The sequence below is a fragment of the Heloderma suspectum genome, chromosome W, assembly GCF_057233095.1.
Source record: "Heloderma suspectum isolate Gila_16-S chromosome W, 16-S_ref, whole genome shotgun sequence".
Lineage (NCBI taxonomy): Eukaryota > Metazoa > Chordata > Lepidosauria > Squamata > Helodermatidae > Heloderma > Heloderma suspectum.
The window spans coordinates 56,162,288-56,306,466 of NC_139475.1; the positions used below are offsets into that span (position 1 = coordinate 56,162,288).

At 47.2% G+C, this 144,179-nt stretch overlaps 1 protein-coding gene and 1 pseudogene across 1 annotated transcript; both read right to left on the reverse strand.

The window, feature by feature from the left end:
- Positions 1-14,409: 14,409 nt before the first annotated feature.
- LOC146334041 (AT-rich interactive domain-containing protein 3A-like) lies at positions 14,410-86,019 on the reverse strand. The gene is made up of 8 exons (XM_084825195.1): positions 85,595-86,019; positions 82,475-82,772; positions 42,913-42,985; positions 28,803-28,986; positions 21,943-22,190; positions 20,229-20,540; positions 16,919-17,008; positions 14,410-14,922 (listed from the first exon to the last, which is right to left on the reverse strand). The coding sequence occupies exons 1-8, from the start codon at positions 86,017-86,019 to the stop codon at positions 14,741-14,743; spliced, it is 1,812 nt and encodes a 603-aa protein (XP_084681321.1). The 3' UTR covers positions 14,410-14,740.
- Positions 86,020-104,278: 18,259 nt separating this feature from the next.
- LOC146334042 (G-protein coupled receptor 54-like) lies at positions 104,279-109,799 on the reverse strand (annotated as a pseudogene).
- Between the last annotated feature and the right edge of the window lie 34,380 nt (positions 109,800-144,179).

A 144,179-nucleotide genomic window follows, 5' to 3' on the forward strand; every position in this document is an offset into this window, starting at 1 on the left:
TTGAAGAACGTAGGGAAAACCACTAAACCATTGAGGTATGACCTAAATCATATCCCTTCTGAATATACAGTGGAGGTGAGGAATAGATTTACGGGATTAGTCCTGATAGACAGAGTGCCTGAGGAACTATGGACGGAGGTCCGTAACATTGTTCAGGAGGCAGCAACGAAATCCATCCCAAAGAAAAAGAAATGCAAGAAAGCCAAGTGGCTGTCTGAGGAGGCTTTACAAGTAGCTGAGGAAAGAAGGGAAGCGAAAAGCAAGGGAGAAAGGGGAAGATACATCCAACTGAATGCAGAGTTCCAGTGAATAGCAAGGAGAGACAAGAAGGCCTTCTTAAATGAACAATACAAAGAAATGGAGGAAAACAACAGAATGGGAAATACTAGAGATCTCTTCAAGAAAATTGGAGATCTCAAGGGAACGTTTTGTGCAAAGACGGGCATGATAAAGGACAAAGAAGGCAGGGACCTAACAGAAGCAGATGAGATTAAGAAGAGGTGGAAAGAATACACAGAAGAACTATCCAGGAAAGATCTTTATTTCCCTGATAGCCATGATAGTGCGGTCACTGAACTTGAGCCAGACATCCTCGAGAGTGAAGTCAAGTGGGCCTTAGGAAGCATTACTAACAACAAAGCTAGCGGAGATGACAGTATTCCAGCTGAGCTATTTAAGACCCTAAAAGATGATGCTGTTAAAGTGCTGCACTCAATATGCCAACAAATTTGGAACGCTCAACAGTGGCCACAAGACTGGAAAAGGTCAGTTTACATTCCAATTCCAAAGAAGGGCAATGCCAAAGAGTGTTCAAGCTACCGTACAATTGTGCTCATTTCACATGCCAGCAAGGTTATGCTCAAAATCCTACAAGCTAGGCTTCAGCAGTATGCGAACCGAGAACTGCTGGAAGTACAAGCTGGGTTTAGAAGAGGCAGAGGAACTAGAGATCAAATCGCCAACTTTTGCTGGATCATGGAGAAAGCAAGAGAATTCCAGAAAAGCGTCTATTTCTGCTTCATTGACTATGCTAAAGCCTTTGATTGTGTGGATCACAACAAACTCTGGCAAATTCTGAAAGAGATGGGAGTACCAGACCACCTTCCCTGTCTCCTGAGAAACCTGTACGAGGGTCAAGAAGCAACAGTAAGAAGCGGACATGGAACAACCGATTGGTTCAAAATTGGGAAAGGAGTACGACAAGGCTGCATATTGTCGCCCTGCTTATTTAACTTATATGCAGAGTATATCATGAGAAACGCCGGGCTGGATGAATCACAGGTCGGAATTAAGATTGCTGGGAGAATTATCAACAACCTCAGATATGCAGACGATACCACCCTAATGGCAGAAAGCGAAGAGGATCTAAACAGCCTCTTGTGGAGGGTGAAAGAGGAGAGTGCAAAAGCTGGTTTGAAACTCAACATTTAAAAAAACGAAGATTATGGCATCTGGCCCCATCACTTCCTGGCATATGGAAGGGGAAGAAATGGAAGCAGTGACAGATTTTATTTTCTTGGGCTCCAAGATCACCGCAGACGGTGACTGTAGCCATGAAATTAAAAGACGCTTGCTCCTTGGGAGGAAAGCTATGGCAAACCTAGACAGCATAGTGAGAAGCAGAGACATCACCTTGCCGACAAAGGTCCATATAATCAAAGCTATGGTTTTCCCAGTAGCAACGTATGGCTGTGAGAGCTGGACTGTAAGGAAGGCCGAGTGCTGAAGAAGTGATGCTTTCGAATTGTGGTGCTGGAGAAGACTCTTACGAGTCCCCTGGAGCCCAGGCTTAAACCAGACTAGAACACACTCCCTTTAAGCCCAAAGATTTGTTCCTATGGGGGCGGACTATCCCCAAAATTAAAGACGATCCCAAGGCTTTCCTGCAGCAGGTGAAGTCTATCATGGTCACCCATCGGCCCACCATAGACAATTTGACACAATTAATGCAGGTCCTCCTTACCCCCACTCAGTTTGCCGAATTTAAGCGAAAGATGACTGAGTCACTAACCATCCGCCCTTTGGGTGGCCAGGGTGCTCCCGTCATTGCCGCCTACCCTGACACATTGCCACCCCTGGACTATAATAATCCCACACGTTGTTGTTGTTGTTCAGTCGTTCAGTCGTGTCTGACTCTTCGTGACCCCATGGACCATAGCACACCAGGCCTTCCTGTCCTCCGCTCTCTCCCGGAGTGTGCTCTAGTCCATATTCATTGCATCAGTGATGCTATCTTTTAGCCTTGTGATACGTTCCATGGGGTTTTCTTGGCAAGAATACTGGAGTGGGTTGCCATTTCCTTCTCCAGTGGAACACATTTTGTCAGAACTCTCTGCCATGACCTGTCGGTCTTGGGTGGCCCTGCACGGCATAGCTTATGGCTTCACTGAGTTACGCAAGCCCCTTCGCCACAACAAGGCAGTGATCCATGAAGGGAAATCCCACACATACAACGCTGCTAAATGAATATGCTGCTTGAATCCTAGAGGTCCTCAGACAAATGGGTCAAAGAACCGTCAATTGGACTAAGGTGAAAGGCACGACTCAATTGGCAAATTAATCTCCAGCAGATTTCTTTACACTCCTATCACAGGCTATCCGAATGTTTGGAGGAAGAATTGATGTGGAGAATAGAGATAATAGGGCTTTGATTGTTGGATTGTTTGTAGATCAAGGTGCTTCCAGATGGATTGCTTTATCATCTGCTCCAGAATTTTCCCAGGGATTGATGTCAGACTGACTGGTTTGTAGTTCCCAGGTTCCTCCTTTTTACCCTTTTGGAAGATAGGGACCACATTCACCCTCCTCCAGTCATCCGGCACTTCCCCCGTCCTCCATGATTTCTCAAAGAGAATAGACAGCGGTTCTGAGAGTTCTTCTGCCAGTTCCTTTCTTACTCTAGGGTGCAGTTCATCTGGCCCTGGAGATTTGAACTCATTCAAAGTAATGAGGTGTTCCTTGACCATATGCCTATCGATCTCAAGCTGCAATCCTGCCCCTTCAGCCTGGACTTCGCCTTTGCCAGGGGGGTCATAGACCCTCTTTTGGGAGAAGACTGAGCCAAAGTAGGAATTGAGCACCTCTGCCTTTTCTTTGTCATCTGCTATCATTTTGCCATTCTTATTTAAGGATGAACCACCATTTCTTGTCTCTGTCTTTTACTATGCACGTAGCTGAAGAAAGCCTTGTTGTTGTTTTTAGCCTCCCTCACTAACCTCAGCTCATTCTCAGCTTTAGCCTTCCTGACGCCATCCCTGCAATTCTGTGCTACCTGCCTATACTCTTCCTTTGTTACTTGGCCTTCTTTCCACTTCTTATATGTGTCCTTTTTTGTTTTCAGGTCATCCCTAAGCTTTTTGTGAAGCCACATTGGCTTCTTCTGTTGTCTTCCACCTTTTCTTCTTGTTGGAATTGTTTGTAATTGTGCCTTGAGAATTTCCTTTTTTAAATTCACACTGTATCCCACTTGTTCTCTCCGCTCCACTAGGTTTCTGCAATGCCCACTATAGCCAGGTTTTCCTTTAAAATCAGGCACTCCAACTCCCCCATTTTGGTGTGGAGGCGTCTCGCATTTGCATAAAGACACCTCGACAGGGTGTCCCTCCCCAGAGGCCTCTGGTGTGTGCCTCTTTTGCCATGGGACGTTGGCCCCTTTGATTGGCTATTATGTTCTACCATGTGCTCCCGCCCCATTTCCTCCCCTTCTACATTTGGGCAATCAAAGACATCTTCATCCCTTTGGGATGATTTATAATGTGAACCGGATGCTTCCCAGCTCCTGTCGGCTTCTCCCACGGTTGAGTTTAAAAGCTGCTCTGCCCCCCCTTCTATGTTTAGTGCCAGCAGTCCGGTTCCATTTTGGTTCAAGTGGAGCCCGTCCCTCTTGTACAGGCCCGGCTTGTCCCAAAACGTTCCCCAGTGCCTAACAAGTCGGAACCCCTCCTCCCGGCACCACCGTCTCATCCAGGCATCGAGGTTCCTCGGCTTCGCCCGTCTAGCTGGCCCTGCGTGTGGAACAGGTAGCATTTCCGAGAAAGCCACCTGGGTGGCCCTGGATTTCAGCCTCCTACCTAGCAGCCTAAATTTGGCTTACAGGACCTCACGACTGCATTTCCCCATATCACTGGCACCAACATGGACCTCGACCGCCGACTCCACCCCAGCACTATCCGCTAGGCTATCTAGATGGTGCGTGATATCCGCAACCGTCGCAGCAGGCAGGCCATTCACCATGTGGGCTACATGCCCATCACAGACCCAGCTGTCTGTGTGTCTAATGATCGCATCTCCCACTACCACAAGCCCCCCTGCCTCCGGAGGCACATCCTCGGTGCGAGAGGATGTTTGTTTGTCTTCCGAGGAATGGGTCCCTTCTAAGGGACCATTTCCCTCTTCCTCAGAACGACGCCCTCCTTCCCCGAGACCCGCATTCTCCGTGACAGCAGAGGAGCTGTCGCCTTGGGAGTGGGACACAGCTAATGGGTCCCTGAAGGTCTCATCCACCAACCTCTCTGCCTTTCTTAGCTTCTCCAGGTCAGCAACCTTGGCCTCGCGGGAATGCACTTGTTCCCTGAGAGCCAGGAGGTCCGTACACCGAGCACGCACCCACGACTTCCGTCCAGCAGGCAGGGAGTTGTACATGTGGCACCCAGTGCAATACGCCGGATAGCCCCCACCCCCTGCTGGCTCTCTACCATCATAACTGGTTTTTTATGTGGGTGTGTCTTCCCTGGAAAACTTAGTTGTTTGCTACGAAAAGGTGGGGGAAATTATTTATAGTTATTTATTTACAGTTACTTACTGTGAGTACAGAATAGGGAGGAAGGAGTCGACTGCCCTGGCTTCCTCGCCCTGTTGCTAAACTCTCACAGTTGCTTAACTCGCTTGTTTGTTGACACTTTGTCACTGAGGCTCCTCGCACTTGGAGAGCATTTGTTGCTTTTTGCTGCAGCACATCAATCCCGCTGAAAACCACCAGAGCTGAAATTCAGCCTGATGACAGCATTTTAAAGAGCAGCAGGGGGCACGTGATTCCTATCACATTTCTATGACTGCCCCAGAAGTTGTACTGGCAGAGGTAACACACTGGGATTTTTCTTCAGTGTAGTTTACTAGATCAAAAGAGAATTGTGTTGTGAATAGATGTGTGTGCACATTCTTTCAGATGTTTTTCTGCATGCTCCTGCACCCCAATTTCCTGTCCCACACCGTTCCTGAATTGCATACTCCCAAGGCTTAATTGCCAAGGGTTGTGATTTTGAAACCTTCAGTGCATTCACTGGTGGAGCATGTGGCTTGAGTGGAGAAGGTCCTGGGTTCAGTCCCCACCTGGCCTCTCCCTCTCCAGTTAAAGGACCAGGTAGCACAGCATGGGAAAGACCCTTTTCTGCCCTGAGACCCCAGAGAGCCACTGCAAGTGAGGGCAGACCATGGACCTGGCAGAAGGCAGCTTCCTATGTTCCTAGACTTCTGCATCTCCTGCACTCACCTCCATTTCCCCATGTGCCTGGCAATGAGAGGTGCCTTATCATGGCTGTCTGTACATCTCGCACAATCACGTCTGCTTCTACTGCAGTATGCTACAGTGGGAGGTTAAGGTAGGGGGCTCCGGGCTGTGGCAGCTGAACATGGGTCCGCTGCAAAAGGGTTTGACTATTGGATGGACAATAGTCTGATCTTGTAATATGGCAGTTTCCTGGCTGCAGTCTCTCATCAATGAAGTGAAAGGCAGCCTGCATATGCTCAGAGGCTAATAACAGATCCCAGGTTCAAGTGGAGCCATAGTGGTGTGTACCTGAGACTTCACAGGGAAATGGAGGAAACGATTTACCAGTTTGTTCCATTAATGCCATACCACTTCACAGGTTGCCAAACAACCTGCTGAGCCAAAAGGGCAAATGGAGGAATTGCCATTGTAAGATGGAAAAGAAACTACAGATGCACCATGCTGTGCCCAGAAAGCCTTTTCCTTGCTTCTTTTAAATTTTTCATCCTTTTTTTTTTTTTTTTAAGCAAAAGCAACTTAAAGTATTCTTAAGAGAAACGTCATTTTTCCTCTTTTAGACACTGTTTCATGAACATATTGCCCCTCATATTGTGAGTTTTGATCTCAATAGACCAGCATGGCTGCCTGATCTTGTTCCCCCCATCTACAGCGCCCACCACCTCACTCCACAAAAACATGTGTGCACACACCCCATTCATGGGAACTGCATCTCCTCCAGTTGTCAATGACAGATGCCTCTCTATATTATTTACCATGTTGCTATTGCCATATGCTGGAAGCCACCTCTTACTTCCGTCCATCAAACCTTTTGCCATGAGGCCTTTGGCACAACACCTTAGTCCTCCTCATACCCTGGTATAGCTGAGCTTAAAATATGCTTACACTGAAATAAATGCATATCCTTCCCCAATTTAGCCCTGCTTCCATATCCCTCCCTCTCCTCTGTGGTGTGCCCATATCCATTTTTAGATTAAGTTCCTTCCCCAATCAGTTTAACAATCTCATTGTTTGCGCAAAGCATCATTTATATAATTGTTGCTATACAATGTAGGTCTGCTATTTTCATGCTAAGGACCACTGTCGAAGCCTGCCCCCATTACAGATTAAAGTTCTGTCTTGGGTACTGTTGAGGTTGAGTAGTAGATGGGAATTAAAGAATTCTTACCACACAGGCCAGTCCACACTTGCAAAAGCATCTTTTATTATTCGGTTAGGAAAACAGATAGCTGCCGCGGATCTCTCTTCATACACACAGGTATGAAGAAGAACACCTTCACATGGCGCTTTGCACTCTTTATAGCGGACATTCATCACAGGCTGCTCCTTCCATGGCTCCCCCTCCTATTTTCCTGTGGCCTTTAGACAATGCAATGCAACTCTATGAGGATCAACAGTACGGTGCTTTCCAGTTGCACAGGAAATGGCTTAACCACAAACCTGTGGTACGAGTTACACAAGAAAGATAGCATGGGCAAGTTTGTAAGCAAAGCCTTCTAGCACAGCCTTTTACCAAAATACAGAGCCGAGAAATAGGCTCACTCAACATGGAGGTCCATAAAATGGCATTGCTTTGGTTGATGCCCCCTGCCTCCCATCACAGTACTAATGATATTTAGGATCTATATATCACTTTTGAGTGTGCAAAGTGCTCCACAGTATTTTGGGGAGGGGCCATCTGCAACTCAAATGGCACAGAACACCTACTTTGGAAGCAGAAGGTCCCAGGTTCTAATCTCTGGTTAGAATAATCAGGTAGGTGATGGGAAAGATCCTTCTCTACCTGAGACTCAGGACAGCCATGGTCATTACTGGGCTGCATGGACAATAGTCTGATGTGGTGTAAGGTAGCTTCCTGGGTTTCCATCTTCTTGGAACCTTTACAACACCCCTGTAAGGTAGGTCTGTATTATTATCCCTCTATTGCAGATGGGAAGGGTGAGACTAATAATATAGGAACATAAGCTGCCTTTATACCAGGTAAGACTTATCTGTCCATCCAGCTTCATGTCAGCAGAGGAATTCTTTTGTATTTGCTCATATGTTTCCCAGTAGTTCCTTGATGTCATGGGAAAGAGGAAGAGGCTGAAGATTTATTTTTATTTTTTAAAGAGAGAGCTCAAGCTGATTGTGATGAAAAGTATAAAAACACACCTTTCTGTTCTGGATGTGGAACTCCCAACAGGGCTATTGCAATATCTTCTTCCAAGCTGGCCCCATTTTGACTCCAACTCCTATTTTTGTTACATACAAACACATACGCATGCACACACAGATGACATATACCTTTACAGGCACCTTTTTCTTTTTTAAAAATATCTCTTCAGCTTTACAAGGTTACAATTATCTTAAATATTTCAGAAGTTTAAATACAATCTATAATAATAATGTTATAAAATGTAAACTTTTCAGTGTTTTTTAATTTCTCTCTTAAGTCACAAAGGTTAATACCTGAACGTTTTGCCAAAAAAGTGATTTTTTTTCAAAAACAAAAAACCAAAGACACACAGAGGCCCAGAGACAAAAGGCAGCCCAAGACCTACTGTTTTCAGAGGTAGAATGTGGTTTCTTTTACAATATTTATTTATTACCTGAGTCAAAAAACTACATATGCTGTACAGGTTGCATATCCTTGCTGTATTTCTTTTCCTTTCAAAAACCCCAGAGAAAAAGTGAAATTGCATCTTATTTTAAAGTCAATATGCAAAGGGGGGGGAGTTTATGTTCGCCCCCCACAAAAAACAGAACCCCCCCAAACGGTGTTTGTACAAATGCAACAACAAAAGCACCCCTTTATTACTAACTAAAGCCACCTCCCTCTTTGCAAGAATAAAGTTAAGCCAACAGCAAACAACCCCAAGACAACATTTGATCATGGTTTGAGCCAGTTGGAAGTCATTGCTCTGCTCCCATAAAAAGGAGCCGGATTTAAACTGCTGAATGTGGTGGAATAGCATGTGCTATTAAGTGGGTGGGCAGGCGGGCAGGCAGGGGATGCCAGGGGAAAAACATCCCCCACAAAGGAGCTCTAGCAACTTCTGTAATATGGATCTCCACCCCAGTCGTATTCCTTTTGCCCCAAGCCCATGTCTTTGAAGGCCTCCGTCTTCAATACAAAATAAAGCAGAAATCTGGGGGAGAGGGGAGAGTCTTCTGTGGGCTGCCTTTCTCCCCTTGGACTCCTGTAAGCAACTTTCGCCCCCTCCCCACACCTCTCATCCAAGGTGCCAATGCACCATGTCCAAAATCATGATGGAATCTGGAATGTTCCTCTAGAGTCTAGCTGGTTACAATTAACGGTAACAACCTCCCTGCCCCTCAGAAAAGGGTTACCGAGCTAGTCTCTCCATCTCTTCCAACAGTTGAGCATGCAAAGGGCTCCCCCAACTCTTCTTGGCAAGTGATTCACTCCCTCATTAGTGGAAGCATCAAAAACCAATTGAGATTTTGAAAAACAAAAGCACCTGACACCGCCCAAGCCATGGCCACAGGAAGACAATCTGATTTTTCTTTTACCCTGCCCTTATTCCCAGACCCTTCCTAACCCCCCACCCCACCCTCAAGAATACAATCAAGAACCAGATAGTAGGTTTGGGTTCCCTGAGTTACAATCCAACCCTTATTCAAAAGCTTGGACTGAGAAATAAAGTTGATACCACAATTCTTATACACACACACACATTCTCTCTCTCTCTCAAAAACACACACACAAACATACATGCTCATTATATATATATATTTATATAAATTTGCATATAGAATTTTTCTTTTCCACCCCCACACTAAAAAGATATTTTATGCAGAGGGGGAACATTCCAAGAACTACCCACTGCTGCTTGCTGATAGCCACACGCTAACTGGACAATCAGACATGAAGTGTCCCTTCTCCAAGACAGTCAGATAATTAGATGATTATGCCTGACAGTAGCAGATTCCGGGCAAAGAGCTGCTGAAGTGAGTGAGCAAGATGGCAGAGACACGCTCTAAGATTAATACCATGCACCTCACTGCTGCTGAGGCCTGGCACTGAAAGCTTGGCCATGTTCATACGATCGTGTCTGAGTTTATTAAGCCAAGATTAAGCCATTTATTAAGCTATTTGGTTTCTTTTTCCTAGGTGCAGAACTTGGCATTGATCCCTGTTCAATGTAATTCTGTTGTTTCCTGCCCAGTGCTCCAGTCTATCAAGATCACCTTGAATTTTGTTTCTGTCTTCCAAAGTATTAGCTATCCTACCCGATTTTGTGTCATCTGATCAAATTTGCAGATCACACAAAATTGGGCAGGATAGCTAATACTTTGGAAGACAGAAACAAAATTCAAAGTGATCTGGATAGGCTGGAGCGCTGGGCAGAAAACAACAGAATGACATTTAATAGGGACAAATGCCAAGTTCTGCACCTAGGAAAAAGAAACCAAATGCACAGTTACAAGATGGGGGATACGTGGCTCAACAACACTACAAGCGAGAAGGATCTTGGAATTGTTGTCAATCACATGCTGAATATGAGCCAACAATGTGATGTGGCTGCAAAAAAGGCCAATGCCATTTTGGGCTGCATTCATAGAAGCATCACTTCCAAATCCCAGGAAGTACTCGTTCCCCTCTACTGGATAGGCCTCATCTAGAGTACTGTGTCCAGTTCTGGGCACCACTTTTTAAGAAGGATGCAGACAAACTGGAGAGGGTTCAGAGGAGGGCAACAAAGATGATCAGGGGACTGGAAACAAAGCCATATGAGGAGAGACTGAAAGAACTGGGCATGTTTAGCCTTGAGAAGAGAAGACTGAGGGGAGATATGATAGCGCTCTTCAAGTCCTTGAAAGGTTGTCTCAGAGAGGAAGGCCAGGATCTCTTCTTAATCATCCCAGAGTGCAGGACACGGAATCATGGGCTCCAGTGACAGGAAGCCAGATTCCGGCTGAACATCAGAAAAACTTCCTGGCTGTTAGAGCAATACGGCAATGGAACCAATTCCCTGGGGAGGTGGTGGGCTCTCCCACGCTGGAGGCGTTCAAGACGAGGCTGGACAGCCATCTGTCAGGGATGCTCTGACTTGTATCCTGCATTGAGCAGGGGGTTGGACTCGATGGTCCTGTAGGCCCCTTCCAACCCTACTATTCTATGATTCTATGATAGTTACAAACCTTTCCTTTTGGCCTGTGCACACACTTCCTTTGTGGTCTGCAGCAATCAAACCAGGAAGTCTCTAATTAACCAGAGTTTCCCATTTCATACAAACTGAGGGAAGTATGGTTACCAGCTCTGGAACAAGCATGGATTATTAAACCATGGTTTGAGGTTGGATTAATATCCTAGCTTGTTCCAAAGCTGGGAATCAGTTTCCCGCAGTTCAAATGGAAGGGAAACAATGGATAATTAAGGACTTCCTGCGTTTAATCATGGTTCATGCAAAAGGGGATGCATACAGGGGGAAAGGCTCATGCATATCTCGGATCAATAAATAAAATTGTCCAAACTGTGCCTTTGTCTCCATGCCAAAAGCTGACCTTCAGAGAGGGAGTTCCTGGCCTAAATTTTGACAACATATAAAGTTTGCACCCCAGCAGGGAGGACCACCCAATGTCTCTTTCTCAGGGAAGGCAAAGAAGGTTCTGCAAATCAGCTCGACATGGTGAGAAGATGGGATGGGCCATCCAATGGGTAGAGGGCAGAGAGACTGGAGTGGTACATGGCCTATGAGAGGGGTCACTGAATTGCAACAGAGATTGGTTTAGACTGGTAGAGGGACCACTCTAACGTATCCTAAAACATTACCTCAAAAAGGTATCTTTAAGAAGGAGACAGCATTCTAAATGGACAACATTACGGAGACAGCGAAGGAGCAGTTCCTCCCACTCCCCACAACTGGCTTAACCCGTTTCAGAGCCAACACACTGAAGAGACACATGTGTGCATCTTGTTCACAAGCGTTCAACATGCCCGTATGGTTAGACTTGGGATAACCTGCTTGAGACCTGAAAGGGAGTTGGCGGCAGAATGATTTTGCACAAAAATTCTACTTCTGCGCTGGTTTGCAGAGACATCAGTCTTTGGGCCAGTTTCTGACAACCATTTTAAATAAATCGTTTGTAAAAAAAGAAAAAGAAACACCACAGCTTTCTAAGCCCTACAGGGGCTTGGGGTGCCATCCAGACCTTTTCACACAGCAGAGGGAGGGGAAATTTTGGTGGAGATGATATTGTTTGGAGTTACTGGCAATGATGTCTCATTGTTTTCCAAAGAGGGAAAAAGGATTTGGAAGTTGGCATTGTCAAGCAGATATGGGATACATGCTATGGCTTCTGTTTTAGCCCAGCTGAGTCCTGGGGCAAGACCCCCATTGTCAAGTTAAAGGGCTTGTCGATAAGCAACTTCCTAGAAGTATGGGTCCAAAGAATATAAACCTGATTGGATTTACAGATGATGCAGGAAGAATACCAGCATCCCCAACGTCGCTATATTTTGTTTGCTTAGTGGTCAGTTGTGTTTCATAAATGCCACCGCTAGAAGGCCAACTGGTCCCAGAACCATCCAAGAGCCAAGCTACATTATGGGTGGAAGGACTAAGGGAACGGGGAGTGAGAGGTGAAGAGTTGTTCCCAATGGGACTTTTAACAACACTCTCCTGATTTTTAAAACAGGCCCAAACAGTGTACGTCTCCAAGAAACATATTCCAAAGGAAACAGTTAATGGGGATGAAGGCCAAATACCTTCACCTGGTCTTCTCATTCTCAGATTTAGTCAGATGGGGACAGTGGCAGGGTGGGGAGGAAAAGCAGGATTAGATGAAAGGATTTAAATAAATGGAAGGGGAGAAACAATCTTCAAAACCTGCAAAAATACTCTCAGAAGCCTTGAACATTTTGATCAGTCTTCAACCAGGCGCACCAGGCTGGGGAAGGCTAATCTAGCCAAGACACTGGAGGACAGCAGAACTAGGCCAAAGCCTCCCTGATGGAAACCAAGGTGATGCCGCTGAAACACACACCTGCCACCACAAAATGCCAGGAATTGTGCTGGAACGGCTGGGTGCTGGGCTGGGGACAAAATTCTAAAGCTTAAGGAGCCATTCTTGGGGCTTCTCAAAACTTTCAATGAGGCAACTTTCAGAAAGAAGGAGTTCTGCCCAATCTGATGCATTTAGGATCTGGTGCTACATTCCTGGCAGGGACAAGGTGAAACCTGATGAAGACATGAGGGTGCTCTGGCACCCATGTTCAATTCCCTTTCAACCCTTATGTGCAACCCCATGGCAACAGCAGCCCAGGTGGGAGATCTTTTTGTCCTTCCCTCAACCAAGTGGCCAGGATCTAAATATAGGAGACTTCCTTCAGTGCATGCCTCAAAACAGGCTCTCTCTGCACCTGTCATTCACCTCCCACTCTCAAAGGGGAAAACAATGCCACCCAAACAGGCACAAATCTCTTGCAATCAGAAAAAGAGAAGACTTTGATGCTGCTTTGGAGTTTGCTGGCCCTTCAGAGCCCACAGAGATGAAACTTGGACAAAAGCTAGAGGGCCTTTGTGGGAGGGGAACCCATGGCAGAAATGTGTTCCTCACATCTTCCTTCCCTGACCTGGTGCCCCTCCAGACATGTTGGACTAATCCAGCACATCTGGAATACACCAGGTTGGGAAAGGTTGGTTTTACAAGAGATTATGGATAAGCTGGGGGTGAATTTGGAGGGCAGCAATGGGGGTGGGCATAACACACAGAAACAATTCTAATCATCTCCAAAGCTTTGCCAAAATCCCATTGGGAAGTGGCATGTTTGTCTTCACACACTCCAAAGATATGTCTGAATGCTAGAAATGAACCCTTTTCTCAAACTGGTTTAAAGAGCCAGAATGCCCCCCCCCCCCAAAAAAAAAACACATACACACACCAGGAAAGAGGCCTGGAAATTATCATTCTGCAGAGGTGCTGAGGGTTCTGTTTCGGGGTCTCCACTCCATCCCCACAGCTACCATGAGCAAAAAGGAAGCCATGACAGTTAAACTGATCCCCCATGTAGCTGAAAAACAGGTGCACTTTGAAGAAAGAAGCTTTAAAAATGTTCCCCACTGGCTTTGGAGAGACCAAACCACAGGTTGCCCTGCCGTTTAAATTATTTTTAAGCAACAGGTGGGGCAGTCACACAAGTGTCTGGTGGCTTTTGCTACAGCTACAGCATGAGGAACAGGATTTTTTTGGGTCAAGGATCAAAAGGGGAGCAAAGGGTTAAAAAGCTGGCAGGTTTCCCTTTCCACTCCTCACCCCCCCCCCCAAGTGCACACATGTGCACAACACCCAAATGGGGCCCGGGGAGGAGGGGACTCCATACAAAAATATAATCCTATGCAATGCTAAAGTAGCCACTCAAGCCCTGCTCTCCCCAAATATAAAAGTACCTGAGCTCCATAAACAGGGACACCCCCAAAGCCCTACCAAGTTTTGCGGTGGAGGGAGGAAAGAAGAAGAAAAAGACAGCACCAAATACAGTGTCATCATCAACAAGAAAAGCTACATATTTCGGAGGATTTCCCCCCTAAATAAATGGGAATATACAGAATTGGCTTTATAAGTCTAATTTTTTGGTTGCTCGTTGAGAATGAAATGAAAAGTTTGTTTACAGACCCCCCTGCCAATTTGCTTTCTATACTTCGAGAGCAGTTTTTTTAAAAAAAACTTCTTCACACACATTACCCCTGCTTGGTAAACTCCTTTGTGGTTGTTTTTATTTAGGGCTTCATTCCAGTGCAAGTGTGTGCAGCACACACCCCACCACCGCTGACACTACCTGTCTGGAGGTATTCCCCCCCCCCCAAATACAACAATAAAATAAAATAAAAAGACACACAGTGCAAAGTGTGAATCCACATGAGGTAAAGAGTTATGGGTCCACAACACATCACATCACATCACATCACATCAAAAAGCTAAACTGCACAGAGTTTTTATCTGGCTCAAAGTTTAACAGCCCTCTCCTCCCACACTCCAGTTAAAAGTTTTTGTGTTCTCCTTCCAATATATTTGTTTAAAGAAAAAAATATCAGCAGAGGAAGGAATGGGGGGGGGTCCTATTCAAGTGTGTTGTGCAGGCATAGATGTCTGGGACTGTCAGAGGGTGGGGACAGCATGATTTCACTCCCCCGCTGTGCACTGGTATGATCCAAACTGGGCCTTCTATTAATGCATCATCTGATCTGGGCCTTCATTTTGGCGGGATGGAAGAGGAGGAAGAGGTGGAGTTTAAGGCGACGAGGAGTTGGCTGAGGTAGAAGTTGGGGCAGTGGGCAAACCAGCTTGTGGTGCTGCCGCCATGCCACTCACTGGGCTGCCACCACTACCAGTGCCACCAGAACTCCTCCCGCTGCTGGCTTTTCCTTTATTGAGAGAGGATGATGCTCCTGGAGTTTGGGCAAACAACACACCTGGAAAGAGATGGAAGAATAAGGAAGCAAGATGGTCGTGCAGGGGAGAAGAACGACATGAAGCCAGACCCCTTCTTGTTGTTCTTCACCCCCATCCTGAGTTTTCTGCAGTTCCCAACAGTGACTGTTACCCAAGTCCTGGGCTGCCATCTTTGACTGATTACATCAGTTTGATTGATCTGTTGAATCCCTTTCTAAATGGACTAAGAAGGCATCCCCAATTAATTGGGCAATTAAAACACACACACACATATAGTGCACTTGTAAAGGCTGCCAGTGGCTGGCGCCATCTTAGGAGAGACATGCCGCATCCCCCCTGCCACTTTATTTTATTTTTATACCACCCAATAGCCAAAGCTCTCTGTGTGGTTCACAAAATTAAAACCACACAAATACAACAGAAAACACAATATAAAATATAACAGATGAAAACTACAGAATAAAGATACAACCAGAGTAAAATCTAGCAGCAGTACAGATATTTACAATGCAATAGCGGATTTAAGAGAGCAGGGCTAAAAGAACTGGAATGCTAAAATGCAAAAGGTGCCATTAGCAGGGAAGCCTCTTCCAAGATGGGGCCTGAATACACTGCGGCAGGCACTAGCAAAATAAACAAAGAAGAGTATTTCCCCCTCACACCGCTTCAAAACTATCACTGTAGTCACACACACATTTATACAGATTGACTAAACAAACCAATCAAAGCTCACTTGACTCTGACTTCAGATTTCTTTGAATCAGCTGGGCTTATGCATACAGAGGCCATCACTGGCTGGCCTGGCCTGGGCTCTCCTCGAGCTAGCAGCCAGGCTGCTAAGGCACCCTTCCTCAACCTGGGCCCCTCCAGATGTGTTGAAATACAACTCCCCACATCCCCCAGGAAGCATGGCTGGCTCCAGGTCAGGGAAGGCTTTGCTAAGGTGTGGAGGGAGGGCAGCACCACCCCTGACCATAAGGACATCATTGCGCCAAAGAGCAGACTGGCTGCATATAGAGCCTGGACACATCAGCTTAATCATTCAGAAAGCGCCTCTCCCTTTGCAAAATTAGAGGTTGTCCCCAAGGCCTGTGTATGATAACAGGAACCAGAAGGTCTGAGCATGCAACACCAATTCTGGCTCTCCTGCACTGGCTGCCACTACATTTCCAAGCCCAGTTCAAAGTGCTGTTTCTCATCTATAAAGCCTTCTTTGGCTCAGGACTGCAGTACCTGATGAAGCACCTCTCCCAATATCAACCTACCTGTACACTATGATCAACATCTGAGGCCCTCTTCTAACTGCCTCCTCCAACAGAAATTCAGAGCATGGCAACAAGGGTGGTGGCCCCGCAAGTGTGGAACACTCTCCCCAATGAGGCTCACCTGGTACCAATGTTCTCATCTTTTTGGTGCCGGGTCAAGATTTTCCTCTACTCCCAGGCATTTGAAGGGCTATGATGGGCTTGTTATACTGTTCAATAGTTTGCATGTTTTTAATAATTTTGTTGTAAGTTGCCTTGGGTCTTTTTAAAGAGAAAGGCATCTAATAAATTCAAACAAAAACAATCTACAGATTTCAAAAAGGTGTACACAAATCATAAAAACATTTTAAAAAATTTAAAGCTGACAGAATATATCGTATCTATGTGTCCATAAGACAGAAGGCTAAACTCTACAGGGAAGGCCAGCATAAAAAGTGATGGGTGCCTTCAACATGTGCCTAAAAATAAAAAGTGTTGGAGCATGTCTCATCCCAGCGGGAGGATAGTTCCACACAGCAGGGACCACCACACTAAATGCCCCGCTCTCAACAACTGCAGAGCCGACCACAGGAGTGAGGCCAGGAGGGTCTCATTATTATCTCATTATTCTAAGGTAATAGGGCAGTACGTTATGTATAGAACAGCTTATTTTGTCTCAAAACTGGCAACCCTTCCACTGTTCAGGAGGGGCTGAGTTCCTGCCCACCACAATTCCGCCCCCCCCCCCCCCAGTGGCACTGCTCCCCAATACCTGTATAGACAATGCCGTTGATTTCGACTGACATGCTGATGCTGTTGGTTCCATTCATGGCCAGGTTCAGAGCAGAGTCTTGGTGGTTTTCTGTGGGGCGATGACCAAGGGTTAAGGCAGAGGTCTGTAATGTTTGGATGGCATAAACCAGCCTTCCTCAATCTGGTGTCCTCCAGACTACAGCTCCCATAATCCCCCAGCCAGCTATGCTGTAGTCCAAGACATCGGGAGGACACCAGGCTGGGAAAGGCTGGCATAAGCATTTTTCCTTTTGTTTGGGCTGCAACTCAATTAAATCAATTTAAAAATTGATTTGTCTGTGTTTTGGTCTGTACATCAATTTATCTATCGATTCAGTTTACACACGGGTAAAAATATTTCTGAAGCAGGAACCAAACTTTCATTTTTTAGATAATGTTGCCATAGGCCTCTTATGCTTGTGTAAGAGAAGACGCTTACCACCTGCAGTTTTCAAGTACATTTTTTAAATCTAAAAAACCCTGATGCCAGATTAGTCAAGGACAACTTTTAAACGATTAATCGGTTAAAAGTCTGCAATCTACCCAATTAATCCAGCCTTCCCCAACCTGATGCCCTCCAGATGTAATGGACTACAGCTCCCATCATTCCCAGCCAGTAATGGTGAGACCTCAGACCTGTGAAATGGACAAGAGGGGGAAAGTACTCTGCTCATGCTCAGGTTTCATGGGAGGAACCATGGCTCCATGGCAGAGCCCCTGCTTTGCATGCAGAAGGTCCCAGGTTCAATCCCTGCATCTCCAGGTGGGGCTGGAAAAGTTCCTGCCTGAAACCCTGGAGAGCTGCTGCTGCCAGTCAGTGTTGACAATACTGGACTAGATGGACCAAGCGTCTGACTCAGTACAAGGCAGTTTCTTCTGTTTTTAAGTCTTTTTCCTAACCTTAATGCTTAATGCTGGCTGGGAATGGTGGGCATTGTAGTCCAACACATCTGGCGGATGTCAGGTTGCAGAAGGCTGGCTTACAGCAAGCACAAATAAGCTTCAACTGAACTAATAGAGATGAAGCCAAAAACAAACAAACAAATACAACTATATGTCAGGAGCGCCCTCGCTGCCTCTTGCAGTCCCCACCAACAGCCAACTCAGGACACAGACGACGAGGATCCTTTCCGGGGCTTTATTCCTTTATGACTCTTTCAGATACTAATCACCAGCGACTAAGCAAAGAACTGCACTGGGGAGATAGCAGAGTAGCCTAAGCTCCAGGTAAGGCACTTGGTCCCCGTTTGAAGGAGAACCGCGGGAAGACTCTGAACTTATGGGCTAGGGAGAGCTCCTCCCTCTTTCCCTTGGGTCCACGGGAGGCGGCCGTTGCTTGCGCGCCAAACGGGCGGAGCGCCTCCTCTCGGCGCCCTCCATCGCTCGTTGCTTTTTGCGTCTGCGTTGAGCGTCTAAGAAGCCCCCCTCCCGCACTCCCTCACTGCCAGGGTCACTCTCTCTCCCAGGACTGCTGGCAGGAGGATTCTCTGCCAGCTGCTGTGCCTGTGAGGGATGAGGGGGCTCCTCTCCCACGGATGGCTGTTCCCCCTCAGAATCAGAACTGCTCTGGGGCTCTTGGGGCTCTAGGGGCTCAGTCTCCACCCTGACACTATAGTAGATCAGAATTTGTATCCCCCGAGTCTGCACATATCTGCTCACATTACTACTGAGAGAGAAGAGTATTTATATTGTACTTAATGTTTTAACTTCTGTAAATTGCCCAGAGAGCTTTGGCTATGGGGTGGTATAGAAATGTTATTACTACTACTAATAATAATCCTGACATCTTAAAGAAAGTGATTGCAGGAGAGCAGAAAAGCTACAAAATATGATTGCAGTGGGTGGGGAAAGGCATTGAAGCAGATTTTCTCAGAATCCTCAGGTTTCATTAAAAAAAAAAAAAAAAGGCTCTAGTCCTTATCCTGGATAAAAATGATAGTGTTTGGGATGAGGCTTGAGCACTTCCTTGTCTAGCAAAACCAAGATAAAACCATGCCCCAAAGGGTAAAATTACACCAAAAAAATAATGGAAGTTTGCCTGGTTGGCATAATTTATATAGGTCAAAGAATCCAACCTTTCTTGGTTTGGAATGTGGGCTACAGAATTTTACTTTCCCCGTACATACTATCTGCTTAATGTTCCACCGACAATACTGGGTCCTTCAAATGCAGATATTGCTAGGGACAAATTTAATCCTGGGGTTGGTGTGGGCTACCACCACCCTCACTGCCCCAGCCTGCAACCACTAGCCCAAGAGTGCAAAATCTCAGGCCCAGGAACCAAACCTGACCCAGCTGGTGTCCCAATCTGGGGGAAAACCAGAGGCCCTGCCCCCTTTCCCCCAACCACTGATGGTTCTGTGGTTTCCTGTCTTTTGTGCCATTTTCTCCCCCTTTTAAAGGTTGAAATGCCTCTCTGTAGGCTTAGCTACTGGCAGCAAGAGCTGGAAGCTACAACATGCTGGTATTTTTGGAATTTTGGCTCCACCCCTTTGGCCCTGCCCACCACTGGGATGCACCCCTTGAGAGCTTCCCCAAAACTGAATTTGGCCCTTAAGTGAAAACAAGTTCAACACCCCTGCACCAAGCCTGGCGTCAAGGGCTGGCATGGTCGGGCAGCCGCCGAGGGCCCGCACCCCAGCAGGGTCCCCTGACCCCCCTCCAGAGTTTCTCCTCCTCTTCACGCTTGCCAGCTGCTTGTGCGCCCGCCTCTCGCTCCGGCCCAGGCAACGGTGGTGGTGAGAAGGAAGAGCAGGGGGTGCCGTGGCCCGCTGGCTCTGCCTGCCAGGCAAGCAAGTGGGAGCAGTGATGAGGCAGAGCAGGAGGAGGAGCAAGAGCAGCTGGGGGCCATGGCAGTGAGAAGGGAGACTCACTGAGGGAGGGGGCCTTGCCCCAGGGCCCTCCAGAACCTGGAGCCGGCACTGATCGTAAAGTACAGGTAGGATTATCTGAAAGCAGGCAGTCTTTCAGATATCCTGGCCTCAAAGCTGCTTAGGGCTTCAAAGGTAAGAACCAGCACCTTGAATTGGACCCGGAAACAAACTGGCAGCCAGTGCAACTGCTGTAAGACTGGTGTAATATGGTCTGTATAATGTACACCAGACAACAGCCTGGCTGAAGCATTTTGCTCCAGCCGAAGTTTCCGAACACCCTTCAAAGGCAGTCCCATGCGGAGCGCATTGCAGTAATCTAATGCAGTAGACCATGCCTACCAGCATGGAGCCAGCACTGCCCTCTGTCACCCGCCCTGGGTGGGTGGGAAGAGAGGGGACATCCAATGACCCACTGACCTGGAGAGCGTGTCTCTTGGCTGTTGATCCGGATGCTCATGGGGAACTGGGCAGTCATGGCAAGGAGGTTCTGCTGGATTGCCTGCTGCATCAGGCGTTGCTGCTCATCTGGTGCAAGCGCCATCTTCTTCTCAGGTGGCTCGCCCAACTCCAGCTTCTCCCGCAGCTGTTCCAGCATGGCAGCCTGGGCGGCCACTGCTGCCTGGGCGGCCACTGCTTGTGCCACAACAGCCTGAGCTGCAACAACAGGGTGGCCCGCCAGCGGGGCAGGTAGGCAGCTGGGCATGGTGATGGGGATCACAGGGTCTTCCTCTGCAGGGAAGGGGGTGGGGGTGGGAAGGAAAGGAAGATGGGAAAAGCCACCGCAATGATCAAACAGCATCTTTATGAAGCACAACCTTTAAAATTATGGCCTGCTGGTCTTGCTTCATAAACTACAGACATGTGGAGTGGATGAGAGGGGGAAAGCACTCTGCACATGGTCAAGTCTTTATCCCAGCCTTCCCCAACCTGGTGCCCTCCAGACGTGGTGGCCATGCTGGCTGGGGAGGATGGAGGTCGCAGTCCGACACATCTAGAGGGCACCAGGTTGGGGAAGGCTGTTCCAGTTGTTTCTCAGCAGGAAGGTGCTCCAGCACCCTCAATCATTATTATTTTGGGCTGCCCTTTGTTGTGCCTTTGCCAGCAAGATTTGAACATTCCAAGTCAAAGTCCAGCTGACTGAAATTCATTTTAATATGTACCAGCTTTCATACTCAGCGCAAAGTTTGGGGCAAGTAATTTAAGTTAAACATATAGGACTGTTGTATCATGGATCTGATACACGTAACCCCCCTTCCCCCCATAAGACATTGAGCCTTTCTACACAAGGATTTCACTGTGTGCTTGTGATTGCTCAGTCATGGTGGTTTGCAGGTCCTTTACACAACATCATCATCTTCCAGGAACTCTCCCACTCTTTGCAACCATTTCCCCAGCTTTTTTGTTTGATCGAGGAAAGTGTGGTATGATTTAGAAATGGCAGAATGAGACTCTCGTGTAATTGCGCAATTCCATTATACCACAGCATGATCTAGTGGTTGTGTAATGAAACATATAGAAAGGCAGATAAAGAAAAACCATGGGAAAAAACAAGTGTAGAGGAGCCAGTCTTAATGCCACAAAGGTTCCAGAAGCAGACGCCTCAGTAAAGTTGCAGGTTAAAAGCCCATCATGTAGAAAAGCCTATTATAACCACTGTTGCTTTTGACCAGAGTGTCCCAAAGTAGCTCAACCTGTTGGCAGTTAAAAAAAAAAAAACTGCACAAAGCAACTAAACACACTTTAGCACTTGTCAATTAACTACAATGAATTTTGAACCAAGCTGCAAGAGGCATATTTTGGGAAGACAGGGGCAGGACACTGCTGACACGACTTTTAATTACTGCTTTGAGGGGATTGGAAGAGTGCCTCCCCCCACAATTATTATTTTCATCGCATTACACTTTACAGCTCAAGTAAACAGCACCAACTGCTAAGATAAAAATTCAGAGATGATTGCCCAAAGCCATGGAGACTCGTTAAACATGGGTTCCTTGGAAAGTTTGGTTCAGGGGTAGGCAACCCAGTGCTCTCCAGATGTTTTGGAAAACAACTCCTATCAGCCCCAGCTTTCAGGAACCACTGTCCCTACTCCCACCCACCCCAACACTCAAGAAAGGGGGCAGGCAGTTACCATTCTTGATTTTTCGAAGCGGGACAATGGGGCTGCCACTGGTAGCCGAGGACATTCCCAAGGTTGGTACTTGAAGTTTGGGGGAGGAGAGCATGTTGTGAGTGCCGCTGGGGGAGTAGGTAAAGATTGCGCCGCTGAACCCCTGCCGGCGGCCCTCCCGTCGGTTGCTGTCGATGGCGGCCTGAAGTTCGTTGGGGTTGCTCAGTCCTCTTTTCTCACACTCATACGAGTACAAGTACTTCATATACCTTTCCGAAAAAGAGACACAAACACAAAAGAAGGAATGCTGCGTCATTACAATCCAAAGCCACCTGGGGTGGGCAGAAGGTAGACCTCCTGGAAGGTGGTTTGCAGTAGACGGGGAGGGATTTCTAACTCCCAATGGTTTGGCAATAGCAGCAGAAGCAAAATTGATTCCCCTCCCACCTTAAATTATTTTATTTATTTATTCATTTCTATACTGCCCAATAGCTGAAGCTCTCTGGGCGGTTCACAAAAATTAAAACCAAATGGCGCACAATAAAACAATTTAAAATATATAGAACATTAAAACCACAATATAACAATATAACCACAATAAAACCTAGCAGCAGTGCAGGAATTTAAAATACAGATTTAAAAGAGCAAAGCTAAAAGTCTAGAAAGCTAAAATGCCTGGGAAAATAAAAAGGTCTTCACCTGGCGCCGAAAGGAGTACAATGTAGGTGCCAGGCGAACCTCACTAGGGAGCTCATTCCACAGCTGAAAGGAAGAAAGCTTGGGGTGATTTCTGGGTGGAAGGACTGGGAGGCTCCATTTGGTTCAGATACTCAGAACAAATGCCTGGGCTCAGAATCCTTTAATTCTACCTGCATGGCTTTTGCATCAGACTCCAGTTGGTGGATTTCAGGGTTCTAGTAAAAACCAAAGTAGATCCAACAAGCCTAAAGTTCGGCCACCCCTCTGTAAGCTATGTTGAGCAGTGGGTGCAAAAGCCAAGGAGCTTGGTGGTGGTGGTGCCACAATTAAGAAAGCCCTCCCCACGGAGCTGTGCCAGGCTGTCTCCTTTTCTGCCCTTCGCCAGAAGGTATACACTTCACCTTTAAAGGAGCAGCTTTCAAACAATGGTTTGTTATTCTATTGCAGGGAGGGTGATGTTGAGCGAAATGGACCAACAGACTCAATATAAGGCAGCTTCCTATGTTCCTTTCTCTCTGGAAGTGCTTTTATTAAATTTATATTTATATTTCTAAATAATCTATGGCCCATTTAAATCATTAAATCTTTCACTGATTTAGGGTGCAATTGTACGGTCCCGGGGGGTGGGGTGGGGAGCATCCCAGAGGCCATAGGATGGAGCAGGTTTCCCTCTCTGCCCCCAGAGGGAGGTTCACAGGCAGAGGGAGATCTGTGCCCCCCCCCCCTTTCCCACCCGCCTGTTTAGCACGAATGCGGAAACCCTGGTGCCTGTGCCACTCTGTCATCAGTGTTCCAACAGTAGTAATGGCAAAAAGGGGCAAACTGGATCTGTTCCCAAGACACATCCCTGAAACCAGGGGGAAAGTTTGCCATCCCTGGAGCTGGACCCCCAATCCACGTTGGATTGCTCTGCAAACCCTGTAGCCCTGAGAAGAACAGCAAAATACATTTCTTTAACCTGACAGTCCTTATTCTGGGCTAATACTACAAACCAGACACCAAGGTATCTGGTGCAAAGCTCAGATGCTTCCTTATTTTCTGCTTGCAGGGTCTGCACTGGGGGCAATTTAGAAAATCAAAAAACAAGACAGGCCTGCAGCTCCCAAGGAGTTAATAGCTTTCTTCTCACTCCCCCCCACCCCCAAGTTCTCCCTACCCCAAATCCCCTTTGGCCACCTGGCCCTCTGAATTCCAGACTAATTAACTTTAGCCTTGATTAGGGTGGATGTAAAAGCTGGGAGAAGGGAAGTGAAAAAGGACAGAAAGACGAAGAAGACGAAGAAAGGAGATGGGGTGGGAGCTCAGGATGGGAACTCCATGCAGTTCTCCTGCATGAAAATTATGGGGATGGGTATGTGTGATATTTGCACATGGCCCCCCCATCTGTTGATGTACTGAAAATGATCACCTTCCTGAATAAATTTAAATTTTGAAAAAACACACACAATCCAAATTCAGGTACTCAATCCAGGCTACAGTCCTGTTCATAATCACCTCAGTGTAAGCTCCATTAAAATTGATGGGACTTACTCCTGAGTAGACATCTAAAAGATTGCAGTGTCAGGATATTAATGCAGATTCATCAACTTTTTTTTATTACCAAGGTAGGGGGGGGGGTGCGCGCGTGTGCATGCGCACCCTAAAACTCTTACTGCCAGTAACTAAGCCTTAAGAGAGACGTCTTAACCGTTTAAAGTGGGCAAAAATAACCATGCAAAAGCCAGCAAACGACCAAATAATCAGTGGTTGGGGGAAGGGGGCGTGATCTTATGGGGAGCCCCAGAGGGCCAGATTTGGCCCCAGGGCCTTAGGTTTTCCATCCCTGGACTAGATGGACCTTTGGTCTGATCCACCAGGGCTCGTTTATTAAAATGGGAGTAGATAATTTCATGGAGGAGGAGCTGGAGGTCTATCAACGAAGATTAGGCATGATGGCTCAAATAGAACCTCCAGGTTCAGGAAAGGTATATATCAGAAGACCAGTTGCTGGTGATAAACAACCTTCATGCTGGGCATGAAGGCAAGAGTCCCTGCCCCATCACATTTGATACTTGCAGTTTAGCTTTCATGGCTGATAGCCACTGACAGAGCCATCTTCCTCCTCTAGGGATTTGCCCAACCCTCATTAAAACCCAGGAAAATAGAAAGTGTCTAATTCTAGAAATAGAAAGGAATCATTAGAGACAGGAGGTGCCGTAACATCAGCGGTCCCCAACCTTTTTGGCACCAGGGACTGGTCTCGTGGAAGACAATTTTTCCACGTACCGGGGGTGGTGGTGTTTCGCTGGCGGATTTCCAGCCGCTGGGACGCAAATGGTGTCTGCATAGCAGATGCCATTTGCGTCCCTGTTCTTTGCAGTAATAGGCTACATAAAGATTTACGTAGCCTATTAGTTGAAGAACAGGGACGCAAATGGCGTCCGCTATGCGGACGCCATTTGCATCCCAGTGGCCGTATGTCCGCCAGTGGCCAGAGCCAGCCAGCAGCTCTGCGGACTCGCCACAGAGTGGAGCCAGCTGGGGCCGGCGAGGATTCCGTTGTGGGGGCAGGGACGGATCACCTCTCCCCCCGCGGACCCAAGGTAAGGGAGTTTCGCACACTTCTACTGCGGCCCGGTTCCTAACAGGCCATGGACCGGTACCAGTCCACAGCCTGGGGGTTGAGGACCCTTGTGTAACATAATCAACATGCCTTGCTGGATCAGACCAAAGGTTCCATCTGGGCCAACAGCAGCCAGATGCCTCTGGGAAGCCCCCAAGCAGGGCACGGAGGCCCCCACCACACACACACCACTCAGTCCCTGCATTTGTTATTCAGGGATAGATTGCTTCTCAACATGGAGGCCCCATATATTTTTATTTTCTTTTCTTTAAATATTTATAAGCTGCCTTTGCTGAGCAAAATGCAGCTATAAAAATAAAATCATGTAATATATTTATTTAACTTTATTTTATTTAATTAAAATTATTTTTAGGCTGCCTTTATTCACCACTAGTCATCATGGCTGTCAGGATTGAATCTGAGCTGCTAACTATCTCCCTGCGCTCAGAATCAATCCTGACATCGGCTATATAGTACCTCCGGTATCAGAGGCAGTATGTGGGGGAACATGAGCGGGAGGGTGCTATCACACTCGTATCCTGCTTTCCAGAGGCATCTGACTGGCCATTGTGGAAACAAAATGCTGGACTGGAGAAGCTTTTGGTCTGATCCAGAATGGCTCTTCTTATGCTCTTATAACAAAACTTTAAAATGCATAAGCACAACAAACCAACAGTGCACTAAAACACAATTCAAGCAGTATCTAATTCCTGTGAACTGCCCAGAGAGCTTCAGCTATTGGGTGGTATAGAAATGCAATAAATAAATGAATAAATAAAAAAATAAAATAAACATTGCTATATTCCAGGGATGGGCAGCTTCCCGTGGGTCAAGGGTTGCATAAGGTGTTGTGAGGGTGGGCAGGTGGGGGCCATGCATATATACATATCACCCCACACACACACACACATACACACACGCGCACGCGCGCGCACACACACACAGCCTATTGCATCATGTGGGTATGGCGAGGCTTTAACCTCCTCACATCCCAGCCACATTCTGTAGTACCACTGGGATGGTATAAGGGTAGAATTTACCCCACATTGCAGCAATTTTGCTGAAGCTCCTTCACCCTCACCCCCATTCAACGATACTAGCCCAATTCTCCAGGGAAAGAGGGCCCACGGGAACGACTCCTCATGCACCCTTTTTCCCCGGGGTGCCACAGCAATAAAAGGCTCAGGCGTGCCTTTTACCAGCTTTAGCTGGTTTGCCACCTACAGCCTTTCCTGGACGGGGATAGCTTGGCCACAGTGGTCCACTATCACAGCGTGTGCTCCCTCTGCCAAGGGGAACAGGTCCCTCCGTCCTCTTTCCATCCCCAAATGACTATGGGGTCCACAAAAATGCAGAAATTATAGACTTTCTTGATTCCTGTTACAGCCCAGGATCAGTCAACTCAGTAGCTGCAGGATCGGGATCTCCTTGTGGCACCTGTAGTAAGTAGTTCCAGGATATGGCACAGAGTCCCTCTATCCCTAACAGTAGGTATCTGCAGGGTCCTGGACACCAAGTCACAGCATGAGGTAAGTAGTTGCAGGACTACAGTGGCCACTCTCAGGGCAATACTGGCAAGTATCTGCTGGAGCAGGGTGAAGGTCTACAATGCAGGTAGCTGTGGGTTGGGGTGCATCACCCCAGAGCAGTAGCATCTGAGGGGCTGCTTACACATGATGAGTAGTCAGGAGGACCTGTTCCTGCACTTGCTGGGGAATTAAGCCAGCTTTCCACATCCACCAGTTCCTGTAGGCTTTGGACTGCTGCTGACTGAACAGGTAGGTCTCCTTTGGGTTTGTTAGCAGAACCTCCTCTGCTGTAGGTCCCTGGCCTTCCAGGAAGCCCAGCTGCTCTTCTCCCCTTGCCCTTCTTTACCTTCCAGGCTTTGTTACCTCTAGTGGCTCCGTTCCACCACTCTTCCTCAGGATCTTATCCTGTGCTCATGCCCCACCTCTTCCTCCCCCCTCAGAGTCCTGGACCCATTTAAAGAGCCCCTGGCCTGATTCCCTTTTCTTCTGTTTAGCCAGCCCTAACTGTGGCTGGCTACTGCTGTGAGGCAACCAGGAATACAGAGGGGGCGGTACAGTGACCCCTGAGGCCTCCTCACATCCAGGCAGTAGTAACCTCAAGACTGGATTACCACAACATGCTCTACGTGGGGCTGCCCTTGAGGCTGGTCCGGACGCTGGAGCTAGTGCAGAACGCAGCACCTCGGCTCTGGTCAGGAGCTGCCCCTTTCCAGCATGTAACTCTTCTGCTGAGGGAACTGCACTGGCTGCCTCTCTGCTACGAGGCCAGGTTTAAGGTTTTGGTACTAGTGTACAAAGGCCTAAACACCTTGGGACCAGGATACCCAAGAAAGCCCCTTTTCCCTTACCAACCTGCCCGGTCACTGAGATGGTTGGAGGGCTTGCTCCCGGTGGTTCCACATAGACCTATGGCCCAATTGGAGTCCACCAGGAGAAGGGCCTTCAGTGTGGTGGCCCCCTTTCTTTGGAACTCCCTGCCTCTGGAGGCCAGGCAGTCTCCAATGCTGTATTGTTTCTGGTGCCTCCTGAAAACAACACTGTTCCAGGAGGCATTCCTTAACTGACCAGCCACGTTTTTTTATTAGCATGCTGTTTTTTTAAAAGTGTAATTTAATATAGCATTTTCATAGAATTATAGAATAGTAGGGTTGGAAGGGGCCTACAAGGCCATCGAGTCCACCCCCCAGCTCCATGCAGGAATCCAAGTCAGAGCATCCCTGACAGATGGCTGTCCAGCCTCATCTTGAATGCCTCCAGCGTGGGAGAGCCCACCACCTCCCTAGGGAACTAGTTCCATTGTCATACTGCTTTGACAGTCGGGATGTTTTTCCTGATGTTCAGCCGGAATCTGGCTTCCTGTCACTTGAGCCCATGATTCCATGCCCTGCACTCTGGGAGGATCGAGAAGAGATCCTGGCCTTCCTCTTTGTGACCTTTCAAGGTTTTAATCTTTTTATTCTTTTACCTTTTATGTTCACTGCTCCGAATTCTGTTTTAGATGTGGAGTGGTATACAAATATTGTAAATAAATAAATAATAAGTAAATTTCAGTGGCACCAAGGAGCACCCACGGGAAAGGCCCTGGGGGGGGGGGGACACCACATGCACCCCGCATGTTGCCTGCCCACTCCTGCCATACACCCTTCATGACCAAGAGCCATTAAAAGCTTTCTCTCCTCCTCCATGGGATATGAGTCCCCTTTGAAAGCCATCTCAGCTTGTGCCCATCGAAACATAAGGTCTACACACACCAATTCCGCATCGTGCAAAGGAGCTTTCATCTGTCTGGAACCTCCCACCAATCAGTTTCATCGGGTGACCATGCAGAGCTCTAGTCTTATGGGAGAGGAAGAAAAACATCCCTCTTTCCATTTTCTCTACCCCAGTTATACTTCTGTAAGCTTTGTGTTGCCTTCCCCCTTCGCTGTTTTCCCCCTAAACTACAAGTGCTTCAAAGGAATCTGCCTTTCCATGGCTCCAACCCCACAATCATACGGGCTGCCCTTTTCTGTCCCTTCTCTGGGCTTGCATGGCACCCTCCCGGGACTTACTGAGTGCGCAGCGTGAAGGCTGCGCTGGTGATGGAGGTGGGCAGGTTCAAACCCTTGGTGATCTCTCTCCAGAGCTTCTTGTTGATCACCTCCACCAGGCCGCCCTTCTCCGTTACCAGGACATACAACATGTAGAGGTCTAGCACCTGCTTGGCCATAATGGGGATTCGGTTCACCGGGGTCCCTGCAAGCAAAGAGAGAGAAAAGGGTTTTGGGAGGGATGCAAGTCACGCAATTCGCTTGATGACTTATTTTCCTTAAAATTAGGGGGCAGGCAAGGAGCCTCGGGGTCACTGAAGTCCCATTAGTCATCTTATTCAAACCCTTTGAATGCTTTCCACCTCTTCAAGGGCGGTGGCGGTGGGGTGATGGGACCAGTTTTGATGGTCTGCTCCTGGAGTCTTATGGATCTGGATAGTTTCCTGATGACTCTGCAGGACTTCCCCACAGATGTGGCCTTCTAAGAACCTCATTGGTTCTTGGAAGCAGCAGATGACTTCCGCTGTGGATACAATGACTCACAAACATCCCCAAACAAGCAGGAGAGTAGGCGTGCAGAACCTCTTTATGCCTCAGGGTCAAACCTCATTTTGGAAAAACTCTCAGGGGCTGCATTCCAGTGGTGGGTGGGGACAAAGGTAAAAGGGAGAAGGCGAAACGTACAAAAGGTTTCCTGTCCCCTAGCTGAGCAGAGCAGAGGAAGCTGCCCCAGCTGGACTACGACTAGAAGATCATTACCTCTCCCCAGTTTGAGATGATCCCATCAATAAGAACTCTTTGAGTCTGACTCTGTAGCCAACTGTGGATCCACCGGATCATTGTCTCATCTAGCCCACTCTGAGCGAGTTTGCTCATCAGGATATCATGGGGCACTTTGTCGAAAACTTTGCTGAAGTCGAGGTATATGATGTCCACAGCATTCCCACGGTCCACCAGGGAGGTGACTTGATCCAAAAATGAGATCAGATTTGTCTGGTTGGATTTGTTTTTGACAAACCCATGTTGGCTTCGAGTAATCACGGCATTGTTGTCAAGGTACTTACACACTGATTGCTTTATCATCTTCTCCAGAATTTTCCCAGGGATAGGGATGGCGGAGAAATCTGCCACTAACTCCAATGAGGCTGGATCCTTTGGAATCCAGCCCCCCGGAGTCTGTGGCGGAACGGACTACCCCCCTGCCACCCTGCAGAATCCCCCCTGGACAGACCCTACCTGGTCACTGGCAGGTCTGGTCTATCCAGCTGCCCTCCGCCGTCTGCCGCTGCTTCTCTGCGGACACCATTTGCGTCCCTGCCTTTTGCTGTAATAGGCTACGTAAAGATTTACATAGCCTATCATGGCAAAAGGCAGGGGACGCAAATGGCGTCCGCTATGCTGGACGCCATTTGCGTCCGAAGACCAGCGGCAGCCTGACGTCAGGCAGTGGCCGGCCCAGGCAGGCAGCTTCACGGACTCGCCGCAGAGCGGAGCCGGCCGGGGAGGATTCCGGGGAGGGGACAGATAGCCTCCCCCCCCACTGCGAACACCCCCACCCAGAACGAGGTAAGGGATTCGTACATCCCTACTCAGGGATTGATGTCAGACTGACTGGTCTGTAGTTCCCAGGTTCCTCCTTTTTGCCGTTTTTGAACGTAGGGACAACATTAGCCCTCCTCCAGTCATCTGGCACTTCCCCCGTCCTCCATGATTGCTCAAAGAGAATAGACAGCGGTTCTGAGAGTTCTTCTGCCAGTTCATTTATTACTCTAGGATGCAGTTAATCTGGCCCTGGAGATTGAACTCATTCAAAGTAATTCAGTGTTCCTTGACCATATGCCTATCGATCTCAAGCTGCAATCCTGCCCCTTCAGCCTGTACTTTGCCTTTGCCAGGGGGGTCATAGACCCTCCTTTGGGAGAAGACTGAGCCAAAGTAGGAATTGAGCACCTCTGCCTTTTCTTTGTCATCTGTGATCGTTTTGCCATCCTTGTTTAGTAGTTGAACTACCAATTTCTTTCCTATGCACATATCTGAAGAAAGTCTTTTTGTTGCTTTTAGCCTCCCTCACTAACCTCAGCTCGTTCTCAGCTTTAGCCTTCCTGATGCCATCCCTGCAATTCTGTGCTACCTGCCTGTACTCTTCCTTTGTTGCTTGGCTTTCCTTCTACTTCCTGTATGTGTCCTTTTTTTGTTTTCAGGTCATCTCTAAGCTCTTTGTGAAGCCACATTGGCTTCTTCTGTTGTCTTCCACCTTTTCTTCTTGTTGGAATGGTTTGTAATTGTGCCTTGAGAATTTCCTTTTTTAAAATCTCCCACCCATCTTGGATTCCTTTTCTCGTTAGCGTCGCTTGCCATGGGACCTTCCTGATCATTGTTCTGAGTTTATTAAAATCGGCTTTCCTAACATCCAGGGTACGCGTTTGACTACACTCGGCTTCTGCTTCCCTTAGAACCAAGAACTCAAGTATAACATGGTCGCTTTCCCCCAGAGTTCCTGTAACTGCTACTTTACCCACTAAGTAATCTCTGTTGGTTAGGATCAAGTCTAGGACAGCCGATCCTCTAGTTCCTTCCTCTACTTTCTGTAGGAGAAAGTTATCTGCAACACAAGTGAGGAATTTCCTGGTGGGGCCATGTTTTGCAGAATCTGTCTCCCAACAAATATCAGGGAAATTGAAGTCCCCCATTATTACTACTTCATGCTTCCTTAAAATATTGGCTATTTGCTTTTCAAAAGTTTCATCCTCGTCTTCTCCTTGACTGGGTGGCCGGTAGTAGACTCTGACCACCAGGTTCCTTTTATTCTTTGCTCCATTTATTTGAACCCAGATGCTCTCGATGGGGCTACCAAGCTCATCCTCCTGTATTCCTGTGCAGAGATATGTATTTTTCACATACAGTGCAACCCCGCCTCCCTTTCTGTTCCTCCTGTTCTTTTTGAACAAGTTATATCCTTCAATTGCTGTATTCCAGTCATGAGAGTCATCCCACCAAGTCTCAGTTATAGCTATCAAGTCATAATTTCCCTCCTGTATTAAGAGTTCAAGTTCGTTCTGTTTGTTTACCGTACTCTGGGCATTAGTATATAGACATCGAAGACCATGTGCTTCATGGTCTGGCTTTCTTCCTACATGTGTCTGAAGACGATTATTGGGCACTATCAGAGCTGTTCTCTCTGTTACAGTGCATGAGCCTACGTCCATTGTTACCCCCAACTTTACGTCTCCCTTCCCCGTAGGATTCAGTTTAAAGCCCTCCTGATGAAGTTCTTCATGCTGTGGCCAAACACATCCTTCTGTCGAGGGCTCCTTGGAGGCCTCTCTCAGTCTAAACCAGTAGCCAAGTCCAGACACAGACAAAGGAATTCCTTTCAAAGCTTTATTCTTCTTTTACAACTTAACAACTATACCGATTGCAACTAGATCTGAGCAGCACAGTACCTATGCCCTAAGTTGGAACAGTTGGTCCCCGTTTGAAAGGGAATTACTGGCAGACCCCTGAACTTAAGGACTAGGGAGAGTCCCTCCCCTTTTCCCTTGGAGCCTCTGGGCGCAGCCGTTGTTTGCGCGCCAACCTGGCACTTCGCCTCCTTTCTGCGCCCTCCATCTGGCGCCGCTCTCTACGTCTGCGTCGTGCATCCACTAAGTCTGCTATCTGTGCTTGGTCACTCCCTGGACTGCTAACTAAACTAGGAATGCTGGTGGGAGGAATCTCCGTCAGCTGTTGGTCCTGGGAAAGAGGAGCGCACTCCTCTCCCAGGAGCGACTGCTCTTCCTCAGAATCAGAACTACTCTGGGATTCTATGGGCTCAGTGTCCACCCTGACACCTTCCCAGCCCTTGTGAGGTGCAACCCATCCCTTGCCAACAGCCCATCTTCCAGGAAGTATAGCCCGTGGTCTCAGAATCCAAATCTCTCTCGTTGGCACCACCTTCGTAGCCAGTCATTCACCCGGAGTATTTTTCATTCCCTTTCTAGATCCATCCAGAGGATGTTAACAATTATAGGCCAGTGGCCAACATCCCCTTCCTGGGCAAGGTGCTTGAGTGGGTGGTTGTAGGACAGCTCCAGGCACTGTTGAATGAAATGGATTATCTAGATCCATTTCAATCGGGCTTCAGGCCTGGTTTTGGAACGGAAACTGCCTTGGTCGCCCTGTGGGATGACTTCTGCCGGGAGAGGGACAGGGGGAGTGCGACCCTGTTGATTCTCCTGGACCTCTCAGCGGCTTTCGATACCATCGACCATGGTATCCTTCTGGATAGGTTGTCTGGGTTGGGAGTTGGAGGCACTGCACTGCAGTGGTTCCGCTCCTACTTGGATGGCCGATTCCAGAAGGTGGTGCTGGGGGATTATTGCTCTGTGCCATGGCAATTGTGCCATGGGGTTCCACAGGGCTCTATTTTATCCCCCATGCTGTTTAACATCTACATGAAACCGCTGGGGGAGGTTATCCGGAGGTGTGGGCTGAGGTGCCATCAATATGCGGATGACACCCAGCTCTACCTCTCTTTCTCATCAAAACCAGGTGAGGCAGTGGCTGTTCTGAATCAGGGCCTGGGCACGGTAATGGACTGGATGAGGGCTAATAAACTGAAACTCAATCCAGACAAGACGGAGGTACTGTTAGTGGGTGGTTCGTCTGCCCGGCTAGGCGATATTCAACCTGTTCTGGAGGGGGTTGCACTCCCCCTAAAGGATCAGGTTCGTAGTTTGGGGGTGCTCTTGGATCCAGAACTGTCACTTGAGGCACAGGTGAACTCAGTGGCACGGAGCACTTTTTATCAGCTTAGGCTGGTTTACCAACTACGCCCTTATCTGGACAGAGATAGCCTAGCTACAGTTATCCATGCTCTGATAACTTCTCGTCTGGATTACTGCAATGCGTTATACGTGGGGCTGCCTTTGAAAACGGTCCGGAAACTTCAGCTGGTCCAAAATAGGGCAGCAAGATTGTTAACATGGACTGGCCTGCGAGCTCATATTACGCCAGTACTTTTCCAGCTGCACTGGCTGCTAGTCCATTTCTGGGCCCGATTCAAAGTGCTGGTGTTAACATTCAAAGCCCTTAACGGCTTGGGGCCAGGTTACCTGAAGGATCGCCTCCTCCCATATGTGCCTGCCCGGACCTTAAGATCATCGTCAGTGGCCCTTCTCCATGAGCCCCTGCCAAAGGAAGCGAGGCGGGTGGCTACTAGGAGGAGGGCTTTTTCTGCTGTGGCACGCCAGCTCTGGAATGAGCTCCCTAGTGAGGTTCGCCTGGTGCCTACATTGTACTCCTTTCTAAATTTTTATCTTTGCTGTTTTAAATCTGTATTTTAAACTCCTGTACTGCTGCTAGGTTTTATTGTGGTTGTATTGTTATATTGTGGTTTTAATGTTCTATATATTTTAAATTGTTTTATTGTGTGTTGTTTGGTTTTAATTTTTGTGAACCGCCCAGAAAGCTTTGGCTATTGGGCGGTATAGAAATGAAATAAATAATAAATCAATAAATTTCTATCCCTCTTCTAACTACTGGAAGGATGGATGAGAAAACTATCTGGGCCCCAAAGTTCTGGAGTTTTCTTCCCAAAGCTTCAAAGTCTGACGTGATTTCTTCATAGCCCCGCTTGGCAGTATCATTTGTTCCCACATGGATGAGAAGAAAGGGATACCTGTCAGTGGGCTTTATAAGCGCAGGCAACCCTTCAGTCACATCTCTAATCCCACTAGTATGGAAGGGTCCCACTTCCATGCTAGTGGGACTCTGTTATTAACCTCCAGTGAACAGAGGACAAAGCAGAGGCTAATCCCAGTACAATCAGAAAGCTAGAAACACAAAGGGAATGGAGACCATGGGAGGACAAGACTCCCCAGTGGTGGTGACCTGCAAGGTGTGTGCAATGTTTGTTTTCTTGCCTGAGAACAACATGGCCCACACCTGCAACAGGTGCAAGTTGATCACGCTGCTGGAAGAGAAAGGAAGAGGACTGGAGCGGTGACTGTCGGCCCTCCGGGGAATAAGAGAAGAAGAAGAGTTCTTGGACAGAACGGGGGAACTGCAGCAGCAAAGTGAAGACCAGGAGTTAGAAGAGGTGAGGTGAGGAAAAACAAAGTAGAGGATACTCCGTGGAAAAGGGTGACAGCTAGGAGCAGAAGAACTAGACGCCACTCTGCACCCATGGAGGCAGTGGAGCTAGGGGACTGTTTCCAGGTACTCGAGGGTGAGACTGGAGGACAGCCTGCAGAGGAAGAATCACAGGGGAACCTGCACGAGAGCGAGCAAGAGGCTGAAGGTCAGCCAAGCAGAGGCGATGAAACCCAGGCCTACAAGAAGAAGAAGAGAAGAGTGGTAGTAGCGGGAGACCCCTTGCTGCGTGGGATCGAGACCCAAGTATGTCGCGAAGACCCGTGGACTCGCCAGGTATGCTGTCTCCCGGGAGGATGGATTAGAGACGTGACTGACGGCTCAATTTTCACCTGAAAGAGGGTCTATGAGCCCCCTGGCAAAGGTGAAGTATTTATTTATTCATTCATTCATTCAAATTTCTTCATTACCCATCTGGCCAGTCACCCGGCCACTCTGGGCGATGTACAATGGTACAATTTAAAACAGTAAAATTACAAATTAAAACATTATTTAAAAATACCCTAACCCACCCCAAATGCCTGCCTGAACAACCACGTTTTCAGTGCGTGGCAGAAGCTCATTAAAGAGGGGGCATGGCGGAGTTCCCTAGGGAGGGAGTTCCACAAAGTGGGAGCCACCATAGAGAAGGCCCTTTCCCTCCTCCTCACCAGCCTAGCTATCCTGGCTGATGGGACAGGGAGAAGGCCATCCGAGGCTGATCTTGTTGAGCAGCCTGTCTGATGTTGCTGGAGGCGCTCCTTAAGATAGGCTGGGCCGGACCCATATAGGGTTTTAAAGGTCAAATCCAACACCTTGAATTTGGCCTGGAAAACAACTGGTTGCCAGTGCAACTCCTTCAGCACCGGATCACGCCGGCGGCTGCCTTTTATCAGGCGAGCAGCAAAGCTTTCGACAAAGTGCCCCATGATATCCTGATGAGCAAACTAGCTCAAAGTGGGCTAGATGAGACAACGATCCGGTGGATCCGCAGTTGGCTACAGAATCGGACTCAAAGAGTGCTTATCAATGGGGCCTTCTCACACTGGGGAGGGGTAACGAGTGGGGTACCGCAGGGCTCAGTCCTGGGCCCAGGGCTCTTCCACATTTTTATTAATGACTTGGAGGAGGAGGCGCAGGGAATGCTGATCACATTTGCAGATGACACAAAATTGGGTGGGATAGCTAATACCCCGGAAGACAGACACAAATTTCAAAGTGATCTGGATAGACTGGAGCGCTGGGCAGAAAACAACAGAATGACATTTAACAGGGATAAATGCCTAGTTCTGTACCTCGGAAAAAGAAACCAAATGCACAGTTGCAAGACGGGCGATACTTGCCTCAACAATACTAGAAGCGAGAAGGATCTTGGCATTGCTGTCGATCACAAGCTGAAGATGAGCCCACAATGTGATGTGGCTGCAAAAAAGGCAAATGCTATTTGGGGCTGCATGAATAGAAGCATAGCTTCCAAATCCCGGGAAATACTAGTTCCCCTCTACTCAGCACTGGTTAGGCCTCATCTGGGGTAGTATGTCCAGTTCTGGGCACCACACTTGAAGAAGGATGCAGACAAGCTGGAGAGGGTTCAGAGGAGGGCAACGAAGATGATCAGGGGACTGGAAACAAAGCCGTATGAGGAGAGACAGAAAGAACTGGGCATGTTGAGCCTTGAGAAGAGAAGACTGAGGGGAGATAGGATGGCGCTCTTCAAGTCCTTGAAAGGTTGTCACAGAGAGGAAGGCCAGGATCTCTTCTTGATCATCCCAGAGTGCAGGACATGGAATAATAGGCTCAAGTGACAGAAAGCTGGATTCCGGCTGAACATCAGGAAAAACGTCCCGACTGTCAGAGCAATATGACAATGGAACCCATGACCTAGGGAGGTGGTGGGCTCTCCCACACTGGAGGCATTCAAGACGAGGCTGGACAGCCACCTGTCAGGGATGCTCTGACTTGGATTCCTGCATTGAGCAGGGGGTTGGACTCGATGCTCTTGTAGGCCCCATCCAACCCTACTTTTCTATGATTCTGTGCTACCAGCATATTTGAGCTTAAAGCTCTTACGGCCAGAAACTAAGCTTTAGGAGAATATTCAAGCCTTTTAGAATGGGGAGAAAAACTGTGCAAAGGCCAGGAAACCACCAAATGGTTGGTAGCCAGAGGTAAAGAACTGGGGCCAAGAGAAGGGGGTGTGGCCATCTGGGGAATTCCAGAAGACTGGACTAGAAGTCTGGGTGGGCTGGATTTGACCCCAGGCCTGAGCATTGACACCCCTGCTGTAGAATTGTTTTGGCTCCTTTGTATGCCGAGTGACTAAGAATGACGGAATGGCAAGGCTGTTGTTGAGAGCGCAGAAATGGTGGAAGACTCACAACGAACACGGCTGAACACAGATTAGGGCCTGTCTTAGGGCCTATTCTGTGGCAGTGACGGCAACGGGAAGAAGTTTATTTCTCCGCTGCCACATCTGCACAACGTCAGCTGACTGAGCTGTCTTGGGGGGCTAGGAACCTGCTTAGGGCAAGTCCAGGAGGTCAACATGCTGACCCCTTGAAGGCCCATTTTGCATTTTACATTGCGCCATTGTTTTGGCAGAATCAGAGATGGATGTAGCCCGGGTGTTGCCTGGCCCCATTATGGATCCATTTCAGCTCGTACAGGCTGAGGATGTGGACAAACAGATTCCAGGGCTGAGAATCATCTACCTGCTCTTTGGAGCTTGGGATTCACACTGATCGGACACCCTGAGACAAATGATTCTCCAGATAGGCGAATGAGTGTTGGTTTATTGAGGGAGGGGGAACCAGGAGGGGAAGTTCCCCAAAACCTGCCATGAGCAGGCAAAGCAAGGAAGGGTTTCAAACGAGGCAGAAAAACAAAAGACAGTCTTTTGCCACCCACTCCTGCCTCTTTCCCCTTTTATTGATATCCCCTTTTATTGATTTATTGGTTCCTTAAAACCAAAAGGAAAAACAACCACCACAGAACATGAGAGGAATATTGCTCTATTTGATGCTGCTGTTTTATTGTCGGCTGACATGGCACATTTTCCACGATTAAAATGTATCTGGACTGGACAGGCTGGGGCTTGGATCCCAGGAGGAGTTTCTGACCCATCTGTGAAGTGGGAACAGTGACAACACCCCTCACCCTCAATCATTGCTGGGGAACAAGTTAGCATGTAGAATCCCCCCCCCCCCACACACACACACAAACACACACAATGGAAATAGACATCTGGGGAAGATTCACACAGTGCAGAGTTAAACTATGGAATTCACTACCTCATGATGTAGTGATGGTCACCAGTTTGGATGGCTTTAAAAGGGGGCTGGACAAATTCCCAGAGGAAGAGGCTACCAATGGCTACGAGTCCTGATCGCTCTGTGCCACCTCCAGTCCCCGGGGCTGTGAGCCTCTGTACACCAGTTGCTGGGGAACGTGGGTGGGAGGGTGCTGTTGCACTCATGCCCTGCTGGTGGGTTCCTGGTCAGCAGCTGGTTGGCCCCCGCGTGAACAGAATGCTGGACGAGATGGACCCTTGGCCTGATCCAGCCATAGGGCTCTTCTGTTGTTCTTATGAACAGGGCATCCGCCATAAACAGATCCACCAGTGGAAACGACATCCCAAACTGCTTTCTACAAAATTCCCTGAGCTGCTGGTTTTATGGTTCTGTTGTTGCTGCATTGTTAGTAACCTTGTATAGATTCAAATTTGCTGGTAATGTAGCTTGCCTTGCATGCTTATTAGGTAGAAACATGCACTATTTTAGAAAGAAAGGAAGCAGCTACACAGTTCTCACAGAACTGAGCTGAATCACAGTTGTACACTGTGTGCCATCAGCTCCATGGATTGCTTCCCTGGGCAAGAACACAGACAATGGTATAATGCCCTAGAGCTTCACTCCATCATTATCTTCCCTTCCCTCCTTCATTGCTTTATGATGCTATGTTATCCCGTAAGTTTCTGTCTGATAGTGAAGATCATATTTGGAGGCTCTTTGGGTGACACCACCCACAATGGTGCAACGGATGGTTACCAAGGAAAGAGCCTTCTCTGGGGTGGCCCCCCATCTGTGGAATGCCCTTCCCAGGGAGATCTGCCTTGCACCTTCACTGTATACATTTAGATGCCAGGTTAAGACATTCCTCTTCCAGCAGCCATTTAATCTTTAATCTGTTGCTCTGGTTATTAATTTTACCATTGGCTCATTAATATTTTTAATGTTTTAATATTTTAATATTTTGAGTGCTGTATTTATTGCTTTGGTTGTTATTTTATTATTGTTTGGGGGTTGTTGTTTTAAAAGACTGTAAACTGCCCCGAGGGCATCTACCAGTTGAGTGGTATATAAATTGAATACACACCGACACGTACACACATATAACATCCAGCCTGAAGAAGCACTCTGATGAATGTGAAAGCTTGCTCATTATTGTGAATGCCTTAATTCAGCCTTCCCCACCTGGTGCTTGGCCCCTTGACATGTGGAACACACATGCCCAACTGCTCTCTATTTCCAACTATTAATAGCTCCCAACAGCAAGGATGTTCCTTGCTTGAAGAACCTCAGGAGTTATGACAGGAATGGCTATGCTGACTGGCTGATGATGGGAGTTGTAGTACAATACATCTGGAGGGCTGTTTAGTTGGACCTACCAAAAAGGTATTATGCTGCAGTTTGGATTTTTTTCTCCTAACAGCCCGACCTGTCTATCTGCAATTTCTGAATACCTTCACTGTGCCTGCTTCCCCTTTCACTCACACACACTCCTCCATTTACATCACTCACATATAGAGTTGCATAAGGAATCCACCTCAACTGGATTCTGCCTGGATTTTGAGGTTCTGCATCTCCAGCATAGCTTCCAGAATGAAACTTAGCTGGGTGGAATTCTGATTTTGGGTTCAACTCTGAAGGAATAGCTTTTGGAATTTCCCCCAGGAAAATCAGAAGTGCGAAACGTTTTAAAACAACAGTTTATTTTCTAATTTGTAAAGTTGTGCCATGGTGCCATTTCTTCAATTTAGCCATCTCATATTGCCTATTCTTGTACCTTGTTCAAGGAACTGGGTGTCTCTTTAAAGAATGCTTTTCTTTGACCACGCCAGCCAGGTCCGAAATGGTGCAACAGTGAAAAGGTGAGATACAGTGAGACTGCACTGTTTCAGTCTTGTGAAAACTGGACATGCACAGAACATGTTTGGTTGAAACATTCTGAAATCCAAATTTCTGACAGAAATTTAACCTGAGTAGAACTGACCAGATGCCAGAATCCCAGAATAACACCCAAACTGAAGCCCTTGGGGGCCGCATTCTAGTGGTGGGTGGGGCTGAAAGCAAAAGGGGTGGGACCAAAATACCAGCATATTTTTGCTTAAAGTTCTTACTGCCAATAATTACGCAGTCAGAGAGGCATTTCAACCTTTTAGAATGGGAAAAAGCCATGCAAAAGACAAACTACCAAACTATCAGGGAGGAGGGGTTGCCGTGGTCTATAGGAATTCGATCCCTCTCTCTAGGCTTCCTGCTCATTTGAGTGCAGATCTTGAGTGTTTGTACCTTCTGCTGGGTACTCGGGACAGATTAGGGATTCTGCTGGTGTGCCGCCCACCCCGCTGCCCATCAGACTCCCTGCCTGAGCTGATGGAGGTGGTCTCGGGCTTGGTGTTGAGGACCCCTGGGATGATGGTCCTGGGGGACCTCAATTTCCATGCCGAGGCCGCTGTATCCGGGGCAGCTCAGGACTTCATGGCTGCCATGACAACGTCAAGGGCTCCTTGGAGGCCTCTCTCAGTCTAATCCAGTAGCCAAGTCCAGACACAGACAAAGGAATTCCTTTCAAAGCTTTATTCATCTTTTACAACTTAACAACTCTACCGTTTGCAACTAGATCTGAGCAGCACAGTACCTATGCCCTAAGTTGGAACAGTTGGTCCCCGTTTGAAAGGGAATTACTGGCAGACCCCTGAACTTAAGGACTAGGGAGAGTCCCTCCCCTTTTCCCTTGGATCCTCTGGGCACAGCCGTTGTTTGCGCGCCAACCTGGCACTACGCCTCCTTTCTGCGCCCTCCATTTGGCGCTGCTCTCTGCGTCGGCGACGCGCGTCCATCAAGTCTGCTTCCCGCGCGCTGTCACTCCCAGGACTGCTATCTAAGCTAGGAATGCTGGTGGGAGGAATCTCCGTCAGCTGTTGGCCCTGGGAAAGAGGAGCGTGCTCCTCTCCCAGGAGCGACTGCTCTTCCTCAGAATCAGAACTACTCTGGGATTCTATGGGCTCAGTGTCCACCCTGACAGACAACCACGGGGCTGTCCCAACATGTCATGGGCCCGACACATGTAAAAGGACACACGCTTGACCTCAATCCAGACAAGACTGTTAGTAGGTGGTTCGTCTGCCCAGCTAGGCAATGTTCGACCTGTTCTGGAGGGGGTTGCACTCCCCCTGAAGGATCACGTTCGTAGTTTGGGGGTGCTCCTGGGCCCAGAACTGTCACTTGGGGCACAGGTGAACTCGGTGGCACGGAGCACTTATCAGCTTAGGCTGGTATACCAACTGTGCCCTTCTCTGGACAGAAAGAGCCTAGCTCCAATTATCCACGCTCCGATAACTTCTCGTCTGGATTACTGCAATGTGTTATACGTGGGGCTGCCTTTGAAAATGGTCCGGAAACTTCAGCTGGTCCAAAATAGGGCAGAAAGATTGTTAACAGGGACTGGCCTGAGAGCTCATATTACGCCAGTACTTTTCCAGCTGCACTGGCTGCCAGTCCATTTCCGGGCCCGATTCAAAGTGCTGGTGTTAACATTCAAAGCCCTTAACGGCTTGGGGCCAGGTTAACTGAAGGATGGCCTCCTCCCATATGTGCCTGCCTGGACCTTAAGCTCATCCTCAGCTGCCCTCCTCCATGAGCCCCTGCCAAAGGAAGTGATGTGGGTGGCTACCAGGAGGAGAGCCTTTTCTGCTGTGGCCGCCGGCTGTGTAATGAGCTCCCTAGAGGTTCGCCTGGCACCTATGTTGTACTCCTTCAGGTGCCAGGTGAAGACCTTTTTATTCTCCCAGGCATTTTAGCATTTTAGCTTTCTAGTCTTTTAGCTTTGCTGTTTTAAATCCGTATTTTAAATCTCTGCATTGCTGTTAGGTTTTATTCTGGTTGTATCGTTATATTGTAGTTTTAATGCTTTTGTATTTTTGTATTGTTTTACTGTGTACTTTTTGGTTTTAATTTTTTGTGAACCACCCAGAGAGCTTCAGCTATTGGGCGGTATAGAAACGAAATACATACATACATACATAAATCTCAGCTTGTGGGGGAAAGGGGGTGGGGCTGGGGGAATCCCAGGTGGCCGTATTGGGGCCTCGGGCCTTAAAAATGGATGACCAGCAGCACTGCCTCCTTGCTTCACTGCTGAGCCTGTTTTGTCCAACAGCACAAAATCCCACCAGTCCCTGGGCCTTAGTTCTCTAAGCTTCTGAAAAGTGTTCATAAACATTCCGTAACACCTCTGCAGCAGAGTTCAATGATTAGCAAGGGCTCATTCAATGAACCAAAGCCAGAGCTCTTAACAGTCCATAAGCATGGAGATTTCAAAGACTGCAGCCAGCAATTATTGAATTGTTAAAGGTACACAGCATGAGGACATATCCCAGATCAGACCAGTGGGTCATCCATCCCAGTATTGTCTGCTCTGACTGGCAGCAGTCCTCCAGGATCTCAGGCCTTTTCCCATAGCCTGCTACCTGTATATTGTAAACTGGAGAGGCCTAGGACTGAATCTGGGATCTTCTGCACACAGAGCTATAGGACCTCTCTACCTCTTTTGTAGAAGTTACCTGATTCGGGGTGTAGGGTCAACTGCCAGTACTGCACTTTTTCCACAGACTGATGTGCCCTGTACTTGTCTCTTTGTGTGTGGCCTTAGCAAGTGCCCCAAAAAGGTTGCCCAAAGCTGGCTTTGCAAATGCATCTATACTGAAAGACTTGCCAGACAAACAGGAGGCGGTGCTCACCTCGCTTCTGCATAAAACTGAAGAGGTCATCAAGGAACTCCTTCCTTTTGGGGTCCCTGTCAAGTTCGTACAACTGCAAAGAGAGAGAGAATAGGGAAGGATAGGTTATTTAGGAAATTTCAGCAGCAAAACCAAAACTGCATTGATTTAAAACAGGGGTGAGAAACACATGGGCCACCCCCACCCCGGCCATTTTTGCTGGCGGGGAGGGCTGCCCTAAAATGCCACCATCACCAAATTTGCAGTGGCAGTGATGAACCCCCCCCGCCCCCATTTTCCTTGAAAACAAAGCATGCAGGGAGCAAATGCCTTGTTTTCAAGGAAAGTATTGGTGGTGGTAGTGGTGGTAGTATTTGTCACCACAGCAAATACTACCACCACCACAAATCTGGTGGTGGACTTTTTGGTGGCCCCAGGTGGGTGCAGCCCCTCAACCCCTGGTTTAAGAGAATATTGTTGTTCAGTTGTTAAGTCGTGTCCGACTCTTCGTGACCCCGTGGACCATAGCACGCCAGGCCTTCCTGTCCTCTGCTCTCTCCCGGAGTGTGCTCAAGTTCATATTCATTTAAGAGGATGAGATCACCCTAAATATCAGTATCTTCACTCATTAATTAATGTTTAAAAAATTGTTGTTGTTTATTCGGTCAGTCGCTTCCGAGTCTTCGTGACTTCATGGACCAGCCCACGCCAGAGCTTCCTGTCGGCCGTTGCCACCCCCAGCTCCCCCAAGGTCGAGTCCATCACCTCCAGAATGTCATCCATCCACCTTGCCCTTGGTCGGCCCCTCTTCCTTTGGCCTTCCACTGTCCCTAGCATCAGCATCTTCTCCAGGGTGTCCTGTCTTCTCATGATGTGGCCGAAGTGCTTCAGTTTTGCCTTCAATATCCTTCCCTCAAGTGAGCAGTCTGGCTTTGTTTCCTGGAGTACGGACTGGTGTGATCTTCTTGCAGTCCAAGGCGCTCTCAGAATTTTCCTCCAGCACCACAGTTCAAAAGCATCTAACTTCCTTCGCTCAGCCTTCCTTATGGTCCAGCTCTCGCAGCCATAGGTTATTACGGGGAATACCATTGCTTTCACTATGCGGACCTTTGTTGTCAGTGTGATGTCTCTGCTCTTCACTATTTTATCAAGATTTGTCATTGCTGTCCTCCCAAGAAGTAAACGTCTTCTGATTTCCTGGCTGCAGTCAGCGTCTGCAGTAATCTTTGCGCCTAGCAAGACAAAGTCTGTCACTGCCTCCATGTTTTCTTCCTCTATTTGCCAGTTCTCAATCAAGCTGGTTGCCATAATCTTGGTTTTTTTGAGGTTTAAGTGCAACCCAGCTTTTGCACTTTCTTCTTTCACCTTCGCCATGAGGTTCCTCAGCTCCTCCTCGCTTTCAGCCATCAAAGTGGTATCATCTGCATATCGGAGATTGTTAATGTTTCTTCCAGCGATTTTAACTCCACCCTTGGCTTCACCAAGCCCAGCACGTCGCATGAAGTGTTCTGCATACAGGTTGAATAGGTAGGGTGAGCGTGTACAACCCTGCCGTACTCCTTTCCCAATCTTAAACCAGTCCGTTGTTCCGTGGTCTGTTCTTACCGTTGCTACTTGGTCGTTCTACAGATTCCTCAGGAGGCAGACAAGATGACTTGGTATCCCCATACCACCAAGAACTTGCCACAATGTCTTGTGATCCACACAGTCAAAGGCTTTAGAATAGTCAATGAAACAGAAGTAGATGTTTTTATGAAACTCCCTGGCTTTCTCCATTATCCAGAGGATATTGGCAATTTGGTCTCTAGTTCCTCTGCCTTTTCTAAACCCAGCTTGTACATCTGTTTAAAAAATTAGGCCACCTTTAAGGATGGAACCAGACTGTCAGGAGCACCCTTGCTGCCTTTTGAAATCCTCAAGTAGCCAGAATCAACATGCAGACAACAGGGCTCTTTTCCAAGGTTCTATTTCCATTCAGGGTTCTATTTCCATTCAGCCTAATGACGCTTACAGATGCTAATTGCCTGAGCCTAATGAGGGAAACTCAAGAGAGCTGCCTACCAGGAGTTTCTAGCCTTAGGGAATCAGTTGGTCTCCATTTGGAGGGAAAGGGCGGGAAGCCACTGAACTTAAGGGCTAGGAGGCGAGAGTCCACCCCTTTCCCGTGGGGCATCGGGGCGCAGCTGTTGACATCGCGCCAAGTGGGCTGAGTGCCTCCTCTCGGCGCCCTCCATCTCCCGCTTGTCCCTGCGCTGGCGCTTTGTGTCCCAAAGCTCCAGTTGTCCCTCCCCCTGCCTGCCAGGGTTGCTACCACTCTCATGAGTGTGAGCAGGGAGGGACTCTCCCTCCAGCGGCACCTCTGAACAGCGCATGGGTTCCCCTCCCACGGTTTCTATCTCTTCCTCAGAATCAGAACTGCTTTGGGGCTCTCTGGGCTCTGATCCAACCCTGACACAGACAACATACAAGATAAATGAAACAGTGCAAAACAATTCCATAAAAGCAGTGGCTACAAATAAAACCAGCCTCCCCTCCGCAATTAAGAAAAGCCCAACAGCAAGAAGTGGGCCTTCAGAGCTTTCCTGAAGACCTGCAAAAAAGGGGCCTGACAGACCCCCGATGGAAACTCATTTGAGAGACATAGGGCCATCACTGAAAAGGCCCCCACTTGTATACCTAAACCTATACACGCTCAGTGGTGAGCAAGTGAGAAGGGCATCTACTGATGACCTCAGCATGTGGGCATCCTGATACGGGTGAAGGCCATACTGAAGCAGAAGCCAGGTTTTTAAACAAGACGCACTGTTATCTTCAAAATGAGGATCACTGTCAAGGCAGATTGTCTGCCAAGATGCTGCAGGAATGGAGCTTTCTAAGGGAGGGATGTAAGAACCAGCTATTTTTGAGCTTGCCAAAATTATCTGAAATGCAGGTTCAAGCTCATTTTGCCTCGCTCTCAATTTCATTTTCAGTGTATTTTTTGGCTCACTGGAATGGGAAAGTGTGCATTTCAAATGGGGAAAAATGCACATTTTTCAAAAGCACACACATTTCCCCACTCAGCCATGGAAGCTCACTGCGTGACTTTGGGCCAGTCACAGACTCTCAGCCCAACCTACCTCACAGGGTTGTTGTTGTGAAGATAAAATGGAGAGGAGGACAATGTAAGCTGCCTTGGGTTCCTTGCAAGAGGAAAAAAGGCGGGATATAAATGCAATAAATAAATAAGTGTAAAAATGTGCATTTTTTAAAAAATTGTATTTTAAAATGTACGTTTTCAAAAAATTTGCATTTTTTGAACGTGATCGCAATTGCGAACATGACATTTTGGGATGATTTGCGAACATAAAATCCTCGTACATCCCAGTCCTAGTTTCTTTGTGGAAAAGAGCCCCGTCAAGTTTCTAGACTTAATTGTGCGAGAGAGAAACAAGAGAAAGATTCTTGAAAGGAAGCTCCATTTGGCTTGGCACAGAAAGTGTAGTATTCTAGGCCACAACCAGAGCACAAACTCTTTTCCTTTTAAGAGTTAAACCACATCAAGCCCATCCCTTAGTCTAATTAGATGTTCCGCAGCTACTGAAAACTATAAGTCAGCAACTTGGCAAAGGCACTGGCAAGCAAGCCACAGAGAGGACGACAGCAGACGCAAACACATGGGGGGGCCCAGAGCCAAATTACTGGCCCACCCTCTTGTATGCCTTCTACGCCCTTCACCACCTTCTTCCCTGGCCACTTTCAAGAGAAAGCTGCTCTCTTTCAAGGGACTGTACAGGAGGACACAGAAAACACTACCATTGTCTTCCACCATTCTATGCTTCTAAAATGCGAATTTCTAGCCTGCTGAATCCCCGACACTGGGCATGGGTTATGACTAGGGCTTGAGGTTTTCAAAAATCAGTGGATGGAAAACCATTTCATCCAGCAAAAAGCTGCCCCTATTAATCAAGTGGCAGTTTATTATTATTTACCTTTAAACAAAAGATGCTGCTACAAGTTAACAAAAAAGATAATTCCAGATCAAACACCTTTATTGAGAAATTGATAAGGCTCAGAATGGATTGTAATAAATGTGCTTCGGGAACGTTCATCCGTATGTGTTCTTTCCTCTTTGTTATTCCAACCTTTCCCAACCTGGGGCTGTCCAGATGTGTTGGACTTCAACTTCCATCACCCCCAGCCAGCATGCTGGTTGGGAATGATGGGAGTGGCTGGCGATGATGGAAGCTGTAGTCCAACACATCTGGACACTGCCAGATCAGGGAAGATTGTGTTCGATTATTTCATTTGTGTCCCTAAAAAAAAAAAGAATATTCTCAAATACCTTTGAGAATGTGTTTGCTCATACACATGTTTATGCGGATTTTATCAAAAATCATTCTGTGAATAGACCATGCTCTGTTTTTAAAATCCTGGGGAAGTTCACCCAAATCAGTGTGAGATGCTAATACAGCCCATCAAATTAACACAGCGTGCAAAGTTTTGCTTACTAAATTTAAGTCAGGGAAACATGCTCTGGTCCTGCTAGCCTCCCCTAAGCTGCTGCCCTCCCGATCCACTGGAATACAAACTCACATCATCTCCAGCCAGTGATGGGAATTCCAGTCCAACACATCTGGACTGCACCAGGTTGGGGAAGGCTAATTTGAGGCATTCAAAAGTTTTCCCTGATTCAAAATTCTCTGGGAAACCCACATCACAGTGCATGATTAGCAATTAGAAAAGACAAGTAAAGTGGGCAGCCAGCCAGCAACATAAAAAGGCTGACTGTGCCATTCCCAAACCAGGATGTGGCATGTGCTGGAATAGAGCATTGGTGTCACAGGATGCATGGGAAAGGACCTCTCTCTCTCTCTCACGCGCACACACACACACACACACACACTCACTCTCTCTCTCTCGAAATAATAGATAGAACCTCATGCTCCTCCCTGATATAGCTCCTCCAGTGGGCACTACAGATGTTCTAACTCTGTCCAGGGAGCAGGAAACAAACAAAAAGCCTTGCCGGCTACTCGAACCGTTGTTGATGAAAATCTTTCATATCTTCTGGACTTGTTTGACGATGTTAAGATTTCAATCATCAGCACTGAATGAGAATTTAATTCTGGGATATGCACCTCACTCATGCAGCCTTCCCCAACCTGGTGCCCTCCAGGTTGGACTAGCACCCTGCAACCAGCTTGGTTGTAGTCCCAACACATCTGGAGGGCACCAGATTGGGGAAGGCTACATGAGTAGATATTTGGGGGTGTTTTGAGGGTATAAGTTACATGTGAGGATATCAAAACAGTGATCTACCTCTTAGCAACGGTCTGAACGGCTATTTCTGTTAACCAAAAGAAGGTCAACCCAACCTCAATCAATCACTGGTGTCTCAGGGTCTGGGATATGGCTACAACAGTTAACCTGACTAAGGGTGCAATCCTATGGCTGCTAGATAGCATCTAGACAGCCATAGGATTTTTTGGTTTCTGGGAACTGAGCTTGGAGCCAGTGCTCCAAGCTCAGTTCCCAGAAACCTCACTCCCCACCCCCTCCCCCGCCACCTTGTAGGTGGCACAGTTCATCCCCGGCTCCGCGCTCAGAAGCGCAGCACAGAGTGGGCAAAAAGGTGGCATTCCTGGAGGAGGGAGGAGAATGCGGAAGTGTCATTACGATTCTTCCTATGCGCCACTCGACCTCCCCACCCCGCCCCACTCCAATGTCATCAGCTAGATGTCCCCTCTTCAATGAGCTTCCACCACATACTGAAAACTTGGTGGTTCAGGCAGGCATTTGAGGTGGGTTGGGGTATTTTTTAAATGATGTTTTAATTTGTAATTTTACTGTTTTAAATTATACTGTTGTACATCACCTAGAGTGGCTGGGTGACTGGCCAGATAGGTGATTAAGAAATTAATTAATTAATTAAATATAAGTAATAAGAAAGGACCTTAACAAGTCTAGCATCATAGCCGGGCCACAGAACCCAGGTCCCCAAGAACCCTATCTTTGTTTCTTAAAATGCAACGTTTCTAGTTCTCATGGCTGCAGAGCTCAGCTAAAAAGTACATGACCAATGCCTGATGAAATTTTCAGGAGCCATGGAATTCTGAACTGTAAAGTCGCCAAGTGGGCACTTTTTTCTTTTACTAGAACCCTGAGGTCTCACAACCAGAGCCAGACACAAAACGGTGGCTCAAGGGGGGAGTCAGTGATGTGCTGTACCCCATGAATTGGTTGTTGTGAACTGCTCAGACAGCTTCAGCCGTTGGGCAATGTAGAAACGTAATAAAGAAAGAATACACTGGGACATATACAAATCTGCATGTGAGTTACCAGAAATCAGGGATTCTAACACAAGAGCTTTCCAAAACTGGCCTGCAGAGCTGAACAGAGATCTGGTCAAAAGCAACCAAAAAGTGCTTTTTACAGACAAGAAACACTGAGGCTGAGAGATAAGTATCATAGAAAGTATCATAGAACCACAGGGTTGGAAGGGGCCTACAAGACCATTGAGCCCAACCCCCTGATCCATGCAGGAAGCCTGATTCCCAGGCAGTCTCCCATCCAAGAACTAACCAGGGCTGACCCTGCTGAGCTTCCGAGATCAGACATGGAAGAGTTCCCCCGCCCCCTAACCCCTTGCAATTTAATTTGCTCATGTTAAAGTACTGGAAATCAGAAACCCTTGGAGATCTACTGTAAATCACCGAGAGATCTACAAGTAAATCTTTATCTACCTTCTACCAGCTCCTCCTTTTGCCTATCAAGATCTGCCCCTTCTCAAGGACTGAACCTCAAGTGAAACCGTGTATGTGACTGAAGACAGACAACTGCCTCAAGCGTCAATCACTCTGTGCATGTGCTGAGACTAGTTTCAGGGCTGACCCTTTTTAATGTGAACCGCTTAAGGATTTTTTAAAATATTAAGCAGAATAGAAATGTTTTATTATTATTATAATTAAATAATAAATTTCTATACTGCTTAATATTTTTAGAATAATGGAAGTGCAAATAAAAAGTTACAACTTCCAATTATTCTGCCACCACCCCGCCCCCCCGCCAAAAAATAAAAGCTATGTTAGTTCAAAATTAACCTTTGCTTCTCATGAAGGACTGGATTGTTGAGGGACAAAAGGAAATTCAAGTGACAGACGTGTGTGCTTTTTTAAAGACACGCATGCGGAAGACATGTGGCTGATCACCAGGGCAAGTGTGCTTCAGCATCCGCCTTTGTAGGATTTGGTTGCTGATGTTGCAAAGGGAGGGGTACAATGGAGGGGAGAGTGTGGAGATGTAATGTCAAAGCAAAAACAAGTTCTTTGGACTTTGGAGAGGAAGTGCACATATTGAGAGGCAGAAAGTTCAAAAAGTATAAAAATGGAAGGAGAACTGGAGGGGAAATCTGTGAGCTGCTGAGGCAGCACATGACGGTGCACTTGTTCTAGGAAAAGGAGCTGGATGGGTGCATGGGGGGGGAGGGGGGAGGACAGCAGTGAATGTGGTTTTGTTTTGTCCCGGGTAATCTGTTGGTGGCCACTTGTCAACTGTGTGCAGGACACAGATCCAAGTGGGTGGTCACCCCTTCTCTCATTCCCTTCCTGGCACCCCCTTCTCTCGCTCCCTTTCTCCCTCTCCTTTCCCATGCAGCAGGCTGCCAGGGGAGGGACAGATCACTCTTGCCAGAGGTCTGAACAGATCACGTGTGGAAGGCTTTTGGAATTAGGTGGAAGGCTGCAAGTGGTCCACCCCTGACCTAGAGTGACACTACAAAAATTATATTGTGGACCTGAACTGAAAAACCAGGAAACCAGGAAACTCCCCCAGTTTGAGTATTACCTCTGCCATCTGCAATATTGTTTGAGCGACCTTGTTTTAAGGGCCGTTTTTGTTGTTGTTTCATTTTCATATTTTCATATTTTATTCACCACAGAATGGGAGCTGCTTTTGAGGCTCACTGAGTGGAGAAAAAGCAGCAGATAAATGCCAAATGCTATCAGTTGCCAAGAATGCAATGCCCTTTGGCCACTCTAAAAGTGCTGCATCAATGTGCTGGGGGGAAAAAACCCCAAACCCAATCCATGGGGTTATTGAAAGATCACAAGTGAGAGAGTGTCATAAGAGAACTGATGGGCAGGTGGGCCAAACCAACTCCATCACAGGTGCCCATATTGTCAGGGTTGCCTCTGAGCACAGGGAGTGGCAGAGTAGCTCAGATTCCGAAGAGGAACCGCAAGACATGGGGGAGGAAGTTTCCCAGGCTTGCCCAGGCATGGCTAGGCAGCCTCCTCAGGTTTCGAAGGCCCAGCTGGATGGAGAGGCCCCCCTCCCCTCTCCCACTCACACACCTGTGTGAGAGACAGCAAACAGGGAGAGGCAGGGCTTGGAGAGCTTGAATTCTCAGACGTCAGGTGAAGACGCAGAGCCAAGAGAGAGATGGCTGGGGCAGAGCTTAGACGGTCTGCCCGATTGGCCCTTTCGTAGCTATCTCTTGAACCCCCCAAGGCATTTCCTTTGTAGACTGAGAGTCACTGACAATTTGCATCTGTATGACCCTGTGAAGTAATGGATCAAAAGCCATAGACAGAAGCCTCTCTTCTGTGTTTGATTTGGCATTTGAAGTTCAGCGGGGGCAAAAGGAATCCTGACACACATAACTTCTCCAAAATAACTGCACACATATAGGTCAGCGTTATCCAAAACATCCAAACAGCAGAGGCTGACCTCACTCATAGCCAATATTTTCTTCCAGAGGCTGTTAAGATTAAGGATGATTCCCCCTCCGCCCTGGCAGAAGAAGGGCTGTAGCTCAGTGATATTAAAATTGTCCCTTTATTCAGAAGCATGAGGACTAGAATCTTTATTTTCAGGGGAAGGACCATAGCTCACTGGTAGAACACATGCTTTCTTTGCAGAAGGTCCAAGGTTTGATCCCCAGCATCTCCAGGCAGGGCTGGAAAAATTCCTGCCAGAAACCCTGGAGCACCACAGCTGCCGGTCAGTGTTGACAAAACTAGGCTAGATGGACCAAGGGTCTGACTCAGTATAAGGCAGTTCCCTATGTTCCTATTTTTCCCCTTCTCATACTTCCACCTGAGTCACTGACCCGGGTAGGCCTTTTTGTTGGAAAGTGGCCATCCCAGGGCAGAAACTCATCCAGAGAAGTGACAGGCAGCCTCTTTTTAAAATCCTAACGTGTCCACCGAAGAAAAACTCAGCCAACCTATCCATCTCCTGTCAAGGGTAATTGGAAAGAAGCACAGTATGAAGCAGGATGTTCCAGTATTTTAAGATTATTTCAGCTTTCACAGCACAGAGAGCTGGAACGATTGCTTGAAATGCATCTTTGAAAGCAGACTGGGGCGGGGGGGGGGAGGCAGAGTTACTGGAACCTTAAATGCAGCTGTGGCTTCTTTCTTTGGCCAGCTAGCAACAACTGAACCCTTCAAGCTTTTCTTGCTTAAAAGTTCAGGTATTGGAAGGGAGTGGCAGAAGAAGATAATAACAATTGAGGAACTGAAAGGCTATTTGTGTCCCAGGCTGCATCTGAAACCAAGAAGCCCGTTAAGTGAGTTGCTGTTTTGAGGGCTGCTTCCTGTTACGCCAGGGGGACTGAAATGAGCAGGTGTGCACCAGCAGGACTGCGTTCCTCATCTGTACACTTTTTAAAAAAAAAACACCTTTGATTAAAAAAAAAAAAAAGGCAAGGCGCTGATAAAAGGCCACCTAAAGGTCACCACTGACGGCATGAAGAACGGCCTTTCCATTATGCAGCCATTTGCAACCTGGAAGCTTGACTATTACTACATGGTTGGCATGGAGCTGGCCCTAGAGCAGGGGTGTTGAACCTCTTTCAGCCTGAGGGCTGAATTCAGTGGCAGAGAAGGTCTTGGGGGCTGCATTCCAAGGGTGGGTGGGGTCAAAAAAACAAAAATACCAGTGTATTTGTGCATAAAGCACAAAAAGCTGCCAGTAATTAAATCTTAGGAAAGGCAAAAGCCAGGAAACTGCCAAATGAATAGTGATCAAGTGAAAGGGGGTGGAGCCAGGGGAAGGGGGCATGGCCATCTAGCAAACCCCAGAAGACCAGGCTGGGATCCCAGGTGGGCCAGATTTGGCCCAGGGCCTGAGGTTTGACACTCCTGCCCTAAAGGTTAGAATCTTCAGCCAGTGTAGATCATAGCCAACACAACTAGTAGCACTGATAATCCTTCCAGCTAAGCATGGAAGAGCCTATCACAACAATGGTGGAATAACTTTGAATGTTACAGTGTTGTATAAATATTCATTAAAAAAAGCCTTGCATGATTTATAAGGACTTTTTATATCTCAGTCAAAGAGGACTAGAAGCTTTAAAAGGATAGTAAGGGTGTGATATGACCCCTCGGCTGGATTGGAGAGAACAGATCACTGTGGCCTCTTCCCCCAGCAGATTCCCTCCCCACCACAACCAACCCAGTCCCACTTTTAAAGCATGCACATTCCTAAGCTTTTAGACAAGAACTTCAATTTGCTCTCTTGGACTGAACTGTGCAGAAATTGCCTGCCTGCAAATGGGATGGATGGATTCTCCTAGCTCTCTCAGAAATGTAAGGAATGCTGGATAAAGTAGATGTTAAAAAAACAACAGCCCACCTCTACCCTTCTCTCTCCCCTAGCCCTTTAACCTCAACACCCCAAGAAAAACAGCACCACATCCAGTTCTCCAGTTTTCTATCAAGAACAGTTTTCCCCTGCAAGGAGGTGCCAGTTGGGTTTGTGGCTGTTTGCTGCAACCATTTTGCTCAGTGAGAAGCTATTCACCACCTCAAACATGCTAATGGAAAGGCAGAATCTAATTTCAAATTAGGAAAGCATAACGAAACAGCAGCATTTAAACACAGCTGGCAAGAGACCTCCGGCTTTAATCTAAATTTCTAACCCAGGTGCTTCTGGGGTCCCTGCAAGCCCACCCCCAAAGCATGCATCTATCTTTTGATTAGGGTTGGGCAGAGGAGCTTATTTCTGGCCTGTGTCAGTTTCACATAAGTTATGTGAAACTGACACACAATGGAAATCTTATGTCCCTACTGTCCCCTTTTCTGCAATAAAAAAAGGCTGCAGAAAAACTCACATTTAAATTGTACACATTCCCCCCTAGAATACGTATTTTTATAATACATTTTTCAACTAGAAACTGGATCACCAAATTCAGAGAAGTACGCAGTCCACCGGGTAACTGCGTTCCAGGAACTGCTAATTAGATCAGTTCACTTAAAAATGCGAACCATGCAAAAATGTCCAGCATTCCTAGTTTGAGCTCCTGTTCATGTATTCCCCCTTTGCCTTTTTTATTTTTAAAATTTATTCTTGTCTCTGTAGTCTTCCTTCCTATGCCAGCAAGGGAACCCCTCCCTCTCACTGCCCCTCTGCTCCTTTGTCCAAAGCTTTCCTGAACCATCAGAAATGGAGAAGGATCAGATGCAGGAAGAAGAGAGTGAAATGAAGCAGAGAACAAAATGTGGTGTCACTGGATGGTTGGAAGGTACAGGAATGACACCCCCCCCCCCCCCCCGAGGAAGCAGAACTTCACCCAATGCATCCTTCACTTATGGAATTCGCTGAACACTAGCTTTAAGAGAGCAGGTTCAAAACTCACAGAGCGCAGGCTTATTAATAGCTAAGCAGAACCCCCACATACAGAGGCAGGATACCTGAAAACACTAGACACTGCCGATAAAGAAGGAATAGCCACTGTTTTCATGCCCTGACTGGGAGCATCCTGGAGACATCCAGCTGGTTGTTGCTGGAAGCAGAATGCGAGACTAGATGGGCCAATCCAACCTGGCAGCACTTAAGAGTTATCAAAAGAAACTAGCAACGGCTGAAAGTGGAACCTCCAGATACAGAGGGAATGACAAGGGGGGCAGACCTCAAGGGATGCCCAACCTCTCCAGGCCCTGGCTGTAGTCTTCCAGGAGCCTCTGGCTGGAAACAGCGTACTGGACTGGATGGGTCTTGGGCCTGAGCTCTTCACGTTCTTGTTGGAAATGGGCAACAACGCTTGTTAGTTAATGTTTGGGCCAGTGGGAGGTGGTACTTATGATCTTTCTGTCCTTGCTGACTAATCCTCTCTCTGGTAAATAAGGGGTTAACTTGCTTAACCTGTCTTTAATTGCCCTTTGTCGCTTCTGTATCATGACCACTCCCCTTCTTATCTGGCCTTCTCCCTTTTCTCTCCTCCGTCTGCAGTGAGGTGCTGTTTTATTTTCCGGCAGCCAAGAAGACCATGTATGTTCCTTTTTTACCTTGAATAAAGTTTGTATCCTTCTTTTTCACCTTGACTTTCACCAGACTGTTTATTGCAACTGCTATCTGCAAGCTTATCACACTGCTTCCCAATATATTCCCACAGCTCTTCTACAGCAGAAGGGGGAAATCCTTGGCCTTCCAGAGGTTACTGGACTCCAACTCCCATCAGCCACTCAGCCAGCATGGCCAATGGTCTTAGACAATGGGAGTTGGAATCCAACATCCGTGGTTAAACCTTTGTCAGTGAGCCCAATGTATCCACTCAGAGGAGGTTGCCTGCTGTCTCTGCAAGATTTCCTTCTGTTGTTCTGCTCCAATTGGCCTCTGCTTGGGAGGGGAAATAACTGAGGAGGGCCACAGGTTTCCCACTCCTATTCTGAAGAATTAGATAAATTCACAGGGAATGGGTTTAGCTGTTGCCAAAACACAGAGACACGTACTCCAACATGGCTACCCCTTTGGATATCGTTAAACACAGAGAATGAAGCTGTTGTCTGGCAATTTGTGATGCAACCCCAGCCCTGTCTCCTCCCATCCTCCACTCCCACCCCCATGGGACACATTAATCTCAACTCTGCCATCTCCAGCAGTCTCCTCTGGAAACAGGATGCACTTAAAAAAGAGCATGTAAAAACCCAACAGAGGCTGCAATGCTTGCGAACAAGGCCCCAGAGAGAATGCCATGAGGTGGGATTGTGTGTTGGGGGGAACGTTCCCTTGCATCAGTCCACTGTGAGCTACACTTGTAAGATAGAGTGCACTGACCAGTCCCCAAGCTGGGGGTGGGAGGGAAAGGGTTATCAGCCCCATCAGGCCTCAAAAACCGCCAGAGCGAGGAGATGAGTAAAGAGGAGGAGATGTGGCAAAGCCATCAGGATGGCAATAAATGGATAAAATGAAGGCTATAAAAGTGAGAAACCAGATAGGAAAGGAAGGCATGCCCCCCCCCACACACACAAAATAACCTCCCAAGGAAAGGAGATGATGTAAAGCAGGCAAAAAAGGTTACTATAATAGGAACAGAGAGAAAGCCAGGGTTAAGGACATGCTTTGGGGGGGAAAGGAGCACAGAGGCTTCTGGGGTGTTTTTAATAAATAAAAATACTGTGGAATTCTGGTTTGGTAACAAGTTCTCTTCTTGGAGGGGCAGGACATGAAGCTGATGCAGAAAGCTAATACCCCAATCCTAATTTGCCTTCCCCAACCTAGTGCCCTCTAGATGTGTCAGACTATGACTCCCATAATCCCCAGCCAACATGGGACTGCTAAATCCCATGACCATCAACGTCACTCAGTTAGCAACTGTGGGTGGTCTTGACTCTGCCCAATAATTGCCAAACCTGACTCTGGAACCTGGTCATAGGGATGAGAGAACAATTCTTCGGGCCCAAAACTGTTCCCCCCCCCCCCCCGCCCCCAGCTTGCATCCAGACACACACACTTGTGGTATTAAGCACCATAACTTTAAGAACTGGGTGTGAACATAATACTTTGCCAACTGAGCCATCCCATCAAACCAGACAGATGGTGCAAACCATGGCTTTTGAACCTGCTTCAGACCACGGTTTCCAGTTTGCTGGCTGAAGACAAACCATAGTTCGCAGATCGACCAGCAAATCGGGAATAAAAATCATGGCTTGTGGAATCGGGCTGCTGCACCTTTGGCAGGATGTACGCATGCTGAAATGTTAGGGCTTTGTAGAAATTGCTTCTCCAAGGCTTGGGAGACAGGGCTTGCGTTTATGTAGCACCATAAATGTGTGTAGTACTTTTAGAGGAGTACAAGAGGAGATGTGTCTGCCCCAGAGGTCTTACAAGCTAAAATTGTACACTGAGGGGTGGCCTCAGAGCAGGGTGGCCGTCCAGATGTTTTGGCCTACAACTCCCATCAGCCCTAGCCAACAGAGCCAATGGTGGTGGATAATGGGAGTTAAAGGCCAAACACCAGGAAAGCCACAAATTGCACACCAAATAGAGGGAAGGGAGAGAGGAGGAGATGAGAGAAAACAGCAAAAACTTTTTTTTTTGAAGAGGAGACATCCTCCATCCACCACCTCTCCAGACAGCAAAACGTAGGGACAGTGGTTTCCTTGGAAGAGGCATCAGAAATACAGAGTACTTCAGAGTAATCTCTGAGTAATAATCAGAGTACACTCAGGGCATGCACCATTCACAGAGTCCCCCCACATGTCTCCCCTCCATTCCCAGCTACTCCTTTGCAAAACACCAGGAACAGCCACTACACAGAGGAGCAATGCAACCTGCTGTCAGGAAGGCCATATCCATGATAGCTGGGGCACACAACTGTTGATGTGTCACTTGATGCTGGAAACCCACCCACCCCTCTCTGGAGGCAAGCAAGAGCTAGGCAGCTCCTGGTGGGGAGGGGCAGGTATGGGAATGAGCTGGGCATATTCCATCAGGACCATATATCACACCTCTCATCTTCACAGGGGCCTTGTTGGCCATTCCACATCCAACAGAATGTCGCCACGTAACATCTTGAAAATGGGTCTTTTCGGTAGTGGTGCCCACCCCATGGAACACCCTCTCCCATACAGTTCAGGAGGCAGAGGATGTGGCGCCTTCTTGTTCACACAAGCATTCCCTGGCTTATAACTGAGCATCACAATTCTGCTCCATTTTACTGTCTCTTTTTATTGTTTCTTTTCCTGTTGAAAGTTGAAATGTTTGAATGTTGTATTATATACGTATTTTAAACTGTGATTTTAAATATTTTGGTATGCAAATGCTTAAGAGATTTTACTATATAGTAAAATCTCTACGCATTTACATATAGGTTTGCATCCACTAATTTCTGCATTCCTCTGCATGGCACCGCAGTTTGAAAATAAACCCCTGGGCACCCCCAGTCTTGTGGCAAGGAGTTCCATCTGCAGGTCCCATGCTCTGTGGAGGCAATTCTTTCATCCGTCCTGATTGTACCGTGTCAAATTAAATGGGAGACCCTGACATCTAGTAATGAGAAACGGTCCAAAAAACAAAAAGAAAGGAAAAGATTTCGATTCATATTCTCCACTTTTGCCTAAACCTACAAAAGCCCCAAGTGGTACAAAATACATTTTCCTACAGTACCATCAATCTGCCCCCTCAAAAAGGTCTGGGATTCACTTGGGAGTCTCTTCATCCTACAGCAGTTTAATTAACATACATTTCTCTTGCAGGAAAGCAAGCTCTGTAATTTCCTAGGTGCCATAAGTGAATAAGATCTCCAGGGCTGTAATCTGTCGCATGTATCCGCCCTGCAAAGTTTCTTGGGGGGTGGGGAGAGAGACAGACAGACAACCACCAGGTCTTGGGAGGCCACAGTGGACAGGTTTGCAACTGGCCAATAGCAGCAGCTTAGTAACTATACCAGAACTTTCCCCTCATTTAACCAATTTGCATTCACCTTATGTATTTGTTCGTTTCATGTATATTTTTTAATTATTTTTTTATTATTAAATTTATTAATCGCCCATCTGGCTGGTCACCCAGCCACTCTGGGCGATGTACAACACACCATAAAACAATTTAAAACAATAAAATTCTACCATAATTTTTTTAAAAAAAATACCCTAACCCACCCCAAATGCCTGCCTGAACAACCACGTTTTTAATGCACGACGGAAGCTCATTAAAGAGGGGGCATGACCGAGTTCCCTAGGGAGGGAGTTCCACAGAGTGGGGGCCACCACAGAAAAGGCCCTCTCCCTCGTCCCCACCAGTCTAGCTGTCCTGGCTGATGGGACAGAGAGAAGGCCATCCGAGGCTGATCTTGTTAAGCAGCCTGTCTGGTGTTGCTGGAGGCGCTCCTTAAGATAGGCTGGGCCGGAACCATATAGGGTTTTAAAGGTCGAAACCAACAACTTGAATTTGGCCCGGAAAACAACTGGTAACCAGTGCAACTCCTTCAGCACTGGAGTGATGTGATCTTGCCGGCGGCTGCCTTTAATCAGGCGAGCCGCCGCGTTCTGTAACAGCTGCAGCTTCCGAACCGTCTTCAAGGGTAACCCCACGTAGAGCGCATTACAGTAGTCTAAACGAGAGGAGACCAGGGCATGTACTACCGATGGGAGCAGATGTTCGGGAAGGACAACCTTTCCTACAAGGAGCCTAAGGCTCCTCGCCCTCTTCACAACAACCCTGTGAGGTAGGTTAGGCTGAGAGTCTGTGACTGGCCCAAAGTCACCCAGTGAGCTTCCGTGGCCAAGCGGGGACTAGAACCCGGACCTCGTGGCTCCCAGCCCAACACTCAAACCGCTACACCACACTACACCCTTACCTTCGTTGCTACACCAACACACCCCTCAGTGAACAAGATATTTTGGACCAACTTGGGGTCCATGATGCAGGAGGCCTGCTTTCAAATTGCACAGAATACTTCCTTAGTCTGGACATTTATGTGGAAGAGGGCAGGATCCTATATACTGGACCTGTCTGGTCTTCAAACTTCTCAGACGCAGGACCCACCTTTAGCCCAAACATGCCTTGAGGACCCTGCCTCTTAATTTTTAAAGGATATATTTGTTCCACTATAGCAACCCACCTTAGGTCAGGCTGCATCCCAACCCACTAGTTGAAGATGCATGTTAAGCCAGTAGTCTAACATCCCCGTCTAGCCATCCCCCAGCACCATTGTGTCCTTCCAGCACCTGGCATTCAGACTTAGACTGCCTCCTGACCGGGAGGTTCTATTTAGAGATGGGGGCCTATAGCTATTGAGTACAAAAAGGGCCACAGTTGTAAAAACCGGTAAGAAATGAGCGAACAAGCACACAACTGTGAATGGGTCAGGTAATAATAGTATAATGTTATAACAATATGAACACACAATAAACGTATTCATATTACAATACTGCCACAGTGTTTTTTGTTGAGTCTAAGGGCGGTGAGTTGAAACAATTTCCTTGCTTATAAAGTACAGCCCCGCTTTCATGTAAATAATTTTTGATGAGATTATGGTAACAATTCTTAACAAGAACATTTGTGTTTATTTGAATAATGTTTTTGTACATGTACGTATTATGATAACTGACAACTAATATGAATATAAATATAATAAATACTGTGTGTGTACATATGTGCATATGCATGCACACATGTGTGTGCCTGTGTGTACATGTGTGTGAATATACATGACTATAGATTTTAATATCTCAATATCTTTACAGTTATTATTTATCTGAAGAAGCAACTCCAGATGACTGGAGGAGGGCTAACGTTGTCCCTATCTTCAAAAAGGGTAAAAAGGAGGAACCTGGGAACTACAGGCCAGTCAGTCTGACATCAATCCCGGGGAAAATTCTGGAGCAGATCATAAAGCAATCCATCTGCAAGCACCTTGAAAACAGTGCAGTGATTCCTCGAAGCCAACATGGATTTGTCAAGAACAAGTCCTGCCAGACGAATCTGATCTCATTTTTTGATCAAGTCACCTCCCTTGTAGACCGTGGGAATGCTGTAGACATCATATCCCTCGACTTCAGCAAAGCTTTCGACAAAGTGCCCCATGATCTCCTGATGAGCAAACTAGCTCAAAGTGGGCTAGATGAGACAGCAATCCAGTGGATCCACAGTTGGCTACAGAATCGGACTCAAGGAGTGCTTCTCAATGGGACCTTCTCAAACTGGGGAGAGGGAACGAGCGGGGTACCGCAGGGCTCAGTCCTGGGCCCAGTGCTCTTCCACATTGTTATTAATGACTTGGAGGAGGAGGTGCAGGGAATGCTGATCACATTTGCAGATGACACAAAATTGGGCGGGATAGCTAATACTTTGGAAGACAGAAACAAAATTCAAAGTGATCTGGATAGACTGGAGCGCTGGGCAGAAAACAATAGAATGACATTTAATAGGGATAAATGCCAAGTTCTGCACCTAGGAAAAAGAAACCAAATGCACAGTTACAAGATGGGGGATACGTGGCTCAACCACACTACAAGCGAGAAGGATCTTGGCATTGTCGATCACAAGCTGAAGATGAGCCAACAATGTGATGTGGCTGCAAAAAAGGCAAATGCTCTTTTGGGCTGCATTCATAGAAGCATAGCTTCCAAATCCCGGGAAGTACTAGTTCCCCTCCACTCAGCACTGGTTAGGCCTCATCTGGAGTACTGTGTCCAGTTCTGGGCACCGCACTTTAAGAAGGATGCAGACAAACTGGAGAGGGTTCAGAGGAGGGCAACAAAGATGATCAGAGGACTGGGAACAAAGCCCTATGAAGAGAGACTGAAAGAACTGGGCATGTTTAGCCTTGAGAAGAGAAGACTGAGGGGAGATATGATAGCACTCTTCAAGTACTTGAAAGGCTGTCACAGAGAAGAAGGCCAGGATCTCTTCTCGATCACCCCAGAGTGCAGGACACGGAATAATGGGCTCCAGTGACAGGAAGCCAGATTCCGGCTGAACATCAGGAGAAACTTCCTGACTGTCAGAGCAATACGACAATGGAACCAATTCCCTAGGGAGGCGGTGGGCTCTCCCACACTGGAGGCCTTCAAGACGAGGCTGGACAGCCACCTGTCAGGGATGCTCTGACTTGGATTCCTGCATTGAGCAGGGGGTTGGACTCGATGGCCTTGTAGGCCCCTTCCAACCCTACTATTCTATGATTCTATTATTCATATGCGAAACAGGATTACAGTGGATTCATGTAAGACTTTTTGGATGGACTTTGAGATCCTTTGAACAAATTATAATATTTATATGTATATACCTGTGATACAGATGCTTCTCTTATCTTCCAATATATGTACAATTGTATTCATATTGTTTTCATATGTATAATTATATTGTTTCAACAACAATCTATTTTAAATAGATCACTAACACCCACTACATTTATTGTGTGTTCATATTGTTATAACATTATACTATTATTACCTGACCCATTCACAGTTGTGTGCTTTTTTGCTCATTTCTTATCGGCCTATAGCTATTGACAGACTCATCTTACATGAACAACATTCCCCAACCTGGTGCCCTTCAGATGTATTTGACTTCAACTCCCATCATCCCCATCAACATGGCCATTGGGGTGATGGGAGTTGTAGTCCAATGTATACAGGAGACCCCAGGTTGAGGGAAGGCTGCTCCATGACAATTTGTCCAGATCCATCTAAGCAGGTGGTCATCACCACATCTTGGGGAAGTGAGTTGTACACGATTAGCCGTTTTGTCTGGAACGAATTGCTGCCAAAACTCTCCCTGAAGAGGCAGATCTGCTAGCAAAGGTGGAAGGAAGGAAGATATAACACGTTCCAGCCCTTTTCATGCAGCTGCAGTCAGCCAGGGAGAGATTATCTGCTTGGCCGGCTAATGCAGAGAAAGCCCAGATCAATATTTTAAAGAAAGCAAATTGACCCTCCTGCAGTCATTAAGAGATGCATGGAATTGTCTCTCCCAAAGACTAAATGGACAGCTTGCATCCGCTGCACTCTGACACATCCCTTCCCCCACTCTGGACACACCACGCTCCTCTTTTACTGGAGATGTACCTTTTTGATTCTAGGGCTGTCTTTGACAGCTGTCTAAAAACATTGCTTTACCCAAAGTGGGTTCTTCAAACGAGGGGCCAATTCCAGCTGAATTCAGGCCTCGCCTTTGCAAGACACCCACTGATGAGTTGAACCCTCCTCAAAGTTCTGCTTTTTTTGGTAAAAGAAAAGAAAAAAGTTAAAGGAACCCTTGTAAATGTTTATCAGTTCATGTGCCCTTTGTCTACATTTTTAAAAAGATGTTAATTATTATTATAATTATATTTATTTATATTCTGCCTTTTTCCCAATAGGGACCCAAGGCGGCTTTACAACATTAAAACATATAAAATTAAAACTTATAAATAGAAATATAAATACAAGTGTACAAAAGTTAAAAATATAATTAGATCATCAATATTAAAATTGTAAAAATATCAAAACATTAAAAGACAACAAGAAAAATAGCATCCATCCGTCAACTGTTAAGAAACAGTTGCAAAACTACTCAAGGGATCTGGGGAAGATAGATATGTTGGTGATGCTACAAGCGCTAGCCAGTAGGTGCTCTCCATTGCTGGCTTTTCATCATTCAAAATGAAACACTCCCAAAAGCTACAGAATGGGATCACCTGCACACACACGCATACACAAAGATAACCTCATTTGGACTGAATGCAGAGAGAGCACCTCCAAAACTGTGCAGATGTTATGTTTGCCTTAGCTCTTAAAGGCTATTAACATTAAAGAGCAGCTCGCAAACGACAAACAGATTTCTTCAGAATTCCAGGCACCGTGATCTGACTGATCACTCAACGTCACTACTAGAACTTCTCCTCCTCCTTGCAATTAGACTCTTCCTTGAATCTATATGGATTTAAGCTTCAGAGCCTCATACAAGCAAGTGCTTCCCTCATCAGAGACAGGAAAATGGGTTAACAGACCACTGGTGGACAGCCACATGGGAACCCCATCAATCCCGCTCTAAGCCCCAAGCAGGGAAGGTAGAATACAACACGAAAATGAAGTTAACTAAAAGGCAGAGTATGGAGGTTGGCTCTTGCACCGGGCACCTTCGAAAGAACACACCTGTAAAGAATGTAAGAGGAACCCTGCTGGATCAGAACTGAGGTCCATTTACCCCAACATCCTGCTTTTCAATGTGGCTGCCCCACTACGGATCTTTCAGAGCTCTTCTTGCGTTTAAAACACTTCACACGGTCTGGTTTATTTATTTGAAGTATTTTTATGGTGCTCCTCAGCCAGAAAGACTCCCAGAGTGGACTACATATAATCAATTAAACAAGGCAACCCCTGCCCTAAAAAGACATGACACACAAGGAAAAAGGAATGGGGAGAGAAGAGGGGGGAAATTACATCTTTCAGCAGGGCTGGTTGTTGTCGTCCTTACAATTATCCACTATTACTCTCGGCCTAAGTAGGGATGTTGGAGAATTTCTCCACAAATCTCTGGGAGGCCGAATGCCAATGCATTCGGCCCCCCGAAATTGGTGGAGAAACGGTCCACCCCCGCCCCGGGATGGGACTTACCTTCGGCGAATGTCCCTGGCGGCGGCGGCGGCTCCCGCCGCCACCATTTCCAAGTAAAAAACAAAACAAAACAACAAACGTGATAGGCTACGTAAAGATTTACATAGCCTATCACGGCTAGATTTTCAAAAAACACCGTGATAGGCTACGTAAATCTTTATGTAGCCTATCACGGCTGACTTTGAAAAGAAAAAAAAAAGCGCGTACGCAAATGGCGGCGCCCATGGGCGCCGCCATTTGCGTTCCTTATTTGGGCACGGGTAGCGTTGCCCTTATTTTCGCCGTAGTCTACGTAAATCTTTACGTAGACTACCCGTGCCCAAATAAGGAACGCAAATGGCAGCGCCCATGGGCGCCGCCATTTGCATACGTGCTTTTTTCTTTTTCTTTTTCAAAGTCAGCCGTGATAGGCTACGTAAAGATTTACATAGCCTATCACGGCTGACTGCAGGCCAGGGACACAAACAGTGGCGGCTATGGCCGCCGCCATTTGCATCCCGGCAGGAGCAGAACTTTTGCGGCTGGAGAGGCGGGGCGCTCCCCCCCGGCCAGAATTTCGGCTGGGAGGGATGGGGTGCCTCCCCCCTGCCCAGAATTTCGGGGGGAGGGATGGAGCGCCTCCCCCCCACCGCGAAGCAAGCTTCGGGATCAGGTAAGTGACTTTCGTCCATCCCTAGGCCTAAGCCACTATCTGTAGCTACCTCCCCCAAGCTGGTGCCCTCCAGACATTTTGGACTACAACTCCCAGGATTCTTGACCACTGGCCATGCTGGCTGGGGCTAGGGATGTACAGCCTGTGTAAAATCTGCTCTGTCTGTGTTTTGCGGATTGTCAGGCACCTTTTGTTCCATCATTTGCTCACCGATGGATGCGAAAAAATTTTTTTTTGTCATGCAGAAAAATATGCAAATAATTACGTAAGTATTTACTTAAGTATTTACATAAGTATTTACATAATTTACCTTGGTACGTAATATTTAGTGTATTATTCCCCCATTCTATTCCACTTTTCCTCGGCAGAAACGTGCGTATTTTCCTACGAATAAATTTGAGTAAATTTCGAGAAAGTAAAAAAAAAAATCATCTGAAAGTCCACGGACTCTGCACAGCCTGAGGGGGTCACTCTGCAGCAGATTCCGCAGGTCAGACTCTTAGAAATCTGAGTTCATTTTAGTCCATCTTGAATTTTTCCAGAATCCCTAGCTGGGGCTGATGGGAGCTACAGTCCAATACATCAGGAGGGCACCAGGTTGGGGAATATTGGTCTGCAGTATGAGAGAGAGAGAGAGAGAGAGAGAGAGAGGGAGAGAGAGAGAGAGAGAGCGCGCACGCAGCGGGTTTACCTTAGACTAGTTGGCAACTCCCACACCAAAGTCAAGATTTGAACCAGTGAGTGGTTGTAGCTGCCACTCTGTGAATTGGGATTTAGCTACACCAGAAGTTGCCCTTTAAAAAAAAAAAAAAAAGGTAACCCTATCTTCCATTTTTTGCTAAACCTATGTCCTTTTCATGCCTGTATCCTAGTGGGGAATTGCTGGGAAAAAATGGGGAGAGGGAGATGGGGAGAAGATTGTACTCCGTTACTGGGTTGGTGGTGGGTGTGTTGCTATTTTCTTTGTTGTTCTGCCATTCCAGCTCCCCCCCCCCCACTTTATCCCTTTCCATCCCCTTTTTAATTACCAGACTCATGAAAACACAGGAGATCTATTTACAGCAGCCTGGATCCAAGGGCAGGATGACCCCAGCAACAGCCCCTCCAGAACAAAAAGCGGAAGGGAGGGGAAGCAAGTGCCTCTTCTGTTAAAACAGCTGTCAGCAACAGTCTTACAGAATGAAACAACACTACAAACACACACGATACACGTTTTCAGGTTGAGCAGAACTTCTTATTGGGTTAATAAGAAATAATTAGCCTAGAAATAATTTTAAATAAATAACATTTAAATACATGGTCGAGTTTGATTCAAGGAATTCTTATTTTGGACTGAATACCACATACATTCAGGGAGGACAATGGATTATTTATCACATGAGCCTGAGCTATCCCAACATTATAGCCAAATCATTTGGTGGATTCCCCCTTCATTAAGAAGGCAAATAATAACAACAACAACAACGAGGTCACCATCACCCAAGACAAGACACCTCTTGTTATTCCAGAGATGTGATAGCAGCCGGTGATAAACAGTCTAGACACCTCCATAAAGCTCCCCAAAAAACTAGAAAGAAAAGGAAGGTGGGTGGGGAAGAAAACTGGTCACAAGAAGATGGAAACTTTGGTGGCTTTAAAATAAAAGGGTATAGACAATCAAGGGGCCGTAACTAGTGTACCGCTTGGAACAGGTTTTTTTAGCCTTACAGATGTTGCCATGTTTCAGCAGCATTCTAATAAAATCCCCCACAATCCTTTGTACAAGTGGGTTTAATCCAGCTTTCCCCAGCCTGGTGCCCTCCAGATGTATGGGACTATAACTCCCATCAGCCCTCGCTAGCATGGCCAATGGTCAGCAGCTCTGGGAGTTGTTGGCCAAAAAATCTGGAGGTCACCAGGTTGAGGAAGGCTGTTATAACGGCTAAGATAAATTCAAGATAGGCGGTCTTTTAGCCACTAATTCACCACAACAGCCAAAAATGAGGCCTCCAGGTTCAGAACCAGTATACTTCTGTTCAGGAGCAGAATACTGCATGCTGAGAAGAAACAGGCAACATGGGTGGACAGAATGGCCTTCACGCCTTCCTTATTGTGGAGTTCCTGGAAGCAGCTGCCTGGCCATTGTCGGAGACAGGGTGCTAAGGTAGACAGACCACAAGAAAATTCTTAGGTTCACTTCTTTCAGACTGGGACCCTCCCAGGAATGAGGGGAGAGAGAAGAAAGTAGGAGACTGGGAGGAGGGCAGCTACTGTCACTGGGAGAGCTAGCTAAGTAGAACCTCCATGCACAGAGGTAGTCTACTTCTGAATAGCCGTGTGCTGAGGGACAAACAGAGTGGAGGGATACTGGGTTAGGTCTGCAGTCCTTATGTCCTTTAGTGCCCTTGACTGAAAAAGCCAAGGGAAATATGGACTAGAACCCAAACCTTTCTCCAAATCCCATTTGTTTTTGTTGTTTGCACCTGCTGGGCCACACCATGTCCCAGGCACAGAACTATTACAGAAAGGGCCCCCGTTGCACACGGCTTGCTAATTTCTCTCCTGGAACACGAGCTCTTTTCTCTGAGGTGATGTTTTCTGTTCAATTTGGCAGACTCCCGACAAGCTGGGAGAAAGGCTTTCCTCTCCAGTGCTTTGTCCACGGGGCCTTTGTTCCACTGGCAAGCACGGTTAGCATCTGAGGGGGGTCGCCTCCTAATCTGACCTCTGCTCGTTCAGTAGCAGTCCCCTGGGATGGAGGGAGCTGCCTCGGTGCCTTGGCTTTCTAACCTTGATAATTCTTGTTCACGCCCGGAGCCCCACTGACGCTCCCCTCCCCCTTCCTGGTTTTAAAGGAAGACCAGATCTCTCACTCAGGAGGTCCGAGAATAGAGTCGCCAGGAGGAAGATCTGTCAACTTTCATGGAAGCCAGTATGGAACACGTTACACTGTCCTGGGGATTATGGGAGTTGTAGTACATCTGGAGGGCGCCAGGTGGGGAAAGGTACATCTCCTCTCCACAGCATCTGAAACTCTCAGATAATCAGCACACTTGCAAAATTTGGGCTTTCCTATATGACAGGGGTGTTAAACTTCCAGCCCAGGGGCCAAATCCCAAATGGGATTACCACTACCCCAGCCACCAATCATTTGGTGGTTTTCTGGCTTTTGTGCAGTTCCCTCCTCCCACTAAAAGGCTGAAATGCCCCTGGGAAGGCTTAGTTAGTGGCAATAAGAGCTTGAAGTTGCAGTATGCTGGTAATTTTGGCCCTGCCCCTTTTGCCTTTGGCCCAGCCCACCACTGGAATGCGGCCCCCTAGTGCTTCTCTGAAATGGAATTTGACCCTTGGGCTGGCATAGGTTCAAACCCCTTCCCCTTAACTAGCTGCCCTTGCATGCTAGATTGATTTGCACATATTCAGTTGGCTTCCATACTTGTCTCCTCCAACTTTCCAGGGTCTGAGGGCAGAAAGGGGACTTTCCCAGCTCTGCTACCTGAGGGTGCCAAACATTGAACCCTGAACCTTCTGCATTCAAAGCATGACTGAACTATTAAGTCTCTTCCTTGTGTTAATGCAAAACACATACAAACAGCACAAGAACCTAACAACTCTGCCAGTTCAGGGCAAGAGTTTGTCTACTCCAGCATACTACCATATCCTTTTTGGCGCATGCAAGCACAGTACAAAGGCAACAGCGCTGCCCCAGTATATAGTGACCAGAGGAAGACTGCCTCTAAACATGGAAGTTCCATCAACTATTACAGGCGAATATTCTCATCCACAAATTTGCCCAGTTGCCTTTTAAAACCATCTAAGCCAGTGACCATCTCCACACCTCACAGCACTGAGTTCCATATGTCAATTCTGCATCATCATCCAACATGGTTATCTGTTCAGTGCCAGCAAACACATACTTATTTTCCAGGCATTCGGACATCACCCATGGCCCAGTTGTTGTGGGCTGCTTTTGTGGGGTGGGTGGGTGGGGAGATTTTGTGTATGAACACTTTTTGTACTGCATTGTTTTTAGATTGTTTCCATGGTGTTTGTTTTTATTCATATTGTTGTGCTGATTATGGTTTATATTGATTTAAGGTTCTTTCTCCCCTGTTATATTAATTATGGATTTCTTCATGTGCGTAAGTTGTAATTAAGCAATGCATAAATTTTAACCATCATCATGGTGCGAACAAAGACTCCGTTGTCTGTCTGAAACTGCTACTATCGCTTTCATTGGGCAATGCGAAGTTCTAAGTATTGAGTGAGGAGGAAGTTCTCTCCCCCGCACACAGCCTTCATAGCTTTATAAACTCTTATCACGCTTCCTGATAATTATCACAATGGCCTTGTAGGCCCCTTCCAACCCTACTATTCTATGATCTATGATTCCTCCCACCCCTGAAACCCTTTTCTCTCCCCACCCCCACCTTAAAAGCCTCAAAATATTCTAGCAGTTACAGCCCTTGGACTCAGCACTGCTGCACACCCCCACAGGACAGATCCAGTGTGGTGTAGTGGTTACGGTGTTGGACTGGGCCTTGGGAGACCAGAGTTCAAGTCCTCACTCAGCCATGAGGCTCACTGGGTGACTTTGGGCCAGTCCCTGACTCTCACCCTAACCTACCTCACAGGGCTGTGACGACAATAAAATGGAGAGGAGAAGTATTATGCACGCCGCCTTGGACTCTTTGGAGGAAAGGCGGGATATAAATGGAACAATCAAACAAACAAATCAGGCCTTCACCGTTTGGGGCCAAGCTAAGCAATGGACTGCTCAACTCCTTCAAGTTGTCCTCTTCAGTACATCTAATAGTATAAACCTGGGGAAAGATTTCACTGTGTGGAAATCTTGCAGCAGATTTGAGGGGACAGAATCACTTGTTTGTGGGGTGTTGAAGAGGTGGAGAAGGAAGGAAATTGCACTGGAAGGGCTGTGAGAGCTACATCTCAAATTGCTTCATCAGATTTACCGACATTCCCGAAGCAACTGGGGGTTTTGCAGCTTCTTGCCAAATCTTGCATAATCCAGAGAGCAGGGAGGAGGGCAAGGGGGAAGACAGACGGATGCTGAAGGGATCTCCTATGCCAATATCATGTCTTTCCTTCCTGTTCCTCTGTTTGGTCCTGTCTGTATTCACCCTTCTCCCACCAAAAGTGGTAACATAAGACCACATTGAACTGTTTGTTACATCCCTACTGGGTTTTACTCTTCTCTTACTCCTCCTCAGGTGGATAGTCTGACTCCTAGTAGTGACCATGTCTATTAGCTAACTCAGCTAATCTATGATACCAAGCAATAGCACCAATGTCACCAAATGCTGTCGTATGATTCTGTCAGTTATTAAAAACACACAAATCCATAAATCTAACAGAAAACTAGACCATAAAAATATATCTTAAAATAATTTTTTAAAAACCTAACCACATTTCAACAATACTTGGTTATATCTTCAAACTGAACCTGGCAGCAGAGTCCTGTCACTCCGGGAACTCTTGTCAGAGAGTCATATGTCTGCAGTACTAAAATGAATATTCATCTTGTTCTTTGTACAACTGTGTGTCGGTAGCCACTTGCTACTCCAAAGTCTCCTCCAGCACTTCTCTTCTCCCAGGACAGCAGCTCCTCTTTAATGGCTTCTCACCCATGGCTGAGAGCCCTTTTGCTCACACCTCCAGCAGGCTGGAAGCTTAAGTACCTGAAGAGAAGGATGGGGCAGATACACAATCTCAAAACCCAGCCAAAGACACCATGCCTTTTCTGCAGCAGCCCTCCCCTTCCCAAGGTCAGTGGGGCAGTGAATCCACTCCGGAGCTATCCGGCATGTGGGAGCCAAGCTCAGAGGAGACCTCTTTGGAGGAGGAGTTCGATCCCTCAGCACACCTCTCATGTACACTACACAATCACGAACAATTCCAACAAGAAGAAAAGGTGGAAGACAACAGAAGAAGCCAATGTGCCTTCACAAAAAGCTTAGCGATGACCTGAAAACAAAAGTACACATATAGAAAGCAGAGAGAGAAGGCCAAGCAACAAAGGAAGGGTACAGGCAGGTAGCAGAGAATTGCAGAGATGGCGTCAGGAAGGCTAAAGCTGAGAACGAGCTGAGGTTAGCGAGGGAGGCTAAAAGCAACAAAAAGGCTTCCTTCAGCTACGTGCATCGTAAAAGGCAGAGGAAAGAAATGATGGTTCAGCTATTAAATAAGGATGGCAAAACGATAACAGATGACAAAGGAAAGGCAGAGGTGCTCAATGCCTACTTTGGCTCAGTCTTTTCCCAAAAGAGGGTCTATGACCCCCCTGGCAAAGGTGAAGTCCAGGCTGAAGGGGCAGGATTGCAGCTTGAGATCGATGGGCATATGGTCAAGGAACACCAAATTACTTTGAATGAGTTCAAATCTCCAGGGCCAGATGAACTGCATCCTAGAGTAATAAAGGAACTGGCAGAAGAGCTCTCAGAACCACTGTCTATTCTCTTTGAGCAATCATGGCAGACGGGTGAAGTGCCAGATGACTGAAGGAGGGCTAATGTTGTCCCTATCTTCAGAAAGGGTAAAAAGGAGGAACCTGGGAACTACAGAGCAGTCAGTCTGACATCAATCCCTGGGAAAATTCTGGAGCAGATGATAAAGCAATCCATCTGGAAGCACCTTGAAAACAATGCCGTGATTACTCGAAGCCAACATGGATTTGTCAAGAACAAGTCCTGCCACACGAATCTGATCTCATTTTTGGATCAAGTCACCTCCCTTGTGGACTGTGGGGATGCTGTGGACATCATATACCTCAACCTCAGCAAAGCTTTCGACAAAGTGCCCCATGATGTCCTGATGAGCCAACTAGCTCAAAGTGGGCTAGATGAAACAGCGATCATGTGGATCCACAGCTGGCTACAGAATCGGACTCAAAGAGTGCTTATCAATGGGACCTTCTCAAACTGGGTAGAGGGAACGAGCGGGGTACCGCAGGGCTCAGTCCTGGGCCCAGTCCTCTTCCACACTGTTATGAATGACTTGGAGGAGGAGGTGCAGGGAATGCTGATCACATTTGCAGATGACACAAAATTGGGCGTGACAGCTAATACCTTGGAAGACAGACACAAAATTCAAAGTGATCTGGATAGACTGGAGCGCTGGGCAGAAAACAACAGAATGACATTTAATAGGGATAAATGCCAAGTTCTGCACCTCAGAAAAAGAAACCAAATGCACAGTTACAAGATGGGCGATGCTTGGCTCAACAACACTACAAGCGTGAAGGATCTTGGAATTGTTGTCGATCACAAGCTGAATATGAGCCAACAACGTGATGTGGCTGCAAAAAAAGCAAATGCTCTTTTGGGCTGCATTAATAGAAGCATCGCTTCCAAATCCTGGGAAGTACTAGTTCCCCTCTACTCAGCACTGGTTAGGCCTCATCTGGAGTACTGTGTCCAGTTCTGGGCACCACACTTGAAGAAGGATGCAGACAAGCTGGAGAGGGTTCAGAGGAGGGCAACGAAGCTGATCAGGGGACTGGAAACAAAGCCGTATGAGGAGAGACAGAAAGAACTGGGCATGTTGAGCCTTGAGAAGAGAAGACTGAGGGGAGATAGGATGGTGCTCTTCAAGTCCTTGAAAGGTTGTCACAGAGAGGAAGGCCAGGATCTCTTCTCGATCATGCCAGAGTGCAGGACACGGAAGAATGGGCTCAAGTTCCAGGAAGCCAGATTCCAGCTGAACATCAGGAGAAACTTCCTGACTGTTAGAGCAAGACGGCAATGGAACCCATGACCTGGGGAGGCGGTGGGCTCTCCCACACTGGAGGCGTTCAAGACGAGGCTGGACATCCACCTGTTAGGGATGCTCTGACTTGGATTCCTGCATGGAGCAGGGGGTTGGACTTGATGGTCTTGTAGGCCCCTTCCAACCCTACTATTCTGTGATTCTATACCTGGGGGTTCCTGTGACAGGGATGTCACCCAAGAACCCCTTCAGCTATCCTGCCTAAAAAAAGGCCGCAGGCCATCCTCTACTGAAGTCAGCTTCAAACCCTTTTTGTCTTGACAACTAGCGGCTGGCACCAAAAATCCCATTTCGGGGTAACAGTTGAAATAGCTGGCAAGCCCCCAAGGCAAACAAAGCCAAGTGGCACCGCAATGCACTCGATGGCCCATTTTCACTGCAGCCGCTGAGCAACAGGAGAAAGGCGAGAGCTGCTGGCATGCTTGCTTGGTGCGTGAGGAAATCCCTTCCCAACCTATGTCAGAGGGAGGGAGCGCAACCAGCTGGCAGGCAGGCTATGTTCAACTCTGGACCCCCGCCAGGGGTTTGCTTGGCTAGGCATCTGGCAGGGAGCTCCAGTTGGCTCCTCTCCAGGAGACCTTTTTCTCTTCTTCTGAACGCTCTCCAAGCCCAGCTGATTGGCTGCGGCTTTGGCAGGCAGATGCCTGGGAAAAAAGGAATGTAGGAATATAAACAAGATGGGGCTAACAGGAGACACAAGACGGGACTTGCCAAGCTACCACAGGGGCTGTCCTGACGGAGGGACCTTGGCAAAGGTAACAAGTGACTTCTTAACCCTGACTTTCAAAGCGCAGCACAACATTTCCAGGTGTGGAGGCGTTGTCTCAGGAGAAGGAGGTGGCAGGGCCCTTGACTGCCGTGTCCAGATTAGTTTTCTTGGTGACTGGAGACCCTGCATTTAAAACAACAGCCATGTAACACATGCGGCCTGTTGTTTGAGTGCCTTTCTAGACACTGGCTGAGATTCCAGTGGTGACGTCGAACGTTCACCAATGGTCTAAATGCTCGGGGGAATTTGTCAAGGGCAGGATGCCAGCAGGCTGAGCCAAAACCGCAACAGAAATGAAAGGGCCTTTTTTTTAGCGGGGTGGGGTGTGCGGTGGGATTGCACAGAGTTTAGGAACATGGAGGTTTGAGTTCTCCTAGTCAGAAGGAGGGGCAGAAGTGCTGAGGAAGAGAGCCCAGGAGATGGGGGCAAGAGCTCTGGGATGGGAACAGGGCAAATTTTCCATCCATCTTAGCAAGAACTCAAAAGGAATTAAGAAGTTCTTGTCTCTGGCTGGAATGTGCCCATCACGTTTTCCCCTCCAGTCTATTCAACATAGCTGCATAGTATTATTGGTGTGGGAGAAGTCCTTTGAATTTTTTAAGGGAAAACAGTATCTAAATATGGACTCCACAGGCTCAGTCTCTCTCCTTTGTATTTAAAGAGGGGAGTTCCCCACTAGCCACATGCATGCATGCATGCATGCATGCATGCACGCGCGCGCGCGCACACACACACACACACACACAGAGTTTAAGCACATGCATCCCTCACTATCTTGGCCTCTCCCTACCACTCCCTAAGTTATCTGTTCTCCCCCACCACCTAGACTGTAAGCTCCTGGAGGCAGGGACAGTGCCAGTCCTGAACTTTTACTTTTCCCAAAATTTAAAAAGAAAGAGGTGTGCAGCCACTCTTACACCAGAAGTTGGTTTGCTTTTTAAGAGCATGCAGGAGCAAGGGTGCTGTTCTGTGCCTCCTGGCAAGCCTAGAGTAGTCATTCATTCAGAGACGCAATGGTCAGATTCATCCAAGAATTCTGCTGCATCTGGAGTGATGCCAATGTGGGTACAGGCCAGGATGACCAACTGCTGCTTTTGTGTCCTCTCATCTTGCCAACTACCAACAGCCTTCAGAGAGACACAACAGGAAGACTCTCTGCACCGGGAGCAAAGCAGTGATCCAGATCACACCCAAAGCACAGACAGGGCAAAATTCCCTCCCAGAAGCAATCAACAAGCAACTCTTTCACTAGGGGTGATGTAGCTGCATCCTGCACTACAGAGCAGACATTAAATGCCATGCACTGGTGGCAGCACTGGGACACACACACACGCACACGCGCGCGCACACACACACGCGCACACAGTGTCCTGCATGGTCCCCTCCAACTCTGTGATTCTGTGACTCATCCAAAGGCATAGCAGGCAGCCTCTTCTGTGCCCAGGCACCACTGGGCTCCCAAGAACCCTTCGCTGAAATTAAAGCAATTCTTTCCCCACAAGTGTGCTCAGCTGGGGAATTACTGCAGCATTCTTTGCAAAGAGGGATGAGAGAATCTAAAACACACACAAGATTCCAAAATACAGATTCTGAAGGGAAGATAGATAGATAGATAGATAGATAGATAGATAGATAGATAGATAGATAGATAGGATGGGTAGGATGGATGGACAGGGAGAGGGGAGAGAACCCCGCAATCTGCTCCTGGAAACCCCTGAAAAATGCTCAAGTATTTTTTTGCTACCTTGTCATAGCAAAACCACCTCCTTGTCTCCATCTGGATTCCATCTGCTGCTATTTGGACAAAAAGGAGGCATGTGTGTGTGTGTGGGGGGGGGATCTCCCCATCAACCTTCCTCCCCCCCTCCAATTCCCAGTGTATTTACAACTAGTACATCAAAGGCCACTCTGCCTCTGGGGACCTGGCTTGCAAAGAGCCATTTCCTTCTATTAGCTTTAAGGCTTTTCTGATTCAATATCCAGTCTGGGCTGATCAAACAGGAGAGTGGGAAGGGAGATGGCTCGAAAGAAGGGGGGGAGTTTTGCCAGAAAGTAGGGTGGGAAGGTTTTTTTTAAAAAAAAGATTTCGGGATGGGGGAGGTCGGTGCTGTTAGATGAGTGTGTTCTCTTTCTTTGGGGTTGGGCTCCCCATTGGTGCCTTGCAGCAATTGTCAGAAGAAAAATAAATCTGGTTAAAAAATGCAGAGTTTCTTTTTAGACGCAGTAGTCAGTCTTGGTAACTCTAAGGGTCCCCCAGACAGCTACATATGGAGCAAATGGAAGCAAGCTTTTGGGTCACACATAACTCTTTCTCAGATGTTGATATTCAAAGCAAAACACACACACACACACAAACTCAAAGCATTATTTTTAAGCAATCCCTACAGAGGAATCAATGTTTGCTGGATGAAATAAGAGTGCTCCTCAAAAACAGGAAAAACAACAACAAAACAATAGAATTCGGCTTCAACAGGTTATCCATGTTGAGACAATTAACCTTAGAAAAGGTCCTGTGTAGCTCAAAGAACACTATGAAAGATGCACAAAGCTTAACCCCTCCTAAAAGAATTCAAACCCTCTCTAACACATACACACAAACACACACACTAACGTCTAAGGTTTTATTTGGGCTTGCTGTTTAAAAAACATTGAAAGCTGACTAAAAATGAAGAATTTTTCAGCAAGTAAAACTCTTCACTGGCAGAGAATCAGACAGCAAATACACACAGCTCTCTCTCAATACCCAACTTCCCCTCTTATCTTACACTCAAAGCAGGAGGAGCCCGCCCCACAGCCAGGCTGACCCAAATCCATATCTGACACCTCGTTCACTCTTTGAATGTAAAAAGTTTTAAGTTTTTCAGAACCAGCAGGGGACTGCTTTACAATATACACCTGGAGGATCTGAACATGAGACTCCAATCCAATCCACCACCACCACCCTGCAATAAAAAATAGTTTCATATCTATTTAAATCTCAGCACAGCTCGATGCCAGAACAAGCTTGTTCTAAATAGCCTGGGTTTTATTGCAGCATCCTGGAAGGGCCAGCTAATGCTGGTCAGTTTTGCCTGGGGAGAAATATTTCCAGACTAACAAGCTTCTTTGCGGACTTTGACACCATCAAATTTCAAATGGAAAAATTTGGAAACTTAAAAAAAAAAGAAAATTATTCTCTTCCCCAGAACAGGGCTGGGCGGACTTTTGGCTTGCAGGATCTACTTTGTTTTTTACTAGAACTCCAAGATCCACCAAGCAAAAGACTTATGCTGAGAATTAAAGAATTTGGAGCCCAAGAATTTATGTTTCAGGACCAGAACTGAATGGAACTCACAGTCCTTCAACACAAAAAACCCACTCCTGGTTACTCTAAACTTTCTTCATTTCAGTGGTATAATTTGGGGTGTGTGTGTCATTTTGTGGTTGCTGTTGCTAAACTACTGGGTGTCAGAAATCCTTGACAATTTACTACAAATCACACAGAAATCTGATCTTCTGCCACCCCTGCCCTAGAACATGCAAATAGCATTTCTAATATGTACAGAGTACCTTTACTCCCAGGGCTGGCATGGTCGGGCAGCCGCCGAGGGCCCGCACCCCAGCAGGGTCCCCTGACCCCCCTCCAGAGTTTCTCCTCCTCTTCACGCTTGCCAGCTGCTTGTGCGCCCGCCTCTCGCTCCGGCCCAGGCAACGGTGGTGGTGAGAAGGAAGAGCAGGGGGTGCCGTGGCCCGCTGGCTCTGCCTGCCAGGCAAGCAAGTGGGAGCAGTGATGAGGCAGAGCAGGAGGAGGAGCAAGAGCAGCTGGGGGCCATGGCAGTGAGAAGGGAGACTCACTGAGGGAGGGGGCCTTGCCCCAGGGCCCTCCAGAACCTGGAGCCGGCACTGATCGTAAAGTACAGGTAGGATTATCTGAAAGCAGGCAGTCTTTCAGATATCCTGGCCTCAAAGCTGCTTAGGGCTTCAAAGGTAAGAACCAGCACCTTGAATTGGACCCGGAAACAAACTGGCAGCCAGTGCAACTGCTGTAAGACTGGTGTAATATGGTCTGTATAATGTACACCAGACAACAGCCTGGCTGAAGCATTTTGCTCCAGCCGAAGTTTCCGAACACCCTTCAAAGGCAGTCCCATGCGGAGCGCATTGCAGTAATCTAATGCAGTAGACCATGCCTACCAGCATGGAGCCAGCACTGCCCTCTGTCACCCGCCCTGGGTGGGTGGGAAGAGAGGGGACATCCAATGACCCACTGACCTGGAGAGCGTGTCTCTTGGCTGTTGATCCGGATGCTCATGGGGAGACTCACTGAGGGAGGGGGAGACTCACTGAGGGAGGGGGCCTTGCCCCAGGGCCCTCCAGAACCTGGAGCCGGCACTTCATGCGCCCTTCAGATACAGGAAAACAGCATAGAATCATAGAATAGTAGGGTTCGAAGGGGCCTACAAGGCCAGTGAGTCCAACCCCCTGCTCAATGCAGGAATCCAGGTCAGAGCATCCCTGACAGATGGCTGCCCAGCCTCGTCTTGAAGGCCTCCAGTGTGGGAGAGCCCACCACCTCCCCAGGTAATTGGTTCCATTGTTGTATTGCTCTGACACTGACAGTCAGGAAGTTTGTCCTGATGTTCAGCTGGAACCTGGTTTCCTGTCACTTGAGCCCATTCTTCCGTGTCCTGCACTCTGGGATGATGGAGAAGAGATCCTGGCCTTCCTCTCTGGGACAGCCTTTCAAGTCCTTGAAGAGCGCCATCCTATCTCCCCTCAGTCTTCTCTTCTCAAGGCTAAACATGCCCAGTTCTTTCAGTCTCTCCTCATACGGCTTTGTTCCCAGTCCCCTGATCATCCTTGTTGCCCTCCTCTGAACCCTCTCCAGTTTGTCTGCATCCTTCTTAAAGTGTGGTGCCCAGAACTGGACACAGTACTCCAGATGAGGCCTAACCAGTGCTGAGTAGAGGGGAACTAGTACTTCCCAGGATTTGGAAGCTATGCTTCCATTAATGCAGCCCAAAAGAGCATCTGCCTTTTTTGCAGCCACATCACATTGCTGGCTCATAATCAGCTTGTGATGGACAACAATTCCAAGATCCTTCTTGCTTGTAGTGTTGTTGAGCCAAGCATCCCCCATCTTGTAACTGTGCATTTGGTTTCTTTTTCTGAGGTGCAGAACTTGGCATTTATCCCTATTAAATGTCGTTCTGTTGTTTTCTGCCCAGCGTTCCAGCCTATCAAGATCACTTTGAATTTTGTTTCTGTCTTCCAAAGTATTAGCTATCCCGCCCAATTTTGTGTCATCTGCAAATTTGTTCAGCATTCCCTGCACCTCCTCCTCCAAGTCATTAATAAAAATGTGGAAGAGCACTGGGCCCAGGACTGAGCCCTGCGGTACCCCGCTCGTGACCTCTCCCCAGTTTGAGAAGGTCCCATTGAGAAGCACTCTTTGAGTCCGATTCTGTAGCCAACTGTGGATCCACTGGATCGTTGTTTCATCTAGCCCACTTTGAGCTAGTTGGCCCATCAGGATATCATGGGGGCACTTTGTCAAAAGCTTTGCTGAAGTCAAGGTATATGATGTCCACAGCATTCCCACAGTCCACAAAGGAGGTGACTTGATCCAAAAATGAGATCAGATTCGTCTAGCAGGATTTGTTCTTGACAAAGCCATGTTGGCTTCGAGTAATCACGGCATTGTTTTCAAGGTGCTTCCAGATGGATTGCTTTATCATCTGCTCCAGAATTTTCCCAGGGATTGATGTCAGACTGACTGCTCTGTAGTTCCCAGGTTCCTCCTTTTTACCCTTTTGGAAGATAGGGACAACATTCGCCCTCCTCCAGTCATCTGGCACTTCCCCTGTCCTCCATGGTTGCTCAAAGAGAATAGACAGCGGTTCTGAGAGTTCTTCTGCCAGTTCCTTTCTTACTCTAGGATGCAGTTCATCTGGCCCTGGAGATTTGAACTCATTCAAAGTAATTCGATGTTCCTTGACCATATGCCTATCGATCTCAAGCTGCAATCCTGCCCCTTCAGCCTGTACTTCGCCTTTGCCAGGGGGGTCATAGACCCTCTTTTGGGAAAAGACTGAGCCAAAGTAGGCATTGAGCACCTCGGCCTTTTCTTTGTCATCTGTGATCACTTTGCCATCCTTATTTAATAGCTGAACCACCATTTCTTTCCTCTGTATTTTACTATGCACATAGCTGAAGAAAGCCTTTTTGTTGCTTTTAGCATCCCTCGCTCAGCTTGCTCTCAGCTTTAGCCTTCCTGACACCATCCCTGCAATTCTGTGCTAACTGCCTGTACTCTTCCTTTGTAGCTTGGCCTTCCTTCCAGTTCCTGCATGTGTCCTTTTTTGTTTTCAGGTCATCCCTAAGCTTTTTGTGAAGCCACATTGGCTTCTTCTGTTGTCTTCCACCTTTTCTTCTTGTTGGAATGGTTTGTAATTGTGCCTTGAGAATTTCTTTTTTTAAAAGCTCCCACCCATCTTGGACTCCTTTTCTCATTAGCGTCGCTTGCCATGGGACCTTCCTGATCATTGTTCTGAGTTTATTAAAATCAGCTTCCCTAAAATCCAGGGTATGCATTTGACTACTCGGCTTCTGCTTCCCTTAGAACCAAGAACTCAAGTATAACATGGTCGCTTTCCCCCAGAGTTCCTGTAACTGCTACTTTACCCACCAAGTCATCTCTGTTGGTTAGGATCACGTCAAGGATAGCTGATCCTCTACTTTCTTCCTCTACTTTCTGTAGGAAGAAGTTATCCGCCACACAAATCAGGAATTTCCTGGAGGGGCCATGTTTTGCAGAATTGTCTCCCAACAAATATCGGGGAAATTGAAGTCCCCATTGCTACTACATCATGCTTCCTTGAAACATTGGCTACTTGCTTTTCAAAAGTTTCATCCTCGTCTTCTCCTTGATTGGGTGGCTGGTAGTAGACACCGGCCACCATGTTCCTTTTATTCTTTGCTCCATTAATTTTGATCCAGATGCTCTCGATGGGGCTACCAAGCTCCTCCTCCTGTATTTCTGTGCAGACATATGTATTTTTCACATACAGTGCAACCCCACCTCCCTTTCTGTTCCTCCTGTTCTTTTTGAACATATACTAGCAATTAAGCTTGAAAATTTTTGGGATGGGTCCCAAAGATTACAACAGAATAGGGCCATACTGATAAAACATCTCCCATATCTGCACAGTAACACACAAGAGCCCTGCTGGATCAGACCGAAAGACAGTGTAGCCGAGCCTTACCCAATGTGGCGCTCTCCATGCCAGCTGGGGTTGATGGCAGTTGTAGTCAGGTTGGGCTAGTCCAACATCTTGCTTCCCAGGATGACCAGTTGGATGCCTTCCAGGAGCACAGAGACCATAGTCCTCCCTCATCATTCATCTACCTCCAGCACCTGGTACCCAAAGGCACGCTGCCTCTGAACATGGAGGATCTGTTGAGCCACCATAGCTAACAGCAACCCATCCTCCTCCAAGAACTCACCTGATCAGCTTTTAAAGCTGTCTCATCCAGTAGCTACCAGCACATCCTGTGCCAGCTGCATTCCGGAAGTTAATCCTGCATTCATGTGAGGAAGATTCCTTTTGCCTGCCTAGAACTGTTGCCCATCCATTTAACTGAGTGACCCCAAGTTCTAACATGATGGGGGGGGGGGGGTAAGGGAGGAAATTATCCAACAACATTCTTTTATCCCCTGCTTCATTTTATAAGCCTTGATCATGTCTCTCCACCCTCATTGTGTTTAGTTTTTGTAGGACTATTTCATTTTGTAGTGTTTTCCTCTGCCTGTCTGCTGTATTCCCTTCCCCTTCTTTTGGTTTTATTTTGTGATTTTATTAGAATGTATGTCTTTGTGGCAGGGATTTCCTGTTCTATGGCTTTATTTTGTACAGTGCCATGTGCACTGATGATGCTATATAAATAAAAGTAGTTGCCTTTTATTCCTTAACTAATCTTACATCTTCAAACCGAAACATCTGAAATTATTTGTATTTGTACAACAGCGTTTCCCCCAGGAAGGGAGCAGAAACATCTGATGTCTCACCTGTTAATATCTCCTAAAGCTGTAAACCAAGCTGCCAAACACACAAGTTATGCTTTAGAATTAAACTCAATGAAAAGGCAGACCACTGCAAGTTGGATGAATGGGCTTTGCTCACTTCCCAGGCTAGCTTCCCAACTTTTGCCAAGCTGGCCAAAAAAGCCAGGACTGCCAAAGACTTCCCTGCTCTATATCCATAGGATGACATCTACACAGCAAGCATAAAACGGTTTAAAACCCGGAATCTCACTTATACAGCATCCAGTGAAGAACCTCAATCAGAGCCATCCTGCAAAGGTGCTCTGTTCTCTGATGAAGGATGCTCAGCTTCCCAGGATTCCATGGCAGGGCATCCAGAACGGCTTAAAGGGCTTGAAGCATGGACAGCACAAACCAGTTCAACTGGCAGCACTACTGCCAGGGTGGCAGGTTTGTTGGGATTCTGCAGACAAGCTGCATAATGGAGTATACACAGACCATGGGATTCTAGTCCCAAACATTTCAGCTTTCATTTAAAAAACCCCAAATGGTGGAAACAAGTTTCTGTCCCTCATTGGTTGGAAAGATAATCTCAAAGCAATGTCTAGCAAAATCTTGGCCAGCAGAATTGCTGAACACAGTTTCGAGTGATCTGGGGAGTGGGGTGGGGGGTGGGGATCATAGCCCTGTAAAGCCTCCCCCTAACAATCTAACAATGACTAACAGGAGCAGCTTTAAAAATGCAAGTAATGTTTGCAGAATTACACAAGAGGAGCTATGCACATATTTTCGATTACCCTAGCACAGAATTGACTGTGCTGGCTGGGAATGATGGGAGCTGCAGTCCAACAAAGCTGGAGGGCACCAGGTTGAGGAAGGCTGGGTCAGCCCTGGATATAGCATACCCTCTTATTTAGCTGACAGGACTCAACATTAAAGGGACCATTTCCCTGCTCCTAGCACCAGCTTAACCTGGCAGGTGCATTCCCCAGATGGGATCTCCAGGGGGCCGAACGCTCCAGAAAACACCCATGGATGTCAACAAGGAAAGACGCTTCGCAGCGATTTACCTGCTTGAACTGCTCCTCGTACGTCCAGTCTCCATGGTCTAGGCCTCGGGGCTGCAGCTGCGACAGGCCTTGGTGGGCAATTCCAGAAGAGAGCTGCTCCTGGCCCCCCGGCAGCCTGGAGGGCTCCCCTCTGCACTGCTGGGGGGGCTGCTGTTTCCGAAGGAGTGGGGGCCCCGGACTCCACCTGGCCGCCTCTCCAGAGCTAAGTCCTTCCTCCGCCATTTCTTTGTCCTCTTCATAATCCTCCCCTTCCTCCTCGCCCATGTCTTCTTCGAAATCCTCACCCCATTTGCTCTTCCTGGGGAGGGGGTTACAAGGAGGAAAATGTGAACGCCTGAAGTCCACCCCGTCACGAAGACAGAAGAGCTGTTCTCCTTGCCACACACAGTGCTTGAATCACAGGGGAAAGTGGGAGGACCTTAATGAAATCCGCAAGCTCCATTTTGACTCTCCCTAAATTTAACCAAATCTTCCCCCTTTCCCCTGTAACCTACTAAAAACAGCTGGTGCTGAAGGTAACCCCTCCCCTGTAATTCAAGCATCATATCCCATCCCAACATCTCAGGCAACCCCCAACTCAAAAGTCCAGAACAGCATTTTTCGAGCTCCCCACCTGTCAAGAACACACAACTGATATCCTGCTTGACAGCTTCTCCTATTGGGACATCTGGTTGGCCACTGGCCAAAAAGAACGCTGGTCAAGATCACCCTTTGGTCTGATCCAGCAAGGCTCTTATGTTCTTGGCATCTTGCTTGCTAACCACCATCCCAAGTAGCGCAAAGGATCCTGGCACAGGCTGAGTTCATCCAGGACCTCCCTGGTTCTCTGTGTGAACCAAGCATGACCTCTCTAGAACGTCTCTAACTCTCCCCCATGGCTGTCCACCAGTAACAGCGGGCAAGGTGCCTTCCGGGGTGGGGCGGGGGGCGCTCACCTGCCACGATATGCCTTCTAAGGCGAGCTTTGAGGGGGCTAACGATGCCATGGGGTGTGTTTTGAACATCACATCCTTAGGGTACAGCAGGGGTAGGCAGAAGGTACATCTCCAGTCGTTTGGGACTTCCAGCTCCAAGAAGTCTCTGCCAACATGGCCAGTGGTCAGGAATGCTGGGAGATGGAGACCTCCTTTCTGCCTGCCCCGGGTTAAAGGGGCCTTTTGATGTGGTTTTTGCAGACAAAAATCGCTTCCATGGAAGTTGGGAAGTGTGGGCCTTAGCTCAGTGGTAGAACACAGACTTTGAACACAGAAGTTCTTGGATCTCAGGAGGGGTAGCTATCTACTTCTGAGCTTGGTGTACTGCTATTTCTCAAGAGATATTGAACACCTGTGATACTGTCCACTGATCAATTTAGCCCCGCCACATGCAAGAATTCTATAGCACTAGGTTGCATCCGGCACTAGCAACAGACTGCCAGCACAAACTCCCCTCTACTTCTGGTTTAAAATGGCAGCTGGCATTAAGAGCTGGGCAGCCCTGTATTCAAATCCTGCCACAGATGTAAATTAACCCCACACCTCCACAACACGGCAGTATTGCTGACCAACCTTAAGTCAAAAGCTGCTCCCGGGTACTTTAAGTTCCCGAACGATAACGGTACTCCTTAGCTCAGCCTTTCCCAATGTGGTGCCTTTCATAGAATCATAGAATAGTAGGGTTGGAAGGGGCCTACAAGGCCATCGAGTCCAACCCCCTGCTCAATGCAGGAGTCCCAGTCAGAGCATTCAGATGTGTTAGACTGCAAGTCCCATCTTTCCCAGGCAGCATGGCATCACGGAAGGCTGCCTTAGTTAAACCTAATCCCCAACACAAGGTAACTTACAACTAAATAGCAGGTAGGAAGGTATATATGGTATATCTAACTAATATATGGTAATAATATCAGTCACTATTATTTATTCATTTTAGAAAATTAGCAACTCTTTAGTTCCACAGGATAACCATGTCTGTTTGTGGCAAAAGACTCAATGCAGGGTCCTCTGGTACCTTAACACCCATCATGTCTACAGTGCAATCTTATGCATTTCTGTTCAGAAGTAAGCCCTGAGTTTAATGGGACTTACTCCTGCCTTATTATGGCAGACGTTTTCACGCATTAGGATGCATGAAGCATTATCCTCAGTTGACACATAAGATATTGGAGGGAAGGGGGAGAATTGTAAGCAGTGGGTCTCCTGAATACCCAACTAAACAAATATTCAGACCCCCGCCCCGCCCCATAAAAGTTTTGTTGCTTCAAACTACGGAAATTGGTTCTCTCACCCTGCCCCCCATCCCCCAACATGCACACACCCTTTTTAAATCACTTGGAAATTTTCAAAGTAGGATCAGGAACTTAATCAAAAGCTTGAGGCATTAAAAACTAGTCAGACTGGTTTTGCCTTAAGAGCTCTGGTTTTATTCTCCCCTAACCCCAGCAACATCAGGGAGGGGCACAGAAGCTGATGGACGACCAGACCAGCCTGGAGCAAAAAGCCAGTCAAAGCAGAAAAAGAACTTTTCCAAGTATTCTGCCTGCTCGTGGCTGCCGCCAACAATTCTTCCTTTCATACTATTTTCAAGCAAGAATTCTTGTTAATACACTATTTTATTAAGTCACCCCGTCCAACTTTTAAAAAACGGTACCTTTTTACTTTCTTTGCCCAGACTCATTCCAGAAATGGGAGAACCGAGGTAGTTTACCCTCAGGGGCACCTCTTTCTCCCATAGAAGTGAATGGTAGCTAATCACTCCTATGGAGAGAAAGTAAAGGGGTGCAACCAGAGATAGTTGCACTGAGGACAAAATGTTGGCTTTTTACTCAACAGTGGGTGTTTATTGATTCATTCATTCATTAATGTTTAGCCACACCCTTCATCGAAGGAGTTTGGGCTTGCACAGATGGTTATCTCTTCCCAAACAACTATGTTTATCTCATGACAACCCTGCAAGGTAGGTTAACCCAAGATTTATGTAAGCTTTAGGGCTAATTGGGCATTGGAGCCCAAGCACCTTAACCACTGCGCCATGTTAGGCAGGAGGCAGGGTGCCTCTAAAGGCAGAGACACATTGCCACCCCTCTCCCACAGTCTTGGCAACAAAGCAGCAATGGGCATTTTGCTAGCTCCTGCAAATACGTACATCTCCTCCTCTTCTTCTGAGCCTCCTTCCTGTAGGTAATCGACATCCTCTTCCTCCTCCTCTGCGCCTCCTCCTGGTTCCTCCTCTTCCGAGGAATGACTCTCCTCCGACACCACTGGGCTGCATGACTGGCTGAGGCCGGCAGCTGCTGCCCGCATGGCTGCCAGGGCCGCCATCTGTGCCCTGTGGATCCCTGCGCTCTCAGGCTGCCCCACCTCCGCAGAGGGGAGAGGATTCTGGCTGTGGCTGAGGGACAGTGCTGCAGCCCCAGAGGCTGGCAGGGTGGTGACCTGACTAGGTGCAGGAGGTGGCTGAAGGCTGCCCTGGGGCTGTTCCTGCTGCTGCTGCTGTCGGACTTCCATCTCTTGCTGCAGCTGGGTGCGCTGCTGGCGCTGCAAGTTCTCCATCACTGCCTGCAGCTTCATGGCCCTGCCTGCAGGGGGCAGCACCTGGGCAGGGGCCGGTGGGGCACTGGGGGCAGAGCAATGCTCCGCAGGGGAGGGGCCTATGTGTTGCACGGGAGGCGGAGGGGTGGAGGGGCAGCAGTTGGTCAGGGTCAACACCGTGAGAGATGTCTACAGGGGGCCCTCTGCCCCAGTGGTCTGGGGGTGGGGGCAACTATCTTGGGAGGGGGTTACAGCAACTTTGAGGAACACAACGTCTCACGTGTCCGTCTGTGGCAGCCCAGTGCTCTACAATCACAGCAGGACAAGACAATGATAACAGGCAACCCCTTTCACAGTGGCAGGGGAAAAGAGAGCAATCCTTTTTGGCCCAAAGGCAAAGATTTACAAAAAGAAAGAAAAAATGCGTTTCACACACGCATACACAGTATTGCTTTAAAGATTAGCCATGATCGTGCAGCGCAAGGTCCCATGTTCTATGCAGCAAGCTGTGCCACTTTGCGCCACCCGGAATTGAAGCCACGGCCCAATCCTGTGCTTCTGCCAAGTGTCCTTCCATCCAAGGGAAGGGGCAACCTGCATACTGTGGGTTGTCCTCCTCCTCTTCTTCATCTAGGTGTCAATGAAAACCCTGTCCCCCCCACAAAAAAACACATATTAGTACAATAAGGACTAGGAACTTGAATTTTTGTTTCCCCATTTCTAAGGATCTGTACAAAGCCCAGATAACTTGTTTAGTGGAGAAAGACGGCAAGTAATCAGGAAAAGGTATGTAAAGAGCAGATGGCAGAGGAGTTACTCAGAGCAGGGAGAAACCATCAGGACTAGGAGCTTGAAGCTGGATCATCTTGGTGACTGGGGTGTGGGAGAGGGGAAGGCTTATACCCAGAGCAAACATTATTCATTCTAAATGGGCAAGACATCACAAACATATTCAGCATCAACAAAACAAAAAGAGGAAGAAGTAATTTTTAAAAGGGAAGACATTTTTTATTTCATACTCTGGAAGGAGGAGTTGAGGGGGAACTGGGACTTTCAGCTTTTACCACAAAGCAAAGAACAATATCTGTCTATAGATATAGACATAGATATAGACAGACAGACAGAGGACATATTCACACAAACAAGAGTCAGTGACAAGGCACTCTTTTACTGGTCCAGCTGGTGAGACAGCTTTCCAAATTAAGTTACCAGATCTCAAGATTTCTTACAAGCCTATCTAGTCATGCATGGCTATATTATATGTTTGAAGAACATTGCCTGCCAATTTAAGAGGTGGCCCAGGGGCAGGAAAAAGTAAAAATAAGAAGAACCAAACTTCCTTCTAATTTACTTTTTGGTCACCTGGATATGATCATAATCTACCACAGGCAACCAAAGGATGTGGCATTAAAAAAAAAACAGGGACCCACATCTTCCCAGGGTGCCTCTGAAAGTGGAGTGTTTCCTCTCTGGAAAAGGAGAATTTTGGGATAGCCTCCTGCAACACAGTGTTCCCCACACAAGGGGGAAAATGTGCAGGAATTAAGATCTCCCTGGACAAAAGCTACAAGCAAGACTGCACAGGACCCCAAGGAGCAGCCAGTCTCATCCAAACTTAATCATATGATCACAGCTGTATCATGCATGCTATTTTAACCAACAGAAGAAGACTGAGAGGTCTTACCACTGAGCAAACAGCAGTGTCAAACTGTTGGGGCAGGGAGTGTGTTTCAGTGTGAAAAGAGAATCTCTTCTCTCATTAGTCACTGGTGGATGGACCTGGCTTCGAACCAGTTGGAATAGCCCTTTGTTTGAAACAACAAAGCTTTCGAGCAAACTTACAAAGTGGCCAGAGTTGGAGACACTGTGCCAGCCCTGTCAGAGTGAAGCCATGCCCACTGGTAGCCCTAGGCACAGCTCCTGCCATGGGGTGACCCTATAGCCCCTGAGGGAGGGGGTCTGTCCACTCTGTTCCATGGGGGGGTGCGCCCCACAGCTGGGGGGGCGGGGCAGGCCTATATCTTTGTCCCTTGGCCTATGAATCTCCTCTGGCTTGTGACTGAAAACATTGGAGGGATGTGTCTACCCTATTCCCCTGAGGGGGTCCTGCCCCACAGTCAGGGGGCAGGCCAATAGCGCTGTCCCTCAGCCTACTCATTTCTCGCACCTTCGAACTGCATAGATTGCAAAGTGATGCACTTGTTAGGGAAATCTGGCCCTAGCGGCTGAAGACATTACTGCAGATATCAACCACATGGACACATTAAAATGAATTAAAATTAATGTATTTCAAAAACAAAATAGCCTGGAAGTGCACACCCTCTAGGGTTCCCTTAGTATGCATGCCAGGTTTCAGGTGTCTAGGTTTCATGGGCTTGGCACTCTGTTGCCAACAGACGGACAGATACACATACCTCCTCTTTTACTATTATAGATGGCATTAGAGCCGAGGTTGACACATTGACGTTAATAGGCAGCTCACCCAGGATAGGGGCGGGGAGAGAGAAAGGTCTTCTTCACAACACCTATATTTCATTTAAGGAATTCATTATGGCTACAGGATGGGAAAGACCATAGCTCAGTGCTAGAGCATCTGCTTTGCAGGCAAGAAGTCTCAGGTTCAATCCCTGGCATTTCCAGGCACAGCTGGAAAAACCCTTGCCTGAAACACTGGAGAGCCATTGCTGCCAATCGGTACTGACAATACTGAGCTATATGGATCAATGGTCTGACTCAGTATATGGCAGCTTCCTGAGGCGGCCACTAGTTTAGATAACTTTCAGAGGCAAATTCATAGAGGAGGAAGGAGTCTGTTGTTGAGAGATTCCTCAGGAGATGACCCACCAGCACAAAATCTAACGTGGAACTGATGTTTGGGTTGGCAAGCTCTTGGGAACCATCAGCTAGCCCATGGACTGCCACTGCTGCCCTCCCACCAAAAACAAGCCACAAAGCTAAGGGCTTCTCCCTTGAAGTGAAGTATTGGATTTACCTGACTCAACCCAGCAAAACAGACATCAAGCCTGTTTTATCTGCCAGCCAAGGTGCCTGCTCCACAAAAGGATGTGGATCACACCTTTTCCCAACTGCCATGGAACACTCCCCAACAACCAGGAGCCACGGTGAACATCTGCACGGAACCTCTCTGACATCAGAGGAAGCCAGAGCCAATGAGGAGGCCTTTTTGCTAAAGCACATGCACACACTGCCATCTCATTAGCCATGGCATGCAAAGAGGGAGGGGGAAAAACATGCATCTGGAGTTGCCATTGTGGATCCTGCCACAACATCACTTCAAGGGAAAAGCATTCGGAGTGGCACGACAGTGGGATTTCTAGTTTGCATGCATACAGGACCATAACTGTGGGTCCACTATAACCTGCTCTTTAATATGGCCATTCAAGTCTGGGGAAAGATATCCCCAGCTCCTAGCAGCCAGCATCAAGGTTTTGCTTTGTTTGTTTTAGAGAAAACTCTTATTCTCTTAGTATTTATTATTATCATTTATATACTGTCTTATTGTTAGGAGCGCCCTAGCGGCCTCTTTCAGTCTACTCCAATAGCCAACTCAAGACACAGACAAAAGGATTATTTTCAAGGCTTTAATCCTTTTACAACTTAATGACTCTTTCAGATGCTCATCACCAGCGACTAAGCAAGGAACAGCAGAGTAGCCTATGCTCCAGGTAGGCAGTTGGTCCCCGTTTGAAGAAGAATCACTTGGCAGACCCTGAACTTATGGGCTAGGGAGAGATCCTCCCTCTTTCTCTTGGGTCCACGGGACGCGGCCATTGCTTGCGCGCCAAACAGGCGCTACGCCTCCTTTCCACACCCTCCATCACTCGTCACTCCTGGCGTCAGCGTCGAGCATCCAGCAAGCCCCCCTCCCGCACTCTCTCACTGCCAGGGTCACTATCTCAGGAATGCCAGCAGGAGGAATCTCTGCCAGCTGCTGTGCCTGTGAGGGATGAGCTGGCTCCTCTCCCACGGATTGCTGATCCTCCTCAGAATCAGAACTGCTCTGGGGTTCTATCGGCTCAGTTTCCACCCTGACACTTATCTGCTAAAAAGGCATTGCACAACTGCTTCAAACAAAAAACCTCAACACAATAAAAAAGAAAATTAAAAACAGCAAAACTTCAAAACAGCTATATAATCTAAAAGGCTAAATTGAAAAGAAGCATTCTTGATCACCTTAGCCAGGAATGGTACATTTGAGACTGGCCTATGGTTAGGCAAGTCTCCTGGGCTAAGGGAGGTTTGTCTAACTACAGACAGGACAGATTAAGTATTTCACATTTCTAAAGCACCATCAAACTGAAATGGCTCAGAAAGAGAGAGCCTTCTTGGTGATGGCCCCCCAATTATGGAATGATCTCCCTGATGAGGCCTGCCTGGCACTAACACTGCTATCTTTTTGGTGCCAGGTCAAGACTTTTCTCCTTTCCCAGGCATTTGACAGCCTGTGATGAGTTTTAACTGATCCTGGATTTGTTTTATGGTTTGGCTGATTGCTCAAAGTTGTTTTAAAATATATATTGTCTGTGTATACTGTCTGTGTGTTTTTCATGTTTTTAAATTTTGCATATTGTACTTTTAATGTTTTTAACCTTTGTAAACCGCCCAGAGATCTTCAGCTATGGAGTGGTAAAGGAGTTCCCAGCCAGTCGTGTCCGACTCTAGGGGGTGGTGCTCATCTCCGTTTTTAAGCCAAAGAGCCAGCGCTGTCCGAAGATGCTTCCATGGCCGTGTGGCCCGCCTGACTGACCACCAACATGCACGGAACACTGCTACCTTTCCCGCCGAAGCGGTGCCTCTTTACCTACCTGCAATTTGGAGTGGTACAGAAATGTAAATAATAATATCCACATTAATAGCTTTACACTCCCAACATTGGTTTCATGCAGCTTTTTATGCCTTTAAAACATTCATCATGTAGTTTTATATCATTGTACTTTCTGATGGAGGGGCCGCAGTGGCTTAGTGGTTAAGATGCTGAACTGCAGATGGGAAGGTCGGCAGGACAGTGGTTCAAGACCCGAGTGCCGTGTGACAGAGTGAGCTCCTGTCTTCAGTCCCAGCTCCTGCCAACCTAGGAGTTCAAAAGCAAGAAATTGCAAGTAGATAAATAGGTACCGCTTTGGCAGGAAAGGTAACGGCGTTCCGTGCACCTTGGTGTTCAGTCATGCCGGCCACATGACCACGGAAGCGTCTTCGGACAGCGCTGGCTCTTCGGCTTAGAAATGGAGATGAGCACCACACCCTAGAGTCGGACACGACTGGCTGGGGACACCTTTACCTTTTTACTTTCTGATCGATTCTACATTATTGATGTGTATGCTACCCTGGGGGGCGGGGAGAACTTTTTGAAGGGTGAGATATATATGTTTCAATTAAACAAATAAATAAGTAGCAAAATATTAAAGTGTGTGGTGATAGATATTCTGAATTAACCAACACAGGGATGGGCAGAAAGTAGATCTCCAAATGTTTTGGACTTCAACTCCCAGCATTCCTGACCACTGGCCATACTGGGAGTTGAAATCCAAAGCAACTGGAGATCTACTCCTGAACTAACACTACTGGATGCTGCAATTCTTGTGCACATGGCAGCTTTTAGTTATGATTAACTAACCTGGAATAGATCAAATTTATAGTCTGCTTTCCTATATCACTGATAGCCCAACAACCTACAAATGATAAACACAATATTTACAAAAACTATGTAAGCACAATGAAGGCTACAACCACATACAAATGTGCCTGGGAGTAAGTCTCATGAGTCTCAATATAACTAACTTCTGAGGAGATAAACATAGGCTTGCACTGTTAAATATTTAAGGGTTGGGAGTGTAGGACTTGCTGGGAGTTGTAGGACTTTTTTCTGTCTAAACCTGCATAGGATTACACCCTTAAATACCCAGAGCATCCCGCCCCCCGCGCATGACATAGCACCATTCCTCACTCACTTCGGCTGAAGCCCCTTAATTAGTCTAACATCCTAAAACAGGGGTGGGCAACACACCTATGACTCTGAGGTGGCCGCTGTCACCGCAAAACCTGCGGGTTCAGTGGCAAACCACTCCAGAGGCTTAAGAGTGGCAAATTTAACTTGAAACTTAACTCTGTCGTGGTTTTCTGCCAAGATTCAGCTGCAAACTGCCAGTTTGTTTGCCAGCAGTGTGGCAACAGGAATGCAGCCAGCGGACAGGGTGGGGGGACACCAGGAGTGAGGTGGCCCCCAGACCCGCTGAAGCTGCCCACCCCTGCCCTAAAACAAGGGTTGGGCAGAGGGCAGATTAGGCTCTACTGGTAGCTCTCTAGGTGATTGGCAAGAATTGCAGATTCAGACAACTGCCACAAAATGACTCCTTTCCCCTGCCCTAAATTACATTGCTGAAATGAAGAAAACTTGGGATGAAAATCAGGAGTGGATTTCTGTGTGGAAGGACTGGGAGGCTCATTCCTAGGCTCAATAATGGGCTCCGAGGCACCCTGCCTTTTAATTCTAAGTGTAGGCCTTTTACACCTGGCTCTAGTTGATGGATCTTGGGGTTCTAGTAAAAAAATAACATGGAACCAACAAGCTTGAGGTCTGCCCACCTCTGCCCTCACACACATGAATGGATAATCTGGAGTAGATTGGAGCATGTGCAAAGTGCTTTCTTCTCCCCATTGCCCAGAATCAACAGGCAACTCATTTCTAGCTTTTAGAAATTAAAGCCTGAGATACAGCCTTTCTGAACTAGGTGCCCTCCAGATGTGTTGGACTACAACTCTTAGCATGCTGTGAGTTGTAGTCCAACACATCTGGAGGGCACCTAGTTGGGAAAGGCTGCTGCAGCTTCACAGCCCTTACCACATTTTCTCTTCTCTAAAGAGCGAGACGTTATCCAGAGTGGAAAATTGTCAGGGTATCCTAAAGGCTCTTTCTCCTCTGCCCCATTTCCACCTGCAGACAATCCCCCAGTTGTAGACAAGGGTATTACAGTGTCAACTTAAGGGGCTAAGAAAGGCTGGTGGGGGGGGGGGGATACTGAGAAACAACTGAGCTCGCACCTTAGGAGAGAACATCTCCTATGCCCCTCTCCATGCTAGAGACATTAATTCTTTCATGATTTTGTAGGCAGCAGAAAGAGAGACAAAGACAATTTACAGAAGTCCCTTGTTCGCATCTGAGAAGAAACCCATCCTATCAGTACTATTAGGGCCATGGCGCACCGCTTGACCCAGGATGCACTACATCTCAAAGCACACAGGCTTCCACTTGGGGCTGCACAGACACAGAAGGCTTCTTGCATTTTCCTCTGTTGTCCCCTACACAGTTGAAATGTAGGATTGTACACTCCTGGGGGTCAGGAACCTCTCATCCTTCCTGGTAGTTTGGTACAATGCAATTAATGGTGTAATATTAACCAGGTTTTCAGAATTGGGTTTCCTCCTTCCCACAGAGGAGGCTCACATCAGCTTTAGCATAGGAGGCACAGACTGAGCCACATGCAGCAATCCATTTCCCCAGGTGCTGTAGCTCAGTGGTAGAGCCCTGGCTTTGCATACCGAGGTTCAATCCCTGGCAGCATCTCCAGGTAAGGCTGGAAAAAAACCCTGCCTGAAACATTGGAGAGCCGCTGCTGCCAGTCAGTGTTAACAATATCAGGCTAGATGGACCAAGGGTCTGACTCGGTATAAGGCAGATTCTTATGTTCACCCACACAGCACATGTGCTGGATCCATACAGAAGAATGGTGGGTCTTCTTGGCTCCGCCAAGACCCTGCACGACATAAGACCTATGTCGCCTCCTGCCCAACCTGCCAGCGGGCGAAGGCCCCCTCCGGCAAGCCCACAGGCTTGCTTCACCCCCTGCCTACCCCCTCAGGACCTTGGAAACTGCTCTCCCTTGACTTCATCACTGACTTGCCTCCCTCACACGGTAAGACCACCATTCTGGTGGTGGTGGATTTGTTTTCTAAGATGGCCCATTTCATCCCCTGCTCTGGGTTGCCCACAGCCAGGGAGACGGCGGAGCTGTTTTTGGCGCATGTTTTCCGGCTCCACGGATGGCCCGAGGGTCTCATTTCGGATAGGGGGGCCCAATTCACTGCCCATCTCTGGAGGGAGCTACTTGGGCTTCTCCATGTGACGCTCCGTCTTTCCTCCGCCCACCATCCCCAGACGGATGGTCAGACCGAGCGCACCAATGCGACTCTGGAGCAATATTTGCGCTGTTATGTCAATTACCAGCAAGATGACTGGTTTTCCTTGCTGCCTCTTGCAGAATTCGCTTATAACAATGCCTGCCATGCTTCCTTCCACCTGCCAGACTCCATTTTTTGCCAATTTTGGTTACTACCCCAGGGCTTTCCCATCCACCCCAGCTCCCTCTTCGGTGCCGGCAGCCCATGAGTTTTTAGAGGAGTTGCGAGCGGTACACCACCTCTTACGGGACTCCCTCGAGCAAGCCAAGACAGCCTACAAGGCCTCTGTGGGCCGGCGGCGCCAGCCGGGTCCGTCCCTGCAACCAGGGGACTGGGTTTGGTTGTCCACCTAATACCTCCCTTCTCACTCGCCCGCAAGGAGGCTCGCGCCTCGCCGCACGGGGCCTTTCCAGATTACGGCCCAGATTAACCCTGTTGCTTTTCGCCTGGCTCTCCCCCCCGCCATGAAGATCCATCCTGTTTTTCATCGGTCCTTGCTGTCCCCCCTGGTTTCTGGCGACCCTCATCGCTCAGTCGGCTCCCCCCGGCAGCCGGTGCTGGTGGAGGGGGAGGAGGAGTTTGAGGTTGCAGAGATTCTGGACTCCTGCCTTTCTTGCGGCCACCTGCAATAAAATGTGCATGCTCCGTTGCTTCTGAGGTGCTTCCATAAACCTGGGGCCCCAGGGGAAGAGCACAAGGGGGGGCCTCATAGGAGCGGGGATGTTGTCAGGGTGGAGACTGAGCCCATAGAGCCCCAGAGCAGTTCTGATTCTGAGGGGGAACAGCAATCTGTGGGAGAGGAGCTCGCTCGTCTCTCACAACCACAGCGGCTGGCAGATTCCTCCTGCCAGCATTCCTGGGAGAGAGAGTGACCCTGGCAGCGAGAGAGCGCTGGAGGGGGGCTTGCTGGACGCTCGGCGCAAATGCAGGGAGCGGCGCCAGATGGAGGGCGCCAAAAGGAGGCGCTCCGCTCGTTTGGTGCGCAAACAACGGTGGCGTCCTGAGGACCCGAGGGAAAGAGGGAGGATCTCTCCATAGCCCATAAGTTCAGGGTCTTCCCGCGGTTCCCCTTCAAACAGGGACGAACTGCCTTACCTGGAGCTTAGGCTACTCTGCTATCTCCCCAGTGCAGTTCTTTCCTTAGTCGCTAGTGATTAGCATCTGAAAGAGTCATAAAGGAATAAAGCCTCAGAAAGGATCCTCGTCGTCTGTGTCCTGAGTTGGCTATTGGAGGGGACTGCAAGAGGCAGCGAGGGCGCTCCTGACAGCAGGCAACCCTTCAGTCACGTCTCTAATCCGTCCTCCTGGGAGACTGCATACCTGGCGAGTCCACGGGTCTTCATGACATACTTGGGTCTCATTCCCACGCAGCAAGGAGTCTCCCACTACTACTACTCTTCTCTTCTTGTAGCTGTAGGCCTGGGTTTCATTGCCTCTGCGTGACTGGCCTTCAGCCTCTTGCTCACTCTGTACACACACACACACACACACATATACCACAAGGCCGATTCAACATTCTGTCACACTTGCGTGTGACCAATAACAACAGAACCAGAAGGGAGGGCTATGCAGATGAGAACTAAATCTGCTCCTAATGGCTGGGGTCACCTTTTCATTTCCCTATCTAAGGGAATAGCAGAAGTGCTGTGCCTGGAGTAAGGTGGCCAGGATTGGTGAAAAAAAAACCACCCTCCACCCCAACATGAGGCCTCAGGAATGCAATGTGTCCCTGAAAAGGCACACTGTGCAGGCTTTTGCAATACAGAACACACACTCAGGACCATCAGGATTACAGCCTTTTGGATAGTTTGGAAGCTGATGTGGAGAGACCACGAACACCCTGAATTGTCTCTCAATGTGCCATCACCCCCTCCAAAGAGAGAAGTTTGAAAAATGAGGAACACAAAGGAAAATCCAAGCCCAAGCCCCTGCCCTTGCTTCTTAAGCTTCACCTAAATATTGACCTTAACAGCAAATAATTATTGTAAATATAAAGAATCAGCAAGTCCCATGCAGCTGAACTGTGGGGGCAGTTTAGTGGGGGGAGGGGGGAACACACACATGACAGTAATCTTTACCAAAACTGAAGAGTGCCATTTGATTGGGTGTGTGTGTGTGGGGGGAGAGTTCCTCTCTTTCAGTGCAATGTTTCCCACAAAAAATAGGTTAAATAATTAAACTGGAATCCTGCCATGCAAGCAGGGGAAACGTGCTGCACCCCTGTACGACTCACTGCTTCAAACTGTGTTTCTGCATCGGGTGCAACCAGATCAGTCAAACTGCTCCTGCTGCAGAGACACAGCAAGGCTGTGCTTGTTACATCTCTGCATGTCACTGTTCTGACTTTGGAAGGAGGTAATAAAGCATCATAGAATTTTAGAGATAGAAGAGGCCTTGGAGGTCATTTAGCCCGGCCCCTTGCTCAATGGATGAGAACACCCAAGAACAGAGACTCATGCAGAAACAAACCATCTAAAGAATAAGCTGGGGGGTGAAAGAGTAAAGTGGACCTCTGATTTACTACTCCCTGCACCCCACAAAAGAAGTCTCAGTTACTAGAAGTGTAAGAAATGTTGGTTTAGTTCGCCATTCTAAGTACACTTACTAGGAAGTAAAGTTCAGAGTACAACTGAGCCTTCTGTTAACAGTGCGCGATCTTTAAAAAGGAGGTATTTCTCGAGGCTCTTCGACTTAGAAATGGAGATGAGCACCACACCCTAGAGTTGGACACGACTGGTTGGGGACACCTTTACCTTTATATTTCTGGTTAGGGTGGCTAGATCTGGCATTTAAGGAGGGTGACCAGTAGATAATTTTTGCTAGAGAAACTGGAGTGCAGGAAAAGCGTATTCACTGTATGCGTGTTCCACTCTTTTATAAAAAGCAGCCTTTGGAACAAGATCCACCAAAGCAATTTTTTTGAACAGAGAGTGCTCTTTTGGGTGTGTGAATCAACCTACGCTGCTTAGAACAATCCGGTGTGTGTTTTTTCCCCGAGGAATTAAAATAGTTCTACTAACACAGAGAGGAAGAAGTAGCCATGCAAGGGAGGGGGGGGGGGGATTCAGAAGGTTTTGCCGATTTTAAAAATAAATGCCATGGTCCATGGGGTCACGAAGAGTCGGACACGACTGAACGACTGAACAACAACAACAAAGACATTTGCGAAGTTCATTGCGGGACTTGACGGGGAAGGTGCCTCAAGCCTGCTAAGGAAGGGGGAGGGGCAGGGAGGGATCTAAAATAATTGCACTCAGAAGAAAAACAAACGAACGCATGAAAGAGGCTTAGCAAAGAGTCTGCCCACCATCCTAAACTCCATCTCCAAACATTTTAAAATCGACATGTGATGCTTTGAAAAAGTTATGCACAAGGCCAGTCAAAGGAAAAGAAGTGGGGGGGCTGGAGCCAACGGAGGATCAATAGTAAAGTTCCTTCCAAGGTATACTCGGAAGGAGACGCACATCCAACCACGTCCGACTTTCCTTAGAATTGTATGCATGTCCTCCCCCGCACTACAACCCTCCCCATCTTTGGGGTGGGGGAGAAAGCCTCACTCCCAAAGGCCAAACATGTTCCTTAGCTCGACTTTCAAGACACATCCCAGCCCGGAGAACCCGCAGCCATTCCTGCGAGCTATTGATTTGAAATAAGAGGAAAAAGAAAGCAAAGGCAGCCGCGCAGGCAAGTTGGGAAAGGGGGAGGGTTGCTTTGGGTTTTACCTTCCAGAGAGGGCAAAAGGGGGTCGCATTTTCTCTCTCTCTCTCTCCTGGCTTTATCTCCCCCACCCCCAAGAGCTGATCCAGCAGGCTACAAAAGTAGCTTTTCCACGAGCTCTGGGCTTTCCCCCCTTGATCTCCCAGATATATTTTCTTTTCCTTCCTTCCTTTTTAATTGCGTTGCTTTAATGCAGCCTCCCTTATCCGGCTTGGATTCGTAAGTTACCCTTTGCAAGCAATGGCATGGTCGTCTCCTCCTCCTTCGGTGCCTAAGGCGCGCACAGAGCTGGAGAGACAACCCATCAGATGACAAAATAGCAATCAGATGCAAATTCCGATCCTGTGAATCAGGGCCCGGCCGTAGGAGAGGGTTGGGTCCCGCCCAAGGGAGCGCCGCGCAATTCTATCCGGCTGGAAAAAACGTGCAGGAAGCCAGCCAGAGAGAGAGAGAGAGAGAGAGAGAGAAGAGAGCGAGAAATGCTACGCATCTTTACTCAGACGTAAGCGTGCCTCCGATTCCAGTGGTGCTTACCCGCAAGTACTGATTGATGTACTTACAGCATTTTTATCCCGGTCTTCAGCCAAAAAAGGGTTCCAAAGATTAGAAATGAGACACTCCCTGCCCTCAGGCTTTCCATGTAAAAGACGCGACACAAAAGGAAAAGGGATTGGGAGGGAGGAGGAAAAAAAGCGGAGCTCAGGCACCAGTTCTTAGTTTCGAAGTTCTCATGGGTGTTCTTAATGGCAAGGAAGAGCAAGCAAGCTCCCTGCAGCTGTTCCTTTCCTGGCCAGTGTGTGGGGCCAGGTTGGTCTCCTTGCTGTGATGTGCAGACACCCAGTGGCTCTTGGTTCCCTGGCTGATGGATGAGGCCAGAGTCTGCAGTCCCAAGACCAGTTTAATGGGACTTTCTCCCAAGTAAGCATGGAGAGTGATTATAATCAGAGAACCACACTTACTTGGGAGGATTGGGCTCTCTGTAATCACCATGAAGTTTCTCATGCATGTTAAATTTAACGTACATGGGACAACCGATTGGTTCCAAATTGGGAAAGGAGTACGACAAGGCTGCATATTGTCACCTTGCTTATTTAACTTATATGCAGAGTACATCATGAGAAACGCTGGGTTGGATGAATCACAGGTCGGAATTAAGATTGCCAGGAGGATTATCAAGAACCTCAGATACACAGACGATACCACCCTGATGGCAGAAAGCGAAGAGGATCTAGGAGGGTGAAAGAGGAGAGTGCAAAAGCTGGTTTGAAACTTGACATTAACAAAACTAAGATCATGGCATCTGGCCCCATCACTTCTTGGCATATGGAAGGGGAAGAAGTGGAAGCAGTGAAAGAATTTACTTTCTTGGGCTCCAAGATCACTGCAGACGGTGACTGCAGCCATGAAAGTAAAAGACGCTTGCTCCTTGGGAGGAAAGCTATGGCAAACCTAGACAGCATAGTAAGAAGCGGAGACATCACCTTGCCGACAAAGGTCCGTCTAATCAAAGCTATGGTTTCCCCAGTAGCAACGTATGGCTGTGAGAGCTGGACTATAAGGAAGGCTGAGCGCCGAAGAATCGATGCTTTCGAACTGTGGTGCTGGAGAAGACTCTTGCGAGTCCCCTGGACTGCAAGGAGGTCAAATCAGTCCATCCTAAAGGAAATCAGCCCTGAGTGCTCACTGGAAGGACAGAGACTGAAGCTGAAGCTCAAATATTTTGGCCACCTAATGCGAAGAGAAAACTCCCTGGAAAAGACCCTGATGCTGGGAAAGACTGAAGGCAAAAGGAGAAGGAGGCAGCAGAGGATGAGATGGCTGGATAGCATCACTGATGCAATGAATATGGACTTGAGCACGCTCCGGGAGAGAGCGCAGGACAGGAAGGCCTGGCGTGCTATGGTCCATGGGGTCACGAAGAGTCGGACACGACTGAACAACAACATGGGAAACATGGCAAATACATAGACCCTGATCCTCAGGATATTTACTCAGAGGAGACTCACTGATTTCAGTTGGGCTTACTCCTGACTAAGGAGAGCAGGTTCTTTCTCTCTGGTTACAATCCTGTGCACACTTACTTGGGAGGAAGCTCCACTGAGCTCAGCAGGGGATTTACTTCTGAGTAAACATGCTGAGGGGTGGCTGCAAGGCAGCAATCTGACCTAGGCATGCTTATCAGTGAGGATTGTTATCTATGATTCTCTCCATTATCTAACAATGCAATCCTATACATGTTTACTCAGAAGTAAGCCCCATTGTGTTCAATGGAGCTTGCTCCCAGGTCTGTGGCATAGGATTGCAGCCAAAATCTCAAATCCAGCAGGACATCTTCAATAAAACAGCAAACAACTGAAATGCAAAATTCAAGATTGTAAAATATTTTAAAAAATCAGGGGTGGAGGGTGGGGATCATAGAATCATAGCATAGTAGGGTTGGAAGGGGCCTACAAGGCCATCCAGTCCAACCCCCTGCTCAATGCAGGAATCCAAGTCAGAGCATCCCTGACAGGTGGCTGTCCAGCCTCGCCTTGAACGCCTCCAGCGTGGGAGAGCCCACCGCCTCCCTGGGTCATTGGTTCCATTGTCGTATTGCTCTGACAGTCAGGGAGTTTGTCCTGATGTTCAGCTGGGATCTGGCTTCCTGCAGCTTGAGCCCATTCTTCTGTGTCCTGCACTCTGGGAGGATTGAGAAGAGATCCTGGCCTTCCTCTCTTTGACAGCCTTTCAAGGACTTGAAGAGCGCTATCCTATCTCTCCTCAGTCTTCTCTTCTCAAGGCTAAACATGCCCAGTTCTTTCAGTCTCTCTTCATAGGGCTTTGTTTCCAGTCCTCGGATCATCTTTGTTGACCTCCTCTGAACCCTCTCCAGCTTGTCTGCGTCCTTCTTGAAGTGTGGAGCCCAGAACTGGACACAGGACTCCAGATAAGGCCTAACCAGTGCTGAGTAGAGGGGGACTAGTACTTCCCGGGATTTGGAAGCGATGCTTCTATTAATGCAGCCCAAAAGAGCATTTGCCTTTTTTGCAGCCACATCACATTGTTGGCTCATATTCAGCTTGTGATGGACAACAATTCCAAGATCTTTCTCGCTTGTCGTGTGGTTGAGCCACGTATCCCCCATCTTGTAACTGTGCATTTGGTTTCTTTTTCCTAGGTGCAGAACTTGGCATTTGTCCCTATTAAATGCCATTCTGTTGTTTTCTGCCCAGCGCTCCAGTCTGTCGAGATCACTTTGAATTTTGTGTCTGTCTTCCAGGCTATTAGCTATCCCTCCCAATTTTGTGTCATCTGCAAATTGGATCAGCATTCCCTGCACCTCCTCCTCCAAGTCATTAATACAAATGTGGAAGAGCTCTGGGCCCTGGACTGAGCCCTGCGGTACCCCACTCGTTCCCTCTCCCCAGTTTGAGAAGGCCCCATTGATAAGCACTCCTTGAGTCCTATTCTGTAGCCAACTGTGGATCCACTGGATTGCTGTCTCATCTAGCCCACTTTGAGCTCGTTTGCTCATCAGGACATCATGGGGCACTTTGTCGAAAGCTTTGCTGAAGTCGAGGTATATGATGTCCACAGCATTCCCACGGCCCACAAGGGAGGCTGCCTGATCAAAAAATAAATCTGTGGCTAAGCATGTCTCTTCTGGCTGGAAAACAATTTCTTTAAGTTCCCTTTTTCATTATATTGCAAGGCGAACATAAGTTGACGGTTAGCGCCCCCAAGGGGAAAGGCCAGCTGATGCTTCTGCGCATGCCCGACATGTTTCAATCTTGAAGACCAATCATATTAAAGAGGAATGTCCTGTCCATGTATTTTTTCATGTGTGCATAAAACTTTGTGTAAGCGATTGTTCAGGGCCCAGTCTTGAGCCGTTCTTGACTGTACCACACCGTGGTGTTTCCTTTGAATAAAACATCCGCTCGAACTACCGTCTCTGGTCAGTGACTGAGAGGGAAGGAGCAGGTGGCTTAAAAAATTCTGCAACAGGTGTAATTTGGCCCTTGTACTTTGGAGTAAGTGTGCCTAGGAACACAGCCTATAAGGCATCCCTGGTTATTGAGCAATTATTTTTCAAATGACCATTGTTTTAAATACAAATAGATAAAGAAACTATAGACTGCACTCTTAGAAGAGGCACACCCCTTCCCCCGCATCTCTGTTGCCTCCCCCTAAGATTCCTGCAACCTCTCAAAACAAGGAAGGTCTGCATTGTTCTTCAAAACTATTGTTTCAGTCAGATGCATATTATTAATCGATTGAAACTAATTTGGTTAATGAACTTATCTTTAATCAGATGAAAGCCCTAATTCTTATTGTGAAACCATGGCGTGCACACACATCCCATCTCTCCTCCCCTTTTCTTTCTGCACACCTGCTGTAGGGGTTAAACCAGTCACCTAATATCAACTGAAAACAAAAAAAAACTTTTCCAGCGGATGCATTATTATTTCTTTGAAGGGGAGTGGTGGATTAATTTTTTATTTTAAACAATTGATTTGGAAATACTGACATCTAGTGGAGTGGGGGGTCATGACAGCAGAGATACAGAGGTGATGTGTGCAATGCCTACTAAAGTAGCCTTCCCCAACTTGGCACCCTCAAGATATGTTGGACTACAACTCCCATCATCCTTGGCTGTGCTGGCTGGGGATGATGGGAGGTGTAGTCCAACACCTCTGGGGGGTGCTAGATTGGGGAGGGCTGCCCTAAAGGCTCCCCCCCACCCCCCAGCACCATCCTCTGTGTCTTTTAGCAGTGAGGACAGGCAGGAATTCCACACAAAATATTATTTTGAAACAAGGTTAACAAAATAACCTTAATGTTTTAATGTTTCTAAATAAAATAAAATTTCATGATTTAAAAGAAAAAGGGAACGCCACAGAAGCACTGCCATTCAGAGCTTTCACCCACTTCACAAGCTGCACAGCACAGGGGGACATTTAAGACACAGTGCCACAAAAAAGTCAGCAAGTCTGTGTGTTCAACACCACATTTTAATCCCACAGTTCTTCCAAGGCAGAGCTGTTTTACCTCTTTCAGACTGAGGGCTGAATCCAGTTTTGGAGAAGTTCTCAGGGTAAAAGGGACAGGGACAAAAATACCAGCATATTGTAACTTAATGCTCATACTGCCAGTAACAAAGCCTTAGGAGAGGCATTCCGACCTTTTAGAAGACAGGATAAATGTACAAAAATTGGAAACCATAAAAAAGGTAGTCAGGGGAAAGAGGCATGGCATTTGGGGGAACTGCAGGGGGCTGGATTAGCCCCACAGGCCTGAGGTTCAACACTCCTGCTCCAAGGGGTTCAGGGTGGCCATCCCATTTTATCCGAGAGAGAGAATGAGAGGGGGAGTGTGTGACAGGCCCAAGGTCACCCAGTGAGTGGCATACAGAGCAAGGATTTGAACCAAGGTCTCCCCGGTTGTAGTCTATCCACTGTGCCACACTGGCTCCATGCAGTTGGTGTCTGAGTTCCATTAATGTGTTTCCAGCACTCTGAGCTTCACAATGGACACCGTCATGCTTTGCTAGGCCTTGGTGCCAGTTCTGAGCCAGCTGCCTCCTGTTTGGTTCAGCTAGTCTTGAGTTCGAGTCTCCCAATGCATCTTAAAAGTCTGGTTTGTCAGTTGTTTCAATAATACTGAATGGCTCTTTCTTGGCTTCTGGTATTTTAAGTATTTGCTTCTGTTTGTTAACATGTTGCTGGCCACCAACTAGGGCAAGGGATGGCATAGGGTGGTTTGTACTTTGCATCAGTTTCCATCTCAGGGAATCACAGAGACAGATTCTCTCCTCCTCCGTTCCTAAAGACAAGAGTTTCGGTGGAGCACAAGATCAACTGGCACAATGGATCAGCCACTGGAGGCCTCCGGGCCCAAACTGGCCTTTTGAGCATCAGCACTGGGCCACAGGAAGTCAAGCATATAGGGATTAAGGTGTGAGTCCCCAGCATAGCGTGGGTTAGAAATGGGTGGGTCACAACAGTGGAGTTCAGCACTACCTGCAGAAGGAGGAGGAGCCATGCTAGAACCTGACAGGATATTGTCTTGTTCTTCCTCCACTTGGCAACAACAAAGGACACCACTGCGCACATCTGGAGGTGCCTCAGCTAATACAGACAGAGGGAGGATGCGAGGTCCTAGGACATCATCCTCAGATTCCCCCCCCCCCCCCAAACAAGCAATCAACAAAAATGGCTCCAGCTACCTTGAGCTAACCTGCACACACCCCAAGGGGGAAACGTAAAAGGTCCTCACTGTGCATTTCCGGTCTCCTGGCTTGCTTAATGCCAACCAAAGGATCGTCAGGGTCAGCCAAAAGGATCCCCTTGGTGACCTCTGAACTAACTGTTTTGGGGAGGGCCGGCTGACAGCTGGCTGCTTTTTACATCCCCGATTAGACAAATTGCATCTCTGTGTTGATGTTGACCTGGGTGGTGATGTCCGAGCTGCCCACCCTGCTGTGCTTCAAGGCAAACAGGAAGACGGTCTTGAAGGCCTTCTGGAAATTGGCCTCCATGAAGGCATAGACAATGGGGTTGACTGAGGAGTTGGCATGGGACATGCAATGGTCCCAGATCTTTACCTTGTAGGTGTAGTAGTTGTGCTGGAAGCTGGCTCTGAAGGCCTGGAAGAGGATGAGGAACTGCATTGGGCCCCAGCAGATGGTGAAGAGGGCCATGATGATGGCCACCATGCGGGAGATCTTGGCCTGCAGGACTTCCCAGTGCTCCGCCAGCAGCTGCACCTGCACAGGGGAGTAGAGGGGCAGTTACCTGTGCCCCACCACCTGCCCCAAAGGACCAGGGACAGAGGTTAGGGGGCCCCTTTCCCAGTGTAAAATACCATCCTGATTTTTGTCTTTGGGCAGTGCCTCCTTAAAGCATTGCTAGCCTGAGTTCCTTCAACAGTCATTCATCATCAGGGTTTTGCTCCCTCCCCAGAAGTTACATTTCTGAGTGATGGTGGATGCGTCTTGATTCTAGTGTGCATGCTCATAAATGCATGTGCACGAACATGGAGGGAGCAGTCCTATGGCTGCTAGACAGTGTCTAGATAGCCATAGGAACTGCACTCCCTGCCCCCTCCCCTGCCCCACCATAGGTTCATTCTTGGAAAAGGGGGCATGCCTGGGGGCAGGGAGGGGAGGACACCATGGAAGCATCGTTATGACACTTCCTATGTGCTGTGCAGCCTCCCCACCTCCCACTCCGATGTCCCCAGCTAGACAGCCAAAATCAGCTGTCTAGCTGTGAATGCAGAGTGGACAGAGTGCAGAGGAGAAGATCCTCTGAGGAGAAGATCCACACTCTGCCTGCCCTGCATAGTGGTTGTCAGCTGGCTCCACCATGGGCCGCCCCATCTGGTACACCATGGCTGTGTAGCAAAGCAGGATGATGAGCTGTGGGAGGAGGTACTCCACTAAGAAATTATACAGGATGAAGGCCCTCTCATGGTAGACGGAGGGGAAGGACTTGCTGCAGTACATCTGTGGGCCAAACAAGTAGCCTTCCGTCAGCTGGTTGTAAACCAGGACTGGAGTGGAGACAATGGAAGAACCTGCAAGGTAAGAGACTTGGACTAGGGTTGCATCCTGAATTCACTTTGTCTGAATATATCTCTTGAGTTTGGACTTCTGAACTCCCTGGTCTTATTTCCAACATGGAAATGATGCATTAGGACCCCCCCCCCATTGTTCTGAGTTTAGTACAGAGCACTGAGCATACACCATTTGCCACACATCTCAGCTCCTTTGCTTCTTTCCCCTTCCTTTACATCAGCCAGTGGGGGCTGGTGGCACTGATGTCAACGGGGCAGTGCTTCCGCACCTTGGATAGCTCCTTTAGAGTCCTGACTGAAACCCAAAATGGATTCACTGCCCCACTGACATTGGAGCCACCAGACTCTGTCAACATCAGGGGTGGGCAGTACGTGGTCTGCATGTGGCACCCCTGGCCTTTTTTGCCACCAGAATTCAGTGGTGTGGCAAAGAGGAAAAACAGCCTCCTCTTAAAAAGCTGAAAGGCTGAAATTCAGCAGCAACATAAAGGGCCATTTTAAACAAAGTTTATCATTTCCCTGCTGCTGCTGCCACTGCACCACCCAATTTTGGCAGCCAATAGCTGTTTGGGGCTTTTAAAAAGGAGGCTATTTTTCTCCTCGCTGCCATTGCCATGCCAAATTGCAGCAGCACAGCAGCAGCTGGGGCAGGGATGTGGTCCCCAGGGGCAATGTAACCCCCCAACCTCTCAGCGTTGCCTACCATTGCTGATGTGCATTGGTGTATCAATAAAGCTCTGCAAAAAGCAACCTTGATGTGACTGTGGTTGCGTCCAGACAGAGTGCTAACAATCAAAAGCCACTGTATTCCTTCTTTTCACATCTGGACAAACTCACCCCCACTCTGCTAAAATTCCATGAATGAGGCAGGGCGATTGCACAATAAAAGCCTCTTCTAGAAATAAATACCCTGAGGAGGCTGTATGTATGGCTGTCCAATCAAGGTTCATTTGTGTGAGGTATTTTACCAATGTGCAGGAGCACATGTACACAGCAGTAAGACAGTGCGCAAAAATAACCTCAATAGAGTTGTACATAGATTGTACTGAGAGTCTTTCCCCACCAGTTTGTCCATGCATATGTATGTGTACAGCAGTCACATGCCGGGCATTTCTACATGAGGCTTTTATCCCACATCTGTACCAGGGCTTCTGCTTCTGGATTCATTGCACAATTAAGATTGGCACCTTTACACATGCTCCCGCACCCCTGAGGGGTTTCTTTCTCTGACTTTCTATATGTTTCATTACACAACCACCAGATGATGCTGTGATATAGCAGAATTGTGCAATTACATGAGGCTTTTCTAAATAATAGCAGACTTTCCTCATTAGGAGAAAAAAAACCCCTGCAATAATGGTTGTGAAGAGCAGGAGAGGCCCTGGAGGATAATTGTCATCACCAGCAGCCATTCCAGCAGGTTGTGCTGAGGGAGAAGCAGGGCCATTCCATCAGCCCTACTGAAAGACTTGATTTTTTTCCCCCTCTTCCCATCTTTTTCCTTGTGTGTTGTGTCTTTTTAAATTGTGAGTCTGTGGACAGAGACAGACTTGTTTTACTGTAAGCCACTCCAAGAGTGTTTTTGGCTGAGGAGTAGGAAGAAAAATACAATCAATCAATCAATCAATCAATCATTAATAGGAAAGGATGCCAGTGAACATAAGAAGCTGAAAACTGTGGCAAACTGCTTGTGTCCAAGTTTGGAATTAATTTTTAAATTGCCCCTGATTAAACCAGAATTAAGGAGGAGTGGAAATTTGGTACTATAAAGGAGTAGAATTGCAGTGCTGTGTTAGGGGGGAGCTTTCATTCCTAGTCCAGTGGTGCATCAGTGTCATGACAGGAAAACAACAGCAGGAGGGCAAAACCAGCCAGAGATGGGAGAGGAGTGTCGTATTCAAAGCACACTGGATGCAAGGTTTTAGCAAAACAACCACAGAATAGTACAAGGGGTGCAGCTACATCTTTTCAGACCCTGGGTGTAATGGTCTTACGAAGGAGTCGGGGGAGAGCAACAGAGAGAAAGGAAAACTTTAGACGATCATGCGTTTTACTTCAGTTGTGAAGCACATAACAGTTATCGTCTTTGGCCTCCACCCCACTGCTGCTATTCCATGCTTTGGAACTGCTTCTATGTTCCTGATATGTTAGAGCATACAAGCAAAAACCTGTTTGCCAACCCTGATAAAAAGAAAACAAATACTCTGAGCATGTGCGGTTTTGCATTTTGAACTCACTAATATCATGGCACCATCATGACTACTGGAATAAAATGGAATTTGCTTCATCTGCCCTGATGTTAAACACACTTGAGAATAAGCACAATTCTATTGTAGAAAAGGACAATATGTTTTTCAAGTAAAAATAATAAAATGAGCATCTGTAACTTTGTACCTACTTGGCCAGCTGCCCCCTGTGGCTATAATTTTTTTTTTTAAAGTAAGAACTAAGAAAGGTTGGGCTGAGGTGGCTTAGTGGTTAAGATGCTGAACTGCAGACTGGAAGGTCGGCAGGACAGCAGTTCGAGACCCGAGTGCTGCGTGACGGAGCGAGCTCCCATCTTCAGTCCCAGCTTCTGCCAACCTAGCAGTTCGAAAGCAAGAAATTGCAAGTAGATAAATAGGTACCGCCTCGGCGGGAAAGGTAACAGCGTTCCGTGCACCTCGGTGTTCAGTCATGCCGGCCACATCACCACGAAAGTGTCTTCGGACAGCGCTGGCTCTTCGGCTTAGAAACGGGGATGAGCACTGCGCCCTAGAGTCAGACACGACTGGTTGGGGACACCTTTACCTTTTTAAGAAAGGTTGCTGCAGCAAGCAGTATCAGCCCCAGTGGGCCACCCCAGGCCTGTTTGCTGCAGCCCCCATCACATGCTGCTTTCTAGATGGTCATCCCCCCCACCCCGCCCCGGCTGCCAGGTGCTGGACTTTAGCCCCGAGGTCCAGCCCACTGGTGGAAATCAGGAATTGCAGACCACAAAGCCTTGACTCACTGACCCAGATGCTGACAGCCGCAGCCACGTGAGGGGTGTGCTGCCACAGGGCCCAGAGCAGGAGCACTGTCACGTACCACTGGTCCATGCTCATGGCCATCAGAGTGATGCATGTGGCTTGCACAGAGACCTGTGATGCCAAACAAAGGGATCTGTTAGAAATGTGGGGCTAACATCCCACACAGACTCCTGGATGAGCCTGGCCTGGTTCGTTTCTCAAAAGGCCGATCTCCACTCTGTATGAGTAGCTGTTCTGGCCTGGCCTCTTCACGTCTTACATAAGCTGCCTGAGACCGTATCAGAGCTAGCTGGTTCATCTAGGCCAAGGGTTGCGGATGTTTTTGGGCCCTTGGGTACATCTTGTCAAGTTCCTTTGTCCTCTCCCTTTGCATTCAACACACTCCAGGAAACAAGGCTTCAGGCCAATGCTACTTTATTAGTAAATGACTCGCTTCTTTACAAATGCAGATTCTAGGAAACTCTCAGACTGCATAGAACCAGCTGATCCTAGGGGTGTACGAAACCCCACTCACCTGCGTCTGCAGGGGGGGGGAGGCGATCCATTCCTCCCCCCTGGAATCCTCCCCGGCTGCCCCCCCTCCCCCGGCTTCCATGTAGTGTGGGCAATCACAATTTTTACTATTGCCAGAAAATACCTGTTTCAAATAAAGGCCCTGACCCCCCTCCAGAGTTTCTCCTCCTCTTCACGCTTGCCAGCTGCTTGTGCGCCCGCCTCTCGCTCCGGCCCAGGCAACGGTGGTGGTGAGAAGGAAGAGCAGGGGGTGCCGTGGCCCGCTGGCTCTGCCTGCCAGGCAAGCAAGTGGGAGCAGTGATGAGGCAGAGCAGGAGGAGGAGCAAGAGCAGCTGGGGGCCATGGCAGTGAGAAGGGAGACTCACTGAGGGAGGGGGCCTTGCCCCAGGGCCCTCCAGAACCTGGAGCCGGCACTGATCGTAAAGTACAGGTAGGATTATCTGAAAGCAGGCAGTCTTTCAGATATCCTGGCCTCAAAGCTGCTTAGGGCTTCAAAGGTAAGAACCAGCACCTTGAATTGGACCCGGAAACAAACTGGCAGCCAGTGCAACTGCTGTAAGACTGGTGTAATATGGTCTGTATAATGTACACCAGACAACAGCCTGGCTGAAGCATTTTGCTCCAGCCGAAGTTTCCGAACACCCTTCAAAGGCAGTCCCATGCGGAGCGCATTGCAGTAATCTAATGCAGTAGACCATGCCTACCAGCATGGAGCCAGCACTGCCCTCTGTCACCCGCCCTGGGTGGGTGGGAAGAGAGGGGACATCCAATGACCCACTGACCTGGAGAGCGTGTCTCTTGGCTGTTGATCCGGATGCTCATGGGGAGACTCACTGAGGGAGGGGGAGACTCACTGAGGGAGGGGGCCTTGCCCCAGGGCCCTCCAGAACCTGGAGCTGGCACTGACTACTGCATCCCATCTAGACCAGCCTTTGGAGAGGGTCTGCCCTGGCTCCAAATCTGATCTGTCCGTACTTTTCTGTCTGTCTGCTTGTGTCTTTCTGCATCTCTCCCTGCAAATGAGAAATGTATGAAACCTCATTTCGCCACCTCTAAAGATGGTTGAGAAGCTCCAGTTGGTACAAATAGTGTCGGCCCAGGTGCTGGCAAGAGCCAGGTCAGAAAATGTAAGCCCAATCTTGTGCCAACTGCACCAGCTGCCAGGAAGCTTTCTGGGCCCAATGCTCTTCTTAACCTTTAAAACCCTAAATGGCAATTTGAAGAACAGCCTTTGTCTGTATAATCCTAACTATACATGAAGTCAACATCAGGAATCCTTCTTGAATGCCCACCATTAAGGTCTGTTAAGTTGGCATGCACAAGAGACAGGGAATTCCCAATGCTGTGGAACTCCCTTCCTATTGTTTTAATGGATTTTAAAAATGATTTTATTATTTCAGGCTGGTTGTGCATCAGTCTGGTGGCCTTTTCACAAGAAGGGTGTTATGGAAATACTAATGTTTAATAATTGCAATAATAACAAATTACATGTGTCTAGGTAAGTGGTAAAGGCCTTCCTGTTTAAAGTGACCTTCAACTGAATTAGTAATTAGCTTGTCTTCTTGATGTTCCCTACTGTGGCTGTTATGTTTGACTATGGTTTGTATGACCATAGCCCTGCAAAGTGGTTTTAAAAGAAGGCTATCAGTGGCTACTAGTCCCGAGGGCTCTGTGCTACATCCAGTACCTGAGGTGGGATGCCTATGTACACCAGTTGCTGGGGAACATGGGTGGGAGGGTGCTGTTGCACTCATGTCCTGCTTGTAGGTTTGGACTACAACTCCCATCATTCCCATCATGAATGCAGTCCAACACACCTAGAGGGCACCAGGTGGAGGAAGGCTGATTTAAGGCTTCCATCAAAGGGGAGGCTGACAACGTCAATTAAGCTGAGGGCCATCACTGGCAGTGGCTTCTCAGCCATGGAGCACTTGCCTGGCACCACCATTGTTGGCATTTAGGTTCTGGGCTAAACCCATGTTGTTCTCCCAGGCATTTAAAGCCTTTTAAGTATGGGTTTTTTTTTTTAACGATTGTTGTTTTATCCACCCTCTGTTCATTAGTATTTTGTATTTTTAGTTTGATTGTATAGACTTTTGGGGTAAGATGCCCTGGAATCTATCTTGATGAAGGGACAGTATAGAAATGTTTTTAAAATAAATAAAAATAAATGAAAATTCTACTCTATATGAAAGCCAGGAGGGGGATGTCTCATTTTAGAAGAAGTGCTTCCTCCCTTCTGAGAGAGAAGAGAGATACCTCTTCTAAGATGGAACCTGTAGGCATCACCCAAAAAGAAAGTGCCATAGAGAGTTAGGGGTTAAATTGTAATGGCTAAAAAATGCTAAGTTTGTCCTTAATTTCAACAAGGTCAACATAATTGTTTGACCAAGTCCTGTGCAAAAGAATTAGCTGGTGAGGCAGCAGGAAGTCCATGGCATCTATTTAAGATGAATGCAGAAATACTGTTGATTCCAGACTCCACTATTTCTGCACTGCATAATAGAAGTTACTTGTTTATGTTAGAGGTTAGAACAATGCAGTACTAGAACAACTCAGCCATGAGGCTCACTGGGTGACTCTGGGCCAGTCACTGACTCTCAGCCTAACCTACCTCACAGGGTGGCTGCGAGGATAAAACGGAGAGGGGGAGGATTATTCACGCCGCCTTGGGCTCCTGGGAGGAAAGGCGGGATATAAATGGAACAAATAAGACAATATAAAACTTTTGTTCATTTGAATTGACTGCAGTACTATGTTCAGTATGTTTTGTTAATAAATCCAATTATTTGTTTAAAGCCGGGCAATTTGTGGCCTTCTAGATGTTGCTGGACTGGAACTCCCATTGGCAGAGCCAGTGGTGAAGGATCATGGGATTTGTAGGCCCAAACATCTGGAGGGCCACAAGTTGCCCACCCTTGATTTAAAGGATGAGATCTGGAAGGGAATAATAGCCAAGAAAACCAGAAACTGAAACAGGAACATTACTGGTAGCAATAGAAGCTGAACATTATTATACAATTATATTCTTTTCTCAAAGTCTCCCGTATACGCTAACATATCTGACAAATAATGTAAGACAAACATCCTGTATTTGTGTATTATTGTTGGTATGGTTACATGTTAAAATCATTATGTTCCTTAGAACAACAGTGAAATAAAAATGTGTACATAAAACAGGATACAATCCATAGAATGAAGAGGCTGTCAGCTGCATCTCTCCATGGGAGAGCTCCTATCAGCTCCTGCTGGGTATGTAAGTAAGTCCCTCCCTTCTCCACATGGGGTGCAACTGGATCAATACACACAGAAGAACAATCTGCCCTCTGAGGAGGCATGCCCAGAGAGCGACTTGTACAGAAGGGCTACAAGTGGCCTACTCCTGGTTTTAAAGCATAGCAGTCAAGAGTCCTGTTGCCCTACATTCAGCAGGTGGTGACATCCTTTGGGTTATTTGATTGCAGGGTGTCACTCGGTAACAAAGTTTAACCAGTTAAAATTGGCTTCCCTTGTGACCTCCTGGGGGTGCAAATATATGCACTTAAGGCACAATCCTATGCATGTATAGACAGAAAAAAAAGCTTACAACTCCCAGCATGCTCCAGCCAGCATGGAATTGTAGGATGTTTTCTGTCTAAAAATGCATAGGATTATGCCCTTAATTGAGTAATCAGTTCTACGATGCATCACCAAATGTTCCTTTAACCCCTAAGAACTTTTACAGGTTGCAGAACTGAGCTGGTTTTGGTGCAGATCCATTGAGCATTAATTCACAGAGGGTAACCTGACCTGCGTATTTCATTATTTCCTTTAGGGCTGTGCACGAACCCCCAGATCTGCTTCGGATGCCGCTTCAGACCCTCCTAATCAGCCCTTCTTCAACTCAGACCGATTCAGACCCCCTCCACTTCAACTCGGTTCCAAATCCGAAGTGAGGGTTGTTGTTGTGAGGATAAAATGGAGAGGAGGAGGATAATGTAAGCCGCCTTGGGTTCCTTGCAAGAGGAAAAAAGGCGGGGTATAAATGCAATAAATAAAATAAAATAAATAAATAAATATCCGGACCACTCGGTTTGAGTGGTTTCCTATTGACTTGCATGGGAAAGCACAAATGGACATAACCTTTTCAGTTTTCATGATAAGTTCATGAAACGTGGAGGCCTCTCTGCTGACATGGAGGGGATCCCATGTGCCAAATCTCAGACAGTTTGGCCCAGTACCTTTTGTGCTAGGTGCAGGTGAAATTTGAGTTTTTCCACAAAAACTCTCAAAGCAAAACCTATACCTCTCAGCGCCGTGCCGCAGCCTCCTGCCTGCTCAGCTGTCTGTGGCCGTGTTTCCATGGCAATGGAAGGAGAAGCTGATGGAGGAGTACTGGATTTTAATTTAAAAGGAATCAGCTTTGCTGCGCTTTGGTCCACGCAGGGCTCCATGAGCAGGTTCTCCACACCAGTAAAAATCGCTTCACGGAACATATTTCCAGGTGGGGGTGGGGGTTGGAGTGGACATCACCTGACGGGCAGGGGCTGCTCAACCAACAGGAGAGGCTCCCCCTCCCTTTCCCCAAAAGTCCAGATGCACCTGCATTTCAGGAGGAAGCCTCATTGAGCACAATGGGAGTTACTTCTGAGTAGACAGACAGGTGCTTGTGCTGGGAAAGAGAGCAGTAAAACACAAAGGGGACTGGGTAAAATGAGGATCCATGAAATCAAAAAGGGATCCTCATGATTTCATATGATTTTTAAAGGGGGGACCCACAAACCACCATCCCGATCACAAAGCACATCTGCCTCCATGGACTGATCCAGAAAAATCACAGATCCACCACTCGTGGGTGCAGCCACAGTGGGAAAAATTGGATTCAAGGCAGGGATCCTTAGGGATCCTCATGATTTTTACAAGAAAGATACCCCCAAACACCATCATATCGCAAAGCACATCTATGCCCACAGATTGAGTGACAAAAACCATAGATTTGGGCGCTTCATAGCACCGTCATGTTATAAAGCCATGGATAAGATGCCCAATTCAATATGGATCCTCTGAATTTTTACATTGGGTCCCCCCTGCCCACCCACTCCTGTCAAAGCACAGAACTCATCTTTGTTCAAGGATGCACACTAAGAAGCTCAGATCTCCTGCTTCCCAGCAGATCCCAGATCATCTGCTTCACCTCAACTGGTGTGAAAAATCATATTAAATCAAGAGGATCCCTGTCTTTGTGCCGTGACTGCACCCACGAGTGGTGGAACCATGATTTTTTCTGGTTCAGTCCATGGAGACAGATGTGCTACTGTGATTGGTGGTTTGGGGAGTCTCCCCTTTAAAAGTCATATGAAATCATGAGGATCCCTTTTTTTTATTTCATGGATCCTTGTTTTAACCCTCAGGGTCTCCATAACAAAGGAGCTCTGTGCCTTGCTAATTGAGGGGGTAAATCGCTGGTGGAAACACCCCCAAGGACTGCTAGCCGTCTCCTGCTCATGAGGCGGAGACAGCTAGTGAGCAGCGGGGACGTGCGCCTCACCTCCTCCTCCTCCTCCTGCCTGAGCGATTCACAGTGCTTTTTGCGTACAAGTCTGTGTGCACACATAGACTTATATGCAAAAAGTGCTGTGAATCGCCCATATACTGAAGTTTCACAGTGCTTTTTGCATATAAGTCTATGTGCACATAGACTTCCAATCACCATGTTTTTTAAAAACATGACGATTGCGTCAGAGGCAGAGGGACTGGTGAGCAGAGCTGGGGGGGGGGGTCTCACTTCTCACATCCCTAAGTAACACCACCACAATGATCTCTGTCTCTGAAACGCAGCTGTTTTTCTCCAGTTATTCAATCTTCCCCCCTCCTCCACCACTGTCTCTGACTGGAGATTGCTGGGTTACGTTCAGCCCTGATTTGACAACTAGAGTTTCCATTTGCCAAAGCTCCCTGCCCCCTCCCTCCTCCTCAACCCCTTGCTGAACTTTCTGAAGTTGATACTTTTGGCCCCAGGCTGTCTGGGTTGCTCAGAACAAATCACTGGGTCAGAGGAGGGGCCTTGTTGCTATTTTACTCAGCCTTGTACCACATGGAGGCACCTCCAAAAGAGCCCACTTTGACTCGTTATTTGGGCTTCGGACTGAAGCAGTGCACAGACCTAATTTCCTTTGCTGGGTGTGGAGAGAAAAATCCATTTGGTTCCAGAGGGCTGCACAACTGAAAAAGATCCACTCCAATGCAGAATTGGTGCTACTCCCTGGCATAGAATTTGCAAAAAAAAAAGGGGGGGGGAATGGAGGCATGATGTGCCAAGGGTATTAACATCACTCCAGCTGCAGGCTGCTTAAGAAGGGAGGTTATCCCCCTTTTTAGAGCAGAGGGGGGCATAATTAGCTTTGTGCATCGACTGGGAAAAGAGAGCATTGAAGAGCAATATTAAAAGCTTAAGCTTCTTTGTGTGAGTAAATTAGAAAGTGTGAAAGCCACTTCATTTGCCAGACTCCATGGAAATAGGAAAGGGAAGGGTGGTGGATGACCTAGAGTGATATATATAATTATCCACTGCCCTGTGGATAACTTGGCTTGTGGGTTGCCCTGTGACATAGTGTTGGATAAAAAGTTCTTGCTTCTGGTTGAAAGACAGGATGCCAGACAGGCAGCAGTGGACCCAACACTATTTTATTGAACGTTTTGCAAAACGGGTGCAGAGCAGTCGGCAGTCTGGACCCCGAGCTAAGCAAGCATAAGTCTTTTTATACCCTCTCCCCTTTACAATTTTTTGTTAGCCACATGTCAACTGACTGAGCCGTTAGCTGACTCCTTAGAGCATGACTGTGTCAACATGTTTATTTCTGATTATGCTTATGTGACTGTCTCACCAGACTTCCCCTTTTTAACCGATGTACACTGCCACTGGACATGTGTCCGGTGGGCTCATAATTATGACTAACAGCTCAAAGGTCTAGCAAAGGGCTGACAGCCAAAGAATAAGAGGACAGTCTTTTCCTAACATAGTGCATAGATGCCCTGTGTGCACAGGGTGGATCACACATCAATGCACTGGGCACTATGGGGATCCAGTATGAAAGCTGCTTGTGGCTGGCCTGTTTTTGGCTGGGGTGTGTATTTTTGCTGGGGCTTGAATTCCGGAATGAGAGATCCTCCTGCCACCTTAAAAGTCACATCCTTTTACTGGTTCCACACCCAATCTTGCTGGTTTAGGCAACTCAGATGGTAGCCCTTGGTGCTTATTAGCATATTACTAATGTGTTATTACATTGCAACCCCTGTAAAGCACTCTGGGTAGAGGAATCATTCCTAAATGGGTGGTGTGCTATTAAAGCCAGGGTGTCAAACTTCTTTCAGCCCAAGGGCGGAATTCAATTTTGGGGGCCACATTCCAGTGGTGGGCAGGGCCAAAGGCAAAGTTGTGGGGGGGGGGAATAGTAAAAATACCAGCATAGTTGAGCATAAAGTTCTTATTGCTAGTAACTAAACCTTAGGAGAGGTGTTTCAAACTTTTAGAATAGGGAATAGCGAAAACGGGTGGGGTGGGGTGGGGTGGGGCTTGGAGAAGGGGGTGTGGCTATCTGGGGAATCCCAGAGTGGCAGATTTCAGTTGCAAGCCTGAGGTTCAACACCCCTGCATTAAGTAAATGAATAATTTTGGGCTCCTGCTGGTTTCAAGCACCCACCCATCAAAGGTGTCTGTCTGAAGCATCTCTGCATGATTTACACCCCTGGGCCTGCCTCGTTCCCACCAGTGTTTCAGTCTGTTCCATCACCACCATTGACTGAATGACTCAGTCACTTCTGAAACAGACAGAGCAAATGGACATGCCATTGAAGGAGGCTACCCATTGTGTCTCTGCTGGCTTCCAAGCAACCAGCTGCTTCTGCTGCAGGTGGGTCAATTCTGCAGGGTCTCTGCAAAAGGGAGATGCACGGCAGAGCTCCTTGCCCTTAAGGGTGGACACCCTGTTGTTTTTCTGTATGAGTTGCTGCTTTGGCCTTGCTCCACCCAGACTGGAGGCGCATTGTGATCAGTGACTCATGTCAAACGCAGGGCACTGCTCCTCTGAAGGTGAGTGAGTTATTTTTTTCCTTGCAGTAGACTCTCTTGGGTGTATCTTAGCTAGCAAAAGTTTTGGGAAACAAGTGTGTTGTTGTTTTTTAAAAAATAATTCCTAGGCATCTGCAACAAATATTTCAACAGCCAAAACCTGGCTTTTAGTTTTTCAGGGATAGGAAACAATTCAAAACTACCCCACACCCTGCCATGACAAAGAGAAGATGACTTTTGTTTCCTTGATGGCTTAAGTTAACTATGGATACTGGCTCTGTGAGGGTTGGACTTCAGGACAATCCTGAGGGCCCCCCCAAGAGCCAACAGAGGAGACAGTGGTGCCAGCTGGGTGGTGGTGGCAGGAAATAGGGGCAGTGGCACCTCCTGCTATGGGCAGCCACATACTGGGGACACAGGGCACCTTCTTTAAGCCTCTAGTGGTGCTGCATACCAAAAGGCCTGCTGCTGAGACTCCAGCTGCACCCACCATCTCCATTTCCCAAGAGTGCCCCTGGGTCCTGTGAGGGAAGAAAGCAGCCCAGGGAAGGGGGTCCCTCACAACATTTGCTGATTTCCTTTCAATTCCCTGATTCACCCCTTGAACCTGCAAACAAATCAGAGGTCAATGTGAATTCAGGGGTGGAGCACTTAACACAGGATTACTACGGAAAACCCATAGAATGTCTCCTGAAATAGGAGCACCACCAGTCCACGTGGGTCCACAGCAAGACATTAGCAGAGGGGCAGTCATATTTGGTGGCAGGTTTCTGATGCTTCTGGGTGCATAAGAATTCCCCAGTTCAAGAGGAGTTCTTCCACTGTGTGTCTGCATGAGACTGCAGTCCTAAACACACTTACTAAGGAGGAATCATAGAATCATGGAATCATAGAATAGTAGGGTTGGAAGGGACCTACAAGGCCATCGAGTCCAACCCCCTGCTCACTGCAGGAATCCAAGTCAGAGCATCCCTGACAGGTGGCTGTCCAGCCTCGTCTTGCATGCCGCCAGCGTGGGGGAGCCCACCGCCTCCCCAGGTAATGGGTTCCATTGTCGCATTGCTCTCACACTCAGGAAGTTTCTCCTGATGTTCAGCCGGAATCTGGCTTCCTGTCACTGGAGCCCATGATTCCGTGTCCTGCACTCTGGGAGGATCAAGAAGAGATCCTGGCCTTCCTCTCTGGGACAACCTTTCAAGTCCGTGAAGAGCGCCATCCTGTCTCCCCTCAGTCTTCTCTTCTCAAGGCTAAACATGCCCAGTTCTTTCTGTCTCTCCTCACAGGGCTTTGTTTCCAGTCCCCTGATCATCTTTGCTGCCCTCCTCTGAACCCTCTCCAGTTTGTCTGCGTCCTTCTTAAAGCTCAGAACTGGACACAGTACTCCAGATGAGGCCTAACCAGTGCTGAGTGGAGGGAAACTAGGACTTCCCGGGATTTGGAAGCTCTGCTTCTATTAATGCAGCCCAAAACAGCATTTGCCTTTTTTGCAGCCACATCACATTGTTGGCTCATATTCAGCTTGTGATCGACAACAATTCCAAGATCCTTCTCACTTGCAGTGTTGTTGAGCCACATATCCCCCATCTTGTAACTGTGCATTTGGTCTCTTTTTCCTAGGTGCAGAACTTGGCAGTTCTCCCCTTTAAATGTCATTCTGTTGTTTTCTGCCCAGCGCTCCAGTCTATCCAGATCAGTTTGAATTTTGTTTCTGTCTTCCAAAGTATTAGCCATCCCACCCAATGTTGTGTCATCTGCAAATGTGATCAGCATTCCCTGCGCCTCCTCCTCCAAGTCATTAATACAAATGTGGAAGAGCACTGGGGCCAGGACTGAGCCCTGCGGTACCCCGCTCGTTCCCTCTCCCCAGTTTGAGAAGGTCCCATTGAGAAGCACTCTTGGAGTCCAATTCTGTAGCCAACTGTGGATCCACTGGATCGTTGTTTCATCCAGCCCACTTTGAGCTAGTTTGCTCATCAGGATATCATGGGGCACTTGGTTGAAAGCTTTGCTGAAGTCGAGGTATATGATGTCCACAGCATTCCCACAGTCCACAAGGGAAGTGACTTGATCCACAAATGAGATCAGAGTCATCTGGCAGGACTTGTTTTTGACAGATCCATGTTGGCTTCGAGTAATCACGGCATTGTTTTCAAGGTGTTTCCAGATGGATTGCTTTATCATCTGCCCCAGAATTTTCCCAGGGATTGATGTCAGACTGACTGGTCTGTAGTTCCCAGGTTCCTCCTTTTTACCCTTTTTGAAGAGAGGGACCACGTTAGCCCTCTTCCAGTCACCTGGCCCTTCCACCCGTCCTCCATGATTTCTCAAAGAGAATAGACAGCGGTTCTGAGAGTTCTTCTGCCAGTTCCTTTATTACTCTAGGATGCAGTTCATCTGGCCCTGGAGATTTGAACTCATTCAACGTAATTCGGTGTTCCTTGACCATATGCCTATCGATCTCAAGCTGCAATCCTGCCCCTTCAGCCTGTACTTTGCCTTTACCAGGGGGGTTATAGATTCTCTTTTGGGAGAAGACTGAGCCAAAGTAGGAATTGAGCACCTCTGCCTTTTCTTTGTCATCTGTGATCATTTTGCCATCCTTGTTTAATAGCTGAACCACCATTTCTTTCCTCTGTCTTTTACTATGCACGTAGCTGAAGGAAGCCTTTTTGTTGCTTTTAGCCTCCCTCGCTAACCTCAGCTCGTTCTCAGCTTTAGCCTTCCTGACGCCATCCCTGCAATTCTGTACTATCTGCCTGTACTCTTCCTTTGTTACTTGGCCTTCTTTCCACTTCCTATATGTGTCCTTTTTTGTTTTCAGGTCATCCCTAAGCTTTTTGTGAAGCCACATGGGCTTCTTCTGTTGTCTTCCACCTTTTCTTCTTGTTGGAATTGTTTGTGATTGTGCCTTGAGAATTTCCTTTTTTAAAAGCTCCCACCCATCTTGGACTCCTTTTCTCGTAAGCGTTGCTTGCCATGGGACCTTCCTGATCATTGTTCTGAGTTTATTAAAATCAGCTTTCCTAAAATCCAGGGTAATCGCTTGACTACACTCGGCTTTTGCTTCCCTTAGAACCAAGAACTCAAGTACAACATGGTTGCTTTCCCCCAGAGTTCCTGTAACTGCTACTTTATCCACTAAGTCATCTCTGTTGGTTAGGATCAAGTCAAGGATAGCCGATCCTCTAGTTCCTTCCTCTACTTTCTGTAGGAGGAAGTTATCTGCCACACAAGTCAGGAATTTCCTGGAGGGGCCATGTTTTGCAGAATTGGTCTCCCAACAAATATCGGGGAAATTGAAGTCCCCCGTTACTACTACATCATGCTTCCTTAAAACATTGGCAAGTTGCTTTTCAAAAGTTTCATCCTCGTCTTCTCCTTGATTGGGTGGCCGGTAGTAGACTCCGACCACCAGGTTCCTTTTATTCTTTGCTCCATTTATTTTGATCCAGATGCTCTCGATGGGGCTACCAAGCTCGTCCTCCTGTATTTCTGTGCAGAGATATGTATTTTTCACATACAATGCAACCCCCCCTCCCTTTCTGTTCCTCCTGTTCTTTTTGAACAAGCTATATCCTTCAATTGCTGTATTCCAGTCATGAGAGTCATCCCACCAAGTCTCAGTTATACCTATCAAGTCATAATTTCCCTCCTGTATTGAGAGTTCACCCCCTCATGGATCACTGCCTTGTTGTGGCGAAGGGGCTTGCGTAACTCAGTGAAGCCATAAGCTATGCCGTGCAGGGCCACCCAAGACCGACAGGTCACAGCAGAGAGTTCTGACAAAATGTGGTCCACTGGAGAAGGAAATGGCAACCCACTCCAGTATTCCTGCCAAGAAAACCCCATGGAACATATCACAAGGCTTAAAGAGATGACGCCGGAAGATGAGCCCCTCAGGTCGGAAAGTGCCCAATATACTACTGGGGAAGAGCAGAGGGAATTTCCAAGTAGCGCCAGAAAGAGTGAAGCGGCTTGGCCAAAGCCGAAAGGACACTCAGCTGTGGATGTGTCTGGTGGTGAAAAGAAAGTCCGATGCTGTAAAGAACAATGTTGTTTAGGAACCTGGAATGTCAGATCAATGAATCAAGGTAAGCTGGAGGTGGTCAAACATGAGATGGCAAGATTGAACATCGACATCTTGGGAATCAGCGAACTAAAATGGACAAGCATGGGCGAATTTAATTCAGGTGACCATCATATCTACTACTGTGGGCAAGAATCCCTTAGAAGAAATGGAGCAGCACTCATAGTCAACAAAAGGGTGGGAAAAGCAGTCCTGGGGTACAATCTCAAAAACGACAGAATGATCTCAGTACGAATCCAAGGCAAACCATTCAACATCACAGTAATTCAAGTCTATGCCCCAACCCCTGAGGCCGAAGAAGCTGAGGTTGATCGGTTCTATGAAGACCTACAACACCTTCTAGAACTAACACCCCCCAAAAAATGCCCTCTTCATCATAGGGGATTGGAATGCTAAAGTAGGAAGTCAAGAAATCACCAGGATAACAGGCAAGCATGGCCTTGGTGTACAAAATGAAGCAGGACAAAGGCTAATAGAGTTTTGCCAAGAGAACACGCTGCTCATAGCAAACACGCTTTTCCAACAGCACAAGAGGCGACTCTACACATGGACATCACCAGATGGTCAATATCGAAATCAGATTGATTATGTCCTTTGCAGCCAAAGATGGAGAAGCTCTATACAGTCAGTCAAAACCAGACCTGGAGCTGACTGTGGCTCAGATCATGAGCTTCTTGTTGCAAAATTTCGGCTTAAATTGAAGAACATAGGGAAAACCACTAAACCATTCAGGTATGACCTCAATCATATCCCTTATGAATATACAGTGGAGGTGAGGAATAGATTTAAGGGATTAGTCCTGATAGACAGAGTGCCTGAGGAACTATGGACGGAGGTCCGTAACATTGGTCAGGAGGCAGCAACTAAATCCATCCCAAAGAAAAAGAAATGCAAGAAGGCAAAGTGGCTGTCTAAGGAGGCTTTACAAGTAGCTGAGGAAAGAAGGGAAGCGAAAAGCAAGGGAGAAAGGGGAAGATATATCCAACTGAATGCAGAGTTCCAGTGAATAGCAAGGAGAGACAAGAAGGCCTTCTTAAATGAACAATGCAAAGAAATCGAGGAAAACAACAGAATGGGAAAGACTAGAGATCTCTTCAAGGAAATTGGAGATCTCAAGGGAACGTTTTGTGCAAAGACGGGCATGATAAAGGACCAAGAAGGCAGGGACCTAACAGAAGCAGATGAGATTAAGAAGAGGTGGAAAGAATACACAGAAGAACTATCCAGGAAAGATCTTAATGTCCCTGATAGCCATGATAGTGCGGTCACTGAACTTGAGCCGGACATCCTCGAGAGTGAAGTCAAGTGGGCCTTAGGAAGCATTAGTAACAACAAAGCTAGCAGAGATGACAGTCTTCCAGCTGAGCTATTTAAAATCCTGAAAGATTATGCTGTTAAAGTGCTGCACTCAATATGCCAACAAATTTGGAACACTCAACAGTGGCCACAAGACTGGAAAAGGTCAGTTTACATTCCAATTCCAAAGAAGGGCAATGACAAAGAGTGTTCAAGCTACTGTACAATTGCACTCATTTCACATGCCAGCAAGGTTATGGTCAAAATCCTACAAGCTAGGCTTCAGCAGTATGCGAACCAAGAACTACCGGAAGTACAAGCTGGGTTTCGAAGAGGCAGAGGAACTAGAGATCAAATCGCCAACTTTCGCTGGATCATGGAGAAAGCAAGAGAATTCCAGAAAAACGTCTATTTCTGCTTCATTGACTACGCTAAAGCCTTTGATTGTGTGGATCACAACAAACTGTGGCAAATTCTGAAAGAGATGGGAGTACCAGACCACCTTACCCGTCTCCTGAGAAACCTGTACGAGGGTCAAGAAGCAACAGTAAGAACCACACATGGAACAACCGATTGGTTCAAAATTGGGAAAGGAGTACGAAAAGGCTGCATATTGTCGCCCTGCTCATTTAACTTATATGCAGAGTACATCATGAGAAACGCCGGGTTGGATGAATCACAGGTCGGAATTAAGATTGCCGGGAGAATTATCAACAACGTCAGATACACAGACGATACCACCCTAATGGCAGAAAGTGAAGAGGATCTCAAGAGCCTCTTGTTGAGGGTGAAAGAGGAGAGTGCAAAAGCTGGTTTGAAACTCAACATTAACAAAACGAAGATCATGGCATCTGGCCCCATCACTTCCTGGCATATAGAAGGGGAAGAAATGGAAGCAGGGACAGATTTTATTTTCTTGGGCTCCAAGATCACTGCAGACGGTGACTGTAGCCATGAAATTAAAAGACGCTTGCTCCTTGGGAGGAAAGCTATGGCAAACCTAGACAGCATAGTAAGAAGCAGAGACATCACCTTGCCGACAAAGGTCCGTCTAATCAAAGCTATGGTTTTCCCAGTAGCAACATATGGCTGTGAGAGCTGGACTATAAGGAAGGCTGAGTGCTGAAGAAGTGATGCTTTCGAACTGTGGTGCTGGAGAAGACCCTTACGAGTCCCCTGGACTGCAAGGAGGTCAAATCAGTCCATCCTAAAGGAAATCAACCCTGACTGCTCCTTGGAAGGACAGAGACTGAAGCTGAAGCTCAAGTATTTTGGCCACCTAATGCGAAGAGAAAACTCTCTGGAAAAGAGCCTGATGCTGGGAAAGACTGAAGGCAAAAGGAGAAGGGGACGGCATAGGATGAGATGGCTAGATAGCATCACTGATGCAATGAATATGGACTTGAGCACGCTCCGGGAGAGAGCGCAGGACAGGAAGGCCTGGCGTGCTATGGTCCATGGGGTCACGAAGAGTCGGACATGACTGAACGACTGAACAACAACAACAACATTGAGAGTTCAAGTTCGTTCTGTTTGTTTCCCATACTCTGGGCAGTAGTATATAGACATCGAAGACCATGTGCTTCATAGTCTGGCTTTCTTCCTACATGTGTCTGAAGACTATTATTGGGCGCTATTAGAGCTGTTATCTCCGTTGCCTTTCATGAGCCTTCGTCCATTGTGACCCCCGACTTTATATCTCCCTTCCCCTGTAGCATTCAGTTTAAAGCCCTCCTGATGAAGTTCTTCATGCTGTGGCCAAACACATTCTTCCCAGCCTTTGTGAGGTGCAACCTGTCCCTTGCCAACAGCCCATCTTCCAGGAAGTATAGCCCGTGGTCCCAGAATCCAAATCTCTCTCGTCGGCACCACCTTCGTAGCCAGTCATTCACCCGGAGTATTTTTCGTTCCCTTTCTATCCCTCTTCTAACTACTGGAAGGATGGATGAGAAAACTACCTGGGCCCCAAAGTTCTTGAGTTTCCTTCCCAAAGCTTCAAAGTCTGATGTGATTTCTTCGTAGCTCCGCTTGGCGGTATCATTTGTTCCCACATGGATGAGAAGAAAGGGAAGCAGCAGCATTGGACACAACAGGATTTACTTCTGGGTAAATTTGCACAGAATTGTGCTTGTTTTAATTAATCTTACTGTTTTTTAATCTTGCTGTTGTTTTTATTGTAGTTCATGTATTTTTATCCTGATCGGAAGCCTTCTTGGCTATTTTATATAAAAGGTGGGATATAAAACTTTACAATGATAATAATGCTCCAGTCACACCCACTGCAGACCCACCCAAATCATCAGCTTTATCCACTCTGATAGCTCCTGTTAGCAGGAGGCAGTGCCTTGTCCATTTCTTATTCCCTTCATTGATGTCATAACAGGCCCAAACCCACACTCACTCACTTCAGTAGGAAAATAATAATTATTTTTAATTAACGGAGACAATTTAAGGTCCCAAGCATCTCTCAAAGATGACAAGCCATTTAACAACCAGCTTAGCACAGTCTGCTGTAACATCTTGGCAACCCCTGGCATGGTGAAACCAATGCTGGGACCCCATAAACACCATTGATTCCCCTCTTGTGCCTCATGCTTCCCTTCTCACTAATGATCCCCTCTATCTAAACACCTTTCTCATGCCATTGGTGGAAGCCCTCCTAAAAACCCCCACAGCTTCCCATAAGGTTATTTGTTTCTTCCTTAGACAAACCCTGGTATTCATGACAATGGGCTTCTCCACGTGGGGCTTTTATCCCGTGCTTGAGATTGGTTACTCACAGAAGTTTGCAGGACCTTTAGATGAGGTCGTGAACCTCCAGGGCACCTCCTGCATTAAATGACCTTTACTCCATTTTTAAATAGCTCGGAGATAATGAGGTATCAAATTACCGCGCCTGTGTTTTGCTTGAGTTCCTTCTGTGAAAAAGGAAAAGCCGCAAGAAGAGGAGCTGGACCAATGAAACATATGGAAGACTCAGATAAGGGGGTGGGGGGAGGAAGCACGTGTGAAGGGAGTCCGTTGGGATCCTGCACTTAAAATGGAAGCAGAAAGCCCCGTTTTAAATGTGGAATTTTAGGCTGGTGTAGAGATGCTCACAGTTCCCCTAAGACAATTTATCTGTCACAGTCACTATGGAGACAGAGGCCTAGAATTCCTTCAAGGTGTTCTTTGTCTGACCTCATGCCTAGCAAGCAGCCATTTTGGGAGTCTTCCAAAACATTGGGTCCTCCCATTATTTTCTGTATTGTCCACCTTTAATTAGGACCACTGTATCCCAAACCAATGTTGTACAAACCAGAAATGTATAGAATCATAGAACCGTAGGGTTGGAAGGGGCCTACAAGACCATGCAGTCCAACCCCCTGCTCAATGCAGGAATCCAGGTCAGAGCATCCCTGACAAGTGGCTGTCCAGCCTCGTCTTGAACGCCTCCAGTGTGGGAGAGCCCACCGCCTCCCTAGGTAACTGTTTCCATTGCCGTATTGCTCTGACAGTCAGGAAGTTTGTCCTGATGTTCAGCCGGAATCTGGCTTCCTGTCACTGGAGCCCAGTATTCCGTGTCCTGCACTCTGGGATGATCGAGAAGAGATCCTGGCCTTCATCTCTGGGGCGACCTTTCAAGGGCTTGAAGAGCGCTATCCTATCTCCCCTAAGTCTTCTCTTCTCAAGGCTCAACATGCCCAGCTCTTTCAGTCTGTCTTCACAGGGCTTTGTTGCCAGTCCCCTGATCACCTTTGTTGCCCTCCTCTGAACCCTCTCCAGTTTGTCTGTATCCTTCTTAAAGTGTGGCGCCCAGAACTGGATACAGTACTCCAGATGAGGCCTGACCAGTGCTGAGTAGAGGGGAACCAGTACTTCCAGGGATTTGGAAGCTATGCTTCTATTAATGCAGCCCAAAATGGCATTTGCCTTTTTTGCAGCCACATCACATTGTTGGCTCATATTCAGCTTGTGATCGACAACAATTCCAAGATCCTTCTCGCTTGTAGTGTTGTTGAGCCAAGCATCCCCCATCTTGTAACTGTGCATTTGGTTTCTTTTTCCGAGGTGCAGAACCTGGCGTTTCTCCCTATTAAATGTCATTCTGTTGTTTTCTGCCCAGCGCTCCAGTCTATCCAGATCACTTTGAATTTTGTTTCTGTCTTCCAGGGTATTAGCTATCCTGCCCAATGTTGTGTCATCTGCAAATGTGATCAGCATTCCCTGCACCTCCTCCTCCACGTCATTAATAACAATGTGGAAGAGGACTGGGCCCAGGACTGAGCCCTGCGGTACCCCGCTCATTCCCTCTCCCCAGTTTGAGAAGGTCCCATTGAGAAGCACTCCTTGAGTCCAATTCTGTAGCCAACTGTGGATCCACTGGATTGTTGTTTCATCTAGCCCACTTTGAGCTAGTTTGCTCATCAGGATATCATGGGGCACTTTGTCGAAAGCTTTGCTGAAGTCGAGGTATATGATGCCCGCAGCATTCCCACAGTCCACAAGGGAGGTGACTTGATCCAAAAATGAGATCAGATTCGTCTGGCAGGATTTGTTCTTGACAAATCTTTGGACAAACCCCCCATTGTTAGGGGTGTACGGAACTCACCTCTGAGTCGGCTGGGGAGTCTGCGGTGGGGGGGGAGTTGATCCGTTCCTCCCCCCGGAATCCTCCCTGGCCGGCTCCGCTCCGCGCCGAGTCTGCAGAGCCACCAGCCAGGTCCATCCGCTGCCGAGCTGCCTGTCTTCGGATGCAAATGGCATCCGGTGTAGTGGACGCCATTTGCATCCCTGCTCTTTGCTGTGATAGGCTATGTAAATCTTTACATAGCCTATCACGGCAAAAGGCAGGGATGCAAATGGCGTCTGCTATGTTGTTGTTCAGTCGTTCAGTCATGTCCGACTCTTCGTGACCCCACGGACCACAGCACGCCAGGCCTTCCTGTCCTGTGCTCTCTCCCGGAGCGTGCTCAAGTTCATATTCATTGCATCGGTGATGCTATCTAGCCATCTCATCCTCTGCTGTCCCCTTCTCCTTTTGCCTTCAGTCTTTCCCAGCATCAGGCTCTTTTCCAGAGAGTTTTCTCTTCGCATTAGGTGGCCAAAATATTTGAGCTTCAGCTTCAGTATCTGTCCTTGAGCACTCAGCACTCAGGGTTGATTTCCTTTAGGAGGCGTCTGCTATGCCGGATGCCATTTGCATCCAAAGACAGGCAGCAGTGGATGGGACAGGCAGTGGACGGACGGCAGCAGGTAGGATCCAGCCCGCGTATATTCCCCCGGGTGGCAGAGGTGAGTCTTCCACCACGGACTCCGGGGGGCCGGATTCTTAGAATCCGGCCTCATTGGAGTCCATGGCGGAATTGTCCACCATCCCTAGCCATTGTGGGTTGGCTATTCCACCAGGAATGATGGGAAAGAGTAGCCATTTTTAAAAATGTTATTGCTGTCTCTCAGATTGACTGAAACAATTACTACTTCTACTTTAGAACTCCCATGTTTTATCTCACCCAAGCAGAAAAAGTGTAAAGGGTGTTCAATTTTCCACTGGCCTAGCTCCACCCTTGGGCATCCATGTTTACTTAAACTGATGGATCCTTCTAAATATATTGACACAGTCTGGACCCTTTGCTGCCTCATGCTCATATGGTTAGCTGATCCCAGCAGGACCCCTCCTTAACCCTATAGATGCTAAACTCTCTGCAATTACTAACAAACTGACAGATGTCAAAAGTACAGCCAATGAGGAGTTAAACATGGGCATAGCAAATGATAAGAACATAGGAGAGCTACAGGATATAACTAAAGAGCTACAGGACAAAATGGAGTCCATGGAAAACAGGGAGAGAAGGCTGAACATTCGACTGTGTGGGGTGGGAGAGAATGTAGAAAAAGGAGATCTCACAGCCTTCCTAACCTTGTTGTTTAATTATCTTTGCCCAGAGTTAAATATAACAGAAGATGTTTTTGAAAGAGCACATCAGGTGTACTGGCCAAACAGCCCTCTCCCCCCAAACTTCAGCAACCATGTGATATAGTTGTAAGATCTGTGAGATACTCAGTAAAATCAAAAGTGCTGCAAGCATTGAATAAGCATCCTAACCTTGAAATCAATGGGGAAAAAAGTGATGGTATTCTAGGATCTTTTGTTGGAAACACTTCACAAGAGAAGATTAATGAGACTGTTGCACAAAATGCTAGTTTCGCCCCCTGGAGGCTAGTCCAATTTGCCCCAAAGAGGAGAGTCAACTTCAGGCTGGGTCCAACTCGATTTTATTGTTTGCAAACAGTTCGACAAAGGAGCTCACGCTCAAAGCAGAGTCGACCCTGGGCAACCTCCGCGCTACAGTTTTATCACTTAGCTTGCATTCCTCAGCCAGCGTGTTACTTTTGATTGGTTGCCAGCGGTTTGCTTAGCAACCTTATCTTAGGGTTACTGTCTGCTCATTCCAGGCATGCGCAGCTCTTACAATACTACGTGCTGCTGAAGGCACATGCAATGGCTTTTAGGTTACATTTTTACTACAATTCCCCCCTCAAAAGGCTTTTCTCAAATTTATACTCTCTTTGGTCCCACGGTGGACTACGCACTTAAAGGCGCAAACTATTATTGCTGTGGCATTGATGCTTTTCTCTAAACAGCAAGTGAGGCCTGGGACGCCTTTGTTCTAGCTACTAGAATGTTGACAACAAAAACACTTTTTTTTTGAACTTTTGGAACTCAGTTTTGTTCCGTTCATCAGGAACCCTTGAGACGAGAGCACCCTCTTTCTGTAGAGCTACTTGAGTCCTTTCAGGGGTTCATTATTCCAACGGTGACCTTCAGGTGGGTCAGCTTCCGGTGTGACCCTCTCTGGTGCAGGTGATGCCTTTATTCAGTGTGATGAATCCACTTCTTTTCTTTGGCGACTTTCATAGCAATGGGAGTGGTAAGTAGGATCTGAAACAGACCCTTCTGCTTCTTGGTAGGTGGTTCATCTTTCTAGGACTGGATTAGCACCCAATCGCTGGGATTGAGATTATGCACTGGAGCATCTAAAGGCCAGGACTGGTGCGGTGTCGCAAACCTGTGAAAACAAAACAGACTGCAAAGCAGTAACATAGCCCTGAATCTTAAAACTTTTACTTTTAAATTCACATTTAAGCTATCAGCCATAGGTAATATCCGAGGTGGGCACTTATGGAACGTTTAAAAGGTGTCAATTTAATACTTCCCTTGGGGGCGCACCATACTCGAGTCAAGGTGACTGGCAAGGCCTGTGGCCTTTCAACTTAATCTTTCAACAAATTCTAATGAGCATTGTCTTTAAGGTGCGGTTCATCTTCTCAACTTGACTTGTAGATTGAGGTTTCCAAGGGGGGTGTAGCTTCTAGTTAGTTTGTTATGCCTGGGCCACTACTTGCGTCACTTGTCCAACAAAATGGGGCCCCTGATTTGATTCACTCTCTTTAGGTAACAAGAGCTTAGGGATTACTTTTTAACAGGATCTTGGCTACTGTCTGAGCGGTGCAGTCAATTGCTTTTATCATTACTAGCAGGTACCGATAGCCATGAGTCTGGGGAAACTCTGAAAAGTCAATTTGAAATCTCTGAAAAGGATAGTAAGCGCATGGGCGACTTCTCATTTGAGCTGGGGGCTCAAACATCTTTGAATCATTTTTGAGGCACAAAGGGCAGTCAGCAACTGTTCTCAGGTCTTGGTCTAACCTGAAGGAGGTGCTATCTGCCTCGGGCGCACTCAAAATCGGGGTGCTAAAGGGGGATGATCCCTTTATTAGCTAACCATAATTTTTGAACTTCTCAATGAGCGGCTTCAAGCCTGCACAGGTGGCTTTTTTCAGAGGATACTGCCTCACGCACACAGGGCTCTCCCTTTTTAAAGAAGATTTTAATTTGTGTTATGCATTTGCTCGGGCAGGGGTTCTGTCTGCCCACACACATGGATTAACATTCTCTAAAATCTCAGTCCCTTTGGCCTCTGACACAATCTTGATTGCTTGAACGGCCATCTGATAATTTGAGCCCTGCATTGCTGGCAGCTGTACTACAATCTGATTATCACGGAAGAAGATTTTAGCTTGCAGTTTTGTTAACAAGTCCCGCCCCAAGAGGGCAACCAGGTATGCAGATGAAACTACAAAGGCATGTTCCAGTATGTTATTTCCAGTCTTCATAAGGAGGGGCTTACACATGGGCAATTTAGTTTGTTTTTTTTTTTTTCCCTTTAATTTCTTCTATAGTTACATGCTTTCCACTTTCTCTTGCCGGGGGGCTTCACAGGGATCATAGAAAATGTGGCTCCAGTATCTACTAGGGCTTTACAGTCCTCGCCACCAACCCTTACTTTTACCTTGGGATTCTCCCGAGCGTTTGTTCGTAGGGTGGTGGCCCTTCAGCTAGACTCCCCCCCACTGGAGGACCCTGCCAGCATTTGGCAGCCTTCAGGGTGAGTCTCTTTTCTCTTTTCTCTTTTCTTTCAGCTCTGGACAATCTTTCTTCCAATGTCTCTTCTCTCGGCAATACACACATTTATTGAGCCCCGGTTGGCCCTTTCCTTTTCTCCCCCCCCCCCCCCGTCACTTCTGTGCTCTCAAGCTGCTGTTTATATCTCCGCCCATGGTGGCTGCCAGCATTGCCTTTTCCTTTTTCCAGGAATGGCACTTTTTTATGTGCTCTCATGTGCACCATAGCTCTAAAAACTTCATGATCTGGGGTCTGATAAGGCTAAAGCAGGCGGTGATATTAAGGCTTGCTTCAATTTAAGAAAAGCCTTTTTTATTTTAATTGTCCACTTCTAGTGGGTAATATTTTTGTTAAAGCTTCATACGGGGGCTTCACCCCTTTTTATGGCTACTATAGCCTCCCTCTTGTAACAGGCACACTTATCTTTTGGCTTGTCTGTTCTGCAAATCATGTTTCAAATTCTCTGTGCCATGCACCAGTTTTAACTCTTTGTTTTCTCTGCAAGTTAGGCTGTTTGCCATTGCTTCGACAGAGACTGGCTTGCTTAGATCTTCTTACTAATCTCAACGACACACATTTGGGATAAGCTTTCTTTTTTTTTTAAGCCTTTTTGTCTGCTACTTTCTTCTGCCTTCTTTTATACCTTTTTCATATCATTAAAATCTAACACCATGACTGGAAAACATTTGTTTTGTATAGTAGGGCATGGTGGAGCAGATCTAACCATTATACTGCTCCTCTGACTGCATGGTCAGGGCCCATCAAAATCAAGGGAAGGGCGTTCTCATATGTGGAAAGAATTCCAAGCCACCATTTTTGCATCGGCAACTCCACACTGCATGAGTTTTGGCAGAGTGTCAGGTTTGCCTCTGAGCAAATGGAACGTCAGAACAGTTCAGATTTTGAGAAAGAGCTGGAACACATGGGGCAGGAACTTTCTTAGGCTTCAGAAACACAGCTGGGCTTAGAAGTATCACGGGAGAGTGGGGGACTCTCTCTCTCTCACCTTTTAAGTTAAGAGAATTTGCTGCCCCCTTTTTAAAGGGAAACTAACTTTCGTAGTTTCTCTTTGAACTTTTTGAAGGCTGTTTCCTTTGTAGTCTATGAATCTCTAGCAATTTGTATCTGTATGCTTCATTAGGGTAAATGAAATCAAAGCCTTGGAAATCATAGAATCATAGAATAGTAGGGTTGGAAGGGGCTTACAAGGCCATCGAGTCCAACCCCTTGCCCAGTGCAGGAATCTAAATCAGAGCATCCCTGACAGATGGCTGTCTAGCCTCGTCTTGAATGCCTCCAGGGTGGGAGAGCCCACCACCTCCCCAGGTAATTGGTTCCATTGTCGTATTGCTCTAACAGTTAGGACGTTTCTCCTGATGTTCAGCTGGAATCCAGCTTCCTGTCACTTGAGCCCATTATTCCGTGTCCTGCACTCTGGGATGATTGAGAAGAGATCCTGGCCTTCCTCTCTGGGACAACCTTTTAAGTACTTGAAGAGTGCTATCAGATCTCCTCTCAGTCTTCTCTTCTCAAGGCTAAATATGCCCAGTTCTTTCAGTCAAATGCAGCTTTTTATCTGAGTGTTGAAATCACAAATCAAACTGTACACTGAGCTGATCACAAACAAACACACAATCTACAACAACGGGAGTTTAAGGCTATGACAAGCCTCACAGTACTTTTTACGGCAAGTCTTTAACTGGCCAAAGTTCCAGTCCATGTGCAGAGTGCCTCTAACAAAGAAGGCTTTGGGCCATAAAGAAGGGATGCGTTTTAACAAAAGCTCTGTGTCTCTTCATCAGTTCGAATGGGGAAGGTGTAACCTTACACCTCTTCTAGATTCCTCCACAGATAAGAACAGAGCAGTGCTGCTCAGCTTTCCAGCTGTGATGCTTTTCTTGTTTGTTTGTTTTTTTGCAAATCTCACTCTTTTGTCAGGTCCTCACAGACACCTTCCAGCCTCTCTGCTTGCTAAGGCTAAACCAGCCGTGGCGAAGGGGGGTTAGGCAAGTCCCCCTTGGCTCTGCTCTGAGCAGACTGACAGAGAGAAGCTCACACAGACCCTGATATTTTAAGAACTTGCTCTGTCTTTGTTTCTTGATTTTGCCAGAGTCTTTAAGACTTCAGACAAATCTCTTTCTTCAGAAGTTGCAACGTTTTTCAACTGCTTTGCTTCTTCTAACAAACGTGGATACGGTGGCAGACAAACTGTCTCTGGAGGGCCCCCTCCCTCCCCCGACAACCTCTCCCCCCAACCTAACAGACCGAATAAGACCGGGGGGAGCTCAGGGCACCTTGGGCAGGGTCTCCCAGCCTTCAAGCTCCTCCTGCGGGGCTTGAATCGGGGAGTACAGGGGCTTTGGGCTTCACCTCGGAGCATACCATCATGACTTTACAATATTGAACTTTATATTCAACCTTTTCTCGCCTTCAGTGGATTTTGGTTGGCACTCATCCAAATGCTGATAACCTCACCTTCCCTGAGGCAAATTTATCTCTCACTACTTGATTCGGACACCACCCGGGGTCTCTTGCCCCTGTGGTCCTTTGCCAGTAACACATTTACACATTTACACTTCTGTAACTAAGGGGGATTCTTTCCGCACCAATTCAACCACCCATCAATATAGGCGAATTGATCCCATTGCCCATTATTCACCACATTTTTATATACAGCATTTACAAGATTTACACGAAAGGATCCTATGTCTGGCCAACTAATTCCAAATGCCGGCCATTCCAACTGACAGAGTGTAACCAGCTTGCCTTTCGACATCTTAGTACACGGAGTCTGACAAACCTCAGACGCTTGACTTTGCTAAAGTTCTTTAGCATGCATCCCCAGGGAGTGGCAGAGCTTTCTAAACGGGAGCTACCCGCCCCCATTGTGCCTACCTCTGTTTGAAACCAAACACGGAGCCTGACAAACCTCCGACACTTACACGGAGTCTGACAAACCTCAGATGCTCCGAAGGCAACTCAAACAGAAAGACAGAAGGGAAATCAAGTACTTACTCTGCCCAGCACCCCAGTGCCGTCTCTTCAGACCCATTCAGCCTGGTTGACTCAATCAATGGAGTCCACGCCTTTAACCTCCTGGGTGTCCCGACCCCCGTTCTCTGGTGCCGTGGCAGACCTCAAAGGCGGTCCGGCGCGCCCCACAGGCACCTTCGCCGGTTCTGTCGTTTGACCCCAGGGTGGTCCAAGGGACTCCTGACTGCTCGCCAGTTTGTTGCACAAAATGCTAGTTTCGCCCCCTGGAGGCGAGTCCAATTTGCCCCAAAGAGGAGAGTCAACTTCAGGCTGGGTCCAACTCGATTTTATTGTTTGCAAACAGTTCGACAAAGGAGCTCACGCTCAAAGCAGAGTCGACCCTGGGCAACCTCCGCGCTACAGTTTTATCACTTAGCTTGCATTCCTCAGCCAGCGTGTTACTTTTGATTGGTTGCCAGCGGTTTGCTTAGCAACCTTATCTTAGGGTTACTGTCTGCTCATTCCAGGCATGCGCAGCTCTTACAGTACTATGTGCTGCTTAAGACACATACAATGGCTTTTAGGTTACATTTTTACTACAAGACCCTTTACAGAAAAACTGAGAGAGGTGGGAATTAAATATATGTGGGCTTCTTCTTCTAAAATTCTTATCAATCATAATGAACAAGTTCTAACAGCAACCACTGTTGAGCAGCTGGCTGAAATCTGTAACAGACTAGACCTAGCGGTTCCAATAGAAGAAGAGCAAGCAGCAGTCATTGTGAAGAATAAAGGTTCCGGCCTCATTGCAAGAACAGGATGGAGAACATTTAGAGACTGAAAGAAAGTTACCTGAGATATATAGACTAAAGACTGCCCAAAAGTATATCAGGTTATGGATGTTTGATATAAGAGAAATTAGGTATAACTTAGTAAGTTTATAACTTAGTAAATTGTTTTTCTCTTTACTACATTAAATGAAAATAAGCAAGGGGGAGGGGACTACACATTTCACAGGTTCTGACTTAGGCCGAAGCTACACAAGCATAAATATGTTGTCGTCAAGCAGTTTTCATAACTGTTATGGGCACATTATTTCCTTTTACTCTGTTATGGAAGAGTTGACTTCCATTACTAAACCTCTGGTATAATTTCCTTTATGTCGTTTTGTCCTCGTCGTATATGCTGTAATGTGGGTTTTCTTTCCATTTTAATTGCCAGTGTTCCCCTGTTCTCTCCCCACTTGCATTATAGGTCACAGCCAATAGCAGCATAGCGGGCATGATTTATCCTTTTTTGGCGGGTTCTGTTTATCCAGCCTCGTGTGACCGTAGCCATTTTTGAGCCTGCTACTCATTGCTCAGCAGCCTCTCCTTTTTAAAAAAATTCAGGTAGCATCATCTGTGCAGGTACATAGGAGCGCTTCCATTTCCAGGACCTTCAACCTGCTGTATCTCAGCAAGCAGCACTCCAAGTAAGGTAAGTCCTTTTTTCAATCTCTTCTTTACTCCCTTTCCAAGAGCCTGTACCTTCCCTCTTCTTCTCCCTGCAGTAATGTTGTATTCCTCAACTGCAACACTGTTTTTCAATGCATCCAAACATAAGAATCACTTCCCTTTTGGGCAGGGCATGCCTTGTTTTCCTCAGCCGGTTGATACAAAGTCTCTCTCATTTCCTCACTTTTTTTTCTGTATCACGGTGTTTCTTTGCTGTATTATCCCTTCCCTGTGTCTCCATGTTAATCGTACTGTGACTCTTCAAGTTATCTCATGCAGTGCTAATGCCGCTTAGTTAACTGAAATTCTGTTTGTTTGTTTTTTACTTACTTGTTAATTTATGTCAACGGATGGGTGGGGCATGTACTAACAAATTCTTCCTTTTCCATTTCCCCCTTGGCTGTTGTCTCATTTCTATGAGCGATGCCTCTTCTTAAAGTTGAAATGAAATAATAGTTAGTTCCTGTGTCAGGACACTAATACCTATGCGCTACTTCTTCCGGGCTACTTTGAAGCCTGAGGTTATGGTCTGGCAATGGCCAGTGCTTTTCCAGAAACATGGTGGAATGTTAGTGCATGCGATGTGTCCACCAATCCTTCCTCCGTTTCCCTATCTGCCATCTTTGAACCCTCCTGCAAGTTCAAATTTATAATTGTCTTTAAAAGGAGGGGACTTTCAAAGAGCATATTTTACATCTATCTGCCACAAGACTCACTCCTGGGCAACCAAACACTGTCCTTTCATTCGATGAGATGATAAAAGGGCTGCAGATTGGCAGATGCTGGTGCAGCCACATAGAACCAGCGCTGTCTGAAAATATTCCCAACTATTCCTTGGGGTTTCTGGTATGTCTGTCTCGATCTTGATGTCAGGGTGGAAAATGAGCCCAGAGAGCCCCAGAGCAGTTCTGATTCTGAGGAGGAACAGCCATCCGTGGGAGTGGAGCCAGCTCATCCCTCACAGGCACAGCAGCTGGCAGAGATTCTTCCTGCCGGCATTCCAGAGATAGATAGTGACCCGGGTAGTGAGGGAGTGCGGGAGGGGGGCTTCTTAGACACCCGATGCAGATGCAAAGAGCGACAAGCGATGGAGGGCGCGGAAAGGAGGCGTAGCGCCCGTTTGGCACACAAGCAACGGCTGCCTCCTGTGGACCCAAGGGAAAGAGGGCGGATCTCTCCCTAGCCCATATGTTCAGGGTTTTCAAGTGACTCTCTTTCAAACGGGGATCAACTGCCTGCCTGAAGTGTAGTCCACACTGCTGTTTCTTTGCTTTAGCTGCTGGTGATTAGCATCTGAAAGAGTCATTAAGCTGTAATGGGATTAAAGCTTTGAAAAGAATTCCCTTTCATCTCTGTCTTCAGTTGGCTATTAGAATCTACTGAGTGAGGCTGCCAAGGTGTTCCTGACACTTGCCTGGAATTAGTGCCAGTAGCTATTTCTGCTAAATGCATTGATGTTGCCTGTCCCTGTCAATACCTGTGCGATATTTCTCCCAGAGATTTCTAGGGTGCATCTGCATGGCTCCAGTTGTGGCCCTCACACACAACACAAAAGCATTAGCCAGGAAATTAATTCAAACGACTATCCAATTCTGGCGCGTAGTGTGTGAAAGTGCACTTATTGTGTTGAAACTCCAAAGTAATCATGCCATTCCCTATAGCTCCATTGTCTATGAGATCCCACTTATGATTTCAAACAGGAGCAATACCACCCCACTGAATCACCATTCTTTCTGAGGGATTTCATGTGTATCTGTTTCTATACTTTCTCCCTTTGCAGGAGCTCTGTGTTGCATGCTGCATGTACTTTACATCCCCCTGTTACTCCTTTGACACAGTCTCTGTGTTGTCCTCCCTTCTTTGCCGTCATGTCGAGAAAAAGTAAGGGAAGAGGTGTGTCCTGGAGGTACCAGGGAATCATTGACCTTCTGGATATCTGGGGAGAACAGAAAATACAGCAACAGCTGAGAAGCAGTCACAGGAATATTGACTTCTTTGAAAGTATATCACATGAGATGGAAAAGCATGGGCACAAACGCACTGGCATTGAGTGCCGGTCAAAGACAAAGAGTATGCGTTTTGAATATAGAAAAGTTGTTAACTACAATGCAAAATCTGGGAACAATGCAACCACCTGTCCTTATTATTAAGAACTGCATAGCATTCTGCACGGAGATGCTACTATTAGACCCAAACATGTCTCCGGCAGTATAAAAATAACACATACAGAAGCATACAGTGGAACATCTGAAGGCAGTACTCCACCAGAAAACAAATTCCGTCTGACAGCACATGCATTTCAGGACCTCCACTCTATCAATGTGCAGCAATACCTGGGCTGCGACAATGTTCCAAACAGTAAGTCACAGCTGTTCTTGGTTACCCATGCATCACAATGCCTTCACGTACAAGCAGTGTCAGGAATACATTTTCCGATACTACACTGTGGCTGTGGAATTTCTCCCCTATGATTTTAGGTGCCCTGGAAATCCTTAATACGTGTTTTCCCACACTGGATATGGTTCTTAGTGCTGTACCTGTCCTACAGTAATGACTTTGAGTGCATACTGCATCCACACATACCAGTCCTACCATTATGATACTGTATTGACAAAGGAACAGAAATGGCAGTAGTGGGAAAACGTACTTCTCCATGTGGAATAGAAAAAGAGAGAGTACAATCTGTGGATTCAGGAGATTACTCCCGGAGTCCTCCACTTCAGCGAGTAGTGCTTGGGAAACAGAGGCAGAGAACATCTGATGTCATGTTTACACTGCTGCTTAGAATTAGTGCTGCTGTGTATGTGGACAGCAATACTGCAAGTTGCAGTTCCTGGGATGATTAAAATATCCTCTCTGTGAACACTGCCCATAAGAAGAACATCTTGCTCATAGTGGGTACCAGTACCAAATGCAGTACTTACAATGCTGTGCTGTTCTGGCCAAGGAAAGCTTGTTTCCTTTCTATTTTAAAGCTGAATATATACAACACATTCTGTAATTGAAATCCTCTGTCTTATTTTCCTAGGTCAGCCCTACCAAAACAGCATGGAAGCAGAGACTGCAGTAGCAGACGCTTCACAACAGTCACACCAAACTGTTGAAGGACAAGGTGAGTATTCTTGGGTTACATATGCATTGACTGATGGTGCCCTGTCCTGGTACGCATTTCCTAGTGCACTCTGTGCAATGATGTGGATCTATAGCAGCATCCACTCCCTGAGCAGAAGTCATCAAAGAGTACTTGTCAGACTTAGTAAGTTGAAGTCTCTGGTACATAGGTGTATAAGGCAAACTCGCGTCCTGTTTTGCAGGAAGCTTTTCAGGAATTTCTCCAATCCCTTCTGTAGGTTATACCGGAAAACTTCAATTGCTAAGAGAAATTGTAATTGCTTTACAGTTCATATAAGGAGCATGTGTAAGTGGGTTCATGGTGAAGTTGGAACAATGATGGGCTCACGGGTGTTCCATCGGAACATGGCAAAGATACTATGTCCTGTCATTCTTTCAGGAATAGAAGCGCAAAGCACATCCATGACTGAAAACTTGGTTGAGGATGAAGAAAGGTTCGTGGGCAAGTACTTCTCTCTGAGTAATAAACGCTGCCACTGTTTTAGGATTATCATATGCTTCTCTCATGTGTTGGTATGCAAAGGTGCATTGAAACAGAGCAATGCATGACTGTGTGGGACAGCTGTGCTCTGTAAGTTGGCACTTCCATTCTTTTTTATCTCCTTCCTGAGAAGACTCTGGCAATACCTGTCTTTCCATTACCATTGCCACCCATATCCTGGGCTCACGTTTGCATTCACTCAAAGTTCTTTCTTTGCCATGCCACCATCAGCTTGCACTGGGAAAGGCTATTTCAATATGCCAGGCTGAGGATTAAAGCCCCTTCACATCCAAAAGTCCCTACTAGCATAAGTGCAGGGAGCAATGTGTTTATACCATATCAATCATCACCTTTGCTCTGCTAGTACGGCTGAAAAACCTTGCATATCCACCTGCCTAGAACTCAGGAGTCTTGGTAGATCGAATGTGCCATCATAGATCTTACTTCTCCTAATGTTATGTCTGTTTGTTATGTCTTCTACATTTCTCTCTCTTAACAGATGCTGGAATCGCTAACCCCCAAGCCACTCTGTCTCTGGCCACCTGCATGGTGATAATCAGGAATGGGAAGAAACGTTGGGGGGCTAATGATATTGCTGATAGAATCATACATCACTGCAGCAAAGAGAATGACCGCATCCTCTCTGCAATGCACAGGGATTCTGGAATTTTTGCAGAGCACGTGTGCAGATTACAGAGGGAAGATGAGGATTACAGGCAGGACAGGCAGGCTTTGATAAAATCTATAGACACCCAGAGAGCGGTTCTTAAAGCTCTTTTGGATAAGCTTCCTGATGCCAATAATGCCCCAAGAACAGAACCAAGAAATGAGATAGTAAGTATTGCACAGGAGTACTCTCCAGTGCATCCTGGGCCCTCCAGTGCTGTCAAGATAAGTCCAAAAACAGTGATGCATGATGCAATCACAAGCACTCCAAAGAGACAGGGTGTCTTTCGGGTAAGACCTGCTAGGAGGCTCAAGCAACCTCAACAGTTTTCACCTTAATTATGTGTAGTGTTATGTTTCACTTCTGTTACTGTATCTTCTACGAGTCGTGAGCAAGGTCTTGAGACAACTGTACAGTGATGTCTCCATGTTTAGAGTACTTTCTCACGCTAGTCATAGAGCATTAATTGTAGTTATTTCTGCAACTGTAGTGTTTTGGATAATCAAGACCAAAGTGAAGCTTAACTTTGTATTTTAACCATATAATGTGCACTTTTGTTTCCTCAAACTGCCTCTACAGTAACCTTGTCAGTGGGCAAGTAAAGACTCAGGACAGATGCTGTAGACAATAATTGTGTTTATAGTATCTTTTGTCTTTTGTTTTTGCATTCATGTTAATGTTTAAGTAAACAAAAATTTAAGTACACTTGTATTTCCAGAACAAAAAACCAGTGTTCTCCTCACAACTGCTGTTATTATTAAAAGACTGTTAAAAATAAGGTTAAATACTATCCTTAAAAACAGGTAAAACTGAACTTGTAGTGCTGCTGATGTTCCATAGAGCTCCCGTGCTTCTCCTTGGGTACTTCAGGCTGTGATTTTCTTTTCTTTTTTTCCGAGAAGACGTATCTCTCCACCCTGGTGAGCCTTCTCTCAATGCTGTGCGCTGCGACAGAAGAGAATACATTAAAGGGTGCACTCCTATGCATGTTTAGACAGAGAAATGCCGACAACAAGCTTGCTGGTGCATGCTGGAAGTTGTAGTCCTTTTCTCTGTCTAAACATGCATATGAGTGCACCCCAAGTCTTTTCCCTTAACAGTGTGATGTTCACAGCCGTGCAACATTGAAAGACTTACGTGTCTTTGTTACAGAGGCTTGCAGTGCATTTATAGCACCTAGAACTGTGTCACTAGGTCTCTGCTCAGTTGTACTTGCTTTCTCTTGCATCAAAAGGGGCAGCGTCTTCCTTTTCTTCCAGCAGGCAGTTTCCAACCTTCCCTGAAGCACATCTGTTGGGAAAGATTGCACAAGTTTTTGTTAAGCATGCAGTATGATGTCTGTCTGAATTTTTTACAGAAAGAACCATTACTGATATTGGTCAAGTATACACTCTCTCCATGTCACACAATCTCCTACCAATGTCTGCTGTGGCTATGTCATCACAGTACTTACGTAAGAGCTTGTGAATGCTCAAGAGGAAAATCAGGAAGACTGTTTGGAGGGAACATAGGTTCACACTGTGACTGTAATAATAATTCAACATATCCTAAGCATTATGTCAGCAGAAAAGGTGTGGTTGTTGGACCAATATTTTGAAGTAGAGAAAGGAGTGGCAGACAGCGCTGTTAAAGTAGTGAAATGGGTTAAGATTGCTCACCTTTCCCACATCCTTGTGATGCTGTACGGTTCTGAACTTTGTCCTTGCCCACACTAACGTGTACACCCTCTTCCAAAGAGGAATGGGCAGTTTCTGACATTCCCACCTAGGCATCCTCAGGGACTTCCACACAGTGAGTCCCTCCATGTGCATGCGATCTTTGCATCCCTGGGTGTGAAACAGAGATGGATTATGTTTTCATAGAGTAAGCTTTTTTTCGCTTCCAGTAGTGGAAGTGAGGGAATCGTTTCCAATGAAATATAACAACATTGAACAGCATGTTTTCTGAGCAACTCTCAGAAACCATGGAATAGGTATCTGAACTTGTCCCTCCTTGGGTGGACATCCTTGTAGTACCATGTTTTATTTTCACAGGGTCCTTTTTTTTTTTTTTAATGATCAATGCTGCACACATCTCTGACTGCAGAATGTGCTGAAGAACAGTGCATTGCTGCATGCTTGCCGCATGCTAAGGGATATTCATTAACACCTTTCCCAGTATGAATCTTTACAGAGCAGTACAGCCATTATCCTACAGCAGTTAGAAATAGCAGGTCACCTGACAGCCCTGCTCAGCACTAGTTTGCACCGCAGCTTGATAATTGCTGTACTGCTGTGAATACTTATTGGCCATTGTGCATATCCAGTCTGTTCATTTACATGTCCTGCACTAATGTTATGACCGGAATGTGATCTAATGAGCTATTTATTTTATTCAGGAAGACATGGATAGTTAAAAGGCAGGAAAGCCTGTATTATAAGGATAGACCAGTAGACCTGTGAAAGTTATATTACGTGCTCTTAGAATTTCCGTAGTGTCTACTCACTTGCAGGTCATCTCTCTAGCCAACTTGGCTGTCCTGCCCTGACCCAGAGTTCATGGAGCTGTCCAAAATAGGGTGGTTCTTGTCTCTTGGAGAGGCTCCTGAGAACTTCTCCATGGCTTCAAAGAAGCTCATCTTTAAGGTCTTGAACTTTGTTCTAGCCTGTACTGCATTTTGCTGGTATCCCTTCTCAGTGAGTGCTGTCACAGCACTTTGGAATATATGGATGGTGGCCAGGCTGGAGCTACGCATGATCCGCTCTGCCTCCCCACTCCTTAACAATGAGGCAAGAAGGATCTTTATCTCCCTGCCCTGCCAGTACACAACACGGGGGGGGGGGGGCATTTTGGGAAGAGAAATAGTATTTGACATCTAGGAACCATAGAGTATAATTTCTTTAGAAGAAACTATAGCAACAAGAAACTAAGCTGACAGGCATGCGTACATGCGCATCATCACTCAACAGAGACAGGCATTGGATACAAGGGCAAGCCATTGTTTATTATGAACACTTTAGAACCAGTGTATACATACATACAGGGAAATTTGCAAACTATAACAAACTCAAGGCAATGTGTTAACTTCACAGGCAGCTTTACCTAGACACATACATTCATCACCCAACGGCCCTCCTGTTTTCCTGAAGGTAATTTTTAATATCCTCCCTGACCGCTTTACCGTGCTCAGACTGAACATTGCCATCATTCGGGTAGGGCAGCCCCAAGGTGAACAATGGTATTGTTTTCCTGGAGATTTTCAGAGAGGGCATGTCCCTTCATTTCGCATATGTTGTGTAATATAACACAGGCACAGATGACTGAGGGCACATTCTCCTCCATGATGTCTAGCCGTCCAGAAAGGCACCTCCACCTGCTTTGCAGCCTTCCAAATGCCTTTTCAACAACATTCCTGGCTCTACTTAAACAGTAATTGAAGTAAGACTTCTTTTCATCCAGATGCCCTCCGCAAGGTCTCCTTAGCCAGGAACGAATCGGGTATGATCTGTCTGCCACTATTAGGGGCAGTATTTCTAGATTCCCTACAGTCCAGGTGGAGTTTCCAGGAACAAAAGTACCAGTGTCCATTGCCTCGAAGAGTGCCAAGTTTCTGAAAACGCAGGCATTGTGATTTCTTCCACTCCAGCCAATTTCAACGTCCATGAACCACCCGGAATGATCTGTTGTCCTTGGAGCAGCATGGAGTAGTAGTTCTTCCTATTTATGAAATCACTGCCTTGATAAACCGGAGATTTGATACAAACATGCGTACCGTCCACCGTGGCAACACAATGAGGGAATCCCAGGGCATCAGATCCGTCCATGATCTATGTTGTGTCGCCGTAGTTTGGGGGACGGGTGGAAAGGCAGATAATGAAATGAGGAATAGTTAGCTCTGGGTAGAATTCAAAGGAAATGTATTTCAGGTAAGTGAATACTTCAGGAATGTTCACACACACATATGCAGACGCACACAGGGAAGGGCATACACAGACATAAGAGAGCACAAGCAGGGGGCCGTTTTGTGCAAGCAGAGGAATAAGGACATCTGTATGAAGCACTTACTTTCCTGGTGTCTCTGAGGTACACTGTACATCGAAGGAGAATGTGTTCCATCGCAAGACAAGCCTCCACAAAAATCTCAGCCGCTGTCGATCTTCCAAGCCCTAACTGTTCATCAGCATTCTTGTAAAAGCAAGGGTTGGCCAGCTTCCAAATGGTTACAGCTACCCTTTTCTCAACACTGACCGGAACCCACATAGCTGTGCGTTCCCTTTGTAGTGCAGGGGTCAACTCAGCCACTGTCTCAAATAGGGTGCTTGCCTTCGATACATCCTGAAGTATTTGATCCAATGTGCATCGTTGTAGACTTTGAGAATGAAGTTCTCCCACCAAACCTTGCTCGAAGGTCAAACCCAGTAACGGCGGAAGATTGAGGGCATTCTTGATTGAGAACAACACAGTTGGCCATCATGTTCAGATTAGTTTGCAGTCTTGCGGAAAAATAATCTTGACACCTCCAGAAACATCTGAGCACAAGCAGCCAAGATCATCTCCGCTTTGCTCACTGAGCCTCAATGAGATTCAAGGCCTGATGA

Excerpts from the sequence above, each read along its gene's own strand:
- LOC146334041 (XM_084825195.1), bottom strand. The coding sequence starts at position 86,019 with ATGAAGCTGCAGGCAGTGATGGAGAACTTGCAGCGCCAGCAGCGCACC. Across the intron at positions 22,191-28,802 it reads GCCTTCACGCTGCGCACTCA|GTATATGAAGTACTTGTACT; the intron begins GTAAGTCCCGGG and ends TTTTTCGGAAAG. Across the intron at positions 14,923-16,918 it reads CAACGGCATTGTCTATACAG|GTGTGTTGTTTGCCCAAACT; the intron begins GTATTGGGGAGC and ends ATCTCTTTCCAG.